At 45.0% G+C, this 101,473-nt stretch overlaps 4 protein-coding genes across 7 annotated transcripts; 2 read left to right on the top strand and 2 right to left on the bottom strand.

Annotated features, from left to right (window-relative positions):
• The first annotated feature begins 1,887 nt into the window (after positions 1-1,887).
• LOC135386354 (pyruvate dehydrogenase protein X component, mitochondrial-like) lies at positions 1,888-3,423 on the top strand. The gene has a single exon (XM_064616217.1). The coding sequence runs from the start codon at positions 1,912-1,914 to the stop codon at positions 3,346-3,348; it is 1,437 nt and encodes a 478-aa protein (XP_064472287.1). The 5' UTR covers positions 1,888-1,911; the 3' UTR covers positions 3,349-3,423.
• Positions 3,424-4,638: 1,215 nt separating this feature from the next.
• Positions 4,639-10,299, bottom strand: LOC135386355 (RING finger protein 145 homolog). The gene is made up of 2 exons (XM_064616218.1): positions 10,026-10,299; positions 4,639-8,899 (listed from the first exon to the last, which is right to left on the bottom strand). The coding sequence occupies exon 2, from the start codon at positions 8,872-8,874 to the stop codon at positions 7,981-7,983; it is 894 nt and encodes a 297-aa protein (XP_064472288.1). The 5' UTR covers positions 8,875-8,899; positions 10,026-10,299; the 3' UTR covers positions 4,639-7,980.
• A 2,274-nt stretch (positions 10,300-12,573) lies between these two features.
• On the bottom strand, positions 12,574-99,930 carry LOC135386352 (fasciclin-2-like). Of its 4 annotated transcripts, XM_064616213.1 has the most exons (17): positions 99,538-99,930; positions 53,386-53,557; positions 49,909-50,057; positions 46,287-46,559; positions 45,269-45,387; positions 44,232-44,391; positions 43,981-44,120; positions 42,849-43,002; positions 42,257-42,441; positions 41,351-41,621; positions 39,120-39,382; positions 38,227-38,419; positions 33,546-33,587; positions 22,988-23,225; positions 22,254-22,319; positions 18,978-19,049; positions 12,574-15,900 (listed from the first exon to the last, which is right to left on the bottom strand). In XM_064616213.1, the coding sequence occupies exons 1-17, from the start codon at positions 99,608-99,610 to the stop codon at positions 15,810-15,812; spliced, it is 2,661 nt and encodes an 886-aa protein (XP_064472283.1). In that variant the 5' UTR covers positions 99,611-99,930; the 3' UTR covers positions 12,574-15,809. The 4 variants fall into 4 exon arrangements, with proteins under 4 accessions (XP_064472283.1, XP_064472285.1, XP_064472284.1 ...); XM_064616215.1 differs by lacking the exon at positions 22,254-22,319 and having other exon boundaries at positions 99,538-99,929; XM_064616214.1 differs by lacking the exon at positions 33,546-33,587 and having other exon boundaries at positions 99,538-99,929.
• On the top strand, positions 59,974-69,970 carry LOC135386351 (uncharacterized). The gene is made up of 12 exons (XM_064616212.1): positions 59,974-60,158; positions 60,456-60,502; positions 62,753-62,949; positions 63,422-63,601; positions 64,612-64,764; positions 64,849-64,941; positions 64,996-65,076; positions 65,138-65,236; positions 65,551-65,643; positions 65,725-65,915; positions 66,865-67,030; positions 69,795-69,970. Exons 2-12 carry the CDS (start codon positions 60,498-60,500, stop codon positions 69,923-69,925), a joined length of 1,389 nt encoding a protein of 462 aa, XP_064472282.1. The 5' UTR covers positions 59,974-60,158; positions 60,456-60,497; the 3' UTR covers positions 69,926-69,970.
• Positions 99,931-101,473: the final 1,543 nt, after the last annotated feature.

Here is a 101,473-nt window from a genome sequence, read left to right as displayed (position 1 = left end):
GACCCGCGTATAGCGATGGAGACCGCAGTTCCGAGTACTCGTATAACGATGTTGGACGCTGTCCCGTGCGCGTAACCACGCGGCGATTTTCGCCGCGATAAGATACAATAGAGTGTCGATGCTACGAATCTCACGGGGTAGCGGAAAAAATTCGTATCATCCGAAATTCGCATCAAAATAATTAAACCGAAATAAAAATTGAGGCAAGAAAATAGAAAGCGACTGTTCATTTTCCGATACTGTCAGTGAAAGAGGTAGGTGGTAACGCTTTTATGTCTCCGTATTCGGCTAGAGTCACTAAATAAGCTACGCTTCAGAGTATCGACACTGAGCCGCCATGTTGTTTCGGATGACCTCCAGCGCCATCCATTTAGCGCTCTTCTTAGTGTTGTCTTCTTCCACTGCTGAACTTCACCTTCATCTATTTCTACTGCCAAAATAGAGGTGGGGCTGGAGGTCATCCGAAACAACATGGCGGCTCTTTTTGCCTCAGTGTCGATACTCTGAAGCGTCGCCAGATGATTCAAAAGGCCTAGCACATGCTTTCCACCCGCGAGTCGCGCGCGACAGTGTTCTAAAGCGAGCTTCTCCTAAAGCACGCAGGCGTTAGGTGAAGCCGACTTGCGGAATGGTGACGTGATAGTGTTGCCAGAAGTTGTCCCGCTATGTTGTCTGGTTCCCTCCACGAGTTCTGATCGCTGTTTTCCCAAGCCACTGCGATGTCACACAGCTTCGCGTTTTTTTTTTTTTTTTTTAGCATCTGTTTCTTTTACTTTTGCTACACGCGGGGTGGCGCGCGACTTTTCCGGGACGCGCTATTTAGGTCAGCCCTCGTTTAACGATGTACCCCGTGTAACGATGGAATTCGCGATTACCGTCAATATCGTTATACGCGGGTTTCGCTGTAGTTATAGTTCAACATATATAGTCATCTCCTAATAAAGTTGTTGTTGTTGCAGCTACGGAAATTGCTTCGTTAAGAATTAACAAAATTAATCAGTCGATATTGCAGCTATTAAAGCAACCGAAGACTGTTAAATCTCTGGACTGTTGACGTCATCTAGGATTGGTGCCTCAAACTTGATCAGTGCTGCATGACAGTAAGGTGCCATTGCTATATGCAGGAAGAGGTTCAAGTCCCTCGTAGAAAGATAGAGAGAAGGCTCACGAGGAATAAAATTTAGCGCCAGGCAGGGCGTGGGGGAAGAACAAAGAAGGTTCCTGGACTTCAGTGGCGTAGCCAGGGGGGGGGGGGGGTCTCTGTCAGTGCAGGCTGTCCACCGTCACCATACTGTTTGGAATTGCTTTTGAAATTATTCTTGAAATTGCTTTTATTAATTCCCGTTTCATTACAAACCCCAGGGTTGATATTGGGGAATCCGTAGGCGGTGTTATCAATTTAGAGAGAGGCAACGTAGATAACGTTGCACGATGTTTTTCATAAAGGTGCGGGTGATAACGGTGTAAATTTCAGCAAAACGGATTGTCAGCTTAAATTGAATGACGCAGCGCGGTGGATAATACGGCACGAAATTGGATATCACGATGGATGACCTGGCCACAAGCGAAGTCTGAGCCACGGAGTGTAGGGGTAACGGCAGATTGTGAATCACAGCTGTCACGGCGACGTTTGAAAAATGCGCGCAAGAAAAATAAAGAGACAGAGAGGGGAGGACAACTCGAAGCGAGAACGAGAGGCTCGTGGGATAAGCTGAGTGGTAACCATGGAAACACGACCGCAACGAGCATCACTCGCGAAATTGGAGTCGCTAAAGAATTTTCCGTCTTTTAACCTGATGTGCACATAACCGTAATAACATTCAATTATTTATCTTTTCTTTGCTTCAAAATCAACTAGCAGACGACGCTCTACGACCGTCACCTCATGGCGCTGCATTCGTGCGATCTGAGATGGCGTCCTTGGCGAACGGAGGACCTTCTCGAGTCTTCAAAACATTTCGATTTTTCCCCGCGTTACGCCTTCCATTCCAATCATGTCCGCATTTCCAGCAGCTACATCGTACAGCGCTACTATCTGGTATCAAGGGCAACGAACTACGTATGCCGGCCTTGTCTCCTACTATGACCGAAGGCACGATCATTCGCTGGCTCAAGAAAGAAGGGGACGAAATTCAACCGGGAGATGCCCTCTGCGAGATTCAGACCGACAAAGCTGTGGTTGCGTTCGAAACGGAAGAAACTGGAATACTCGCAAAAATACTCAAGACAGAAAACTCTGGCACCCTCCCAATCAATACTTTAATCGGGTTGACGGTTGATGAAGGAGCTGACTGGAAGGACGTTGATGTACCGGCCGATACATCAGCTCCTCCCGCATCTGCGGAGTCGGCATCTACGCCCGCACCCGCTAAACCTGCATCTATGCCCGCACCTCAGGTAGCAGCGCAAGCAGAACATGCACGGACCGACATGATGGGCCCCGCAGTGAAGAATCTCCTACACATGTACGGGCTCAGTGTGGACGACATACCGGCGACCGGACCTCATCACGTACTGCTCAAAGGTGACGTAATGAAGTACGTGCAGGAAAAGAACATCCCCAAGGTGTCGGCTCCGATTCAAAAGCCGTCCGTAGCACCACCGCCGCCTCCTCCGTCAAAGCCCATGGATCGATCTGGTGCTTACGAAGACATACCACTCACGAACATGCGACGAGCAATAGCAAAGAGACTAAGCCTATCAAAATCAACAATCCCTCACAGCTACATGGCTGTCGAATGCAACATCAACGAAACCATGGCGACCCGCAAGAAATTTGCAGCCGACGGCGTCAAAGTCTCGCTCAACGACTTCATAATCAAAGCCGCAGCCGTCGCGCTGAGGAGGGTCCCGGATATGAACGCGGCTTTGAAGAACGAATCCCCGGTACGTCTCCCCAACGTCGACGTCTCGGTCGCAGTCGCCACGGACTCTGGACTGATCACTCCGATCGTCAAGAATGCCGACTCCCTGGGCATCCAGGACATTTCGAAGACCATCAAAGAACTCGCCACCAGGGCCAAGGCTGGAAAATTAAAGCCCGCAGAATTCGAAGGCGGCTCTTTCGCGGTATCGAATCTGGGGATGTTCGGAATATCTGCCTTCACGGCCGTGATCAACCCTCCGCAAGCATCTATTATGGCCGTCGGAGGATCCAGGCTTGTTCCGGATGTCAGCGGCGGAGGGCCGAAGAGCATAATGACCGCTACGGTGTCCTACGACCCCAGGGTCTGCACGGAAGAAGTCGTCGCGACATTTCTGGCTGCGTTCAGGGAACACCTCGAAAATCCGTTGCACATGTTGGGACTTTCGGCGCCACATTTGGGAAAAGACGATGTGCCGGTGTAGATATTTTACGCTTTGTAGGTTAGAAATTTGTGACAGAATGATTAAATTAAAAAGAGAGTCGGGTGGGTACGTACATTTCGAAAAAGTGTTTTGTTGTACGGAGCCTCGAAGGTAGAGCTGTAACTGGCTGTACTTGGCAAATTGTCCTTTCCAAGGTCCTCCTTGCACCAGTTGATACCAGAAGGACAGTTTCGAGCCCTGGGCCATCCAGAGTTTCAAGTGGGTACAGATAACATTCATGGCATCCGAGCGGAGTGTATCCGCACGTTCACGGATTCAGGCTTCACTATCCTTGCGTCTACGTTACAAAGATGACACATCTTTACTCCTGCAGGCATTCAGAGGCGTCAGTTCTGCAGTGGATGGCACATCATTTTGGACTCATTCTTCACCCAAGGGATGTCTACAGAGACACTTATGTGCAGATATCCCATCTGCTCCGCAGCGGCACACTTGTATCCGCAGGAGTAGTGCGGCAGACCCTTTGGCAGGGAAGGGTAACGGACGTATTTTCGTTAGTTTCCTTTCCGTCGCGGCTATATCTTCGTTTCCGTTATCCGTTTCTGATACCAGCTTTTCGGTTTCGTTTCCGTTACGTTTCTGTTGCTGTTTCCGGTAATGGAAAGGCTGTTGGAGTTGCAGGAAGACAGCTCGTTCGGAGTCATCAAAGTACCAAAATAAAATCAAAAGTCACTGAAACGTCATCGCACAACAGTACTAACCATTACCCGAATTCAATACCGGACGATAATTTTCGTTTCCGTTTCTGGTAATGGGGGACCGTGGTATGCGTTTCTGTTATCGTTACCATCTCCAATTACGGTAATATACCGTTTCTGTTTCCATCTCCAATTACGGTAATATACCGTTTCTGTTTCAGTCTCCAATTATGGTAATATATCGTTTCTGTTTCCATCTCCAATTATGGTAATATACTGTTTCCGTCTCCAGTTACGGTAATATACAGTTTCTGTTTCCGTTACCATTACCGTTACCCTTCCCTGCCCTTCAGGCACACCATGATTTCCCGGGTACACTGAACCACGGTGCTTCCCAGAAGGCATCAGTTCGATCCCTTAGAGAACTGAGAGAAACTATGCGGTAATATATGGCATTCGAAACGTACGTCTTGCAAACGTATGTTGCAAAGTAGCTTTCCACGGTAACATAAAATGCAAATCAGGAAAGCTATTATATGCTCCTTCTAACTGATTTATAATTTTCTTTTCTATCGATTGGCATGTGGTTACACTAGAGGGTGTGATTCCTGCAAATGCAAAGAAATAAAAGTCCAACCACAAATCCTAATTTATTCAAGGCAGCACAACTGCTAGCTAAAAAAAAAAAAAAAAAATAGGTTGTGAACCTTCTAATTAACAATAAATAATGCAGAGTTACACAACCAGCAACTACGACAACTTCCATCCGCAGCCTTCCGCCGCACGCAAACACACATCAACAGCAAACTCGAGCATATGTTGGCTAAAATATTCGCTTTTAAGTTGACACTTCCAAAATCCAGCTACAATTTGGCTGGACAGGCACCGTGGACTAGAATATGAGCTAGAGATTGTCAACGAGCATTTTGTTAAATCTCAACTGCAATCTGCAAAAAAGTGCTGTGTCATATACAAGAAAACATGCAGCTGAGCTCGAAAGAGGTCGCCATTTAAAGACGTTTTAAGATATGGAATATTACGACAAATTTCATAAAACAGTTGCTATACGAGAGTAACAAAAAAAAAAAAAAAAAGTTCTGGTATAAATGTTTGCAACAATCTATGTTACGCAAGTTAAGATAGAGACACATCGATGTTGACTGCAGTTCATCTTTAAGATGTATCATGAACACATTCGGTTGGGGATACTCTTCGTGATATGCAAATTCAAAATAAAATTGTCGTTTAATAAAATCCACTCGTACAATTGCAAAAAAAGGTGGTTCGCCAATCGTATTAAAAGTGGTTGCCGCACCAAGTTATCACAATGCCACACTTAATGATTATCACAAGGGCATAGCATATCTACCACCTAGTGTCAAACACAGGACATTGAGTCATTGGAGGGAGTAACAGAAGATAACAGTCTACTGTACTGTAGGTACTTTGTTTACCATACAGCACCCATTGTTCAGTGCACTTAAGTCTACTATAAAATCATACTGTGTACAAGCTACAAGTGCAACACAGAATATTGACTACTTTGGAACAGTGTACCCAGTACCGTATTGAACTACTGAATCCTCTGTTGTACAGTACTGTGCAATGGTACCGTAATACACACTCTACAACACCGCGGCACAGAGTACAAACGGAGTAACAAAGAACAGTGATACTTTTCAGGCAGTGTACTCAGTACTTGTAGCACATACCTCACTGCACTGTGCTGTTCTGCTGTCTGTATTATCTAGCGTTGCCGGACTAACCTGCACACAGCGTACCTTGTACTAACACCAGCACAGTCAGAACTCGAGTAATATTTCAAAGCAAAAAAAAAAAAAACGGAGTATGTGTGGCGTTGACAAATAAAAACGCAGTACCACTTTACAGCTGCCAACCTGGGTACCCTCTGAAGCTTGCGAACCTGAGACTAGGAAGATGAAGTACTTCTGTAGCTGCTTACCTAAGGTGTTTGTTTTTATTCGGTGCACATTTCAGCAGATATGTAACTACCAGATGACTAATTACCTACGCTCGATCAACAGACTTTTTAATTGGAGGTCCTCAGGCACATTTTGGGCTGTGCAATTGGAGGTGATCATTGTTTCGAGCAGCTTTTTAAAAAAAATCCGAGAACTTTCCAGCACTTCTTGGTTTTTATTCGTCATTTGGTTTCTGATTTGGCTGGAGTCCATTAATTAATTGAATCTCTAATTAACGAGTTGATTAATAAATTTCAGATCGTTACTCATTTGGCCTCCTGCACAGAATGTTTGCCCGGCTACATAACCGATCTGCAAAACAATACTTGTGCCATTCTCGTAGATTTTTTAACGAAAAAATGGGAATAGAATAAAAACAATCACCCGTCCAGCATCCCATATTTCTTTCCCAGTTAACAATGTCCTTCTTGCTGTCCATCTAGGACTTGACCAACATCCGCAGGTGGTCATGTTGGGACAGTAACTTTGAATGCTCTTCAGGAATTGCCATTATTTTGCTTATGTCAGCTACATCACAACGCTATGCCGGTCTTAAGTTAAGAGTTATGTTAAGCATCATGTCGATTTTAGATTGCACTGTCCTGATGGCTATGTTTCATATTTTTCATCATGGCTGACATGCGGAACATGACATTGCAGAATCTACTGGGATTGAAAACAGTCGTTTCATACATTGCGCGCAATATCAGATCACTTCCATCCTCGAGGATTTTACAAAATATCATACAGCACCAATCATACTTGCTTACAATACACAAGCGGTAGTCTTGGACAAGATATGAGCACCTGGTGGCGAAAATATGAAGCAAAAATTCAACAGGGAATGAAACCGAAAGAGATGTCAGTTGGGTTACGGTTCACCTCTCGAACTCTGCAAAGGGTCCGGTTACGGGTAATCGGAAAATAAGGAAACCGGTTCATGTCGTATTAACATTCAGGCGTCTTGAGCCAGTATTTCTGCTCCGCGAAGTGGGACGACCGCTCAGCAACTCAACATGAATAGTGTCGTACATTTTCGCTAAAAATAAGATATTGTACGTTTTATGTTTTTTTAATAATGAGACGCCAGATCTGTGCATCTTATTCGGCACGTCACTGGAAGGTTGGTCGGGAAAATTCTCATAAAAAATCGTTAAAAAATTAAGCAAGCTTGATCATGCTGACTAACATTGGGTAACACAGAATGTGTCTGGCTTATCGTACAGTGTAATCGAGCCTTGTCTCATCATGTTTGTTCCCGTGCGACTGTCCAAGCTGACGCGTGAGCGTGGTGTGACGCCGAACCACGACGCGACGGAAAAAACTATCACGCTTCTACGTGTGAACCGTTTTGTTACGAACCGGTAACCGGAAATTTTTTTTTCCGTTCCGATTACGGTTTGTGGGTGACCAGAATTTCCGGTTATGTACCGGTTACGGTTCGAAATGGTTTCCGGTTTCAGTCCCTGCTATTTGATTGTAGCAATGGGACATAGGACATTTTATTTGCCAGGGTTGCCTTTCTGATTGTCGTGGCGCCAAACTTTGGGCAATGGCGACTTGGCTATTTTCTGGCTACTTTTGCGGATACTTCTTCGCTCTACACTTGACAATCCTAAACCGGGGTAGTTTTTGTCGATCGTCTCGGACGGTACGACGTTCTTCGGACCGTTCCGTTTGTGTGCTGGCTGTTCGCGCTCGTTAAAGACCCAAATTCACACTACTGGCTACAGAATTGCCTACTAACACGGGAAATTGGCTACTGTCTCTCATGACGAAGTTGGAGATTTAAGGATTTTGACCTGGCAACCTTGATGCCAACCGCTCAAAATAGATAGTAGTTGCACTTATCAGCTTCACATCTCGTCGTCAGGTGCTCAAACCGTCACAGCCTGTCACATAGATCGCTCTCATACTTTTGCAAACACACGCGCCAAAGGGTCTTTTTTGTTCTACGAGCACTAAAAGCGCTTACCACGCTCGAAACGAGCTTACAGCGATCGTTTGCACATGGGGCACGTCCCCCAGTCCTTGAGGCAACGCCGCAGGCAATCTCCGTGAAACGTGTGCCTGCAGGGCGTCACCCGCGCGGTCGTCATCTTCTGCAGGCACACGGCACAGACGTCGTTGAGGCCGGACAGTTCCTGCTTGGTCGCAAAGCGGAACTTCCTGACCCGCCCCATCTCCTGCAGGAGAACCTTCAGGTGGCGGTCCATCATCCGCAGGCCCAGGTAGACGTTGACGTAGCTCGCTGCCAGCCCCAGCCCCCAGCTGCTCTTCACGATGCACCAGAACGTCACCGCGACGACCGCCAGCAACGACGCCATCGACGTCGCGAGCCGGCACAGCACCGGCGTCCAGAGCGTCTCCAGGTTCTCCAGTATCTCCAGGTTCATCCGCGACAGCAGCCACGGAATCTTCTCCTGGCAGGCGCGCTCCGTGAGCGCAAAGTAGGCGACCGTGAGCAGCACGTACGGCCACGTCGGACTGAAGTGCTCCAGTCCCTGCTCGAGTCCGAAGACGAGCAGCATGAAGACGCCCGTGATGATGAACGTCACGCCCTTGGTGAGGTCCAGCACGACCTTGGTCACGGTCATGGCGAGGTGGCGCACCCTGGACTGGTCCGAGACGTGGACGTAGGGGGAGTAGCTGGGAAGGCTGAGGACGTTGTTGATGTAGTGGAGCAGATAACAGATTATGTTGTAGAAGAGAAGAGAGTAGAGTCCAGTGAGCGGGTCGTGCGGACAAAAGACGCGGTCACACAGAAGGAAGAAGAGCACTTGGTTGAGGAGCACCAGCATGCCCTCGCAACGCTGGGTCCCATTCTCGATGCGCTGGTTCAGGACCTCGAGCAGGTTCCAGCCGCCTCTCACGATGGCTAGCATGTTGGTTGCGACTTCTAGGTTCTTTCTGTCGAGAGATGTGTTAGAGGAAACGAAAGTCTTTAACTTATATATTACGAAACTAACAGGCAAAAATGGGAGAAGTCTAGCACTCGTAATATATAAAATAAGTATTTAAGGAGACTGAAACATTTATTTTACTGAAAAAAAAAAAAACAAAAAAAAAACAAGCTTTATTTCGGACAGAGTCCATCCTTGTTTGAGTCCGAAAGCTCGTTTTTTCAGTAAAATAAATGCTTCAATCTCTTTAAATACGTATTTTATATATTACGAGTGCGAAAAAATATATTTATGGGGATGCATGAAGTTATAATTATACTGCACATCAGAGGATCGAAGAATTACGTAACGCACAATATAACCGTTAAATGTATCTGCTGCAGCACTGTACAGTAGCATATCCTGTCATACAACAGATAGTTGTATGATAGAATAGTTAGTTCAATTTTTAATATAGTAGATATTTTTTTAGTGCCTCAACTGCACACATTTTTGCGCTGGCGATAGAAAAAAATGATTAGATACACAAACTCTCCATATTAGACTGTGGAAACAGCTTCCAAAAAGAGAAACCTCATTAGCTCGAATAGCAGTTGAACAGAAATTAAAATCAGATTCAGAATCAGAGGAATTGGAAGAGACGATTACATATACGTAGAGACAATTTTTGCCAGCTATGGACAGAAGTGTACGAAGCCACGAACATGCAGAAAAGGTCATGATGATTGGGTTCAAAGATTAATTTGTATAACTTTTCTCTCTTTCTTTCTGCTAAACGGTCCCCATCTTCTTGCCTTATACTGTCATTGCGGGCGAACATCGTATGATTTCTCGAAATTATTTAACCTCAACTGAACGACAGCATGATAGTATCTCGCCAGCACTTGACGCAACTCCCACCCGCAACCCATCCGTAATGTTATTTAACGGTTTCTAAATATTGCAACCGGTTGCGAACTAGCGATGAGCTGTCACGGCAACCGCGCCCAAAAATATGACACCGAAGGCGCTATAACTGACGTAATCGCGAGTGTATCAGTTACTATATATCAATCGCGGGATTCGTAAACCGACAAATCGTTGACGTAGGTTCGAAATCAATCTGCTATTCATAAACAATAAAGGTAACTCACTCTCGAGTGAACTTCACATCACATGCGACGTAGCAGACGTCGCTGCGTCGAAGTTGCGATCGGCAGCGTTTTTTTTCGCTGGCGGACGACAGTATCTACAGTTACATTACGAACGGTCCGACAGCTTGTCAACAGTGTCGGGAACGCGCTTATCAGAAGCGACGGGTCTTCATATTACAGGCATAAAAACAAACGGTGAGATAAACCCGAACGCCCGAACTACACAACAGAACGCGAACAACGTCCGTCAGCCAGGGGTTGTTGCCAACCTGTCGCGTCTAATACACCAAACACGACGTGGCGACGTGGCTGGCAGACAATGCAGGTGCAAGCAAACAGCGTCAAGCACGTCAGTGTCTCACCCACCGTGAAAATGGCGCGGGAGGGTGCACATAAGTGACATATGTTGGGCATGTCCGATTCCCCAGCGTTCCCATGATTTTTTCCAATTTAGGGGGGAGTGGGGGCAACACCTATACACACCTGTGCAGGTGTTCAGAGGAATTCATATTGTCATGACATGAGAAAATGATCACCTATGCAGACAATTTTCACGAGTGACCTTGAAGACCCAGGTGGGGTGGGGCCACGGGGAATGCGCGGTAGCTCCCCACGGTATGTCAGCATTTGGCAGTATAGCAGTAGCATATGTGCCCTCGATGGATGCCAGCACATATGACAGCAGAACCTCTAGTTGCCATTCAATCAATGGTGGATTTCGGTGAAAAAACACTATGAACCAATGCATCTCACGAGGATGTTCAATATGTATTGGGCCGTAACGCATACACCTTTATTCCCAGATAATCCCCCCGAGCATCTCAGTTCTGTGAATGGGTGAACGCCTCAAAGCGCCCTTGTGTGATGCCAGGGCAGGAATACTGTAAGAAACCACGTAGGTGACAGGTGTGCGCACAAACATACGCTATTTTCAAATGTAAAGGTATTGACCTGGTACCAGGAAATACGACTACCGCAATTTCACGCGTATCAGCCGCACCGCAGATAAGCCGCAGGACGCGTTTTTTTTTTTTTTTTTGACGTTTTGAAAATTTTCTGGCAGATAAGACGCACCCGCAGATAAGCCGCGGGCAATACGAGACGACTGATTTGTGCGACAAAGGAGACCATAGAGAAGGCCATAAACCCTGTGGTCCATACTCCGGGGTAGTGTACAACAGAGGGGGTCAGTTCTGGCGTTCTACAAAGATCGGATTGTGCCCTTGTCGGGTGTTTTTCGTAGGCCGATGGGTCAGTGATCTTCCAGAAGACGTGAATCACTGTCACCACTTTCCTTAAAGCTGTTTGGGGGAATGCACCAGGAAGATAAATCTACTCGAATGTGGGCCCGTCCCTGTTACGCAACACTCGTGCATCGGCAGGGCAGTGCTGTTCCAGAGACACTGTCGGCCCTTTCGTTAAAATCGGCGTATGGGGGAAAATACCAGGAAAAAATAGTCATCAGATAAGTCGCAGGGCGCCCGTGAGAAAAAAAAAATCGCGCATAAGCCGCGGCTAATACGCGTGAAAATACGGTATATGGGAAGCATAACGCTTGTTGAGCAGCACTGTAAACAACCCTACCTATAACAAGAGTGCCAGAACGTGAAAAGCGTGTTGGTTGAAACTACGTATGTAAAACAACTTTATAACACATTTAACAGGGGCAGAAGACTGCCTGGAACTTAAGCGAAGTTCCAAGTTACTTTTAATTCGCTTTCCACTCACGTCCACGTATCTTCTTGCTTTCTCTCCGGTTCTTTCACGACATTTTACGCCACAATACGTGACATTCAATCAGTCACAGTATTCTATTCAGGAAGTAAGAACGACTGCCATTTGAAATGAAGCTGAACCTTTTTGCACCCAGAGGGAGTAAGATGCAAAGTGTTCGAATTGTTGGACATAAACGAAAACGATCTAAGCGCGTTGCACTCCTCCGCAGGCAACTCAAGGTCTAACTCGCTCTCGCTGCACCTGTGTAGTGCTATTTTGTGTCCGAAGTAACTCGTTCTTTTTTGAAGCAACTCCGTAACTGCGAGTTACATCTCAGGCTGGAGAACTTCGTTACTAACTTACATTTTTCACACGGTTACCTAACTCGTGACAAGTTCTTTTTGACAGGTAACTTCTCGATCTATGATCATGAGTCTCCTCTCAGTCTCTGCGTGCGGTAAATTACCACAATCCCACGGGAGCTGGTATGTTTTTTTTTTTTTGTTTTGTTTTAGGTCCTGCAGGTGCAGACAGCATGGCTGTGAGCCTCTCATAACATCACGTCAACTGGTGATTGTAAAACAACTTTATAACACCCTTAACAGGGGCTGAAGACTGCCTGGGGGACATACAGGACTTCTCACCCAGGGGTGCACCATGCAGAGACTTGAGACACAATGTTAATTCCCTCATTGTGTAACAATTAATCGATTAATCTACGTATATTTCAAAAGCGTACGGGTGTTAGCATGCGGCAACGTAAATTTTTTACGACTGTGACATCGGCTTGTGCCGACGCTGCTCGACGACAGAGAAGCCAAGTACAGGAAACTTCTTAAGAACAAACTTTATTTTTAGCGCACACACGTCACAGACCGATGGTCAGCTGCAGACTTTTAAAAACTTTACAAACCTGTAAGAAAAAACCCATTTGCAGCGCTACAAGTGCAGTCGCATATATATACTTGGACATATATATATATACGATGAAACAAGTGAGTACAACCTTCCTTCCAACACCATCTTTTGATCCTTTGGCCTCGCATGTGCCATTCACACGTCACTCATTCAACCACGCTCACCTGGAGCGTCTCGCTCCACATTAAAAAAAAAAAGAGAGACAAAAAACAAACAAACAAATAGACAGATGCCAACAACAGCTTTCCAAAAAATATGCACGGCGTCAAACGCGATCGTCCCTTCACGTTCGCTCCACGAGATCGGATATATGCTTTTTTTTTTTTTTGTCTTTTCACATTTTTGTCTTTTCACATTTCACGAGCAGGAGTGCTACATTAACATCTCAGCACCAACTTCCACAGAGGCGACGACGATTTAAAAAACAATTTAAAACAATTTAAAAAACACTGACGTTGGAAAAGGGGAAAATGTGGCTCCCTCGCCTTTTTTCGCCGGCTGCGCTCGTGCCGCCGCACGTTTCCCTGCACGTTCGACAAAAAAAAAAAGTTTTTAATGCGGCGGAAAGTCTTCCAAAATGGCAAGTGTACGGTGGAAGAACTTTCTTCCTTCCAGCCTCACTGTCCAACGGTGTTTGGACCTTGTTCCAAGATAAAAATTTAATCAGCTGCCCGCTGTGCAAAAGAGTACGGTGTCGCAGAATCCCGTTAGCGAGACCGCAGAAATTTCTTCTCGTTTACCAGGTAGGTATGTCTGGTAGATTCCCCCCTCATCCGAAAAGATTTGAAACCGACAGAAGATCTCGCTTACAAAGGAGTTAACTTGTCGACAGTCATTTCTTTCTCCTGTCCCGCCATACAGCATTCGGCACTGTTTATAAGAATATAATTTTTTTCTTTCTCGAGGAGTCTTTAGCGGTTGCAGATTTTTGTTGATCAGATCATTCTTTCAGCACCAAATGTTGGCTATGATGGCCCTCGCAACTGTGGAACAAGAAAGATTTCGCAAACGTTGATATACATTGAAATCCAGGATAACGTAGTGCTACTTTGATGGAACACTTGGAAGTTTCAAAGATGTTTCCTTGGGCTTGTTGAGCATAATGCACGACCCTGCGTCAAGCACCATTCCATGAACTGACCGTGATGCCGCGTTCCTCGGAAGTTGGAGTATCTTTTTTTTTTTTTTCTGTGTATCCACTGCCCCGTTTCGTTCACAGTCAAAACATAGTCAGCTCATAATCATATTGTATACATACATACATATATGTATATGTGTGTGTATATGTCAAAACCTTCAATATATATGTATATGTACATATATGAATATCTATAGATGGACAGATAATATGAACAAGTAAAGCATTTTGAAACAGCCATAACATGCACTGTACACCATTCGGCAACCTGTAGTGCGCTCCTCAGCGTTGGAGCGATGCATGCGCCCCCTGGTGGTGGTGGTGGTGGTTGTTATCAATACAAAAATACAATGGCAGAACACCAGCAACACTTTTATATTTAAAACTTGAAAACACCTCCCTTCGAAAAAATTGGAACAAGCTGCCCTTTTTTGTGTTGCCGACAAAAGTAACACACGGCTTGTGTTTCCCTAAGACAGAAGTGATTTTTTTTTTTTTTCGTTAGAGGAATTTAAAGGGGCCGTAAAGTGAATGGTAAACCTACAGAAACTACGTTCCGTATTGGACGCTTCGGATGCTATGTCCTGTAGCAGTACACTGAACAGGTTTTTAGCGAATCAAGCTCGAAGAAAGTTCCCTCATCTAGCAATGCTGACATGCCTTGTTGCACCATCTATTAAGAAAGTACACAAGAAAGAAAAAAAAAAACAGCTCGCCCGAAAACCACCTTGTCTTTCGCGCACCGTCACTTTGGAATTTTTGGGATACGAGACTCCCGTCATCATAAAGGCAAATTCTACATGGTAGTATAGTACATGAAGATCGTGGTAGATTAGTATTCCACTTTACAGTCCCTTTAAAACTGAACCTTGCCAAACACCCTGGGAGGTTATTTTGCAGAAAGAGGGGGAGAGAGAGACATAAAAGAAAAATAAATAACGCCTGGACACAGGATACGCAAGAGTGCAACGCACGAAATGCTCGCAGTGTGCTGCACACACGTTTTCCCCTTAAACACATTCATTCATTCCCTAAAAATAGTCTCAAGTCTTCTCGTAGTCTTAGCTGAGCGGCGGCGTGCAGTTAAGGAAGCATGTAACCAACCCAAAAATAAGGCACTAACTAACAGTACGTCTCCCAAGGTGTTTGCCGAGGAGCCAGCGTCGTCCACAGGGTCACACAGACACCGACATTCTGGTACACACAAAATTGAAGAACATGTGAAACAAACGTGAGCATTATGTACAAGGCGCAAGAAAAAAAAAACAACACAGCATGGAACACACACACACTAGGCATGAAAAACGACCTCCCAAAAACCCTCTGCAAACGGAAGGAACGAGTTAAAAACAGGAACATCTATTTTTTTCTTTCTTTTTTTTATCACCAAAGCCGCGTCGTCTTGTTGGCATCGAGGGTAAGTAGTTACGTTGTTAGCAGTCTTAAGAGCGTGCGTCACACTTCGACGCGTCGTGCTTAAATACACGCGTGGGTTCACGCTTCAACGTGTGCGACATGTCCGCACGCGCCGTGGGAATGAGAAAGAACTGGGAAAAAAAAAACACACACAAAAAAAACGGTACATGACAACCTATAACACTTGGAATGATTCGATGTGTCACCCGTCCCTGCCAGGTACAGCAGTGGGCTAAAGTATGAAATATAGATAAAAAGGAAACACACACGCAGTAGTGACTGCAACCTCGTGTCACCCTTCTAAGAACTTAAAAAAAATATAAAAAAATTGAACACACTGTTTCTCTTTGAAACCACTTCAGCACCTTGTCATTGTAATTGGTATGGCTTGCATTCACACCAGAGGAGGTGGTTGCTAAAAGAAGAAGAAAAAAAAAAAAAAAAAAAAAAGAGCAATGAAGTGAAATGAAAGAACGCTTTAAAAAAAAAAAAAAGTTAGTGATACAAATGTGCAATATTAGTCCAGCGGACAAACAGTTCGGCACCGAAGTCTGTGATGACAAACATTGACGGTGTCCTGCCAGGAAGTGCAGAGATCACACCATGCTGTCTTTAGCAATGCTGGACTTGGATCCCTTGAGGTTCTTCTCGGCATCGAAGTTGTCGTTGTGCCTGCCATCTTTGAGCCTGTAACCGGGTGGGAAGCAGACGGAAAGGAGACACACGTCAATGTAGAGCAGAAAAAAAGCATTAAAACGAGGAAGTCAGTTCTAATTGTACGAGCCTTGATGGGGCTACAAAAACTTCCTCCGCGAGTTTTTCCTTATTTGGCCGCGGCAAATTGTGCGAGGAACGTTGTGTGCTCTCGCGGCGGAATGATGGTTGTAGCTGATCACACGGGAGATGTTCTTGATCTGCACACTCTCAAGAAGCCCGTATGTGCAGAATACGTGAAGTCAAGTATAGAGGATGCTGCAAGTTGTGTCTATAGCGGACACATTTTGACTTTTTATGGTGCACGGACAACTAGGGTAACAGCGTTTTTAGCGGGATGAATGGGGGTTTGAACATCATTTCCTTTAACTGCGCGTACAATAAGTGTAGAGAACTTTTGAAAAAAAATTGTTTTTGCCATTGATGCAACCTATTCGTTAGGGGTGTGCGAATCCGAATATTTTATGTCGAATCGAATATCGAATCAAATGAGGGAAAAAATTCCGAATACCGAATCTAATATAGAATATTCGTGCAAAATTTGTGACTTTCGTACTAAAAAAAAAAAAAGCGACTTTCGTACTAAAAGTTTCCATTTTGTAGCCCATGGCTTTAGTGCAATATTTCCGGTTCTATTAACTGTCACAAGAGAGACACGCAAGTCTTCTGTTTAAAGCCCCTACTCTTTAATTTTACGCAAGAGTGCTTCCTGCTTTCCAGGTGAGCCTGCACTTACTGGAGTACTGGAGTGGTTACCTTCATTTCAAAATTTTATGTCAGGCAGTAGCATGTTACACGGATGAGGCTGTAATTGTTTCAGACAACCACAGGCCATTTGTGAAACAAACCAATTTGCCTTCCTGCCTCATCTTTGTCACGAACACCCTTTAGTTTCTTTGCACTCGTCCTAGGAAGTTGCACTACTGAAATTTTAGATGTAAAGGACATCTTTAAGACACCCTTCTTGACCGTGGGCTGTAGTCATTATTCGAAAGTCCTAAATTTTTAAAGGCAACCTCACAGACATCAAATCAAATTCCCTCGTCGACACCGCTAACTGCATGTGGGAGGGGCGCCGCCCCTTCCACAGACGATGTCTACAAAACTAACTTTGGATAACGTTATCTTAAACTATACACCGTCCGGCCTGTGTTGGTCCTGCAGCAAGGGCAATTTCGTAAAGGAGGCTTCACCGAATGCACGGAAGCATCAGGCGAAGCCCACTTTTGGGTTGTGTCGCTCATATTCTTCGAAAAATCTAATATTGGATATTCGATTCGCGAATCGAATAGTTCGAGCGTTTGATATTCGATTCGAATTCGAGAATTCGCACACCCCTACTATTCGTACCAGAGCTCTTTTCTGTGCGTGTGTCACAGCACAACACTATTTGATCTTCCCAGTTTTTGGTAAATTGTATAGGGCTACTCAAGTACAGAGTACGGGTGACAGTATGCAGCGCGATAGTGGAGCCTGTCAGCGGCTGTGTTGCCACACTTTGCACGCTTTTATACCGTCATGGTTGTGGCCTTCCAAGACGCCACAGAAAGCAGCCAAGGGCTCGACGAACAATTAATACCTGTTCTCGAGCAAGTTATTACCACGGCTGAAATGTTACAACTGCGGATACTGTGCCTCCTTGCACAATGAAAATTTACGTAGCGCAATTTTAACTATACGCTAAATGACGCAACGTATTGAACATGAAGTAATATTACTAGGAAACAACACACATTTAGTGGCGAGGCAGTTATTAGCATTGCTTAGATTTCAATGGGACTATCGCATCCGGAAGTGTCTGTACGAGTAGTAATGTTTGGCGCTCATTCACGGTGTACTTTGCCAAATTTTTCTTCCGAAAAAACCTCGCACGTTAAATAAACAAGTTTTAAAGATTCGCGCTCCGTCTGCAGCTAAGGAAGCCTCTAAGGAGCTAAGGAAGGTAGGACTTTCGGCATTACTGTCGGTGATGAACGAGGAGTAAGACAGCGCTATAGTTTTGGAATCGACCGGGACGGATGCGACAGTCCCTTCAAGAACTAAAAGGCACTTGATCATAATCGCATGAGTGAGACAGGAACATGACAGAGCGGGCAAGAGTCAGCGTTGACATTAGCCAGAGAATGTGTATTCACACGAGCGACATTCCCCCAGAAGAGGAAGATGCGAAAAGCGTCATAGCTTTCTGCTGTCACGTGAGCGCTCAACGTCGTGTCTTCATGTACACTGCTAACCGTAGGGAATATCCTGCTACACAGCCACAAGATATTACGTAGCAGACGACAGGAAAACACGCTGACGGTGTCGTCTTTCCAGAGCCGTCTGCTAAGTGTCGCCTGCTAAGCGTCGCCTGCTAAACGTCGTCTGCTAAGTGCCGCCTGCTAAGTGCCGCCTGCTAAGTGCCGCCTGCTAAGTGCCGCCTGCTAAGTGCCGCCTGCTAAGTGCCGCCTGCTAAGTGCCGCCTGCTAAGTGTCGCCTGCTAAGTGTCGCCTGCTAAGTGTCGCCTGCTAAGTGTCGCCTGCTAAGTGTCGCCTGCTAAATGTCGCCTGCTAAATGTCGCCTGCTAAATGTCGCCTGCTAAATGTCGCCTGCTAAATGTCGCCTGCTAAATGTCGCCTGCTAAATGTCGCCTGCTAAATGTCGCCTGCTAAATGTCGCCTGCTAAATGCGCAGTTCGCCACTCCCGATATTCCGCACCGTGTGAATTCTCACGTAACGCGGGACGGAACTTAGGCTCTAAGAGCAGTGTTTTCACTTTTTCTTCCACTAGAATATTCCGTGAGGATGTCGCTCGTGTGAATACAGGGAGAATGTGAGAAAGCCGAAAGTGCCCCATTGGAAGTGAGAGAAGAGTGTGCGAGAGCCACCACGGTTACCTCCACCCGCTACTGGCTGATGGTTAGGGTTGAGCATTACAGCTGTTTCTTATCAGGCCAGCCCATTATTCAGAAAAAAGCAACAAAGGTGGGACGTGCGTGAAAAGCAAAGCACACAGAGAAGGCGATAGAGATTTCTTTTTCTCAGCAGAGTTGTTTCTCTGTTCCTCCTACCCTTTGCTGTCAATCATGGGTGTGTCCTCGGCCGCTTCTCGAGACTTGTCAGGTGCGTAAACGAGTTCCTTTCTACGAGAGCCGGCGGGGATGGGGGTACCCGACAAAGCGGGACAAAGGAAACCAAGTATTGGGGAGATAAAAAAAAGAGAGAGAAAGGGGAGAGAGAACGGGATTAACAAAAGCCATGTACTGACACAAATCATAAGCGAAACAAATTGGAATAAAAAATAAACGCGACCAGAGAAAGAGTAAAATCCCAAGTACACCAGCAATAAACGTTGCAAAGCTGACAGAAAAGTTACGATTTTTTTTTACGGTGTTCGCCAGCTTACAGCAAGCAACATCCCTTAAAAAAGTGCTTGCTCTTCTATCACTTAATAAAGGCACAATAATTTGCAAGACCAAAGGGGATACATAAATGGAAAGCAATTGTTCCTAGGCTAGAAGACACAAAGGGGCAAACGCAACACAAGCCTCAAGTTGCCTGGGAACATAAACAGCCGAGTTCAACTGGACCTTAGGGCTTAGACTTCAAAGGAGGCCTTACAATTGGGTAATTCCATGGAATGGCCCCTGTGTCAAGTACTACACTACAAGCAAGACTGCTGTGTGGGGGTACAATTACACCAGAAGTGGAATTGCTATGTTTCAAACTATTAGTAGGCTTGCAAGCAGTCAACACTGTGCATAATTACTAAATTGATTTTCGGCCAAAAACTCTTGGCCCCAAAGCTTCACACAATATTCATCTTTCTTCAACTAATCAGGAACAGAAATCAGGGAAATAGCAACAGCAAGAATCACCTGACAGGTGGGGCAAACATAGCTACCCAAATGAGCGTACATACACTATGCAACGACAAAATGCGTACTACTGAATCAGCTATACTATGCTAGCAGAACAGGAAAGGACATATAGAGACACAGTTAGTATACCTACCCCTAGTACCCCCCATCTAGTGAGCCTACGAGAAGCACACCAGTAAAGCTCAATTTGCAACGATATGTGCAGCCAGTAGAACAGGTTAGTGTACAGGCAACCAACCATGACGTTCTTCCGCACGCTGGGCTGCACTAGTCACGTATCAATGTGAACGCGTTGATGATGTTGATGTTGACAGACACGACGTAACAAGATGCCATCGCGAGCCTAAATCCGCATAAAACATGTACGATCCTAACACTGCATACTGTTTGAGGACGATCGCATACATGAGATGTACTCTAGCAAAAGTAACTTCAATCGAGCGATAGTAGATTTATAAATGCGGGGATGAGATAAACGTACTGAAGCGTTGTTGCCAGGGTTGCGGAATGGGATCGCCCATTCCAATTCCATTGCGAGGAATGGAGATTTGCGATAATTCCGTTCCTTTCAATTCCTCGGAATGGAAAGGTACGGCCAATTCTCACTCCCGGAATGGCCTGACAGCCCCATTCCATTCCTTTAATTCCGCCAATAAAAGAAAAGGAACCGGTAACCCTGCTGGGTAGCCCAGCAGCGCTATGAGGAGATTGACATTACCTATCACTGCAAAAGCAAAAAAGACTAGGTTATTTCGGCCTTGACCGTGTGGTACGCAGACCAGTCCGTTCAAATTCCATTCTGCCTGCGGAAAAAAAAAAAAAAGCCCAATTCCATTCCATTCCTAGGACAGTTTCCTCCTTGGACAATTACCGCCATTCCAATTCGGGCTCTGATAAATCTGGAATCATTCCGGAATCATTCCAACCCCGGAGTGGCAAATTCCGCAACCCTGGTTGCTGAACTAGCGTACGACGTGGGATTTACTTGAACGGCCGCACCCTGGCTATGACTATAAAACTATAAGATATATAAAAATAACTATATAATAACGATTTTTGTGTCTTATGCCGGAGTAGATGATCGCAGCACTGCCATTAAAATGGCTCCTTTCGCTGGACACTTCTCGTCAGAGTATCCTGCGTTTGTTCTTTAGAAAGCACGTATCCACGCGTCACCGTCCTCCTAGGGTACAGGGTCGAGGAAGGTCAGACCAAGGACGCGAGTGATTAGTAAAAATTAAACTGTCACCTACAGAGGTGGTATTACTTCAGGAAGGAGGTCAGTGTGGGCCATACCAGAAGAGGGAGGTTAAGGTCACCAATACTTCTTAAAGGGATGGTCTCGTAAAGATTTTGCACAGATTGCAAAAACTTCCTCCAAACTTTACTAACGATTACTGCTGTAGATACTATACAACAGCATGAGTTTTACTCAATAAAAAAAAGCTGTTTATACCATACCATACCACACCATAATTGTGGATGTTGACCTCACTCTCGTAAGGCTAGGACAGATGTCGTGCTGACATTTAACTGACCACTGACTTTTAAGACCAATTAGTAAATGCCAGTTACAGCAAGGATACTGTGCACGCCACCCTGGATATGACGAATCTGTTTTTTGTCTTCCAATTTCCCTCGTTCAGGTTCTGAGGTTCAATCGGCCCCGCCTTTTGCCTTTCAAGTGAGGGCAGCAATGAATTAATGAATCACGATTAAGAGCGTCAAAAACCCCGGTGCCGCGGAGCTAAAAAGACAGGCACGGACACGTTGCACTGACTGGCGAACCAATAACTTTATTATCTTTGAATCCTGCTTAAACCTGATCTTCTCCAGGTTTACCCCTCCTCCAACTGGTCTGCCTGATCCCGTGTTCTAACGAGGCCTTGTTGTTCCTTCCTATCGATAGCTGAACGATCTTTATCACCATCAAGAAACCCCTGAACCCGGTCTGATAAATGAACTGACAGAGAGCTCACACATTTCAAACCAGCTTTCCTTATCTCCATAGCTTCACGGAACGATAATGCGCCCATTTTCCTTCCTTTAGCTCCCCGGCACTGAGGGTTTCAACGCTTTTAATCATGATTCTAGAAAAGCGAACAGCCCAATTTTTAACCCTTTTTAATGAATTACAGCTACCCTACTTCCTATGTTTTGAAGGCTGTCCTCTTCGAAACAGCCCGAGAGAATTATAAACTTCCTTTTGTCTTCTTTTTTTTCATTGATTTCTTCATTTTCGGCGGATGTTGTTCTTGCCAGCACAGGACATGTGAAGCTCTTATTAATTTTATTTATTCTAATAATAACCGTGCCTACTGCGTCAAGAAAATTCGCACAATCGACGGCGAACTGAATGGCACTGGTCTACGAGACTGTCCCTTTAACAAACGAAAAGAAGATTTATTCCCCAGTTCCTGTTAGAGGATGAGAGTTAACACGGACGGCAGGGAATAACCTCCTTACTGATTGGGGGGGCGCGGGTTGCCAGGCTCCACTGTGGGCTTCTCTTGCTCCTGAGCAGCAGGAATGCTGGCGATACAGGCAACAGTGGAAGGTTAACAACGCCCCGAGTCATGAGCGCACAAATAAATCCCTGAACCATGAACAAAATGCTGCACAGGACTGTGCAAGAGTTCTCAAGACAATTCTGAATGACTGGACAACTTCATTGCTGCACAACGAGTACTGTTGTGGGTTTTCTAACTTGTGTGGTTTTCTAACTGTGCTGCCTAGGGCAGGATAAACGTCCACCCTCTTCAGAAGCACTGTATAGAAGGGATTTCACAATAATATCTGAAGAAAAAAAAAAAAAAATGTGTGCCATCTATACTTAGCTATGTACACAACACAAGCAATTTATTTTGTTGCCTAAATTGTTCTGAATTGAAAAGCTCAACAAAAAGTCCTAAGTGAAAAAGAAAAAGAAAAAAAAGAAGGCAGTTGAAAAGTCAAATTATATATACTAAATTCCAGATAATTCTCACAGCTCATGAGACCTGCTGTCTGGCCTCGTAACCTCAATTCATCCAGAATTATCCAGAATCAGTTAAGTATTACAACGCGATAAAAATATTGCAAATGCTACGGCAATGGCTAAGCTGCTGCACTAGCAAAGGGAAAGACCTGCGGAAAATTGCTTCTCGAACAGACAGACGGACGGACACAAAAAAGCGAAAAAACAAAAGTTGCCATCTCACCTGCTCTTGCCATCTTCGACAACTGCCTCCTTCTTTCCGTGAGCGCCACCTCGTGAGCAAAGCGAGTGCCGTAGGCAAAAGAGGAAGCCCCACTGGAAACGGAAGTAGCAGACGACATCCAGCACTAACAGGATCACCAGCACCAGCACCACCACAATCACCACTATGGTGGTGAGCGACATGCCCAGGCTACCCGTGTTCATCATGTCGCGCAGTCCCTCTTCCTCGGGCGCAGAACCTGCGTTGTCACGGCAACCATATGAGTCAGCGTTGTACCAGCGAGGGGGCGCTTTTATGGAATGCTCTGCCTTGCTGGTCCAACCGCATTTCTCAGACACGAGTGCTCGCCAAAGGGCCGGACATTAGGAGAGAAAAATGTGCGAAATGTTGACGAGTTAAATGCCTTTACCAGATTTGGGAGGGAAAAATGTGGTCATCACGTTATTTTTTTGCTTTCTGCGGAGTAAGTTGCGCACAGTTCAAGTGCACGCGCTGCTCAAAAATATACAGGGTGTTCGAAATTAAGCTTTCACGAGCGCTACGCAAACACAGCGATGACAGGAAACCGGATGATAACTTTACGCTACTTGTGTAAGAAACAGGTGCTGCTAATTATGTAGCACCTGTTTCTTACTCAAGGAACAGAAAAAGTAGCGCCAGTTTTCTTTTGTTCACCTATTTATAAAGTGCTAGTGAAAGCTTAATTTTGAACACCCTGTATGCCTTGCGAGTTATGGTCAAATGCACTTTGCACGCTTTGTTGTTGCACTCAGATTTGCATACAAACTGAAACTAAATAGTGCATGTGATACTGGGTATAACCTGACACGCGATTAGAATTTGGGAAGGAATGAGTCCCTAACTGGTCCCAAACAGATCCGGGAGGGATTAGTGGGGGGGGGGGGGGGCAATTGGGTTTAACGCGAAAAAGTCAGACCCTAGCTACTATATGTAGAACTCTGGGCCTTCGGTGATTCAATGATTACGTGCGAGAATCTCTGGACAAAATGGCTTGTTTTGTTTATAGGTACAAGTCTATTTCGTCTATTGCATTAAGCTATTTTAATCGTCATTTGAAAACGGCACACTAGAACCCTACCCCAGCCTTGCCTGATTTATAACATCAGAGGATGAGACAAAAGTGCCCGGAGTAAAAGCAACTAAGGTCCGAAAGCAGACTCCGGAACATTTGCGGTACCTCGAAAGGGATTACTTTCTCGAGGTGCCACCTTAAATTTTGAAATTTATTTTCTTTACTTATAAATACGAGTCTACTTTGTACGATATGTAATTAGAAGAGCAATTTTAAAGGTCTGCGTCGGAAGTCACGAGCCAGGGAGACCTTGCACGACCACGAAGGTCTTCGCACAGGAAGAGAAATATTGGAGGAAATTTGTTTTTGGATTCCAAAGATCATTGTCATGTGCACCAACGAGAGAAAATCGTACTGAGGTTACCCTCCGAACGTCCGTCAAGAGCACCTCTGCTTGGAACGATAGCGTGTCGGACCGCAAAGCAAAGCACGATAATGAAAACGTTCTTCTATTCCTTCCCCCCAGAGTGGATGAAAACGAGTAGCTACGCAAAAATCCCCACCAAGCATTCCTTGTATTGTCACCATACTTTGATGCAAGACTCGTTACAAAAGTACTACACTGAGACACAGATATGATAACAGCAGACGTACATGCCCACGACATCGAGCCAGAAGCAAGATATAAAAAGAAAGGGAGGCATCTCTCTTCGTGCCATGCATGCTAAATTGTAGCGAGTGCCATTACAAGTGCCGTGCGAATTGCCAAAAAAATGATACTTGGATACAAAGTCCAGCACAGTCCGGCATTGTCCACAATCACAATGAGAGAACCATTTAAGAGTTTAGTGGTGATGTTGCACTTCAGAGCAGAATTTTCTTGGAGCTCTGAGAGGAACATGATTCTTATTACTCGGTAGCTGACAAATGCTGTTGAAAAGGTGTCTTCTACGATGCAACCTCAGAGATTTAAAAGAGAACGTTGCACTAATGAACGTTTTTTTCTTTGTGCAAACTTGTCTATAAATCCACGTACAGTCTCGCTCACCACATGTGTGAGCGCCAAACTGTGCGCTTTAGCATCATCGCCATTGTCATAAGCAAACAGTGGTGCCGCTATAGGCTATACTACACGGCCATCTGTTTTAACGACATCGCATATGGATGTTGGATCTTGGTATTAGCTCATTCGGCCCTTCAGCGCCCAAATTGTTAGGTAATTGTTATTTTCTCAGTCTTTCAATGCATGAATCATCCATGAGTATTCAGTAAACTGTGCATTTTCCTTATTCATGAATCTATCGAGTTAGCCAGATACCAAGGGGCATGGTGTACGACAACGCTTGTCTCCGTCTGCGATGTCTCTGCACTTGTGGAGCAGTATGCATTCTACTGAATCATTTCAGCCTAGACGATTTCATAATATTGATATAAGAAAGCTGGAATCTCAGAGATTTTAGGCTACGGGGGCGTGCTGAAAAGTTCTCATCCCTACCCTCTTCCAGATCTTGTCATCGAAGATACAAAGAGCAAGACTGAAGATAGACCAAAAGCCAGGGGACATCATGAGAAAAAACTTACACACACTGGCTTGACGTAACAATGAAACAAAATGTAATATGACGTTTCGATGATGATGCCCGAACAGGTATCGAAACGTCATATTACATTTTGTTTCATTGCTACGTCAAGACAGTGTGTGTAAGCTTTTTCTCAAAGAGCAAGACTTAGAAGAGGAATTGTAAGTTCATTTTTGCTCTTGCTATCAACAGAACCATGTCTACTGCCGTTCCATTCAATAAATATATATTCCCGTATGACATCCCGTATCATACGTATGACTTGGTCGCTGTCATCTAGTAGGTCGTGATCTGGACTAGCATGTCCAGGTTTTCCTATTTTTAAATCTAATCTATAATCTCTGAGCACCAAGCCCACATTGCTTTCCTGAAAGCATAAAGGAATAAAGGCTTGGGGTTTGTCTTACTGTAATGGATGTGAGTGCATAGCAGAAGGCCAGATGAAAAGTTGAAATGGGGGGGTAAGCTTTTTAAAAGTGGAATGTCATTCCAAATATTATGTACATTTTCTGGATTCTGCTCAAGGCATAAACACACTCTGGAGCACCCTTAGCAGCTAAGTTACGAGTAGTAAAATTATTTCAACACACTAACCACATCTTTAACTACACAAGTTATGAAAACTGACTGACTCAGTTGCCATTTTTCGAGAGTGAGCTGAGACTGTCACGTGGTTACTTTTGTAATGGCGTGCATGCTAGACGTGTAAGTAATTGCCCCGTAGCTGCTCGAAGGTGGTCGCTGGTGTTGAGACCTGGTACTATACCCTGAATCCCGAAATGCCGGCTGTTTATGACATCCTGGAATCCTGCGATGCGCTCGAAAAAAATTCCTGGGATTTTGACTTTTTTTTTATCACGTTCAGCATGTGCAGTGCTGCAGCAGTAAACCCAAAACTTTATTTAAAAAAAAAGAGAAAAGATCCAGGATTTCAAGACTCGAGCGCAGTACTGCCAAGGTACTGTTGACTCAATAGCGACCCAGAAGAGATCCAATGAATCCACAATTCTTTGTCCTTGGCTGCCTCCGCAGCACCTCAATACTTCCTTCCTCGTTTGTTTGTTTATTTATTTATTGTGGTGCTCCAAAGGCCTTGTGGCAAATGCGCAGCCCTATGTGGTGGTGCCTGTGACACATGCACCGTAGCTCCATGCACTGCTTTGCTTTTCAAGGGGCGTCCGACGCTGTGGCCGTTAACCATAGGAAAAAGAAAGGCCAGTGATCACCGGTTGAACTTCTACGATGAACACACAAACGAAGAATAGCTGCATCCCGCAGAAGTTGGGCGATTCAGCCAGTGTGACGCAATACATTAAGTAGCCGGGGATATTCGTTCCCCGTTACAGACTGTGTTTTGAGTGGCGCGCTGAGTGGCGTTGAGTGGTGCGCCACACGTGACGGGGACTACGCTAGGTATAGAGCCTAAAGTGTTAGGGTTTCACCCGATTCTTCCTCGAATTTTTGCACCCCGAATTGAAGGTTGACACTTTAGGGCGACACCCTTCACTGGGACGTCTGTGGGAATGCAGTGGCTTACTTGTTTGGTGGCAGCAAATGTAGCTACATCACCGTTTGTACCAAACCACTACAGTTACTTTGAGTAACTGAGCCAGATTTCTCCCCAAATTTAGTGTAGTGGAAGTTTTTTCTTTTTTTTTTCACCTGAATTCGCACGAATTGAGTGCACATGTTTATTTACCCGATTTTTACCCCCTGAGTTTAGAGAAAAAAAATATTTCCCTAAAGCTTCAGGCTCTACGCATAAGACTAAAGAACCTCTTTACTGAACATATTTACTCGCGTACTGAATGCACCCAAACTTGAGCGCCGAAATGCTGGTCCCTTTTTTGCTTCCCACACCTTAAAGGAGTACAGAGGGCCATCCAAAAAAATTCAGATTAAGACATCCGATGAAAGTGTGTGTGTAATTATACCGAATAGCGCAAAAGGTTTTGATGTGTGCATTTTGTTTCCCAGAAAAGAACTCGCATAAACGTAGCTCCGCGCCTTCACCCTTAACTCGCCACTCCAGCTATAACGAGGACGAGGAGGTATGATGCCACCTCACTGATGACGGTTATTATAAGGAGAACTCGTTCTGGTTCGCCGGTCAGTGGGGGTCAGTGCCCTGCCCCTTTGCCGCCGTAAACCTGTTTTGCCAGTTCTCCCGGAGAATTGGGGATAGAAGGAGCGGCCGAATCATTACCGAGCCAGGAGAAAGGCTTTTTCAGAACCCCGAACAGCCGAGTAGCAGACGACAGCGGAGTAGCACACAACATTTCTCTAGGCCAATAAGCAAGCGTTCTCCTTATAGCGTCATTGCGAGGTTCCAGGCAGATCACAGGCTGGTACTGCTCCTTCACCGCCGTTGCGCACGGTCGCTTTTTGCGGCGTATTTTGAATTCAATTTCCGCGACCATTATGACTCTGTGGTGTAAATTACTTCGCATAGTGCATCTTACTGGCCTGCTTAACAGTCTTATAGCAAGAAAACTGGGTGTTAAAAATGACTTCTGTGCTACTTTAATTGCAACAACGACTTCACTAGGAGGGCCACACTGACTCCTGCTTGCGCGGCCACTCGTATAGTGCAGTCAACGAGATGGAGCGCCTGTTGCCAGAGTGATCAATGTTGAAAGCGAGGAGTATTTTTCGTCGAGGCTTGATAGAACGGAAGACCATTCGACGAGGCAGAATAGAGATGTTCAATGCTGAGGAGATCGCTGCGAATATATTGGAATAAGACGGGAACTAAGTGTACCCTAAGCGTTGAGTTCCAATTTTTACCCCGCTTTCAACGCCCCCCTCAAAGCCGCACGTGTTATACGTGAGTGCATACAATATTTCATACCAACGTAAAACGATTCGCGTCAGGTTTTTTTAGAAATGAAACACACCACATAGTAGAACATAATGGAAAGCATTAAGCCGTGTTGAATATTTCGATCGACATGTAGAGATGGAGTGCCATGGGACAAAAGGCACATACAGCAAATGTCAGGATTACTGCACAAACGTTGTGTATGTGCACCGTCTGTTTTATCTCGACCCTGAAATCCCGTCTCGGGGGGGTTTCGTCCAGAAATATTCACAAAAATCCCGGGATTACAAAACATGTCCCCGGATTCTCAACACTATCAGTCACACCATAGCTTACCAATAATCTCACCGCTGCACAGTAACAGAGACGAGGCAGTGGCTGTCGATATTTCTGACCGTTCTGTGAACGTATCGATATCAGTGCCTTATGTACTGCATGCTGCAGCCTCCAGTATGTATACAGGGTGTCTCACAAAACGTGCCACTCGGTCTTTATAAAAAAAACGGGGCGACGGAAAAATACGGGAGGAAATGGCATTTGTGTGGCGACTGAACTTGCCACCTTGCAAAAATATTTATTTCATTTTAATTAAAAGAAATTGAATTTCTTTAATTGAACTCCAAAATTTCCCAAGTCATCCTAGTGTTTTTTTTTGTTTTTTTTTTACAGAATTAGAGAGCTCGTAGCGAACTTAGTCAGATCCACCAAGAAATCCGCTCGATATTGCAAATGAAACTGACAAAATTTTTAAAAAAAAAAGTCCCGAAATTGAGGGTTCAAGGTTTCGGGTATTCAACGGCGCGCCAAATCAGTCTCAAAGATGCGCGGAGAGGAGGACATGCTCCTGCCCCCATGAAAGACACCCCGTTTACCCCGTATTTTCCCGTCGCCCCGCTTTTTTTATAAAGTCCGAATGACACGTTTTGTGGAACACCCTGTATAACAAATAACCTAAATATAGGAGGCATGCCACCTAAAGCATTCCTGTCCAACAAAGCCATGCACTTGCAAAGCCTGTTTCTGTAGAGCCTGTCGAAGACACCTTCTCAGTTGGTGCAACTTTTGTGACGACCCACTCACATATTTACGTATCATTAAGACCCCTAATGCACAACCCACCGGAATGGAGCAAGTAGACGCATACAAAATGCAAAATTAGAGTGCTGACAACGGATGGCAACAGGTAGCCACAGAAAGGAATGCTAAATGTCGAGGCCAAAATTATTACGAAACACAGCATTTAGTGTGTGAGACTATGAACTGTGACAGCAGAAACAATGGTTCGTAAACGAATATTAAATACTGGGTCAACATTCTCAACCCAGCTGCAACATCACAGCCATTGATTCCGTCGAAACTCATATCTTAAACAGATCACTTTTGTCCTATGCATTACAGACCACCACACTGTAGCTGCCGGCATTACAGCAAATATGATGCTTTGCATTCTTAAAAAGAAACCACATTCTGGTGTCAAGGGAACGAAAGTTTGCATTCAGGCCATGCAAAACCTATGGGCCTCAGGATGTAAACTCTGGTTGTACGATTGAAAGTTCCGTTCAGCACACATCCCAATAAGGGCAGATCTTCTAAGCAGGACAGATTATCCTGGGCAATGATGCAATATGCAGCGATGGCCACTAAACTACTTCTACAGTAGTTTAACTACAACTACTAACTACTTTGTGATGGAGTAGTTTAACTAGTAGTTCAACTGCTTTTCAGGGGAGGTAGTTAAAACTACTTCTTTAACTAGTGCAATGTATTTTAACTACATCTATAACTACTCAATGTTGTCCATCAACACCAATCCCATTCTATAGTGTTCTTGGACACTTAAATATGAATCACAAGCAGCGATAAAAGTGAAGATTTAGTACACATGCACGGCACAATTGCTCTGCACCTCCGTTCTCATCAAGCATGTAGCTCGAGGTAAAAGTCGGAAGCACAATCGTGCTGTAAAGCTTGCAGCAAAATCGGAAGTAGTTGGCGCCCGCAGTAATAACCAAACTACTGCAGTTAACTACTCGAAATAGTAGTCTAACTAGTAGTTGCCACTACATTTCTGCAAGTAGTTGCTAACTTCTACTTTTTAACTACAATCAGGTAGTTTAACTACATATAGTTAACTACTGGCCATCACTGGCAATATGCCATTTCTTGTGGTCTGAGAATCTTCACACTTACTGGCATTTACGTCCAGTGCTTTAGTCCCACCCTACTTTAAAAAATTCCATTCTCGTGTAAGTTGTTCAGTCTCCTCAGTTTGGCTGCACTAGTTATGGAATGCCTCACGACAGTGCAGCGAATGTGCAGCTTTCAACACTCTGCGGATTCTTCCAAAATGAACGAGAGGTGTGCATGCACTGCATGCATCCCCAAAGTGAGAGGGTGAAGGAGCACGGTGCCGCCTCATGCATCGAAGACGAGCTTTAACTTGCAGAAACAAAACAAAAAAGAAATGTATCGGGTGACTCTATCGGAACTGGCCTTATCTTGGGTTGCATTTCCTGTTTTCTTTTAATCTTTTTTCCAGGACGCGAGAGGCGATAGTGTGCTCTTTTTCCCTCTCGCATTGAAGGTGAAGGAAAGACGCGTCTTCTAAGAAGCGCAATGAACAAACTAAACAAATGGTTTTCCTTCACAAATTTTTTGCGCGCGATATATCGAACGGACTTTTGTTCTGAAAGTGGCTACGGTATCAGGTGACCGAAGGGAACAGATGTTCTCATTGGGACAACTTCGTAGCTTTCATAATTAAAAAGTTAATTAATGAAAGTTAATTAAGACATTGCCTTTGGACTTCGCTAATGCCCTCCCCTAAGGAGTGCCCTTCAGCATATGCTATATTGCAATTGATTTCATCTTGAAAAAAGTGTTATATATATCTTAAAAATATGTTCACAGTTAGCTGGGACACCCTGTATATACAGGATACATTCAGTTTGTGTTTCCTGTCGCATTCTATATCGTGATGTAGTTGATACAAAGACAAAACTAGGTTTACCATAAGCAACGCGTTCAGGTTCTAGCAGACACAATATTTGAAGCAAAAAATCATGTTTCCCTACCTGCGAAACGTGCCGCCATGTCACGAAGAACACCCTGTACTTGCAATTCCTCCTCTCTACATTTTTCGCGACACGTTCTTCCACGTTATAGAATGTACTGGCGTATAGAATGTATGCTGAACGAAACACTGAGTGTCGAGTGCAGGAGGCTTTGCAGCTACACATGATCATGAGAATTATCGAAGAGAACTAAGCCCAATCAGAGGAACTTGCAGTCCCACTATGAGATAGGGCCAGAGCGGATAGAGGAATGTGGCCTCATCTTTTGGGGTGTGTACATCCAGATGATGACTAAATAAATAACAGGGAATAAGGTACTGTTACTTAGTTCCCTGTTACAGTCAAACCTCGTTAATACGACGCGCGCTAATACGACGCGCGCTAATACGACGCGCGCTAATACGACGCCCGCTAATACGACGCCCGCTAATACGACGCGCGCTAATACGACGCGCGCTAATACGACGCGCGCTAATACGACGCGCGCTAATACGACGCGCGCTAATACGACGCGCGCTAATACGACGCGCGCTAATACGACGCGCGCTAATACGACGCGCGCTAATACGACGCGCGCTAATACGACGCGCGCTAATACGACGCGCGCTAATACGACGCGCGCTAATACGACGCGCGCTAATACGACGCGCGCTAATACGACGGCCGCTAATACGACGGCCGCTAATACGACGGCCGCTAATACGACGGCCGCTAATACGACGGCCGCTAATACGACGGCCGCTAATACGACGGCCGCTAATACGACGCCCGCTAATACGACGCTCGATAATACGACGCTCGTTAATACGACGCTCGTTAATACGACACTCGTTAATACGACATCCCCGCTTTATGACCCTTTCTCTCGGGAACCATTCCCTGCCAACGGCCTCCACATGCAACTCTTGTTCATTAATATGGCATTTTGTTTATATGACAATAACCAGCACAGGTAGGGGGCGAACACGTGTATTTTAACCCCGTTACTATGACCGTTGGTCACTGAATCGGTGGTCCACCTGACCTATAACGCCGGCGCACCTTCGGGTTGAATCATGATGCCCCTGTCTAACATGCTTAAAAGAGCTGTGTCCTCGGTCATACGCTGATAGTAACCTGCTGCTGCAGTCAAACGGTGTCTGAGATGAAAGAGCAAACAGAGCTGACTACCGGAATGAAGATACGCGTCAGCTTGAGAAATGCAGTATGCAAACATATTTATCGGACTTTTCAAAAGTATCGTACATTCTTTTAAAATGCCTCATTATCCATACTCTATTACCAGCTTACATAATTTTAAACTTTTCGAAGCTTACGTAAAGGGCACGGTACGACTCTTTAAGACTTGTTGTTGGTTAATATGACAATTCGCTTTATCCGCGGGAACGGCCACATTAACGAGTTCCAACTGCGTCGCATCTATTTAGTCATCATCCGCTGCCGTACTGGACGCTGTAAATTGCCTTCCCCGTTCACCCAAGTGTCGCAATGTGCCGCCTGGCAGGCTGCGCGTTCCTCATATGGCAGGCTTTGTAGAGAAACCCAGATGGCTGTGCGTACCTACACTAACAGTGGCCCTGTTTAGAAGGATACGCGTAAAGCATCTCTGAAAGGCTTCGAGGTCTCGTAAGCTAATACACCACTGTCACACGAGCAGTCTTCAATGATGATTGAAACCAATGACCATTGAAAACATACGTGTGGCGCCGCCAAGTGTGTAACGTGTCAACCTGTCAGGGAGCATTGGATCCGATGCTCTTTGAGAAGTTGTAAAGCGACACGCTTGGTGGCGCTACGCGTGTGTTTTCAATGGCCATTGGTTTCAATCATCACTGAAGACTGCCCATGTGACGGGGGTATTAGCTCACGGCGTATAACAGGCTTTGCAAGCATAGTGATGATAGCTCCAAAGTGTGGGGAAAAAAAAAAAGGACGTTTCATCGCAAGAAGGAAGGATCTAAAGCATGCAGGCCAGAGAGAGCAGCAAAAAAGAGCAGCCAGTGTGGAATGGTAGAGAGAGAGTAAAAGTGAGATGTAAAAGGAGATATACCGGCAAAGTTGGGAAGGTTCACTGGTGTGTGGTTGGAGGGATCTAGAGGAAAGACGGAAGAGGAAGAAGAGAATGGTGCAGGTGAGGTTAACCACAAAAAAAGAGAGGTGCCGTCGGTGTGCACACACCAATGCATACGAGCCACTCATCCGTCCAGTATTATTAGACCCTGAAGTTTTCGGGTTTTATATTTTTCCAAATTCGGGGGGTAGAAATCGGGTCAATAAATTGATGTCGAAAATTCGTGCAAATTCGGGCAGAAAAATTACCATCAGACTGACTTCGGGGAAAAATCGGGCATTGTTGTAGAATAAACGTTCACTGTACCGTTTATCCAGAGTGCCAGAAGTAAGGGGCCAGTCGCATATTTTGTGAGTAACTAGTATGTCGATGCCTTGAGGTGCCTAGCCTAGGTGCAGTTTTGCGGGTAGAAATCGGGTTTAACCCTAGATAGGTGAACCTCAATTCGGGGTGCAAATTCGAGGAAAAATCGGGTTTAACCCTAAAACTTCAGGCTCTAAGTATTATTACTACACCCTCGGGTTACACTTGCGTTGCTTACCCTTTCTTACCAACACGTTCGCCCGGGGACGACTCGTCTGTTACAATGACACACATTGCACAACGAGAGTATCCAAGGTCCGATTCGTGACGTTAAAAGCGTTACAAATCGGTGCGGGACAGGAAAAGACACACACACACACAACACAAACGCTTACCGTCACCAGTTTACTTTCCGGTTACGTAAAAGGTACGGAGAAGAATTCCTTTTCCCTGTCAGCTCCGAGAGTGCGTGCGCGTCTATCTGAGAGGGAATTCCTTTCCGTACCTATGTTCATGAAACTGCTGACAGTAAGAGTTCAGCGTTGTGTGTAAACTTCTGTGCTCCGCAGTAGCTTAAGCACTTTTAACATCCTGAATTCAATCTACCGAGGAGCCCCAAAGGACGTCTTTATGTTTGAGTGTACCACGGTTTCATGGGCAGGTTTCAAAGCCATCATGCTGGGGCATTGCATAATCCCAGCCCAGACCTGCCAAATTCTGGTATGATCAAGGTTTACCTGCCATTCATATGTTGAGGCCACCCGTGTCTTGAGCCACGCACAAGCAGTACCATTTTTTATGTTCTTTAGTTAACATCCGTTCCAGAACATACGACAGTCAAAAACCGAGAATACAGCGGAACGTCACGATACGTTGCCTGGTGACAGGGATGTTGGAAGGAACAGAAACGAAACAACATATGCCACACGACCCCAAATATGCTAGACAGCTTCCCTTTGTGGCGTTTCGTTAATTAGGCAACGGCCAGTATCTCTCCGTGCGAATAACGAAAATGTACCCCACCAATAGGTTTAGAACGTACTTTTCTGTCAGTGGTGTAATGACAGTAGCAAAAAATTTACGTTTATGTAAAGTAACAGATTTCTGCAACTACTTGAAAAATTGAACGGAAACATCTCGTTGAGTCTGAGGAGCAACAAAGGGGAGGACTAGACAGGACAGACATGGGACAAGAACCGACGACGACGACGTAAGTCCTCCCCTTCGTTGCTCCTCGGACTCAACGAGATGTTTCCGTTCAATCGTATACACCAGCTTGCTTGCCTCCTCTGCTTACGCTCTACTTAAAAGAAACGTTACTGATGAGGAGTCGGATATTATCATCGTTATCCCGAGCAAACCAGCAAATCCTGTAGAAACCTGCTCCATAAGATAGCTTTCCCGAGTAATAGTGTGCGTCTTTCTGTCCACATAATCAATGAACACAATCAATGCACCTGATTGTGCACGATCACATACCTGCATCCGTTTGAGGGTCAACACATGGGTGGAGAGATCTCAAATCAACTCGTCAGGTAAGGCACAGTCTTGGGAGTTCCGACATAAAGAATAAGGCATGTGGCATGCTATGCCTGATGTGATTGACCTATGCTCTCTGATCCACTCCTGGCAGCTCAAAATCTATGCACCCACGTGGCCAGTCGTTACTCAAAACAGTAGGGCTCCAATCTCAGAAAATTTATCTAAATAGATAAATTTTAGATAAATAGATAGATAGATAAACAGATAGCCTGAGCCCTCAGTGCTCGTATGTCACAATTTTCGTGACAATTCTGCTCATAGTTTAGAAAATTTGAAAATTCAAAATTACCGGCAACACTGTACCAAAGTCGTCGCTAACCGTGCATTGCCCATCAAGCGCGGTGGCAAAACCACATTGCGTTCCCATAACACCGTCTAAAACCAAAGAAGACGGCTACGTAGTCATCATGAGCAGCAATCCAGTCTGTACGAGGTATTCAAAATTATTCCAATTGGGCCTTTTCTGATTACAGTCAAACTCCTTTACAACGAACGCCTTTGTAACGAAAGGACAGTTACAGGAAACGTTGTTTGCGGTCTGGTCAGTCGCCCGTAGGATTCAATGTATACTTCAGGCATTTATAACGAATTCTGTTGTAACTAAGGTCCTCAGTTTTCTGCTGTGGCAAATTCAAAATTCCAGGAACGATTCGTGAATCGAATACTTTGAGTGACTGAGATTCGACTCAAATATATTTGCACACCCCTAAAAATAATGTGAAATTCTGTGCAAAACGAAGGATTCCGCGATTAATTCCGAATTCCGGGAAATTTCGTGGAGTCGCGGAAGACCGAGGGCCCTAGTTATAACGAACGTACCGAAATAACGAAGCGATTTTGAATCCGGTAGGGCGAGATTCGCTACCTTTACAACAAAGTTTTGCAAGTAAATGTCGAACTGCGAACCTTCTTCGACACGGCGCGCTCAGCACCGCGGATGACGGTTCCGTGGGGGGTCATAAAAGGTGGGGAGAGAGAACGGGTGTTCGTCCTCCTAGCATTTGTCCAACCGGATGAACTGTTCGCGTGGGTGAGGCGCAGTCTGCATTCGTGGACCCTTGACTGTGCGAGGTCAGACACGTGAAATAACTAACGCTGCGCCATCTCTTAGGCAAGAGCAGAGGCTTGGGAAATGCCCTCCGCAACCTCCTATTGGCCAGCATCCAGGAGGCAGAGCCTCCCTAGCTCTTGGTCAGCAAACGCAAGGATGGTCGCGGAAAAAACTCGCATAGAAAGAATTAAACCGAAACATAAATTGAGGCACGAAAATAGACAGCGACTGTTCATTTTCCATTACTGCCAGTGAAAGAGGCCGGTCGTAATGCATGTGAGTTTTTGGCCTATGCTGTCGAAATTCGAGAGATGATTGAAAAGGCCCAGCGCGTGCTTTCCACCCGAGAGTCACGCGCTTGTAAAGCGAGCTTCTCCTAAAGCATACAGGCATTAGGTGAAGCTGACTTGTGGAATGGTGATGTGCAATGTTGCCAGAAGCTGTCCCGATATATAGCTGTCCTCCACTTGTCCTGGTCACTGTTTTCATCGCACAGCTTCGCAGTTTATTGTTGCGAGAAGGAAGGGGGAGGGGGTAAAAACATTGATAAGGTTCCATGTCTATTGTAGGTGGAATGTCTGAGGCGAGTTTTGATCGGAGCAACGAAATTCTACCGATAAACGAGACTGCTAGCATTTTTAAGGAATTTTTCCTTCGAAACGTCCATTTTAACGAAGTTACCGTTACAACGAAAATATTCTGCGGTCTCCCGAAGTTTGTTATAAAGGAGTTTGACTGTAGCAAAATGCACTTTTGTAGCGAAAAATGCCACAGTGGGTCCATGACTGGCAATGCCACACAGGTGCCCGCATCAACAGTGGGTCAACTACCACCTGGTCCACAATGCCTGCATAGACATAAGCGGCAATACTCCCTACCTCGCGCAAGGCTAGAAAGCTAATGCGTTCCAACTGGCCCGCAGCGGCACTCGTTTGAGAAAGCCGCATTTTGCTGCACCTGCGCGTGGTGGCGTTGTTGCCCAGTTTGAATCGTCAGCAGTGGAACAGATTTGTGCGCGAATTACCGGGTCATTTTACGCACGGGCCTCTGTACAATGCTGTGGAACAATGGTGTTCGGTTCCCCATAATCGAGGAGACGAAACTAACGACCCGAGCAGCACAATATCTTGGCCCAACATTTAAACGGTATAGCCAATATGCAGCCAATATTGGCCGAAGATGTTGTGCAGCTCCCACGACCAAAGGTGCGCAATATCTTGACCCAACATTTAACCGGTATAGCCAATATGCAGCCAATATTGGCCAAAGATGTGCAGCTCCCACGACCGAAGGTGCACAATATCATGACCCAACATTTAACCGGTATAGCCAATATGCAGCCAATATTGGCCGAAGATGTGCAGCTCCCACGACCAAAGGTGCGCAATATCTTGACCCAACATTTAACCGGTATAGCCAATATTGGCCGAAGATGTGCAGCTCCCACGACCAAAGGTGCGCAATATCTTGACCCAACATTTAACCGGTATAGCCAATATTGGCCGAAGATGTGCAGCTCCCACGACCAAAGGTGCGCAATATCTTGACCCAACATTTAACCGGTATAGCCAATGTGGAGCCAATATTGGCCGAAGATGTTGTGCAGCTCCCACGACCAAAGCTGCACAATACCTTGGCCCAACATTGAACCGGTATAGCCAATATGCAGCGAATGTTGGGCCAAGATGTTGTGCAGCTCCCACTTTCCCCACAACATACATTTCATAATGTGCCACGTGCTTAACTAAACCGACAAAGTCTTACCCCTTGCAGTGCGGAAGACATAGGCAGCCTTCTCGCTGTAGCCGATGTCATTGTAGGCTTCAATCTCTGCCCTGTAGTAGCTCTCGGGAAAGAGGCCCGTGAGCTCGATGCGTGGCACGTTGTGCCACTCGGAGACCTGACGCGTCTTGGACTCTCCGACGCGCACAAACTGGTCGCCGGGCCTCTTGTCCACCTGTGCAAGCCAGGACGGAGAACACTGTCTCAGCAGACCTTACAGGATTTTCAATAATTGATGACGACATACAGGGTGTTTGCAGATGAACCTAAGCGGCACTTGCACACTAAATCGCCGTTCACTTAACCGACACGCTTGCGGTGGCGCAGAACGGCGTGCATTTGTGAGGGCAGAAACATTGTGGAAGCCATACTCAGCCGTAAAAAATGAACAGACAAATGAAAACTCAGCATCAAAAAACAATTCAGTACTGCTTTAAAATCAAAATGAGGCTGCCTAACGTGGGGATGGCCCTTACATTTGGGTACAGGGAATTTAATAGTAATAATAAGAATACTTTATTCACAAAAGTGCGAAATGGAAGTGAGCAAAAGCTGTATTTAGAAACACTATTTGAAGCAAGTGAAAAATCGTAAACTAAGTTTAATGTACTAAGCAGAACAAATTATTTACAGTCGCCAACCAGACTCCAGAAATTTGGACTTTCCAGTTTTCAGAACGAAACGATTGGCCCCGTCAAGCGCCCCATGACACCAATGCATTATTACAAGATTTTTCTTTTTTAGGCATTTTTTGTGCCAAGCTAAGGGTGCTCAAACTGTGCGAGTACATACGCCGATATGTTCGATGAACAATGAAAAAAATTATATTATCAGAAGGAACCCTTTCTTCTCAAAAAAAAAAAAAAAAGCCTCACCTTAAAGTAGGTAACCCTGAAGTGCTGAATTGGTCTGCCGTTGTCACGGGGCAGCACCCAACGGATCTCGTACTTGTCCGGGTACATGCTGTTGCCGTCCCTGCTCAGTATCGTGGGTGCATCCGGGGCGCTCTCCTCCGGGGTGTCGCGGAACAGGGCCTCCGAGAAGGAACCCCGACCGACCTTGTTCTCGGCCGCAAAACGGAACCAGTACCTGTGTTTGGGCTCCAGCCCGTCGACAGACACGGGTTCTGTACTGTCCACTGAAATTGCGGACGGTCGAATTACCTGACTGTTCTTTGGTACACCATTTTAAAAAAAGGGGGGGGGAAGGAAAATGTTTTGGTTATACACTTCCCCTCGAAATGAGTCATGCATGGTCCACCACAAGCTTTTTTGTAACGTCGAAAATCTAGGCCATGCTGTCAAAATACCCAACTGGGCAAACACTGTATGTGTATACAGTAGAATCTCGATGATACGAATCTCACGGGGTCGCGGAAAAAATTCGTATCATCCGAAATTCGTATCAAACGAATTAAACCAAAATAAAAATTGAGGCAAGAAAATAGACGGTGACTGTTCATTTTCCGTTACTGTCAGTGAAAGAGGTCGGTCGTAATGCTTTTGTGTCTCCGTTTTTGGCCGATGCTGCCCAAATACGCGAGATGATTCAAAAGACGTAGCACGTGCTTTCCACCCGCGAGTCGCGGGACAGTGGTCTAAAGCGAGCTTCTCCTAAAGCACGCAGGCGTTAGGTGAAGCCGACTTGCGGAATGGTGACACGTAATGTTGCCACAAGTTGTCCCGATATGTTCCTTCCACGTGTTCTGGTCGCTGTTTTCCGCCAGAGCGATGTCACACAGCTTCGCGGTTTATTGTTGCGAGGGGGAGGGGGGGGGTAAAAAGGTCAAAACAGAGATAAGGTGATAACTGATAAGGTTCCGGGCCGTGCAATCCCTTTGATCTTATCTCCTCCACCACCACCAAAACGAAAGTCATTGCTTGCATTGCGCTACATGATGTAAGGGAGTTCGTGGTGAGGATCGCCCTCCCTTTTCGAAAGAAGGAGCAGTATGACTCGCATGCTCTCGCGTCACGGGGGAACGACCTCTGTCGCATCCTCGGCTCATTCGTATCACCCGTAAAGGCAAGATAACGCGTTCGTATCATCCGAACTCGAATACATGGGAAGAAAGGCATTCCGGCCGGGACCGGAAAAGAATTCGTATCATCCCGAAATTCGTATCATCCGTGATCGTATCATCGAGATTCTACTGTACCACTACCAGTAACCCTGCATGAAATGAAATAATGGATGGGGTCAAGCCTCTTCGTGGAAACAACCATACCTGTACTTGGTCCTTTATATCGCATGTATATAATAGACGTTCTAAGTCACATGGTGTACTTTAGTGACATTGTAGCTAATGTAAAGTACTTGGCAAAGTACCCGTAACATACTTTGTATCGCTCAACATCTCGTTAAGGGTTAAGTCGAGATTGGAATTGCCGGATTGCAGTTGCATGCAATTGCTCTCTCATGAATACGGGATGAAACAGATAAAATAATTTGTATTTAAACACGCGTAAGACAACAGCTGTACTGGTATACAGAGCATTATTTCTCCAGATGTCCGTGCTCCTAGTGCACAGCATTGTGGTTCTAAACCCTGGGTAGAATATGAACCAAGAAGATGCACTTTAAAACAAAATAAACAGATCCAAATTTGTACATTTCCACATGCTTCACATTGGCTCGTGACATTTTACAGGCTTCCTAAAGCAAGCTATAAAAGAATAGGAAGCGCAACTCCTAAACCATGCGAGACTACAGTTGCTGCCCGATTTTTCGGACTCTGTGGGGGTCGCGCAAAAGTCAGAATAATCGAGCAGTCCAAAAATAACGAATTTCACTTCAAAAATTAACTTTACTAAGCACTAGTAGGCTGGAAAAAATTGGCCATGCTTTCCTAGTCAGAGTCCAAAAAATCGAGCGTGTCCGAAAAATCGGGGTAAAAAAAATCGAGCATGTCCGAAAAATCGTGGTAAAGAAATTAATCATGTCTGAAAAATCAGGGTAAAAAATCGATCATGTCCGAAAAATCCAGGTAAAAAAATCGATCATGTCCGAAAAATCGAGGTAAAAAATCGATCATGTCCGAAAAATCGAGGTCCAAAAAATCGGTAGGGCGACTGCATGATCAGGCCCTTGGCACTGCCCCCCTTACCGTCGGTCCACTCCTGGAAGCGTGCGCTGTCCTCCCTCTCCCCGTCGGCCCAGTACTTGATGACGATCTTGGTGATGGGGGATCCTCCGTCATCAGCAGGAGCCCGGAGCTTAAACTCGACCGCAGTCGGGGACACGGGCCCCGCTGGGGGGCGCTCCATGACCCCGGGGAGGCGCGCCTCCTCAAGCTTAATCTCTATCGAGCTGTTGCCCAGGAAGTTCTGCGCCCAGCACTCATACGTTCCGTAGCGGTCGGGGAAGCTGGGGTACACCTGCACAGTAATGGGGGGGTGCGGAAAACGCGCAGAAACAATTAGGAGGCGACTGCGCATCGGAACGCTGCAGGTGCTTCAGAATATCTGCGACTTTCATCGCGTTTTCAAAACGCATTCTTTTCGCATGCACTCCTTGCACCCTGTGCAGAAGGGCAGCACCTTCACATTCTTTTTGAAGAGCACAACCACTGCACAGGGTCGTCCAAGATAAAATAAAGCAGTTTTGGAGCTAAAATATCTGTTGGAGGACATAATATATGCTAAAATTTCGCATAAAAATTGTCACTTGGTTCAGCTGTTTGTGGATAAATTGCGCAAATTGCAAAACTTTCACCCTCTTAACATTGTTTGTGGTCTATTCCTGCGTGTCAGCAAGGCTTTAGCAGCAGCTTTTTGCCTGCGCCTCCCACTAACGTGTTGGGCGAAATAGAACTGATTTACTTCGATTTTGTTAAGTGTGCCTTTCGTATTTTTAAGCCAGGCTCATGAGGAAATGATGTACGCTAGAATTAGCTACACAGGTTGGTGTTTCAACCATATTTTCTCAACAAGTTCGATTCAACGAATTATTCTATTTAGCGAACTAAAGCGTGGTCATTCTCAATAGAGGTTCAACAGAGGTTCAACCGTACCCTGAGGGTGCTGTTACCGACGTTGCCCTCGACAGTGATGTACTGTGGCCTTTGCATAACGGGCTGCTTGCGATAGTACCAGGTGATGGAGGCGTTTGGAATGGCCTGGGCAATGCACTTCAGCTCAGCCACGTTCTGGCCCCATGTCTTCACAGGATTCTCCGAAGCCGTCATGTCTGGAGGAACTGAGAAGAGAGCCACAGTCGAATTGATCAAATCTGCGTTAGCCGATATGTCGCTCCGCAAACTATCTCTGTTTTTCGTCAAATTTTGTGTTAACTTTTTGCGGTGGAAAAAAATTTACTTTTCCACAGAGTGGGATTTACAAACCTGTGGCACTATATTGGGTCGCAAGTATTGGACCGATATAAGGCCAAGATGTTGCGCTGCTTGGGGTGCGTCTAATATATCCCAAAGTACGGTTCTCTATCTAGGTTCATAACCACCGTAACACTGGTAACACCGTAGGAGGAGAAACAATCCTGCTCCACGACGCCTTATTATCTGGATTGCGTGATACTGGCTACAAGTGTGCAAATCTGCTCTGACGAACGACAAAAAAAAAAAAAAAGGAAAAGGAAAGGATACTCACACTGGACGGCAAGGTGGCCAACCCTTTCGACTTTCTCGGCCTTGTTTTCAGCCGAACAGTAGTAGAGGCCGTCCATGTGACGTGTGGCACTGCTGGCAGTCATTGTCAGCACAGTCTCTTGCTGAGCGTTCTGGGTCTGAAGGATCTTGAAGTACTGCACAATAACGTAGAAATCATGTCGACCATCAGTTGCCCGGAACAAGTCACCAGCTGTGCAGAAGGCACAGTAGGCCAGTGCCGCGTTTGCACTTGCACAATGCAGTGAGAACGTCAATACGGTCGCAGTCCGATTTTTCTGTCGCGGCGGGGATTGCGCAGAAGTCTCAATAATTTCACTTCAAACTAAACTTTACTAAGCGCTAGTAGGCTGGAAAAAATTTGTCGATTCCTAACGCGCTTCCAGCTCCGCCCGATAACATCAGCTGATAACGCATCGACATTTCGCCACTGTACACTGACAGAGGCAGCGCAGTCATCGAGTCCGCAAGTCAGCTTCACCTAATGCATGTATTTTTTAGGTGAAGCTCGCATTACAGCGCTGTCGCTCAACTCGCGGGCGGAGAGCACGTGCTGGGCTTTTTTAATCAAGCCGTTGGCCAAAAACCAAGACTCAAAAACGTTACAACAGACACCTTGTGCTCAGTGGAATGGAAAATGAACAATCATTGCCTTATTACTTTAGTTGGCTGATTTCTTCTGACACGAATTTCGGATGATACCAATATTTTCCGTCAACCCAAGAGAGAAATTTGCCGGTTGGGCATACAGAGTCCCAAATATCGAGCGACGGGGCTGCATGGGGTCCAAAATTTTGGACAACCATTTACATCAACTCTATGGGACCCGCAGCTGTTCCGCAAACGAGTCCAAATAATCGAGCATGGCCGAAAAATCAAGGTCCGAAAAATCGGGGTCCAAAAAATCGGGGAATCGAATACGTCCGAAAAATCGGGGTCCAAAAAATCGGTCGGCGACTGCATTGGCTCTACTGGGAGCATAGCGTCGCGTGAATATCGTTTACGAATGTTCCCGCACAATTTTTTGCGCCTGCAACTTTTCCCGATTTTTAGGGGAGAAAAAGTCTGAAAAAAGTTAAAAGCAAGGTACTCGAGTAAATATGGTACGCCCTCACCTGATCCGAAATGAACGCGGGATCTCCATCCTTGCGTATCTTCATATCCGGCACTGGCTTTCCGTGGGACCTGCACTCAAGCTTCACTTCACCTCCAACAGAGACTGTCACGTTGCGGAATTCAGTGATCCTCGGCTTAACTGAAACCAAATTCAACCGCCGCATATACATCCGATCCGTGTGAAAGTCTAGCAATAGTAAGCCAGGGGCTGGAAGATCAAGACTGGAGGCTAATGGGAGAAGCTACTGACCGATGACACTGACGCTGACCTCTCGACTGTCTGTCCCTGCAGGGTTGACCGCCTGGCAGCGGTACCTTCCTTCTTCCTCCCTTCCAACGGAACTCACCAGGAGTACCCCGGCCTTGGGGTCCACTTGAAAGCCATTCACGGTGCTCAAGTTCCGGTTTGCCTGAAACAGGTTGCATTATATGAACACGCGTATACTTGCTTCGAGGGTAAGAAGGGCTCAAAGGCAGGCTACGGACAACTAAGTGGCCATCGCTACATTCTGTCCGCGCTACAATGAAGATTCAAATGTTCACTTGAACACAAATTTTTTTTTCTCTCGACTACCAAATCCTGGACTGCGAATAGTTTTCAAGTATCTATAATTCGACGCGAATTGAGTACAAATAGTTGTATCGCGATTTCAAGTACTTTCGAGTACCATAATTGCACGCGTATATGAGCCACGGGACCTGTCTTTAGGAACGTTTTGAAAGCTTTCTGGCAGATAAGCCGTGGGCAACACGACGCGATTGATTTGTGCCGCAAAGGAGACCATGGAGAAGGTCATAAACCCTCTGGTTCATAGTCGGTGGGCGGTCGGCACGGTGTACAACAATGGAGGTCACAGTTCTAGTGTTCTACCAAGATCGGATTGTGCCCTTGTAGTGCGTTTTTCATGGATCGGTGGGCCAGTGGCCTTCCAGAAGACACGAATCACTGTCACCACTTTAGTTGCTGCTTGAGAGAAAGCACCAGGAGAGCCAGCGTGCTCCAATGTGGAAGCGCCCCCATTACGCATTATTCGTGCATTCGTAGGGCGTCAGTGTTCCGGAGACACTGTCAGCTTTTTCGTTAAAACCACTGTACAGGGAAAATACGGGGGAAAAATAGTCACGAGATAAGCCACAGCGCCCATGAGAAAAAAAAAAAATCACGCATGAGCCACGGCTAATATGCGTGAAATTACGGTAATATGCAATGACATCTTGCACGTTCCTTATTTACATTTAACTTAGTGACTACCAAAGTCAGTGGTACGCAAAAGTCTGTGCACTCACCTTATCGAACCAGTAGAACCTAGGGTGTGGATAACCCTCTGCTGAGCACTCTAATCTCCCCAAGGAACCTTCAATCATTTCGCTCGACTCTGGCATTTTATCCGATATCTTTGGTGGTGCTGAAAAACAAACATACCAAAAATGATTCAACACAGCGAGAATGCTAATTACTAGTATTTTTGTGTACTCTGACACGTGGCAGAATGTGAGCAGTGCTGTACAGATAGCACATCTTACGAGATTAACGACGAAGTAAAGAACTGGGAATTGCATCATTGTGGTACGCGTTCTGCACCAAAGCTTTTTAAAATTTCCGCCAATTTTAAGGGGTGCACGTTATACGCAGAAAAATATGGTACTGTGGACATGAATAGAGCCTGAAGTTTTCGGGAAATATTTTTCTAAATTTGGGGGGGTAAAAATCTGGTAAATAAACATGCGCGCTAAATTCGTGCGAATTTGGGCGAAAAAAAATTCCAGTACGCTAAACTCTGGGCGAAATCGGGCTCAGCTACTCAAACTAACTGTAGTGGCCCGGTGCAAACGGTGATGAAACTGCATTTGCTGCCAAACACGTAAGTTACTGCACTCCTACAGACATCCTGGTGAGGGCAATTTGTCAGGTAAAAAATGGGCTTTCACCCTAAAGAGGCAACCTTCAAATCCGGGTGCAAATTCGGGGAGGAATCGGGTTAAACCCTAAAACTTCAGGCTCTAGACATGAAGCATGTCCAATACAGCTTTTTATCAAAATTTGGGCAATCTCGGAACTACACGTTTTCCCGCCGATTTTTAATCCAAGCGCCATCGAAATTAATCCATGTGCCACGCGAACTTTATGGGGCATAGATTAATTCAGCTGGCACTCGGATTAAAATCGCCGGGCAAACCTGCAGTCACGAGGTAATCGACCCCGTATTACCAATTTTAGTGACCTCAAATACATGTGTGGGCCCCGACTTGCGAGTAAATCACAAAATTACGGTTTTACGTAAAAGGTTTTGATGGGAACACTCACTGTAGACTTCCACCGTGATGTTCCGTTTGTCGAACCTTCCCGTGGCGGAGACCATGGCCGAGACAATGTAGGTGCCCCTGTCGGCAGGGGTGGCGCTCTTGACGGTGACGCCTTTCTCCGTTATCTCGTAGCGTTCCCGTTGACCCACAGGGACCCCATCTTTGGTCCACGCCACCAAGGGCAGTGGATTGCCCCGCACAGTGCATTTCACTTCCTTCTCCTGGTTCAGGATCAGGTACTGACTTGCCGAACAGTCCTCAAACGTGATGTCGTCTGGAATGAAAACACGGGTTGCTAGGTGATTTTCTTTCCGACGCAAGCAGCAGAATGCCGCGGCACTGCTAAAAAATTGAAAAGCTTGAAATGGTGAGATTTCTCTTTAATGTACAGAGCAGAGGAAGGGGTGGGGAGGTGCCTGCCCTATGTATCCATCTTCTTGGTGTCAACCTGCTGATAAGATGGAAGTCAGATCCCCCAAGGTCGCCATTTTCCCATGTATTTGTTCCTATCCCGATGCGTGCAATGCCGGAGGCCGCCCTTAGATACCCCATTGTTACCAGACGTTGGCTTGCGTTGGATTGTAGCGCGCTAAAGATCCAGTTGAAGCACAATCCAAGCCAGGCCAAGTCACCGAAGGAGAAATGGACGACTGCGCCTGTGGCGCCTGGTACGACAGGTACGCTATGTGATGCACGCAGCCGTGCACTAGATCCTTCCGATCGCTCAACACGTTTAAAAACGGGACCAAAAAGCGAAACACGGCACAGAAAGTTGTTATACGCGTTTTATTTGGACATATAAAGACTAGATTCATTCGCAGAAACAACAAAAACATTTTGCCGCTAAACTTAGCGCGCTCAAGTGATCCGGAACGGCAACAGTGGGGTATCTAGTGGCGGCCTTCTTCGTTGCACGCTTTTCCGAAATGAGTTTGGGGGACCTGATGGAAGTAGTGGGACCTCAGCAAGTGTGCAGGATAGTACACAGGAAAAGTGCCCCGCAGTGTAATACTACATTTCCAAGCTAGCGAGTTTTACATCGAGAGCTGGGAAGGGACACGAGGACTAGCTACCTCTGGCTATCACTTAGCGATACCACGTCCAGTGCCTCCATTTCCAGAGGTGTACCTGCAAGAAACACTGGAGCAGAAGACCATACATTCACCACGTAGTCCCTAAAATGTGTTCATCGAAGTCATCTCGCGTAATGTCATTCCAGATATTTGAAACTTTGGACGCAATAAGAGACAGGTACAGATGTGACTATGAAAGAAGAATTCTCTCTTCAGTGCATCTACCAATTTCTGCATTCTGCAATGAGAACTTTTAATACCATTTGCGTCCCTTGCACCGACCCGCCCCGCACACCATGCGAATCATCACAATGGCATTCCTTAAGTACTATTTCAAATGTTTATCCAAATTTCTTGACTTTTTATTACCGGTTCTGCACTCACAAAGCATCGGCCAGGTCTGCAGTTATCACTCTTTGCTGCAACGTTGTGTCCCCTAGCAGATTCTGGAGCGAATTTATTAAACATTTACGCGCAATTATTTGCGTGAGATAGCTCGAAGCATGCAAAATAGCCTGAATTTCTGCGCTCGATATGGTGCAGTCAAAATGATTGCAATTACCAGCGGTATTACATTTCCATGTACCAGCATACACACACGTTTCTCATTTTCTGTTGTTTATAAACTCCACCATCTTGGAAGCGAGAGCGAAAATATCTACGGGCTGCAGATATTAGAGAGAGACGGTGATTTCACGCTCGCACTGGCCGGTTTGGGAATGATCGAGCAAGAGCTGCGACATTTTCACGCTCTCGTGCCTCAAAATTGCTCGTTTGGGAACGTAACTTAGAAAGTAGCCGAGGCGCAAGACGTACTTGCACAGCAGACAAAAGCTTCATCGTTGCTATGCGTGGCACGCTCAAAAACGTGCGAATCTTCAAGGGACTATGAAATTTCCCGAACCCCCATACTTTTTTTCGATGGAAACTGTTCTTCCCGCAGAGAAACTAATATACAACAAATTTTTCCGGACGAAATCGCTCCACTCTGCGAGGAGCGCGCGCTAGAAATGTCTCTTCCGCGTTCCTCCTCTCCCGCGCATATTTCCCTGTCGATGGTGTAACTGTACGGACCGCACTTCAGTTCCCCGTTACGTCACCGGTGTTGCACAATGGCAAGTAATGCCGCGAGCTCGCGCTGTGGCTGCCGCCACTGCCGAAATCTGCCGATCGCGCGAAAGCTGCTGTCATGGAGATTTCCACTCCCGATGAGCGCATACGCGGGATCCTACGGCGCATGCTCCTGGCGGGATTCCTCGGCTCGGCAACACGTCACGATGACGTGTTGCTGAGCCGGCCGTGGTCGCGTCAAGTTGCCCGTTGTGTCTCCACTCGGCAGCTCGCCACGGCGCGGCGCCAGCTGTCCTCCCTTCGCCGCTGCGTTTAAATTCGCTCCCGAGAAATCCGCTCGCGCGACGAAAGTAAAATTTCGGTTCTAGACTCAGAAAAATGTCTTCTTTCGAACGAAACGAAGAAAAAAATCGTTTCATGGTCCCTTTCAGGCTTTCCCCATGAATTGGGCAAAATTCCAAGATGTCCAGTCATGCACCGTAATTTCACGCGTATTGGCCGTGGCTTATGCGAGATTTTTTTTTTCTCGCGCGGGCGCTCTGCGGCTTATCCACCGGTGCGGCTTATCTGATGATTATTTTCCCCCCTGTATTTTCCCCATACGCTGGGGTTTTAACGAAAGGGCCGACAGTGTCTCTGGAACAGCACTGCCCTGCCGATGCACGAGCGGTGCGCAACAGGGACGGGCCCACATTCGAGTAGATCGATCTTCCTGGTGCATTCCCCCAAGCAGCTTTAACGAAAGTGGTGACAGTGATTCGCGTCTACTGGAAGATCACTGACCCCATCAGTCCACGAAAGACCCCCAACAAGAGCACAATCCGATCTTGGTAGAACTCTAGAATCAACCTCCTCTGTTGTACACTACGCCGACCCCGGAGTATGGACCACAGGGTTTATGGCCTTCTCTATTGTCTCCTTTGTCGCACAAATGAGTCGTATCGTATCGACTGCGGCTTATCTGCCAGAAAATTTTCGAAACTTTCCTAAAAACGCGTCCTGCGGCTTATACACGTGAAGTTACGGTACTGTAGGGGACACAGTTGTCTAAAACCAGCGCTCCGTGGCTTATCTAGTCTCAAATCTCCAGGTGTTGCGAGGTCATTTCTTTCGAGTAATAAGCACGTGCAGCACATGGTCCTCCTTCGAACACAATATCGGCACAACACTTTCAAGCTCAACCGAGGTAACATGGGACGGCAAAGTACTGACAGGCGATTTTAGCTAACCATGCCACCGTTTTCTTGTACAGCCAGCTAGTCGTTTGAAAGGAACACGAAGTCTTATCGTTCTTTTGCTGCTCCCATTATTGAATTTAATATATCGCTAGCGATTCTATTACGTCATTCCCGCTTGGAAGGAGCCCGCGATATTCTGCAAAAAAAAAAAAAAAAGAAGAAAATTTTATTTTTAGGGTCCCACAGGTGTTCCTTCAAAGGGGGCATGTGCCATCTGACAAATGTGAAGAAGAATACTTACGGTAGAAGGTTATGTTGACAGACTTGATTAGGTTGACGGTGTTTCCGTAAAGTGCCTTGCAGGTGTATTGGCCGCTTTGCTGCGCTGTGGGATTGTCGAAGGAGAGGGCGTAGCCGCTGTTTGTGGTTGCCACACGGGTGGGACTTCGGCTGCAAGCAAGAACATCGCGGTCACTCTTCCGCTGGACACAGCCTTTTGTGCGGAGGATATAATGGGTTGGCAAGCTGGTAATGAAGCACGATAAGAACAGAAACACACGCAAAACCCTTAAATGCTGCAAAAAAAAAAAAAAAAAACCTATTTTGTCAACCCAAACTCATTCTCCCAACAATCAGCAACAGGGAAGGAACAGGGTGTGCTTATTAATGGTATCTCCTCCACTTTCCGCGGACTCACGTAACAGCCAGCACACGTCAACGCAAGTCTCTCAAAAATAAGGTCTACGCTGTTCACGTTCATTCAGACGGACAACCAGCCATGGGTAAGTTACTCAACAAAAGTAACTAAATTACAGTTACTTTTAGCCTGCAAAAATAGTAACCACAGTCACACACAGTAGCAGTCACCTTTCTGAAATGTAACTAGTTACAGCTTCAGTTATTGTATCAAAGTAACTTGGTTACTTTATAGAGTTACTTTCTAAGGAAAAAAAATAGCCAAACTCAAAAACTTTAGCGCTCGTTCTAGCACTTGCACAATCCAAGCAAGCTTATACCGTGTTATCGACAGAGGATTTCGCCCTGACAGCACGGCAGGAGTTTGTCCGAGATGACGAAATTTGTGCAATCCTTGCAAGGACAGCACAAATTTCATTGTTGTGCCGAAACAGCACAACATCTTAGCCCAATATCGGCAATACCGGACTAATATCGGATCAATATTAGTCTGGTATTGCCAATATTGGGCCAAGATGTTGTGCCTCTTAGGTGGTTGGGAAAAAACGTCAGTTTACTTGAAGCCTCGACAGAACGCCACTAGGGAACTGATGCACGGGTAATACTGCCAGACCCGAGTAGCTCGGTTACATTTTGCAGTTACTTTTGTAGAAAAGTAACTAGTTACACTTACAAGTTACTTGAAACTCAGGTACTACCCAACACTGTGGACAACAAGCTCTGAGAGCACAGACATCTTTTGTACAGGGAAAAGCAGCAGGAGAAGAACTGCAAGGAGAGAAGGAACACGAACACGTACACGTAGTGAGTGCTGACTAACAACTCGTTGTTAGTCAGCGCGTTAGTCATCACTACATATGTCGTGTCCTGTCACTCAAATGAGGCCCCCGGGCAAGTGGTCGCAAAGCGATGCAAAGTGTGGTGGAATTGATCAACGAGTGATGTGTACCGTAATTTCACGCCTATAAGCCGCACCGCAGATAAGCCGCAGGACGCGTTTTTTGGGACGTTTTGAAAATTTTCTGGCAGATAAGCCGCACCCGCAGATAAGCCGCGGGCAATACGAGACGACTGATTTGTGACAAAGGAGACCATAGAGAAGGCCATAAACCATGTGGTCCATACTCCGGGATCGGCACAGTGTACAAGAGAGGAGGTCAGTTCTGAAGTTCTACCAAGATCAGATTGTGCCCTTGTCGGGTGTTTTTCGTGGGCTGATGGGTCAGTGATCTTCCAGAAGACGTGAATCACTGTCACCACTTTCCTTAAAGCTGCTTGGGGGAATGCACCAGGAAGATCAATCTACTCGAATGTGGACCCGTCCCTGTTACGCACTGTTCGTGCATCGGCAGGGCAGTGCTGTTCCAGAGACACTGTCGGCCCTTTCGTTAAAATCGGCGTATGGGGAAAATACCAGGAAAAAATAGTCATCAGATAAGCCGCACCGGTGGATAAGCCGCAGGGCGCCCGTGAGAAAAAAAATCGCGCATAAGCCGCGGCTAATACGCGTGAAAATACGGTAGTTCAAATCCTGCCACTGTCTGCCATATTTTAACTATAGGTAACACTTCGAGTATGAGGAGACAACATGAATTTTCCCAAACTAAGCAGTCTCCGACCGTGTGCTGGCCCATTTAGACTCAATGCCAAGCTCTGTAGTTTAGAGAATGACGCGCCGCTTTGGAGGCCAGCGAAATAATCTGCAGCCAGCTTTGTATTAGCTAACCATCCGTCAATCACCTTTGGTGAATCTCTTTTCCCATATCTAGAGTACTTCTTGTGGAATGCAAAAAATGTTCCAAAAGCTTTGATCCATGATCGAAAGTAAAACGTTCACTGGCTTAGCATAACGTGAGGTAACAATTTACTCCGACGTTTCGTTTCACATGCATTAAACTGGGTCAGTGGAATACCTGGAATCTTGGCATGTACAAAGGCAACAGCAACCGTGGCCCACATCCTGAAACATACAGGATACTCAACTGGCTTTTGTACCACTCATCCTCTCATTAGGCTGCACTGATGATGTTGCCTTTATGTGGAATGAAATGTCTATGTAAATTGTCATCTCACGTTCTTTACTTCTCGTGGAATATATCTAATTTTCTTCCGTCCCTTTGCGTCTTACCTACAAACACGGATACACCCCTCATAAAAAAAAAAGGAACAGATAAAACTCATGGGTTCGAATGCAAACTTGAGGCTCGCAATAAGTTTGACACATCTGTTAAGAGGTTAGGATAAAGAAAAGCACAAACCGCAAGACACTGAACATATCCTTCATTTTTTTTCCTTTATCTCAAAAACTATGGCACTATGCTGGATGAAATTTTGCCGTCTCTCCAGTGGAATACAGACTCTGAGCTGGTTTAGTGCAAAGCTGTACTGTTGTACTGTGCTGTTGTACTGTGCTGTCGTACTGTACTGTACTGTCGTACTGTACTGTCGTACTGTACTGTCGTACTGTACTGTCCTGTCGTACTGTACTGTCCTGTCGTACTGTACTGTACTGTCGTACTGTACTGTACTGTTGTACTGGTTTCGGTACACACGGTGATGTAACTGCACTTAGTGCCAAACAAGTGCTCTCTCACGTTCACCGTTTGCCACTTGCGTCGATCCCGTCGTATGATTGTGTGTATGAGTGAGAAAAATGTAAGAGTGAAAGGGGGATGAGCGAGAGAGAGTGGTTGATTTGTCCCTTCAGATGACGCACCCTGGAAGTCGCTGAGAAGGCGTGTTAGCTTAGCTCAATTGGTAAGGGCCCTGGACCGGTAATCCAAAAGATGTGGGTTCGAGTCCTACAGCTGGCTAACCTTTTCAGTGACTCTCATCTTTCGTCGTCAATTTTCTTAGGCAATTTGAGGCTTTGTATGTATTTGTCCCCTCTATGTAGTTCCAGCCTCAGAACATCAGTTCTCTCAAGTTAGTGTGCATTCCTGCAGACGTCTCAACGAGGCATCCTTCAGGCAGGCCCGACAGGCAACCTTCAATTCGGGGCGCAAGTCCGGGGAAGGATCGGGGTTAGGTCCTCGAGCTTGAGGCATCGAGTCGTGAGTGAGGCCGCAGCAGATGACCTTACCTTTCTACCTGCTGCCCAGTGGGTCCTATCCACTTGAAATCCGTATACGGAGCTTCGCCTCCCTCAGCCTTACAAAACACCACGTATCCTGTGCCGGAGGGGCTGGACAGTGAGGCGCCCTCGGGGGTAATTTTTAGTGACCCTTTAGACTCTTGAGATCTTGTGCTTGAAACTGGAACAATTGAAAAAAATTTCAACATCAACAAACAAGAGCATTTGTGTCGAGCACGTGCACAGAGAGGACAGCGCGCCTAGAGATGCGAAATTTCCGGAAATTTCGAATCGCTACAAAAAAAAAACAAAAAAAAAGAACGTTCTTTTCGTTTTTTTTTTTTTTTTCGAAAAATTTGCAAAAATGGAAACAAATGCGGTTACTGCTGAGACGAAGCATTGCCGGGCAAACCACAGCATACCATAACCATGTATGTATATTACATGTATGTAATAACCACAATAACCATGTATTCATACTATGTTGTATGTAGAGATGCAAAATTTCCAGAAATTTCGAATCGCTAGAAAGAAAAAGAAAAATCGTTCATTTCGGGGTTTTTTTTTTTCAGAAATATCAGCAAAAATGGAAACAAATGCGGTTACTGCCGAGTCGAAGCATTGCCGGGCAAACCAGAGCATACCATAACCATGTATGTATATTACATGTATGTAATAACCATAATAACCATGTATTCATACTATGTTGTATGCAGAGATGCAAAATTTCCAGAAATTTCGAATCGCTAGAAAGAAAAAGAAAAAATCGTTCTTTTCGGGGGTTTTTTTTTCCAGAAATATCTGCAAAAATTGAAAAAAATGCGGTTACTGCTGAGTCGAAGCATTGCCGGCCAAACCACAGCATACCACATTCGTGCATAATAACCATGTATGTATATTACATGTATGTAATAACCATAATAACCATGTATTCGTACTGTGTTGTATGTAGAGATGCAAAATTTCTGGAAATTTTGAATCGCTCGAAAAACAAAAAGTTTTTCTGTGTTTTTTTCCGAAAAATTGAAAAAAAATGGAAACAAACGCGGTTACTTATGAGTCGAAGCATTGCCGGCCAAACCACAGCCTACAATGAGCTAGAAGCTTTAGTATAGTGTTCATCCTCTAGGCATAAATGCGGAGCAGAGCATCCCATCAGACTGCTGTCTACTCAGCGATAGGTAATTGGAACAACCCGTCCGCTCCGACCAGAACTCCGACATTATGTGAACGCGACGGCGATCGCTTGGAGCAGCCACACGGAGCTCTAAGTTGGTGGTTGTTGGCGGGTTGGAATGCATCAAAGGCACAAAAATTAACATTTTTTAATTTTGTTGCCTGGAAATTTTGGGCTATTTTTCCGGAGACGAGGAAAAAAGAAACAGACAAACCCCCCCCCCCCGTTTTTTCCCAAAAAATTTCCAGGGTTTTCTTCGGGGCTTCTCATCTCCAAGTGTACCTTGTCTTTGGTCATGTTACACACAAAATGCATACAAGTGTTAAAGGACCACTGAGATGACTCACAAAATTGTGTTGTTTTTGGATGCAGTGTGTTCTGCAACTAATAAAATGAGCTCCCGCAAAACAGCAACGAAAGCACGTGAGGCCTCCGTTCTGCACACCTTTCAAAAATCCGCCACTCTTGGAAAGAGTGAACTATTTTTGAACACATAATTTTGAATTTTTGGAACGCAGAACGTGGGAATGTTGTGACGCAGCACGGTCTCCTGGCATGTGACTCATGGTGTAGGGCGGCGCGGCTCGAGGGAGCTGAGAAGAAATAAAGGAAGGAAGGAAGGCGCAGGGACATTTTGACGCCACTCGAGGATCGTGTCCGCGGCTTTTTCCCCCGACCGTTTCTGTAAATCTGACTGCGCAGTGATGATACGCTGCAGAGTAAAAATATCTTAGTGCCTCCTGGTGAACAATTCGATGAACAAGACGGGGTTTCGAACCAGTTAGACGTCACTTCGTTGCTCCTTTAGTGACAGCTGCGTAAACACGAGTGGAAATACACATTTTTGCTTGGCAAAACATCATTAAACTAAGTCTGCAGGCAGCTGTTCCACGCACTAGTGTTTCAATCACGTTTTAGTCGTGTAGCACCACACTCCTCTTGAACAGGGGTCAACATCCGCGGTCAACATCCACGGCCAGCATCCTGTGGGATTTAGGATCCGACAAAAGCGAAATGGTGCTGGCAAACTCGTGCACAGGGATCTGAACCGGAACTGAACCTGAACCTCGCTACATGAATGATATGAAAAAAAATAAAAGAATCGTGTATCATTTCTCGTGTCAGAGTTCTCTACTCCGACGCACCACAGAGTCAACATTGCACAGCGGCCCCTTAGAACTGTTCAACTTGTAATGACATTGAGTCTTCCCCAAATGTATGCAACTTGCATTGCTTAGCATTTTGTGCACTGAGGAATTTCCATTCCAGGTACTTATGTTACGAAGAGGGACTTTGTTGATACATGCACTTATCCTAGTTTTCCTTTTTTGGCTATTTGTACTGAATTATCTGCAGTGTTGTTCAGAGATGTGATAACATAGTAGTGTTATGTATTCACAGTCGTTTTTGCCTGGGCCAAGGAGGCGTGCCACGTGATGTCGCCACTGAACCTATTTTTACCTTTCTCTTATAATCGAATGACGCTGTTTTTTTTACCAATTACGTAAACTGTTCTTGGTCACCACGCAGCGTCTTGTTATTGGGGCACTGGAACCCATGCGCGACACCATGCAACATTAGCTTTCACCACATAATGACATTAGTGTCTGTATTACCTACTTAGCCTGGTCTATACAATTGAACCTCTGTATGCAATAAGGGGATAAGTCGACTTATCCTCCTTTTACTATTTTTGTTGCAATGACATCAACATACCAGTATGCACCTGCCAATGAAAACTTAGAACCTTTTTGCGATTTGTTGGCCCGCTACAGCATGGTAAAAAACGGGAAATGCATATGCGTCAATGGGACGGACAATCATATTAGGACCCTTTTCTCATTTTGGGATTTTTCGACTTATCCCCTTATAGCATAGAGCGGTTCAATTGTGTCTTCGTTAAGCCTTTCAAACCCTGAGCATTTTATAAGAAATCCATTTTCTCCCTGCGTGGCCCTTTCTCGTGTTATGCACTGTCAGCTTGTCCTGTCTTGCTCCTTCTGTACTTTATGACTTTGTTGTTCATTTTTCCATTTGCCCTTTCCGGCTTGTTTGCTGTACACTATATTTTTTGAAATCCTTCAAGTTTTTATTGAAAGGTTATGAGAGTTGCATAGATATTGTTTTTGTGCTTGAGTTACATGGCCAGGTGAACATAATCTCAAAGAGAGTATGTTTTATAAAAGTCTAATGGATAAAAGTATAAAAAAGAAAGACCTATATATCCCACTGCGTGGTAATTTTTTTTTCACCTGATGAAGTGCAGGTTGTGTGCAAAAACGTTTAATTAGAACTAAATGCTCCTCTTAGTTTGAATTTTATCACGACTGCCAATATTTTTATGTCAAATGCCACCTAAATCTGCTATTGCATTGGCTAGTGGCTTGTATACAAACTCCGTGTTGGCTGCTTCTGCTTATTTTCTTTCCTCTCTTAAGCTCCCCTCGTGGGTCTTTGTTGGCTACCACAATACTCTTGGATCACGGCCAGCTTCGTGAAGGAGATGCACTCAGGAGCAGGTGATACAGCATAAATCACCATGACCTTCAGAGGCACTCTGTTGTATGACATGATCACTGATCAGGATAAAAGTCTAAAAGATAAAAATAGAAAAAAAAAAAGACCTGTATATTCCTGTATATACAGGACCTGCATATATATATATATATATATGATCAGGAAGTTGAATGCAGGGTAAAATTGTGGGGTATATTACAAAAAATTTAGAACAATACAAACTGGATGGAGAGATTTATTAAATAACAGTCTGTATAAAAAGAAATTAAGGCCTTTTATATAGGTCCTTATCTGCAGAAACACAAAGAATGCAGATTGGCAAAGCAGAGATTACCCCTTAGTACCGTATATTGGAAGTTTATTAGTGGCAAACGGGCAAAGATTCTAGGCAGCCTTCAAAGAATGACACTATAAATTCTTAGGTCATCAAAGGTTGCAAAAAATGAGAAGGGATCAAAAAGGAAACTGCAAAGTACATGCTTGACATTAGGCTTATGAAGAAATCAAAAACATGCAATGACACACAACTGCACGAGATTTGACATTAGACATTAAACATGATTCCTATTACACTGTTATGTTTGGTCAACAGTCATGAATCCAAATAAAAAAAAAGCCTGAAGTATTAATTCCTCCATTCACTGTTCGTAAATCAAGGGTTCATAAAATGAGGAAGGAAGGAATTTGTAGTGAGGTTTGTAGTGAGGATACTTGGCCACCATCCTGTCAACCCATTCCTGTTTGAGTGACAACATCTAAACTTTCTTTATTCGGCATTAAGAGGATTTATTAAGATTTATTAACTCGAGTGCTGCAGCAGCAAAGCAGAGGTTCTCTTTAGAACCATATGCGGAGATTTTCTCAGAACCCCCCCCCCCCGAAACTATGACGGAACCCAAAACGTTTTGGTACGAATATTATATAATAATATAATATAAATAATGATAAATAAATAATAAATAAATAAATTAAATAATATAAATAATAATATAAATTATATATGGCAGTAGCAAGCTGATACAGATTTCACAACCACCTCCTCCTCAACACTTGATGAAAATCCTGGGCAGGTCCCTCGGAACACCCAAGACATGATTTATTTACAAACGTGCGAGCAAATAAGAAAAAAACAGTAAACAACAGCAAAACGACTGAATAGAGAGCAAAACACAGTCTCGGTCATATCCACCGACACATTCCAAGAGCATCTACTTATAAAGGCAGGAGTCACGCCGCAAGTGTTTCCTCTTGCACAGTAAACCGGGGAACAGCAATAGGAATGCTACAGAGACTGCCAAGAATCCTCATCCTTAATGGCTTGCAACTGATAAGGCAGATAAAGAGCTTGTTTTGATTATGTGCACACATCGTGTAACACATTTGCGTGCTGATGAAGTTTTAACCAGCGATGGCCGCTGACTACTTCTACAGTAGTTTAACTATAAGTACTTTGTGATGGAGTAGTTTAACTAGTAGTTCAACTACTTTTCAGGGGAGGTAGTTAAAACTACTACTTTAACTACTGCAATGTATTTTAACTACACCTCTAACTACTTAACGTTGTCCATCAACACTAATTCCATTTTATAGCGTTCTTGGACACTTAAATATGAATCACAAGCAGCGATAAACGTGAAGACTTAGTACACATGCACGGCACAATTGCTCTGCACCTCCGTTCTCATCAAACAGGTAGCTCAAGGAAGCACAATCGTGCTGTAAAGCTTGCTGCAAAATCGGAAGTAGTTGGCGCCTGCAGTAACCTAACTACCCTATAGTTCACTACTCGATATAGTAGTTAAACTAGTAGTTGCCACTACATTTCTGCAAGTAGTTAAACTACCTGATTGTAGCTAAAAAGTAGTTAACTAGTAGTTTAACTACATGTAGTGAACTACCGGCCATCACTGGTTTTAACCCTCAACTACACTCTTTAAAAGGAACTTCACCACATAGCGCATAGGTTCTTAGCCAACCATCATCCTTAATGACGACGTTCTCTCCTCTGATTTGTTGATAATGGGAGCCTTTTGTGACACTTGTGCAGTAACGTTAATTGTCACAAAAAGGCATATGCCCGTGCTTTCCACAAATCAAGAGTGATAAAGGTATCATTCTATGCAATCGTTTGCCTTCAGCATGCTATGTGGTCAAGATCTGTTTTAAGAGTGTACGGTAAAAGTTCTCTCTTTCGAGGCTTGCGTTCTGTTCGCCCAATGTTTAATTCGTGGTTCCCGCTGAATTTTGGAACAAAAATTCAAAGGGAACAAAAATTCAAAATTCAAAATTGATTCAAGTTTTAAGTAGCAACTGGTTGTCGGCTCTCCCGCTCAGTCCCCAAGCAAGCAATGGCCAAAGGCCATCGATTGGCAAGGGTATGGCAGCGATTTGGCCAGCACAAAATTTGGCCAAAAAGGAAAAATTTTAGATTTTTCAAACATTGGCCAAACAAAGACTGGAACAAGTTTGGTTGCCATACTTGTTACAAGCGCTCTGGCCAAGCTTCTACCAATCATAAGCTTTGAAATCTTAATTATAGGAAGAACTCATCTGAGCGCGTTACAAAACTTTTGGATATTGGTGGTGGCGGTGAAAGGGATCGCTGTTGTCGGCGGAATATCTTTCCTGTCTTTGATATAGCACAATTGTTCTGCTTTCCATCCCATAACCAAATCAGAAACGACATTATATAAAAAACGACATGATATAATGTGCAGCTTGATCTGTTGCCATAGTTTGAAGAGCGTTACTTTGCGTCCTAACGCCGCTAACTGCAGGAATATGCACGGCTTACGATGCTGCGGTCGGTGATGGCGGTAATGCGGCCCTTCTGCTCTCACCAACCGCGAGCGTCATATCGATATCGCAACGCTCGGCTAGTGTCGGCCACGTATCCATCGACCACGTATCCATAGCCACGGACGCGCGCGCACATGTGATATGTCTTTCGAAAGCAGCGTCCGTCCAAGTGCAGAAGAAGAAGACGCTGAAGACGCGTCCATCATCCACGTGCGGTTTGTTTTGTCCTTTTTGGTAGAGCGAAGAATTGCGAAGTTGCTTGGAAAAGGCGCTTCTGGCTGTGTTTAAGGTAAGTGTTGGTAGTTTCTTAATGCTAGTTTTTGGGACCCTGCACGACTTAGCGTTCATTCTCAACGACACTTTCGATTTGTATTTTGTGGCTCTCATACTGGCGATATTGTTGGATATTAGCGTATTGCCTGGGTCCGAGGAACTGCACGTTAGCCCTATTGTAAGCTGGTGACGATTGACCACTTCGGTTTACTTAGGACAACAATGTTTTTGTTGTTCCTTGGTCGCGTGCCGACATATCTTGACACTGCATATCCTATGAGGACTGTACCAGCACATTTTTTTTTATTTTCAGGTTCCTGTTTGTGTTACCTGCTGGAACATTCGAGCATGAACTATGAGGTCAGTTATGCGTTGTATTGGAAGCCAGCACAGTGATGGCCGACTCTAGTAATGTTAGGAAGCGCTTGAGGCGCAAGCAGCATGACCGTGCCCTAAAAGAGGCGCGCGTGTGTGTCGAACATATAGATCAAGAAGTGCAGCTCTCAACATTGTTGAAGAAGGTAGACTCTGCGCAAAATCCTGATTATGGTCAAACATCTAGGTCACATGAGGAGTCTCACTTGTCCTGTAGTACGTCAAATACCGGTTCGGTGTCGAAGGACAGCACTGTATTCATAATACAGCATGATGTAGAGCATCAACACCAAGGAGAGGACGACGAGACAATTTTTGATGAACCTGGTACTGATGACCACCGTGACCAGAATACAATCTTGAACGAGTACACTAGTGACTCATCATCCGAGGAGAGCGAAGTTAGGCCAAGTAAGACAGAACATGACACAGTTTCGCAGCTAAGGACATGGGTGGTCAACAGCAACATTCCACGCACTTCAGTTGATTCCTTACTGAAAATACTCCAATGCCGCATTCCTGAACTTCCTAGAACTTCACGGGCCTTCCTTTGCACACCACATACAACACCTGTGATACAGTTCTCCACTGGCCATTATGTCCATTTTGGCATTGTGTCAAATTTGAAGTATCTGTTAGAGACAGGCAGCAGTGCCTTCAGAGGTGCTTTGCAGCTGTCGTTTAATATCGATGGTCTTCCCCTTTTTAAAAGCAGTGCTGTAGGATTCTGGTGCATTCTTGGTCTTGTCTGCAGTGACTCACTGGTTCAAAATCGCTCCTCCGTGTTTCCGGTTGGTGTTTTTTGTGGCAATGGTAAGCCCCCCATCGCTGATTTTCTGGCCCGTTTTGTTAGCGAATTGGGAGAATTGCTTTCTGATGGGTTTGAGCACGATAACGTGAGAGTGCATGTTTCCTTGAAAGCTATAATATGTGATGCACCAGCACGATCTTACATCAAATGCATTAAAAGTCACAGTGGTTCACACAGTTGTGAGAAATGCACAACAGAAGGTGAATATGATGGCCGCATGATTTTCCCACAGCTGGACTGCCCTCTCCGCACAGACGACTCATTTGCCCTCCAGCAACAACCTGAGCATCATACTGGTGTGTCTCCCCTCACTGAAATCCAAGTTCCAATGGTTACTAAATTCCCATTAGACTACATGCATTTAGTTTGCCTCGGAGTGACAAAAAAGATGTTAGACGCATGGTTACATGGCTCTTTAGGCTACAGGTTGCACACAAGCAGTGCCTATGCCATTTCGAGAGCTCTCGAAGACCTCAAGTCTTTCGTTCCATCAGACTTTCCTCGAAAATGCAGAGGGCTAAATGAGGTAAAACGATGGAAGGCTACTGAATTTAGATTCTTCCTACTCTACGCTGGACCTGTGGTTTTACAGGAGATTCTGCGGGCTGACGTCTATCAACATTTCCTTGTGCTGCATGTTGCAATAGCGATTCTCGTAAGCCCAGCTCGTAGACATCTTTTGGGATATGCGGAGCAGCTTCTGTTCTATTATGTAGAGCAGTCTCTGTCAGTTTATGGGAAACAATTTGTCGTGTACAACGTTCACTCATTGATACACCTTGCAAATGACAGTCGACTGCATGGACCACTGGATATGTTTAGTAGTTTTCCGTTTGAAAACTTCATGCAGGTCATAAAGCGTCATGTTAGATCTGGGTTCAAACCTCTTGAACAGCTGCATAGGCGCATGGTAGAGTATATGGCAGTAAGGCCTTCTGTTTCACGAGAAGAAAGCCATGCACATTGTGAAGTATATCCTACATCTGCACACGCACGTGGGCCCCTTGTTCAGGGCTTTGAGCAACAGTACAGTAAGGCACACTTCTTTGGCTCTCACATAAGTACACATAAAAGAGACAGGTATCTGTTGTTGCCTGGTGAGCGGGTGTTTGTCGTCTGCAATATTGTTGTGCAAGACGCACACCCTAAATTCATAGGCAAGGTCTTTCAGCGAGTTGAAAATCTGTACACATTTCCATGTCCTTCCTCACTACTCTCCGTATTCCTCGTTTCTGATCTAGAACAGTCACTCACAGTAGTGCAGCCTTCAGAAGTTGTATGCAAGGGCATGTGTTTTCCATGCGGCAGTAAGCTGGCATTTTTTCCGATGTTCCATTTTTCGCTGCAGTGAAGGATAACATCCTTCCTATTGTTCCTATCCTATCCTAATGTATCTTATCCTAAGTCCTTCTATTGTTTTGTAGTTTCCATCTCGTCGAATTTTTGAGTGACCGCAGCACGTACGTCGTGTCATCAAGTTGGGTGTTGGAAAGAAATGATGGATTATATTCCTCCTGGCCATCAAGAGCCTCAAAATTGGAGATCCTCAAGCTTTTAAAATGCCACCATCCACCAGAGCCTTCATGGGGAAAACACAAAATCCGTATTCTCTGCACCACAGGTAAGAAGAGAGATCAAATATAGAATGCCTGATCGCATGTTCTTGTTGATACTTAGCCTAATCCAGTGGAAGAGTTGTAAAATGACATTAACGGTAAGGTGTCTTGTTCACAGGAAGTTCATATTTGCTGTCATTTCATGAACATGTTTGCCTTTTTTTTCTGTATCGCTCACAGTAGGGTTGCATTGCTATTGCCAAGTAATAGGATGTGAACAGCGAAGAAAAATAACCTTAAGCTAGGGTTAAGCTTAAGCTAGGGCAGCACACTGAAGGAGGACTTGAGAGCATCGCCCAAGCTCGGACTTATATTTCTTCATAGATGTCTCCCACCTGTTGGCCTGTGTCTATGATGCATTTATGTGTCGTGCAAACCACAACTCAAGATATGCTGATTTGTGTTGTTTCATGTTGCAAGAGCCTACTATGATTAGTATTAATTCCCTCCTAATCAGCTATGTTTAAATCTCCATAGATGATATTGACGAAGCCATGGAGAAGTTAGCTCTGGCTGAGGACACGTCAAACCTTGAGAGCGACGCCGAGGTACATAAGAAAACACGAAAGGAGAGAAAACGTGTAATTTTCTCTAGCACTGAAAGTGACTCAGATGGAGATGAGGCGAAACAGATTGTGAGAAAATCAGAAAAGCGTGGTAAGAAAATTTAAAATTGATGATTATACTTTATATTATGCTTGGTATCCTTGTTTCCACACATTTGCGTGGCATGGTACTGTGACTGGGCTGTGATCTTGTGCTGCTGATTTATCTGCAGTGACATCAAACGTTTTATGTTCCTTATACGGTAGCTTGTGGCCAGTGTCGTTGTCTTTAAGGCTTCACACAATATCTGATTGCCTTACTTATTATAATGCATGCATACACTACATAAATGTTCCACTTTTTTCTTTGAGCATCAAGGTTCCACTGATGTTCCAGTACAAGTACTTTACTGGTCCTTCATACCCTTGAATGACTCGAAATTTGGAAATGCGATTTCCAACATCTGGGAAACCCTGGAGTTTTTAAACCATAACAAAAGTCATGCTTTCGCATGCTTTTATTTATTTATATTTTTCTCATAGAGCTGCTAGTGCAAAATTATGCTTATCCAGGGTCAGAACTAGTGTTAAATAGTCAAAAGAGTTAGTGCTATTTGCACAAAGTATTTAGGAATTGTTAACATGTATTTACGATTTAGGAATCTGCAGCGAGAACGTAAAGCACCATCCGTTATGTGGATCAGTTTACCTTTCTGTCCTATAATCTTTAACATGAACTGGTGACGCCCTGGTCATAAACTGTGTTTCACATCACAGGCAAAATGATGAATGGTCCTTAACCGGTTCATGAAAGGCCTTTGAATTTTTCTTCCAGAATTCAGTGAACCAGGCTGCCATAGTTGTCATAAGCTGAAGCCAAAGCTCAATTTAATAATATGACAAACTATGTAACAGAGAGGTCTAAATTTTTCAAAGCTGATACAAAATGTGTACTACTCAATGCCTGTAGATATAGTAAGCTCGCACATTTGTTTTTCTCTCTCTTTATGGAAAGTGGAGTGCTATGCTCTCTGGCAGTTTAGCATGATTGCAGATATTAAGTGTACAGCTTGATGCCTTATTTCTTTTGCCAAGTTATTTTAGCCTGATCTGTTTCCTTAGCTGCTCGAGCTCGGACAATGGTGGCAAATCAGCTTCCTCCTCCACCTCCAGTGCCTACCATAAGTGGTACCTACTCACATCCTCCAGTAGTGCAGGGTACAAGTGCACGTCCTCCTGCCGTGCATTCGGGGTATTTTACAGGGAGAAGACATGGTATGCACTTCCTTCATAAAGTAAACATTTAACTGTTCTGAAAGACAAAGTACTTAGCTTGTTCTATATGTGTATTTACCATAGACGATTCCTGCCCAGACATTCCACAGGAGTCTCACACTGCTCGTCCAGCACATCATTTTCGTGAGCAGACCCATGTGCTAGCCGACGGAGCAGGTAAGCGTAGTTTTGAAGAATGGGGCCGTGCTACAGACTTCATCCTACTTTCAGGCACACGACTGGATATGAGATCTCCATCTCCTGACAGAGTTACATCCGTGTATGCTCCACGGAGCACAGCTCAAGGATATGGTGGGGACGTTTGATGGTATTTTTCCTACATTGACGAACCATCCTTTAACACATCTTATAGGATTGCAACTCTCCTCGCATACTTATGGTGTGCATTACAGTGATCCACCTGCCAGACTATCGCAGCCATCATCATGGGAACCTTCAGTGCCTCGTTATGGTATGTGCGGCCCTTGCTACCTTCCTGCCAGTTATTGAGAACAATAACCCGAGCACCAATGGTACTTGTGTGCATAAAGCATATAAATGTACTCTCTCGACTAATATTTAACAAATTAATCAGAATGTATTAGTTAATTAGCCACTTAGCCATTCTGTTGGGCAAAAGACCTTGCTCTTGTTGGCCACAAAGTCAGGATACCTTACACCCAGATCAAATCTGTGCTAATGTAACTAGTTTGTCTTTTGTTTTTGCAATTTGGTTCAACTGAAACGACACGGATATTGCATTCGTGTTCTGCTCTTGCTCTATAGGGACACCACAACATGCACTAGAAGACCAGGAAAGTCATCATCTGTTGAAGACACTACTGGAGAAAATCTCCACTCTTGAGTCTAGATTTAAAGGTGGGCGACATTATACTTGCTATGTTGTAGTGTGCATTGCAAGCCAGTGTTTCATTATTCCTGTTGTTTGTGTTTGCACAGTATTCGAAAGCAGGATTTTTCTGCATAACAAAGAAACTTTGCTGGAAATACGTGAAATGAACAAGCGATGCGTCCATGGGAAAGTACCCTTAAATCTTCCTGAGGACTGCCCCATGATACCTGCCACTGCCTTCGAAATGTTGGAGGATTTAGACGCCTACCTCCAGGAGGAGAGGAACCTAACTTCTATGGTAATTTATTAAATTCCTTCTTTTGGAGATAACATCACAGTTTGTGTTTGTTGATTTCATTGGTCCAACAGATTTCACATAGTTCTAATTACTTGCATGTGTTAAAATAGCCATCTCTAAATTGTAATATGCAAACGACCCAAAACCTAAAATACGCTCCTGAGGAGCGCCGAAGGCTTATCTGGCCAGCTGGGCGGCACCTTCGCCAATTTCCATCGTTGTGAATCACGTCGCTTTCTGATGTGAAATGAGCACTGTACTCCCAGTGTTCCCGGTCGCTGCAGGTTTGGCTTATTTGCATATCACCATTTGCAGATAGATATTTCACCGAACGTATGTGTTTCAGGATTTGTTAAATGTAAAATGGCTTGCAGCTGGCATAGCATCTCAACCTGCTGTCTCGCTTTTGCCCGAAATTTCGTAATTAAAAAGCTAGTTGAGGAATTGAGGTAACTAGTCGTCTCATAGTTGCACACTTTCATCCAGAGAATGTCTGTCTGGTCCTAAAATTGAACTGCACAAACGTCATCTACGCATTGTGAAGTTTGTATCTAGTACGTCATTGCGTATCTATTTGTAAAAATACTGTAAAGTCTTAGAATAAACACCATGTATAATACTGAATTCCACTGGCCATTCTAGTGCAGTTCACCACAGTGGACGACAGTTTGACATAACCTATGGAACATACTTAATATGTGTTGTAGTGAAACAGCCACTGTGACATGTGTGCTGGATCAAGTGTACTTGCACTACAGAGGCCAGTTCAATTTGCTGTAGTGCCTGCTATATTCCTGAAATCACTTAAATCTGCACTTGGAAATAAGCATATATATTTCGATTCCTGATTTGTTCTATTTTGTTGCTTTGTATCGTTTGCTTTCAAGTGGAGCTACTCAGCAGTGGCTTTCTTCATGTGTTGCATGTGACTTTCCATTGTGTGTTTTAGGTAAACTTCTTTGCTACGAAAGGCGGCAGCGATGAGAGGGGTGCCGTGAGGGCTGTACTGCGTGACATTGTATCAAACCAGTTGGCACTAAGGTGCAGCTGGAAGGGCTCGCAAGGGGAAAAGCATTCGTTCTCGAAACTGGCCAATGTCATCAAGATGATATTAGGTTTGTGTACCTTTTTCTTTGTTCTGCTCTAGGGTACTCATAAGTTAAACATGTTATTCAAAATAGATTGGTCAATACCTCATAGTTATGGGCAATACCCTATGAGTGTTAAGGGGGGACGCGGCTTTCAACTTTAAAAAAATGTCAAAAAATCGATTTTTGGAAAACTGTATTTTTGGTCTCTATAATCCATGTTCTGTGTGATCTCAAAGTATTTCAGCTCAAAATAATCTCTAAATGCCCCCAAAAAATGTTTTTCTGAGACATGGTAGCACGATGCGCGTCAAAATTGTCGAAAAAAAGGCCAATTTTCCGATGTACGTAGCTCCCGAACTTGAGCACTGGGCGCCGCCATCTTGGCACTGTTGGAAAGGGAATTTTTTCGTCTTCAAAATTCCCGCTTCAGCTGTCTCCTCCAATGAATAGCCTAGCCCCAAGTTGCAATAGTTTGAGGGCACCCAGCACGGAAGCTATTGGCTGCCTGCACTTTCGCGTTCTGTGATTGGTCCGCTCCGCAGTTGCCCTTGGTTACGAGCTCTTTCGCCGCCGGGATGACTGATTCCTCCGTGCGCCCGCCGGCTGGGAAAGTTCTGATATCTGCGTTTCTCTGTGCTATTAGCAAATTACTTGCCCGATTATGGACAAACGATCGTCGAAGTCGAAGTTTCACAGAAGGCACCACTTCGGGGCTCGTAAGAGGAAATCCCCGCGGACGGCGAAGAAGACTGCCGTCGTTCTGCCGGAATCCGAAAATGATTGTTGCGCAGCAAGATTCTAGCATTGCGGACGCTTCACCTGCAACTCATGCAAGTGATGAAAGTGCTCTGATGCTATCTACTAGCATGGGTCGAACGTGTCGCACAGTTCAAGCACACCTGGAACCTACTTTTGTGTCACAGGAGTATGCACGCGGGTTGTCTGCGTCCGTACAGGCATCGCTGAGTGCAATGACGGCGAGAGAGCGAAAACTGAAACTGATCGGCGGAAAGTGAAGAACCCGAAGGCACCTAAGGTACAGAAGAGTTCTTGATGTGCCAGCTATCAGCATTGAATGAGTTAGTAAAGGAAATTCTGTGCCAGAAGTGTTTGGAACCCGAAGTGACAGTGGTGCCAGGCACACGACACGGGATAGCGGTACAGCTTGCTGTAACCTGCAGGAAATGCGGTTTGTTTGCGGAAAGTTTGCACTCTGTGATCTGATCACTGCTGTCTAAAGATGAGCATGCCTCACTGGTGGCAGTGGAGACAGCGGTGCGCGAGGCCATATGTCGCTTCAACAGCGGGACCGTCCGAGCGTACACAGAGTTATGTTCCTCAATCGGCATAAAACCTGGGGCGCACGCACTACGCCGAGCTCCAGAAAAGGACTGCCTACATAATAGGAAGGCTGGGAAAGCCCACCAAGTGAAAGGGCAGAGGGCAAAGAAGTCCCAGCAGGGCAAGGACACGAAAGATTATGACACTGGGGCAATCTACTGTGAGAAATTCAACATAGAACTTAAATATTCATTTTCGCAAAACATGTTTTTTGCCTACCTGCTCTGCTTGCAGAGCTGATAGCTCAGCAACAGCTGCATTGATTTTGGTGCTGTTTGTTTTGAGAGAGTCACAGAACAGCACTGTATGCAATGACATTCATATTTTCTCAGATTTCTAAGCACAGTATTTCTGATTTGATAAAATGTGTGCATATAAGTTTTGTGTTCCACAGTCAGGTTGTGAAAAACACAAACCAAAGATTTTTCAGCAGGGAATAAAAAAAATCTAAGAATGTCATTGCATGCAGCACACACCTAGGTATGAAACAGAAGTGAAAGCACCTTTCTATCACAATTTTTAGATTCTCCATGCACTCTGCAAAATGTGTGAAGTATGAAAGATAAAAAAAATTATAAACAAAAAACTAATAGAGCTATCACTTTGAAATTGGAATATGATCATTAAGAATGCATAATTCACATCTGTACCAATTTTCATCAAGATCCCCCCAAAAATAAAAAAGTTGGTCTTGAAAGCCACGTCCCCCCTTAAACTCGTGAGGTACGAGGCTGATAAGGCCGTGAAACTCCCTCTACTGCACACATGCTGGACACACTTTCAACAATCCCAGATGTTCATTTACAAAGCATAGAACTTTATTTGTTTTTGAATAGGTAACATCTTGAATAGTTTCTTTTGTAAAAAGTATTTTAACTGTGACTACTGCGCTCTTCAAACGTCAGAAATAACCAACATTTCATAGAATATTAAATCTATTGAAGAAGTTACTCTTTTCCATAAGCTATAAAGACGGGACACTGACAGGCCAGTTATGACAGTGTTTTTCTTTCCCCTTTTCATTTCAAAGGCTTCCACCAGTTCACGTTCACACTTGCCTACGAACTCTCCTGACATATTTTCCTTATGTACATTCCACAAAAAAGGTTGGCCTGCTGAATGACAGGAAATGTGCAAACTCTTGCTTTGAAAAGGAGACAACAAAGGATAAGGTTCACACAGGCGTTCTTAAATCAGCTGCCCCACTCTGTCCCAGTTTACGTCTTTGAGTTCTGCACTGGGAACTGCAGAAAAAAAAAAGACTTCAAGTGATTCCTTCACTACTTTGTTTCTGCATTGTGTTGTGCTCGTTCGAAAGTTCCCTGAATATATCTGTGGGACGTAGTACATCTTCCTCATAGCTGACAACTATGATACGCAGCCTCTTGCCTAATGAGCACTTTCTCGTGCCTTCTCAGAACAGATATTTTGCATCTCTTTCTTTCAGGGTCCGTGCGTATAAACTTCAAGGATGCTACAGATGCCACCATAAAAAATGTAGTAAAGAAATGGCTGTATTTTGCAGCCGATCGGAATGGGGGTCGCTCGCAGCGAAGGAAACAAGCATCCAACCAATGATTATGTAACCAATATTTCTACGTGCCAAAATAAATACAAATAAAGTTGATCTACAGCATGTCACTGCCTGTGTACTAATGAGATTTCATTAAATAATTGATGTGTTTGGGCAGTGATTGGCCAGCCAAATGATGCCGGGGTCTTTGGCCAAGGAACGAAACCCATACCGGAAATGTGCTGTTTGGCCAAGCATGGGCCATCGATGGCCAGTTTGGCTTGCCAAATTTGGCCCATCATTGGGCCAAATTTGGTACGTTGCTTGGGTCTTGCACTGATGATGCCTGTCGTATGACAGGCGAAACGTCTGCTTAAAGTTTGTTGTTTGTTACGTTAAGTCGGGGTCCTCCTCTTTCTTTCGTTATGTCATCTCGCGGCTTTTGGAGTATTTTCGCAACAAAAATTCAAAGTTTTTTTTCCACGTCCTTTCGAGGTTCAGACATCATTCTGACTGGATATAAAACAGTTTATGACTGGGGCTTCAGTAATTTGCTGAACTATTTATAAGCTAGAGGTATCACATGAGAGAATACATGACGACTGCACAATTATCAGTTCACGGATGCGACTGACAACTATTGGATTTTCAATATTATAGTACAGAAAGAAAAAAACTATAAATAGAATAGAGGGCGCCATTAATTTCTTGCTGCAGATTCCTATTGCAAAAAAATTGACGAAAAAAATTCCAGGTTTTCCAGACCTTGAATATTGAATTTTCAAATTCCAGGGTTTCAGGGACCAGTGGGAACCATGACCTCATCTTACTACCAAGAATACAGGTTCCAACTCAAGAAGAGGAGATGCATATATGGGGATTTTGTTTTAGGAAAATCAGGTTTGGTTGCTAGTTCCGTGCTCTGTGTTAGGTCCATCTTCTGTGTATCCTGCATTGCGTTTTTTATCAATTTTAACGATGCGTTACCAACCAACAAAAATATTACCATTTTCAACAGACCCTGTGTGGTTTCAATTACTTCCATAAGTTCAGCACTAACGAGTACAATGAACAATAGTGTAGTTTTTCTTCTAGAAGGTTATTTCCTGTCGAAAGAGGCAGATATGAAAGGAGGCAGTAAAAGGAGCACTGGAGGAGCACTGATCAGTGGTGCGGATGACAGACGATCAGGAAATGTGGTTCGAATCCAACACCTTTTTGATGATGCCGTACTTAGTTCCACTGTGGGAGAGTGATCTGTGATCTGTTACTTCTCATCTGATAGTTGCCAAAAATCATACACACTGAAGGTTGGTAAGACAGTCATTAAAATTAAAAGAATGAACCCTGTCTGGAGATGAATGTGTTTGAAAAGGTGCGATCAATCTAATGCGGGAGACAGCAAGAAAAATCCATCAATCTGGTGCCAGTAGGTAGACATTTCAAATAGTTGTAGCAGAAGAACGGACTTTTACTTGAAAAATTATATCGCACAAGACAATGAAATGCGCAAAATGACGTGAAATAATATACGTTGGTTGCAAGCGTCACGTGTTCGTGTTGCGTGTCGCCGGAATGAGGACATAGTAGAAGAAAATTACTGGTACTATGTATTACCATTATTTGGTAGGTGTTAGCAATATCGCGTTACTTCATCAAATATGTAGCAACGCAAGCATTGAGCTGGCTTTGAGTAGAGTAGTGGTATCCTTTTACTTGGATGATAAGCACCACCATAGTACAGTCGACCCCAGTTTATCCGGATCTTGCCGTTCCCAGCGAAAATGTCCAGATAGTGAAAGATCCCGATAAATGAAACTTGAGATGAGATGAGGCATCAGTTGTCAACAAAATTGTTGTCAACAAATAATACGGTGGTCATTCAGCTCCCACAAACCAGGGATTGGAACCGGAACTGAAAACGGGGGAAAAAAAAACATTTTCTGACGAACCCGAACCATTTTTTTGCTTGTCCTGAACCGAAAAAAAAAAAAAAAAAGTTCATACGGTTACCGGTTCGGGAATCGGTTATGAGGTGAAATAATTGTACTACTGACCGACCTTTTTTTGACTCACCTGAAATGATTATCTGACACCCTTCTCTTACAACCGTGTACGGTGAGCGTGAGCTCGCTTTCATGTAACAAAATTACTGCCCACGAACTGGTTAAACCGGGACCGAAAAAGTACCGGTTCCAATCCCCATATAAATGTCCCGACCACCGACAGATTTTTTTTTTGTCTGCGTGTGTGCGGGAGTAGGGGGGGGGGGGGGTTCTCCCTGAGCCGAACGCGAGCCGAACCGAAACTACCTGATTGTAGTTAAAAAGTAGTTATCAACTTCTTCCAGAAATGTAGTGGCAACTACTAGTTAAACTACTATTTCGAGTAGTTAACTATAGTAGTTAGGTTAGTGAAGGCGCCAACTACTTCCGACTTTGCCGCAAGCTTTACGGCACGATTGTGCTTCCGCTACTTGTTTGATGAGAACGGAGGTGCAGAGCAATTGTGTCGTGCATGTGTACTAAATCTTCACTTTTAATACTTGTCTAGTGAAGCCTCATTTGCAGTGAAATAATTGTGCAACTTAGTTTATCGCGTAGGCACAGAAAGAATCCCGCCGCAAGCTTTGTATTTGACGATCGTAGCAATGGCTTGAGCCAAAGTTTATTATTGCTTGTGATTCATACTTAGGTGTCCAAGAACACTACAAGGGATTGGTGTAGGCGGACAACGTTAAGTAGTTATAGTTAAAAAAGTAGTTTTAACTACTCCCCTGAAAAGTAGTTGAACTACTAGTTAAACTACTCAATCACAAAGTAGTTCGTAGTTATAGTTAAACTACTGTAGAGATAGTTAGTGGTCATCACTGGTTAAGACTGTACAAAAAGAGAGCGTCGGCTGAACGAATAACCGTGTATTCATACTGTGTTGTATGTATGTGCGTGCGTATGAGAATAGAAAAATTAAGTTGTTGGAGAGAATGTGACCGCGTGTCCCGTTAGTTGAACGAGGCCCTTCGGAGCAGATGCCAGCAGGGAAAGGAACGGAATCTTTTTCATTTCCGTTACCACCTCTGTTACCGGCCCCTATTTGTTTCCAGTACCACCGTTGCCGTTTTCATTTCAGTTACAGTTTTCGGTACCGCCCCACGCCCCGTAAAGCGCCCCCCACATTTAGCATTTACACAGAGCTTTAGTGTACGACAAGTTCATAGCCAACCATAATCCCGATTAATCGAAAGCAGGATTTTTGTGACACTTATGACTGGCCTGCAGCAGGTTATGTGGTGGTTTTAAGTGAGAGGTAAAGTCCATTTGCACGTTTTTGCTCCACCATTGCAGTGATGCACAGGTGAAGAAAATTTCCAGGCAGAACACTGAGGTAAGGCGAGGTGAGGGAAATCTTCAGGAAAAAGACTGAAGTGAGGTCAGGAGAAACCTCTGCTGGCAAATATTGAGGGTGAGGTCAAAGGTCGTAAGGGCATTTGTCCACCTCTGGTCCCGGCACATCGGACGTCTTGGCCACAATCTTTTTACGGTTCTCGGAAAATGAGAGCGGCAATGAAACAAGCATTGTAGATTCCGTAGATTCCGAACGAGTAGGCGTCCGGCAGTTGTCGCATACGACTGGCGATTCAGCCGGTGCATGCGCAGTCAAAATATGAAAACGTACAAAATGTGCGAAAAGGGATAAGCACATACAGACGGGACAAAGGAGAGGAAGCACACGCACTAAACGCTACTTACAACTTAACTTTAATGATAGGAACCCCCCCCCCACACACACATTCATGTGTGCAAGAACATTGTTGTTCCACCATGTCAAAACAAGTACAAGTGTGTCAGATAAGATGTGTCATATGCGTCAGGATGACACTTTTAGGTACGTGAAAACAAAACTAACACAAGTGACAATGGATGACACGAGTGGGGAAAAAAAAAATCCACTATCGATCGAAATAAAAATTAATTTCCATCCAATTCCAAGTTCCTCATCCATCAGAAAAATAGAAGCTTCACTAATACAACTGGAAGCGCCACTTCTTATTTCAGCCGCTTCGACCATCTCTCTTTTGAGCTGACTTTTTCCTTTTCCTATTCCTATTACCTGAGTTCTTTCAAAAGCCGGGCTACACTGACAGCTCCTACAGAGCATGCAATATTGAAACGCAATTGCAAAACGCAATATTGCCACGATGCTAAGGGATTAAGGTGACAATCTGGCCCCAAACACGAGTCTGTCGTATGATTTCTAATGTCCCATCGCAACCTCCATGCGAAACATTTTGCGCAAAAGCAGATTGGATAATTTATCTTTTTTTTTTCTACCCCGTTGGCCCCGCTTCATTGTGCAAGGAAGCCCGTCGATTACAATACGGTCTGAAAAGTGTGCGACTTACTGGCACAACTCGCTACCGTTGGCTTATCTAAATGCACCAGCGTTCGAAGACGCGAGAGTGTTATATGTACAGTTAAAGGGGATCTAAAGGGGTTTGTGTTTGTGGGACCCATAGGCTGCTGGGAGCAGGCATGTTCTTGTACTCTATGCTCACTAGTTCAAATACACTATTACAGCGATGCAGTAACAAGTACAATCAAGCGCTATTCCGCGATGCGTGCTGACTGGGAGGTGTGTAGAACGACGAGTTTCACGTCAAAATGACAAATGAATATGTCAGAAAAATATGAAATATCCCATATATGCCAATGAAGATCTGAAAACAAGATTTGTTCCAAACTGGTACTTCGATAACATTTGATCACAAACTTTGATAACATTTCCTCGAGGATGAGGAGCACACGAAAAGACGACACGAACCAACAGTGTCCACGCCAGCTTCACAATCACACAACACAGCGCTACAGTAACGGTGCCGACACTGCTGCTCTGGCATCTTGTGTGCACACATCTGCAATCTGACCCGTACTGATTTTTATGGGTTTGTATAAAATATTGAAAATGTAATGTAAGGAAGTCAGGACCTAGTCAAGCCACATGGCTTGTTGCCCCGATTTCCAACACCTCGAGTGTGAAATAAATTTATCTATCTAGCTAGCTAACTGTTCCGCTTGCAGTGGGTAGTAGCTCGGGCTGCCGCTACTACGGACTTTAGTGCTCCTTTATAAGCTGCAATCGAATGAAACCAGGCTGAGAAAAAGGCTTTCTCAGCCAGAGCCCCTTTTCTCCCTGCCCTCCTCTTCTTTCAAACGACATGGGATTTCTCCTCCTCTTTTGCGGAAAATTTCTCCTCACGGGATCACACTAATGATGGCCGATATATGTTAACACCCAGTGATGGCCAGTAGTTAACTACATGTAGTTAAACTACCTGATTGTAGTTAAAAAGTAGTTATCAACTACTTGCAGAAATGTAGTGGCAACTACTAGTTAAACTACTATTTTAAGTAGTTAACTACAGTAGTTAGGTTACTGAAGGCGCCAACTACTTCCGATTTTGCTGCAAGCTTTACGGCACGATTGTGCTTCCGACTTTTACCTTGAGCTACTTGTTTGATGAGAACGGAGGTGCAGAGCAATTGTGTCGTGCATGTGTACTAAATCTTCACTTTTAATGCTTGTCTAGTGAAGCCTCATTTGCTGCGAAATAATTCTGCAACTTAGTTTATCGCGTAGACACAGAAAGAATCCCGCCGCAAGCTTTGTATTTGATGATCGTAGCAATGGTTTGAGCCAAACTTTATTATTGCTCGTGATTCATATGTAGGTGTCCAAGAACACTACGAGGGATTGGTGTTGGTGGACAACGTTAAGTAGTTATAGATGTAGTTAAACTACATTGCAGTAGTTAAAAAAGTAGTTTTAACTACTCCCCTGAAAAGGAGTTGAACTACTAGTTAAACTACTCAATCACAAAGTAGTTAGTAGTTATAGTTAAGCTACTGTAGAAGTAGTTAGTGGCCATCACTGTTAACACCAACATAAAATGAAAGGAAGTAATCGATTTATGAGAGAAAGAAAGGGCAATACGAGCTTTCCCTCTCAAGACGCCCGACAATGCAGAGGGGCCGTAAAAATGATGATTGGACAAATCATTTCAGGAGACCAATGAGAACAAAGTCAAACCAAGTCAGACCAATGTCGGCCTTCTCGAAAAAGCGGAGGTTTCTTTCGCTCATGAATCGCGAACAACGCGAAAGATGAATCCCGTTCTTTCTGTGTTCCTCTCAAGGTTACGGCATTTCAGTCCGCCATACGGGAGAAGTGTGTCCCCTTTAAAGCGGGCCATCGTTCCAGTCCATTTTGAAACTACACCGTCATTTTCTTCCTCGTGCACCACTGACCACGGTATCGAAAATCCCACGCAAAATAGCGGCGTAGTTTGACCGTTATTTGATGGAACGCGTGACAAGAGCAGACGCCAGATGCCGGAGTTCCCTCTCTGGAGAAACGAGAAAACGTCACTTCCTAAGAACCAATGAGGGCGCGACCTTGAGAAATGGAATGCGCGGGCGTCTGGACGGCGCCTTTCTCCTCTCTCTCTCTCCGCTTAGAGTATGACGTCATTATGCCGCTGGAGATTCTGCAGCTGCGAAAGCGGTGCTGATCTTTAAAATTCGTTTACGTCTAATGTCTAAGCACTTTTGGGACGAAAAAAAATGCCGAGCGACATTCCCCGCAGAAGCGGAAGACGCGAAAAACGTCATAGCTTTCTGAGCGCGAGCGCTCAGTGGTCACACGTACACTGCTAACCGCGGGGAATATCCTGCGACACAGCCGCAAGATATTCCGTAGCAGACGACAGGAAAGACGCTGACGCCGTCGTCTGCTACGTGTCGTCTGCCAAGACGCCACTTCCGCTATTCCGTACCTTGTGAATGCTCAACATAACACGGGACGGAACTTGGTCTCTGTGAGCAGTGTTTTCGCTCCCCCCTCCCCCCACACTAAAACCTGCCGTCAGGATGTCAATAATTACCAGAAAATTCGGGACGACATCGGGCGTACCTTTCCAAGGAAACGAAGAAGAAGAAGAAGAAGAAAAAAAAAAACGAATGGGAGAGAGGGCAAACGGCGTCAAGCTGGAAGGACGTTCTTCGCAGGGGAGCATTATTTGCTATTTCTTATTCTGTACCATATCCCGTTAATTGCCTTCTAAATAGCACGCGGCAGCGAACGAAACCCATACTTGACCTCCAACACGCCCCTTTTTGGTTCTGCACTTGTTTCCACTTCCTCTGTAATGCCGTTGCAACGCTTAAACGGCCTTCGTCCCCATCGATTCCGAAACTGCGGTTGATGACTGAGCATACGGTATCACACGCGAATTGCTGGCGTAGATTTTGCGCGAAACTACACCGCAAGGGCAGACGATGGACGCTTGAGAGTAAGCTGGATTTCCCTCGCTGGAAAAACGAGAAAATGTCGCACTGTAACCGACTAATGATGGCGGACTATCCGAACGACGCTGCTAGGAATATATTTACACGAGAAGACGTGACGCATGAGCCTCACGTGCGAACTATGACTTTGCTCCTTTCGTGACGTCTCGGTCGCTATCTTCACTCGAGACGTGGGTTTGTATCTTGCCAAGTACGACGACAAACAGTATGTTTTTTTTTTCTCTCAACACTCGGGCGCAATGTGTTCACGAGCAACAGACGAGTTCAGAAAATCCCAGAGTGCTTAGCGCCGCTTTGAACTGCGAGAGTTTACTAATATACGAAAAACAGGTGGCCTTCCGATTCCTCCCCGTACCGTTCCATTGTCCACGACGGTGTCGTGGTCAGCGAAAGCGAAATGTGAAGGATTATTCTTCGTTCCCACGCTCAGCAAGTGCCCAGAATGCAATGCGTGCGCGCGAAGACCACTGGGATTTTCTGAACTCGTCTATTGAACCGTTCGATGGATGCGACAGCGTGAGCAGCGTATCAAATGCGATCCACCAGCGCAAAGAAATACCCTCGTAGTTGGGCCTCGGTACGGTTGCTGTTCGCGTCAAATACATATCGTGTGTAGAAAATGTGTCAGATTCCTGCCAGGATACACATCAATAGAGGATGCAATTTCAAACGCCTTCTGCTACAGCTACACGCGTACAAAATGAAAGGACGAAGAATATCAGCGTAACAGACCCGGATATTAGTCATCCATTGTCACGTCATGCTCCAGAACAAAACTGACACACTCATCGGCCTTTTTTGACGTATTATACCCACCTCTGCGCTTCCGGCGAGAAAACAGGAAGCGAAGGCAGATTCCTAAAACGAACGAGTTTTACGAGCGAGTGGAAAGCGAACAGAAGAAAGTGTTCATCATATACGCGTAGTTCCATCGCCCATAATGCCAAAATAAGAGGCACGCAAACGTCATTAACTCAGCGCATTCACGAAACGCAGAAATTTGTGCGTGGGTTCTGCTGCACTCAAAGAAAGAAAGGAGTACTTTTACTCCTTTTGGGGAGTAATTGCATTGCCACAAAAAATAGTCCCTTTCGGGAGTAAATGCACGGGAGTAAATGAATGTCACAGAGTGAAGACCGCATTTCACGCGCTGTTGTAAGAGTCCCAGGTACATAATTGGTGCGCATGCATGAAAATACTTGAAGCAAACCGTCAACGGTGATATATCGAGTGATATAAAATCTTGCGCCATACTAAGGCACAATTTGCGAAGAAAGATGCGCTAACTGTTTCTTACTCTGCGTGGCTGGAAAATTGCTACGTTGTCTGAGTTATACAGCCTTATGTCGTTCAAATTGACCGAGGACACATATTTACGTAGACTGTTGCATTCGGGAGACCATTCGCGAAGTTTAGTGACAATTTGCAGTCCCGGGGAGTAAATGTCGGGACTAAATGTTCGGTTAGGGGACTAAAATGGGGAGTAATTGCAGACTAGGGGAGTGGAAGCTGCAATTACTCCCCGTTTTACTCCTTTTTTTCTTAGAGTGTGCAACAGCTTTTAATACCGTTTGTGTCTTTCGGAGTTTGTCCTTGTAACCCCACACGCGTGTTCACAGCGGCATAGCTTTCATTTTTCAGAAACTTGTTTCCTAACTATCACCGGCAAAATAGCGTATATGCTGGAGAGCCCTTTATGCAAAAACACAAACAGGACGAGACACATCAAACGCGTATCTGGCTGGTGATTGAACCACGACAGAGGCGAAAATCCTACGACAGCCATTTATGATAGTACTACCTCGAAGATCAAGTACGGGAAAAAGATCATCGTTCAATTAATTCTTCGAGTTTATGCCCATCTCGAATCTCGCGCGAGCGAAGGCTCTCACGAAATCTGTCATCAAAGAAGAGCTTTCTTTACGCCTTCTGAGGCGCCGTAGTGTTTGTGTCGTCAGGCTCGGTGGTTTCGAGGAATATTTGCGATTTAAATCCCCAGTTTCGTTTCAGAGAATCGGGTCCTCCCGGAAGGTGACGATAAAAATATCACCACTGACCCATTATATCGCGAAAAAAGAACCCAGCGTGTATAAGCACGTTGACTCTTGGACGGAAGCCAGATGATGCTGCCAATGAAGACAGCCAACCGAGATTTGTGCAGCCAATTGTGGCTGACGGGGGAGAGGCACCCATCAGCTACCGAAATTTCACCAGGCCGTGTACCTCGACATCTTCGGGCAAAAAAACGAAAAAAAAAAAAAAAAAAAAAAACACTGGTTAGCGGATGCTAAATGACAAAAAAAATTCCAGTGTCCAAACTGTCGTCGTTTTGGAGCGAAAGGGGAGGAAAAAAAATTAAAAAAATGTCTTCCGGTCTGACATCAGTCGCGACTTCGAAGGCTTTCCCAATGACAACAGTACGCGGCACGTAGTCGAAACATTTTCTGTGCGTTGGCTAGCACGCGGAAAAGAAGTAGAGGACTTCATGTTGCTGTGCATCGTGTAGTTATTTTCTAATAAAAAAGAAAGAAAAAAAAAAGAACGGCCAATTTGCGAGCAAACGCTAAAATGCCCCCTTTTTTGACGCTTTCCTCAGTGCGAACCGCTCGTCGCAGAAGCATAAAAAGGACACAATTGTGTTCCTCTCTTAAAGCTCTTTCTTTTGGTATAATAGATTTCGTGAACGGTACACGGCCTGGTCGAATTTCGGAGGAATTACCCGTCGGGGGGAGTCGCGTCTGAGGGACACGCCCGTGACACCCAAATTATTACGACACCCAAATTATAAGAGTGACAAAGCGCGAAATTAAGAGGCGGTAACGTCGACATTTCCGGACATTTTTGGCATTACCGGTAAACTACGAGAATTTGGAGTCTCCGCTGTCTCTGATCTGAAAGATCACTATAGGTGGGGTGCATTTGCGTAAGCTGGATCACCAGAAAGAGGGAAAAATTGCACGGGTAAAGCTATGGTGTGACGTCATACGCACGCCACGTATACCAATGCGTTACGTCACGATATGTTTGGCGGCATAAAAGAGCGAGCTTCGATGCATCGTACGCTATCTCCTGGGTGCACGTAAGGGATAGCCTGGTAGTTCCGCGCCAAGCTCCGTTTTGCGCGTGCGCAGAACAACAAACGCTATACCTAAAGGCGACCTGCCAGCGTAGTAGCTAAAAAAAAAATAATTTCGGGAGGGGTTCTACCGCAACTTCACACGAGGTTTTCACCCTGGCTTTTCCTCTCCCAAATGCACTAACAAATGTACAATAATTTCGGGGAAAGGGGGATTCGAACCTCCCCCTCTGGCTACGCCACTGCGCTGAAGGCGATGCACTAAAACTAATAGTGAATATATTTTAGTGCACGCAAAGGCGATAGGGTACGATGTAGACACTGAAACTCTTCAATAGCGATAGTGTTAGTACAGTGCCGATAACGCGGCTTCCATAAGTACCGTGTCTACCGCACCCAATCGACAGAGATTCAAGTATCGCGAACTAATTCAAGATTCTCATTTATGCGCCTCCCCCCCAGAGCCGTATCTTAAAAGGGAGTCTGGCCATTGGGAGGAGTCACAAAAGGAGGCTCGACCTGTCAATCACAGTTTCGCTCCTCTGATTGGTTTGCTTTTTACCAAGGGGGGTCGCCATGACACCATACTGCCACCCAAAATGGCGACGAAAACAAACACGATGAAGCGGGGATTTCGTGACAAAAAATTTTCACAGACTAACCTGATTTTACGCTGCAAATGTACATCTTAATATAAATTTCTCGGAAATCAGTTTCAACTTATGCTCATCCATCGATATCTAACTGAAAATAATACGTTTTGTCGCCGGTGTTAGGCCTAGTGAACACGGCGATCGCAACGAAATCATAACAAAAACGGCGCTGTGCTGTACAATCTTATATTTAACAGCTGGATTTCATGGATATAAACATTCTTGCCCGTTATATTCCAACTCTTCATGTAAATTTGTTTAAAAATCATACCGACAACAGAATGTGTCCCAGCAGGTGGTTCTGCCGGCAGCGGTACAACGACGGAAGCAGACGACAATTCCCGACGTGCCTTACGCTCCCTAGGTGGCGCTTATCAAATTTCCATCAACAATCCACTACTTTTGCAGATTGCGAGAGGTATCCATTTCAATCCCATCCAATCCACTTGCCACCCAAAATGGCGCTGCCCATGTTAGATACGGGGACAAATAGTGAGGATAGGTTTATTGATAGCGCCCCATATTTTAAGACTTGATTGGCCGGAAAGCTGAAAAAGTGGGTGGAGCTTCAGGTATAGGCATGACCCATTAATGGCCAGACTCCCTTTTAATACTCCTCCCCCCACTTACTCGCCCCCCTCTCTCAAAAAATTGCATGGTCCCTGGACACATCCAGCCCACCGACGCTCTGTTCTCTCAAAGCTGTCTTCACCTTTCTGGATACCATAGGAGTTGGATCCTCATTGTGAAGAGGCTTCATTATTTCATTCCCCGTATCACCACCAGCAATGGGGTGAGTATCGCCCCCTGGCGATGAAACTCTCCACTCATCATCTTGTAATAAAGTTGTTTGATTTATTCGCGCCGCCATCAGTTCCGGCGAGTACGATAGCTTCACGGTGACGTTATCGACAGTCTACTAATGCTCCCTAGTAGCAAGTTAGTAGTAGTTGCCCTCACTCAATATCCACTGCTGAGGCGCAAAAGGAAGAGTAGCTGATAACAACGGAGACGTTTTGCATTCCACATAAATCGAAATGATGTCTCCCATCTTAGAGTGTACAAGTAAGGTGCAACATGGAGAATTGCGCGTTCGTTCGTGCTGCGTATAGAGATGCGAATCCCAGAAAAAAAAAACGGAAATTTTTTGGGAAAAAAAAGTTTTTCGGTTTTTTCCTGGTCTTTCGAAAAATAGCCCAAAATTTCCAGGCGACAAAATTCAAAAATGTAAAATTTCGGGCCTTCGATGCGTTCCAACCCGCCAACAGTGCTTTAGATGCCTCTAATCCGCCAACAACCACCAACTTATTGAGCTCCGTCCTGCTGCTCCAAGCGATCGCCATCGCGTTCACATAATGTCGGAGTTCTGGTCGGAGTGGACGGGTTGTTCCAATTACCTATCGCTGAGTAGACAGCAGTCTCATGGGATGCTCTGCTCCGCATTTATGCCTAGAGGATGAACACTACTAAAGCTTCTAGCTCATTGTATGCTGTGGCTTGGCCAGCAATGCTTCGACTCAGCAGTAACCGCGTTTGCTTCCATTTTTTCCAATTTTTCGGGAAAAAAGAAGAAAAAAAAATTTTTTTCGAGCGGAAATTTTGCATCTCTAACTGCGTACAGCTACAGGGAGAGAGAAAAAAAACAACAAGTGATGGCATTAGTGATGCTCCATAATTAGTGTTTCCAGTTTACGCTTTTTAATTACTCAAACATATTCGGTGTCAAAAATAGGTGATATTACATCGCTCACCACGAATTCGGCGGTTTTCGGCCAAAAATCGTCCAGAAACGAAATGGAAGCATTTTCTACGCAACACCAACGGCAAAAATAACCGAATAAATTGTAATAAGTTGTCAGGTACATAAAGCAATATTCCAATTCAAATCCGAGGGCTTCCACGAAAACACTCCAATGTGCGTCGCTCACCGGAACGGTTAGCTACGCCTTATCTCGCACGACGCGTCATTATCAGTGACTGAAGACGGGCACGTTGATAAGGACGAAAGGTCTTTTCTTGCACAGCGGCCTTTGAGTTCCGCAAGATTTGAGCGAGTGTCGAATTCTATTCAGAGCCGACGGTTACACGAATAATGTTTTCTTTTTCGTTTAGACAGCTTCCTCTAGACAAGTTCAATGAACAAAATTAGTACGACACCGATTCGACTGAAGTCCCAATTCTACCGATGACCCGGTAAATACGAAAGAAATTATTTTTCATGAACATAACAGGAGTATAAGGCAAGCTATAGCTGGTGTTGACTCGATGTTATAACATTGCCTCGGGTTTCGGGTAAAACTTCAAACTCGAGGCAAATTACCGTAATTTCACGCGTATAAGCCGCACCGCAGATAAGCTGCAGGCCCCGTTTTTAGGAACGTTTTGAAAATTTTCTGGCAGATAAGCCGCGGGCCATACGACGCGACTGATTTGTGCTACGAGGGAGACCATAGAGAAGGCCATAAACCCCGTGGTCCATACTCCGGAGTCGACATGGTGTACAAAAAGGGGGTTCAGCTCTAGTGTTCTACCCAGATCGGATTGTGCCCTTGTTGCGTGTTTCTCATGGATCGCCGGGTCAGTGGTCTTCCAGAAGACACCAGGAAGGTCAATCTACTCGAATGGGGACGCGCCCCTGTTACGTGTACTGTTAGGGTTGCCACCAGGCCGGTATTATACCGGCAAGGCCGGTTATTTGCTCGCTCTGCCGGTTGCCGGAAGGAAGGTGATACCGGCAGCGTTTTGCCGGTATTTGTTGCTCAATACCTTTTCACAAGGGCTTTTGCGAGGTTTTCGCTTCAACATTCCACTACAGCTTGAATAAATCTGGAGCAAAGTCCCAACTCCGCAGTCAGTTTCCTTCGTTTCTTATTTATTCATTATTATTATTATTATCATTGTTATTCATCAAGTCTTGTGTTCGGAGGGGACAAGATCAGTGGTTGTGCAAAGCTATTGGTGGTTGTGTCGAGCCAGATAGAACTTAGGCCGTATACAACCATCATGAGATCTCCTCCTGCAAAGAAGGGTTTGTGTGCATCGATGCGTTTTTCAGAGTAAATAACAATCCGGTTGCTCCAATACGATCCAGTGTACCGTTCATGCCTGTTTATAGCAATTTCTAACATCAATGATCCAGCCACACACAGGAACTTATGTTTCCTCGTATTATCTCTCTGTGTGTCCTCATCCACCCCTAACCCACTTTCCCTTTCCCGTGGGCATTGCCCCTATCCCTCTATACCACCTCCTCTCCCTCAGCCGGTATTTTTCACTACGAAAGGTGGCAACCCTATGTACTGTTCGTGCATCGGAAGGGCGGTGCTGTCCCAGTGATACTGTCGGTTCGGGAACCGGTCCACTCGTCACAATCCCACTCGTCACCGGCCCTCTGGTACGAGGTCCTTTTGTCACCCGAACACTTGTCAAGCGGGGCGGTTCGTCACCGGAACACTGGTTGCAAGGTTGACCCCGTTCCAAAGGGAATGCGTTTCACCGTGATTTACCGAAGGGATTAGTCCAGTGCCCGACCCGGATTCCGAAGACCGCTGACCGTACAAATTTCACGTCTTTGCCAAGGGCACGGAGAGCATGGAAGTGACGAAAACTCAGGGTGGGGCTCCGTTGCTACTCTACCAGGGATTTTCCTACACAGTGAGTAGAAAGTGCAGTTCTGGCATTTATTGGGTATGTCGAGATCGTGCTATCTGCACGGCAAAGATAACTACTGACGAGTCCATTAGCGTTGTAGTGCGACTTACTGGTACTCACACTCAGGCTGGAGATCCAACTGAAATCAACGTGCTCAAAGTCCGTCAGATCAAAGCAGGTAGGATATTGTTTCTTTTTGTATGCTGGGGAGGTGGCAGTGTGGCTGTTTTTTTTAAATGCATTCTTGCACTGCAGAGAATGGAAGCGATCCACCTCATCGGATCCTGCTTGATGCCGCCGCAACCGTCAGTGAGCATATACGGCTTCCCGGATGCCTTCGCCATTCGTACCATTCGAGAGCAGAGTTTTTGATTTGATTTGATTTGATTTGACTTTACTGGCGCAAGGATATCAAAGATCATGCTGCGCCGTATAATTTTGTTGAGTTACTCTACATTAGGTCCAGTTCAGTCAGGTATTTGCATTATCAGAGACTATGAATTTCCTATGCCCATTGTCAGATCTGAGACAGTGTATGTTCTCATCATGCTGCAGAGCTCACATCATTGTGACACTGGGTAAGGACAACCCAGCTCGCTACCGGCCGAATGGTGCCAAACGTGTGGGCAGGTCGCAGCAAAGTTAGTATGGGGTGATGTGTAATGTACATAGAAGATGATCTGTGGTTTAATAAAGCATATGGTTGTGTGTGAATATAACATTTGCAACGAAAAGCCACGGAGCTTTGATGTACCACCAGGCGAGGGAGAGCAGAGACAAGCGCACCAAAATCCATACGTTCTCGCAAAGCTGCGACATATAAAAATGTTAATGAGCGTATTTCCATGGTTCTAGAGGGATCCACTCCAGCGGATCTCCCCATTGCACTCTTCAGAATATTGCGAGAAATATCCGGTTTTGAGTCCCATGTTGTATAGGCCCCGTGCAAGCTCAATAAAACCGCATTTGTTGTTGTTTGTTCTCTTTAAACCGTGTCGTGGCATCTAGTTGTATTTATTTCAGTTATAGCGTCATGTTTTGATCATGGCTGACAACACGGTGTACTGAATCATTCGTAAGAATAATGAAAAGTAAATTTGTAGTTCTACAGTCAAAATCCACGCCGTGACACGAGTGCGAGATCGTTTATGTTTGTCTGTATGCATTCCTGTTTGTCGGTCCAGGTACCTCGTCAGGCTCCGCCTTTTGTACCTGGACCTCATTTCTGTATTTTTGGAAATGAAATAAATAGAAATAGAATAGAATAGATGCCCTGTGACGAGTTGGCCTCCTTGACGAGTTCACCTATGACCAGTTGGCCTGTGACGACCGGGCTTGTGACGAGTTCTAAATCCTGTCGGTTCTTTCGTTAAAACCGGTGTATGGGGGAAAATACCACGGAAAAGTGATCAGATAAGCCGCACCGATGGATAAGCCGCAGAGCGCCTGTTAGAAGAAAGAAAAGAATCGCGCATAAGCCGCGCCTAATACGCGTGAAATTACGGTACTTTCAATCCGTAAAGTAGGCTTTCTGAGACAGCTCAACTCAAAAGTTTAGGAATGGCGCCTAAAAATGAATGCAGCTATTCCAAATACCCGGGATGCATGCCTGGAGGTGCATTTCATATTTACGGCAACGAACAACCGTCTAAATGACTAACACAGAGACGGAGGGCATCGCTGGAATTTTATTCACACCTAAAGGTGCAGCGCGAGATGTTACGGAAAGTACAAAGGAAGCTCTTCAACTGTTTTTATCGCGCTTCACTTTAACACTGTTACGTAAGTGTTTGTTGTCATTCGATACGTCTTTAATAATAATAATAAAAAAAAGCTAGAAGAGTACAGATGGCGCTTTTTGCATGTGGCGGACATCTTTGAAAGAGGGTATGCAACTACCAGATGACAAACTACCTAAATTAACGATTCAACTGTCGAGAAAATGGTTATAAACAACTATTGCCTCCAATTCTGCAATATAACATTTTTTTTTTACTCGGAAAAGTGCAATTCAAAAGTTCATTAATGGATTTTAGCTGATTGGTCATCTCATAGTGACATACTTCTGCAAAGAATGTCTACCATGCCGTACATGACCCACCCGCAAAATGGCGCCGCAGCTGCTATCGTAACTTATTAGAAAATATTGCATTTCATATTACATAATCTTTATTATTCTCCATGTTTCGAAATTGACTTGAGTTTGCTTCCTCCGCCTCATCGACTTGCGCGTATTCATCATGCATGTTACATTACCCACCCAAGGGCTCGAACCACTACATTTATTAAATCACCCATCCCATTGGCCATCTCAGAATGGGACACATTATTATCTTCCATAGTCACAATTAAAGATGCAGCACTGTTTAAGGCTGCTTTGTCTGATTTCATTATCTAATTAACTCTTATAATATCTTTGTTATCTATGTAAGATTGTTCTATTGTTGCTGTTCATTTTGGATGCATCAGTTGTACCCCCCTTATGTAATGCCCCTTCGGGCTCTTAAATAAATAAAATAAATAAATTGCATTTTGTCTAGTGTTTAATAACAAGGTCCAGCTGTGCTGTGTTGGAGGCTGTAGGAAATTTAACGCTCCTCGACTAAACACCTTTTGTTTAGAGTTTGTACTCATTATTATCCCCGTATAAACGTTTCTTTTCGCGTTTCCGGGACAGGATACATACTCGAACATAAATGTGTTTGTTCCGTCGATATCACGAAAACGTAGCGAAAACTATATGGCCGGAGACTTACAGCTATAGAGAGGCTGCTATACAATGAGGGAGAGAAATATGATCGTATTACTCAGTGTGAATCCCATTTACGAGTGTATATTGTTGGCTGCGTACCAAGAAACCGCCTTCGTTGAGCACGCGACACGGGTCAGTAGGCGAGACGGAACTGCTTGTCATATTCAAAAGGATAACAACAAGCGGAGTCAACAGCGTCAGACACGCTCACTCGATCACACTGGAGCTACGTAAAGATCCGTAGCAATACAATAATAATAATAACGATAATGTTAATTCAATTCAATTCAATGTTTATTTACACTTGTGGCAAGTTACAGGGAATAATAACAGTCCTGCCTAAGCACGGGGGAGCCTGTGAGCAGGGACCGGAGTCTACAGCGGTACGCGTCAATACCCACAAGATAACGGGAAAAGGTGCTAAACGGAAGTCATGGAGAAGAAAATACGGAGGGAAAAGGCGCAGTAAATTACAACTTTAACAGTAATAGTAACAATGATAATAATAATAGTAATAATAATAATTAGAATTGGAAGTTTTATTATCATCGATGAAACCGTTATTACATGTCATAAGGTCCACCTAAAACATAACGGTTTGAGGGCAGGACCCGGCAATCAAGTGGGAACTAACTAACAACAATAACAGTATCAATACCTTAACAATAACGACACCCTTAATTTATGTCTCTAGCTACACATCCGAAAAACTCTCTAAACAGCTCGAAATAGACAACGACTTAGTAACAATAACGATAAGAATACCATTGATTTATCGATTTAGCAACGCATCCAGAACACTCTTAACAGCTCGAATTGACATCAAATCCAACGAATCAGCAGGCAAAGTATTAAATATGTTAGGAACATAGTAGCGCCGCAATAATAATAATAATAATAATAATAATAATAATAATAATAATAATAATAATATAAAATAATAATAATAATGCAAACACTGGCATCAGAAATACGAGCGAACTAGCGCATCGAGCGCAGATACAACGTACGCTAAAAAATAAAAATAAAATAATCTGGCGACTAAATACCGAAATGTCATAAAACATACTATAGATGGAGATGAACTACACGCAACTTTGCAACACGGACTACGCACGTTACTGTAAGGTTAAATACGGTACATGCGCTCTCCTTATGATTTCTATGGTTCTGACTAAACTGCACTGACACTCTCGTAATCGCACTATAGTTGCCTCACACATCAGCTACGCCATAGAATACTGAGACGGTTATGTTTGCTTTTCAGTCAATCGTTATTTTTAAATTTACACGCTGCAGTCGCTTTCAACTTAAGAAGGAAAAGAAATCTAGTCCATCAACTACGTACGCCATAAGTAGGGTTTCCAGTTTACGATTTTTAATTATGCAGAAATATATTCGGTGTCAAAAATAGGCGTTTACATATCGCTCACCACGAATCGGCGGCTTTCGGTGAGAAACGGTCCAGAAACGAAATGGAAGCATTTTCTACGCAACACCAACGGCAAAAACCCGAATAAATTGTAATAAATTGCCAGGTACATAATGCAATACAGTCAAACTCCTTTACAACGAAACTCGGGTGACAGCAAAAAAAAAAAAAAAAAAAAAAATTCGCAGTAAAGGTATTTTCGTTAAAAAGGATGTCTATTATTGGACCTATAGGCTCCAGCGGGACCGCAAAAAAAAAAAAAAAATTGCTGTAGTGGTATTTTCGTTAAAAAGGTGTTCGCTATAAAGGAGTTTGACTCTATTCCAATTCAAATCCAAGAGCTTCCATGAAAACACTGCAATGTGGGTCGCTCACTGGAACGGTATAGCTACGCCTTATCGCACTACTCGTCATTATCAGTGACAGAAGACGGGCACGTTGATAAGGCCGAAAGGTCTTTCTTGCACTACTGAGACGGTTTTGTTTGCTTTTCAGTAAATCCTTATTTTTATATTTACACCCTGCGGTCGCGTTCAACTTAAGAAGGAAAAGAAATCTAGTCCATCAACTCCATACGCCGGAGATAAGGAGATAAGGAGGCGAAATAGCGCGCCAGGAGAAATACTACAGCGCCACCGTAGTTCCCACTGAATATTTTGAACAAAAATTCAGAGTGTCTTTCGAGGACCTTTTAATGCTCAACCGCCGTTTTGCCCGGGATGTAAATGTAATACACAGTGTATGACCAGCGCTTCAACATTTCACTGACATTTATAAGCTGCAGGTATCACTCCAGGAAATCATGGAGACTACAATAATAATAATAATAATAATTGGGTGTTTACGTCGCGAGACAACTGAGATCATGGGCGTCATGGAGACTACACACAATAGTAATTAGGTCACGAACGTGATTGATGACTCCTGAACATTAACCGATCATAGGATAAAGAGGAAGGTCGATTAATACAACGCAGGGCGCCGTTCATATCGTGATAACATCTGTGGTTTTGAAGCTATCGTTCAGACTGTGGAATAGCGGAATTTGCACTCGAACCTCCACCAGAATAAAAAAAAAAAAAAAAAAGGAGAGATGCAAATGGCATTTTCAATGGCATGTTTTCTACGATTGAACCTCAGCTGAGACCTTCCATGTCCTTGTCGGGGGTGGGGTGAGAGTGGGTTAAATGTTTAATGCAAATTAAAAAAAAAAAAAAAGAGAGAGAAGGGAAGGGTTAGCCATGTTGTAGGCTTGATACTCCCAAAAGCTAACAAACAAAGGAAGATAAAAGCAGCAGAGACGCAGAAAATTATGAAAGAGAAAAACAAACGTGATGACGTGGTGATGGTGGATGTGTCTGGAATTCCTTTCCTTAGGTGATCTGGGGTAGCCGGCCCTCGTGATGAGGGCTACAATCCCCATTTTTTTCTTTCTTTCAATCAATCAATCAATCAGAAAAACAAACAAACCCCTAACCTTTTCAGTGACTTCCATCTTGCATCGTTAATTGCTTGGGCAATTTGAGGCTTTGTATGTATACATCTCCCTTCTATGTTGTTCCAGCCCCAGAACATCAGTTCTCACATGTTCAACATTTGCCGCTTGCGTCGATCCCGTCGTATGAATGTGTGTATGAGTGAGCAAAAATGTAAGAGTGAAAGGAGGATGAATGAGAGCGAGAGTGGCTGGTTTGCTCCTTCAGATGACGCGTTCCAAAAGTCGCTGGGGAGGCGCGTTAGCTTAGCTCAATTGGTAGAGCCCTGGACCGGTAATCCAGAAGATGTGGGTTCGAGTCCTACAGCTGGCTAACCTTTTCTGCGACTTTCATCTTTCATAAAAAAAAAAAAAAAGCCTGCTCGCTGCCTTCTCGTCCCCTTGCTGCATTTCGCCTTCATAAGCCAGTACTACACCCAGAATGCTCCTATTTTGTAGGTTCCCCTCTGCCGGTGGCGAGTACTTTACAACGCAACCAAGGGAGCAGAATACTTGCCCCTCATGCCGCATGAAGTTGTTACCAAGCGTGTGCCCGAAACTAAGCAGAGAGACGACGGCCCACTCGAGACCACCTGTGACGTCACGCAGGGTAAATGGTGGCTCGAGAGGGAGAGACAGAATGCAATATTCAACACTGGACACGCTCAGATCTAGCACTGGGATCTGATCGTGTCCAGTGTTGAATATTGCACTGGGTTCTCCCTGATTTTCTTTTAAATAATCAATCAATCTAGCACTGGGAACGAGGCTTATAGACGGAAGTGCAACTGGTGCAGTGACGGTTGTTTCGCCTGCCGCAAGGCTTCTACCAATGCGCACCGACTTAACTAACGGCTTCCCGACAGCATAACCAACCTAACCACACTCGGACATTTACGAATAACACCGTAACTCATTACTAGCGTGCGCGCGACTTCAGGTTAGCCTCGTTCCCAGGCTCAAGATGGCGGATGCTGAATTTGCGTGATTTCCGGTGAGGTTTCGGTTTCGATATAACCTCTTTTGGCAACTAACGAGCCCCCGACCGCCATTCCAACTTATAAAACGCAGTCACTAAGAATTTCCAACTGTCCTGGAATCTCCCTTTAAGACACATTAAGCCGCTGTGATTACTTGAACTAAGGCAAAAAATGTCGCGGAAGAAGCGCATGTGTAGCTTACGCTAGCAATATACTTCATCTCTCGACTTTATGCCAGCGGGAATATGTCGGCAAGCGATAAAACGACCTGTAAACAAAGTCACGTGACTTCAAAATGACGTTACCTACGAGGTGGGATCACGACAAGACGGCAGTTTTCCGGAAAGCACCCGCTTGAGGGTGGTTACAGCGATGGCGAGTTTGTGTCATTGTCGACATAATTTCAGGCAGGGTTGCGGGTACGAATTTTCATACCCGCACTCATCTTCTGAACACAACCTACAGAAAGGCGCGCGTGAAGAATACCGGTGAGGTGAAGCACAGTGTTGCTGGACCGCTATTCCGTGGAAGAGCGCCGAATCATTCCGAGGAAAATGTTCGTTTTCTAATTGTCTGTGCCACCTGGGGACGATAACATCATACGGTATGGACCACAGGGGTGGCATCCAATGTATTGCTCAGTAAACGAAAGCGTGCTGGGCGAACGCAATGCATCCTGGACAGGTCCTGGTCGTACGTCACAGCAAACGTCGAGGCTCACGTGACCTTAAAGATGGCGCCCGTGATCGGCGGCCAAACCGTTTGTAAACAATGCGGTTGTTGTTTCTGCGCGACGTTTTGGATGTCTTTCGATCACGGTAATTATTTTTATCCGATAATCTCGCAGTAGAACGTGCAGTTTCGCACATAAGGCCTCGTACTGTTGACGACTTCCAAAGATGTGATGACGACCGCGCGTTGAGTCACTGAGCCGATGCGATGTACTCAAACTAAGGAGAAATGGGCTACCATGTTGCGGAAGAAGCGCCGCATAGTTTACGCTGGCAAAATACGTTCACCTCTTGGCGTTATGACGACGGGAATATGTCGGTAAGCGGCAAAACGACACGTAAGCAAAGTCACATGACCTCAAAATGACGTTTTCTATGACGCGCGACCAGGACAAGATGGCAGTTTTGTCAAAAGCACCCGCTTGAGGGTAGTTACAACAATGGCGGGCTTGTGTCACCCCTGTGGTATGGACTCATGTCGCACTGTTACTTGAACACGTTTTTGTCTTCCGCGAATACGACGCATCCGCTCGGTGATTGTCCTATTTTGCAAATTGGTGTTGGAGTTTTTGAACGCTGGGGATATTGTGGTATACCCGGCGTAACAGTACGCACGCGCGATTTCCTTGCATCCCACGGCGGAGATTCGCGGTAAGCTCACGCAGGACGCAAGCGGAACAGATGAAGACGAACTGTGCGAACCAGCCAGATTGCGCGCGCGTGCGTTCCTCTTTAGCCGCGCACCAGTGACTGGACATTTATTATTTTGTCGCATAAATTTACCGCACCACACGCAGCTCTTACCGTAAAATGGAGAAATATTTCGGTTCACGCTTTATTCGTCCTACGCGCCTCTACTGGGGAACCACTAAGGCAGAGATTCGAGTAGCACAAGAAGGACCCTCGTTAATATGACCCCCGATAATCTGACATCTGCGCTTTACGATCACACTCCTGGGGAACAATGCAGTGAAACATCTGGAAATCCTTTACCCCCCGTTAATATGACAATTCCGCATTATGACCAAAATTTTCGGGAACGACCTTGGTCATAATAACGAGGGTTCACTGTACTGTGAACTCTCGTTAATATGACCCCCGATAACCTGACACACGCGCTTTACGACCACACTCCTGGGGAACAACGCAGTGAAACATCTGGAAATCCTTTACCCCCCCCCCCCCCCCCCGTTAATATGACAATTCCGCATTATGACCAAAATTTTCGAGAACGACCTTGGTCATAATAACGAGGGTTCACTGTACTGTGAACTCTCGTTAATATGACCCCCGATAACCTGACACACGCGCTTTACGACCACACTCCTGGGGAACAACGCAGTGAAATATCTGGAAATCCTTTACCCCCCCCCCGTTAATATGACAATTCCGCATTATGACCAAAATTTTCGGGAACGACCTTGGTCATAATAACGAGGGTTCACTGTACTGTGAACTCTCGTTAATATGACCCCCGATAACCTGACACACGCGCTTTACGACCACACTCCTGGGGAACAACGCAGTGAAACATCTGGAAATCCTTTACCCCCCCCCCCCCCCCCCCGTTAATATGACAATTCCGCATTATGACCAAAATTTTCGGGAACGACCTTGGTCATAATAACGAGGGTTCACTGTACAGTGAACTCTCGTTAATATGACCCCCGATAACCTGACACACGCGCTTTACGACCACACTCCTGGGGAACAACGCAGTGAAATATCTGGAAATCCTTTACCCCCCCCCCCCGTTAATATGACAATTCCGCATTATGACCAAAATTTTCGGGAACGACCTTGGTCATAATAACGAGGGTTCACTGTACAGTGAACTCTCGTTAATATGACCCCCGATAACCTGACATACGCGCTTTACGACCACGCTCCTGGGGAACAACGCAGTGAAACATCTGGAAATCCTTTACACCCTCCCCCCCCGTTAATATGACAATTCCGCATTATGACCAAAATTTTCGAGAACGACCATGGTCATAATAACGAGGGTTCACTGTAATGCCAACTCCGAGCAAGGGCAAATTGTTGCTCCAACGCCGTAGAACAAGACACACACCTAGATTTTATCGCATAATGGCGACCGTGCAACCGGGGCCACAGCGATGGGGGAGGAGCATAAACCCATGCATTACATTACTTCAGAATGGGCGAATGGCAGAAAGCCTCGGTATTCTCAGTTGAGAAATTCGCGGTCTCAAACAAAAGAAAATGCCCGAATTGCTTCGTAAGATGTGCCCGTTTTTAAAAATACGATATACAGGGTGTTACCCTATAAAAGTCTACCCGCGTCGGCATGCCGTGCTCGCCAATTACTCAATGCAGGCGGTACAATGTGTTGTCTACGTATAAACCTCATAAGGACATTCATCCATGGCAAATATCGAAGTGATTGAGCACCGTTACGCAAAGTTATAGCGCAAAACATGAGGTTCCCGTAGGCAAAACAGCCAAGATGGCGCCTCCCAGTAAGCAGACGACATCCCTTTGGGGTGTCGTCTGCTGAGTACGTCGGCATTTTTCGTACCTCACTTGCTTACTTCTGAGCAAAATACGACAGTTACACGAAAGCGAAATGAAAACTGCAGTTCCATCCGGCTGGCAGGATATGCGACACGTCGTCGTCTGGGGAGCAGCATGGCAAGTGCTCTTCTCAACGCCGCCATCTTGATTGTTTTGACTACGGGAATCTCACGTTTTGAGTTATAACTTTGTGTTGCGGCGCTTAATCACTTCGAAATTCACCAAGATTAAATGTCCTTATGAGCTTTGTATGAAGATCGCACAATGTGCCACCTGCATTGAGTAATTGGCGAGTACGGCATGGCGGCACGGGTAGACTTTTATAGGGTAACACCCTGTATTACTCCAACATTTCAGCTTCGTGAGTTTGCGATGTCTGTCAAAGTTCGGTGACGTGATTTGCCCCAGCCATTTTGGCGCAAACGAAACGGTGCTATGGAGCAGATACCCTAGATTATTACGCGCAGTCATATGTACGTCAAATTTTTAATATACTCTCGAAACAGCGACGACGTAGATGTGGTCATCAAAGCCGAAGACCAGCTCCTTGTAGCTCCTTGATATGTGCTGCAATCAGTTGAAGCAGCTTTCGCGTAATGACAAAATTTAGACCAGGATTGTCAACAACAGCGACAGAGAGGTGAGAAATTTCGTACGTATAATACACAATTCAATACATGAACATCACTGCGAAAAATTTCTCATTAGTCATTTTCTGGCTCTTTTTTTTTTTTTGCAGTTACAGTGCCAAATATAAACGAAACAGTGAAACAAACTGCCAAACTTAGCTTACTGGTGGGAAAGCATAATGTGTGACATCTTTTTAGTTGACGAAGGTAGAAAAACTGCAGGGTAGTTAGTAAGTTTTACGCAGCAGAGGGACAAGGACAGAAAGTGTTCTTTCCGTCCTTGCCTCTCTGCTGCGTACAACCTTAATTATCTTTTTAGCTATTTCCGCGCTCAATTTGTCCACTGTGCTTTCACATATTGCAAGAATCACGTAAGCGGAACATGTTCAATGTTCATTCAGGTTTCTCGTTCCACAACGCCAACTAATTGAGGGTCTATTACGAGCGTTCTCGTAATCTTTCACGTTATCGCGTTAGTGACGTCATGTGACACCCGCGACAATTACGGCAACACAGCACGGAAACACGGCAATGGTGAAAAAAAAAAAAAAATAAAAAATAAAAAAAAAAAGAAATTGAACGTGGTTGAAACCTGCGTCCTAAATATTGTCATATTCCTAGTCCTTCCAGTGGGCAGAACTTATCTCTATCGCTGTACTATCACCTGGCCGCAAAAGGCAGGCGACAAGCCATAGCCTCCTATATACTGATCAGTATATTGGAGGCTACGGCTCAGTTGTAGCCTGCTTCACAGCAACATCAACACTACCTTGTGGGAGTACACATTACACAATATTTTGCATTGTGCTGTGGTATGATAACATACCGTTTGTCTCGCAATATGTGTATATAAATATGATAAGGGCCCTAAGGGCACAGTGCATGGCTTATACCCTGCTGCATATATATCCATACCTGGCTGCGACATTGCATATCAATGCAGGTTACAATACACATTTTCACATTTGGCCGTAATGAGACTGCCTTTGGCCGTATTGAGACCTTGGCCGTAATGAGACACTTGGGGATTAAAGGATTATCGGCCGTATTGAGACTTTCGGCCGTAATGAGACTTCGGCCGTACAATCCAGTTGGAGGCTTGCCTTTGTGCGCAGATTCCTGATATTTTGCGACAATGTAGCAAGGTTGGCCCCCATTGACGCAGCAATCGCATTACTGTCAAAGTCGTTTTACCGAATGAAAGCCACATTTTTTTAGCGGTCGTTATTGGCAGCAGGTCGCCGGAAGAGCATGTTTATTATCAGGTCGCTGCAAGTTGTCATTTTGGCGTCGTGCGACTATGCCCCTTATTAGGCCAGCTTATTTTCGATGGAAACATTTATTTCTCCAAAAGGAGGATTCGGGGATGTAGCTACGCATATGCACGTACAGTTCGGTGACTGGGAGGGGTGATGTCTTTCTATTTTTACCTTTTCATCTTTTCAGTTTTCTTTCTCCTTTCATTCATTTCATTTCCTTTGTGGGAGTATCAGAATTCGTCAGTGACGAATTCAATATCTTCCGTTTTTTTTTAAATATATATAATCAACTCAGGATTCGGAGGATTCGGGAGGATCGGCAGATCAGGAGGATTCGGGTTGTAAGGACCAGAGTTCCAAGTAACTCGTTACTGTAATTAAGTTCATTTTTTCGATAACTTATAACTTAACTCGGTACTTTTGCGCCATGGTAACTTTCAGAGTAACTTCATGGTACTCGTAACGGGTTCTTTTCGACGGATAACTTCTCGATCTATGGTAAGGACTTCCCGAGGCTGTTAATGAACGATGTGTGAACCTGTAGAAAAAAAAAAAAAAAAAAAGACAGCCCAAGCAGGGTGTTCCCGATGAGTCAGATACCGTCTTAGCGGACACTATTTATAGGAACACGACCCGCAACCAAAGAGAAAATAGAAGCGAGCACATCATCAGCAGCGGCCATTTTTACATCACTTCGAGGTCATGTCACTTTGTTTATATCGCGTCTTGGCACTCGACGACGTACACAAAACCGAGAGTGATTCTTAGGCGACATGACAGTTTCAAAGACGGCCGTAAAGTCAGCCAGTGTACCTAATTAATTAATTTGCCAGTCAGCTGCGTCAATTCCTCGTGAGTATGACGGCATCGCATCGGCCTCACGTAGCATGGGAGAGTTTTAGTGCATCGTAAGGAATGGCGCCGTATTTCTGTGCAGTGCGCGAAGTAAAGCCATGCACCATCCGCGGATGGAAGCCGATATCTGTGAGTATCCGCAAGAAACTTGCGGGTTCGGATGAAATATGGACGCTTGTGATCTACGGATCGGAAGTGGATAAACCGCGAGATTGTGAACCGAACACCGACCGACTACAAGGTGAACGTAAGCCGCTCGCGAGATTGGGAGAGAAGACGTCTGGAGCAGGATTGCGGAATTGCCACTCCGGAGTTGGAATGATGCCGGAATCATTCCCGATTTATCAGAGCCTGGAATTGGAATGACGGAAACTGTCTTAGGAATGGAATGAGGCTTTTTTTTTTTCGCGGGTGGAATGGAATTGGAATGGTCTGGGTGCCACACGGTCAAGGGCGAAATAACCTCGTATTTTTGCTTTTTACACGATGGGTAATGGCAATCTCCTCATAGCACTGCTGGGCTACCCAGCACTGTTACCGGTCCCGCTTCTTTTATTGATGGAATTGCCAAGCCATTCCAGAAACGGAATTATCACAAATCTCCATTCCTCGGAATTGAATTGGAATGGGCGTTTCCATTCCGCAACCCTGCTCTGGAGTCTCGAGTCGAGGTGCGCGTTGGGCGCCGATCTTGCGTTCCACTCGCAATAAACCCCTGCCTACCCCTGTGTTTTAAAATCTGTGCTTGGTGCTGGGGGTAGTTAAGACTACCCTCTTGAGCTTTCTCCGTGCCACCGGCCACTCGACCAGCCTCTAAGGCCCTTTTGTGTCTGTGTGTTTTTTATTTATTTCTTTTTATGGAAGGAATAGCAAGTCGGCCTATGCCTGACTAACCTCTCCCCGCTTTTTTTATCCCCATAAACATATCCCCCCCCCCCCCCCTAAGCTAGTATCATTCCAACAACGCCCAATGTTAAATAATTGAGATTTTTTCGAGCCATAAACAGTAGCACCGTTTCTATTTCAAACTGTTTTCTCTGTCGATAATTTGTGCCTCCCAAAATATTGCGCCCGGGGGGCGACCACCCTTACGCCCCCCCCCCCCTCCCCTCACGCTACGCCACCGTGTACACTTGCAAATAATTCGGTGCTGCGATCGCTTAAACCACAGACACACACAACAGAGTTATGTACGAGCAAGAGACCCTAATGTTAATGTAATATTTCTTCGAAATTCTACACTAACTGATTTATATGTTAGGGCACTATCGTGCCGACTCATGAGAGTACCTCAAGGGTCTAACTCGGGATACATGACAAAAGGCATGCCAACTTCCTTACCACAGAGGTAGGCAACAGCTTCTTGGCGGTCGGTAATAGTCGCGCCACACCACTACAACAGGGACAAAGACGTCCCACCACATGAGCCAAGCGATCTACGCTGAGATTAAATCATAACCGAATTCCATTAATAAATATACGGAAGTAATAAAAATTCAAACGATCGAAACACGCAATCACTGTCCACCCATGTTTGGATACGACCAGCAGTCGACCGACGCAGACGATGCAACTGAAAATAGTCGTCTGCAAACTTGGCCGTATCTTCCGTTGATTGCGTGATTCCACCGCAAAATTTGAATTGTGCGCGGTGTAGGATTTGCAGGGAAAAGCAGACACGGGAAAAGCAACATGAACAGCCACCTATTCCGCAGCCAATGTTGCGTAAGTGACCCACGAAAGACCGTTACCCTATCCCTCCTCACTCTCGAGAAGAAAAAAGAACAATGTCACGGCAGAACTGCCACAACCGGTATACATGGGTGTGCGTGTTGTTTGACCGCAACCTTACTTGTCTCGCGGAACCAGGACAACTAGCGTTAGCTGTAAAAAAAAAAAAGAGGGGGGTCGTTTTGTTGTCTAGGGACGAAGGCTAGATAAGATTATTTGGTGGGATAGCACGATGAGATAACGCACAAGTGCAGAGACGCCGTCTGATTTAACGGAGAAAATACGCCAGTTTCAAATTTGGCGTAAGATTGATGCTATCGACAACAAATAAAAAAAAAGAGGAAAATAAAGACGCGCGCTCAAAAGTTATCCACATTGTCACGACACTGACGAAACCTCAACTCAAACCTGCCGGTCTCCCCTCCCTCGCTCGGCCGGTGCAAAAGCAATGCACGGGGCGGCGGGACACGCTAGGCCTAACAGAAACCGCATCTGTTTCCATGTTTTTCTCTGCACGTTCTCGGCCCCGAATGTAACGCATTTGCAGCTTACCTGATAGTGTGCATATCACCAGTGCGTAAAATAGCCACCTCGTCCAAACCTTCCATTCGCTGCACAACCACATATTTCAACCAGGTGGGTTTGTCGTCTGCGATGCTACCACCAGCACCACACACAAAACGGCGAGGGAAAAAAAAGGCGACTCCGCTGCGGCGGCGTCCGGGGTATCCACTCTGCTTTTCCGCAGTGACTCACAAAATGCACGGAAGCACTCACAACCAAGGCACGGCACTTTTATCAGTCGACGCAACCACACAGACGCTTTCGGATTCTGCGGAACTGATTCATTAAGACGGATTAAATCCAAGCGTTTGCACACAACAACCTGCTCATTGGTCCAGTCGCTTTGACATCCCCGAGTGCAACAACGTTTCGCGCGGGGTTGCCAGGCTGCGACTGCCGCGATGGCGCCCGCCGGCGGCCTCTTGCGGGAGAAAAAGCGGCTCTCGAAGCAGAAACTGGTTTGGATGGCTTGAAAGATGTAGGACGTTTCGGGTCTACGATTGTCGCAGGCGTCATAAAAGTCACGCGTCCGGTTAATTGGATGTCCTTTCCGCCGTACTGGATCCGATTCGATTCTTTCTGGCACGAACGTGTGGATTAAAAAACACAGCGAAGCTGTCTCGTATCGACTGGGCCACTGTCGTCTGCTACTGCTAGCGCGGCCCTACATGATACCATTCGAAGTGCCGCTTCAAAGAAACCGTCACATTTCGTTACATCGCCGTGGAGGGTGCGCTGAACCAGCGTTTTCGTGCGAAATGAGTTTCACTTGTTCAATAAAGGCCTGTCTCTCTCCCTTTCTTCCCGTGCTGTCTGGCGTGCTTCAGGGATCTGCGCTAGGTCGCCTCCTATTCCTCATTTTTATTAATGACGTGCCTCATTTTTCGTGTCTTCGCTGATGACTGTATTGTCTACCGCCGTCTACAGCCGTTCGTTCGAAGCTAGCGTACGCCAATAGTGTTTGGAACCCTGACCTTAGGAACGTTACTAATCTTGTCGAGTCATGTCAAAATCTCGCTGCACGTTTTACATGAAACTATAGGAGAAGCACTCACTTGGGTTCGCTGATCTTGCATTATGCAGCAAATACATTCCACTACGTGGCCGACACCACCCCATTCGACTGTGTGTGCTTTTCATAACTGCTCTTTTGATACCCGATTTCACAGTACCGCGGCCTCCTATACGTATCATCGAGACTTTGACCACCAGTCTAAAATCGAGCTGCTCTGTCGCTCATTTTCCCAACGTACTACTAATGACTGTCTTCCTCAGCCGCTGGTCGTCGATATAGCATATGTGTTTATATGCACGAGCAATTGCCTGTTTTCTTGGCATTGGGTGACTGTTCTTAGTTTGATTTGCAATATGGTGTTGTTACATTTGTTTGTGCAATTGTTAGCTGCTACGTTATGCTGTAAACCCTGTCAGTATATCCCCTTTTTTTCATGTAAAACTGGCATATTGAGGGACGTGCTAGAAATATAAAACACATTGTTCTCTGATGGTCAACAAGGTGCATTATGAAGGTCTTTGCCATGGCTCTTGACGACAGTCGTGTTCCACCAATTGATGAGATGTGATTGTGATTGATTGATTGATTGATTGATTGATGTGTGTGTGTTGATTGATGATTGGAGGTTCGACGGACCAAAAACAACCATAATCTGTCTCTCTGAAATGTTTCTCGTTTTACGCTGTTGGGAACAACGCCTCAAAACAGAAATCCACTGCGAACGGATTTTTATGGTTGGGTGGAATTGCTTGACATTCAATATTCTTGACGCTCTCACTGGAGAACATGTTTTGTATGCAAATGAATGCTGCCATCCGTCAATTTTTCACGGCGAGCGTACGCAGACCATCGCCAATAGCGGACTGCTCAATTTCACTACTTTGTACAGAATACAGTGAACCCTCGTTA

The sequence above is a fragment of the Ornithodoros turicata genome, chromosome 2 (genome assembly GCF_037126465.1).
Source record: "Ornithodoros turicata isolate Travis chromosome 2, ASM3712646v1, whole genome shotgun sequence".
NCBI lineage: Eukaryota > Metazoa > Arthropoda > Arachnida > Ixodida > Argasidae > Ornithodoros > Ornithodoros turicata.
Note: the sequence above shows the minus strand (reverse complement) of the source record. Positions and strands in the feature narration are given on the sequence as shown.

Coding starts and splice junctions, on each gene's coding strand:
- LOC135386351 (XM_064616212.1), top strand. Junction 62,950..63,421: donor CCGTATTCTCTGCACCACAG/GTAAGAAGAGAG, acceptor AAATCTCCATAG/ATGATATTGACGAAGCCATG. Junction 65,237..65,550: donor ACCTTCAGTGCCTCGTTATG/GTATGTGCGGCC, acceptor CTTGCTCTATAG/GGACACCACAACATGCACTA.
- LOC135386354 (XM_064616217.1), top strand. CDS start 1,912: ATGGCGTCCTTGGCGAACGGAGGACCTTCTCGAGTCTTCAAAACATTT.
- LOC135386355 (XM_064616218.1), bottom strand. CDS start 8,874: ATGCTAGCCATCGTGAGAGGCGGCTGGAACCTGCTCGAGGTCCTGAAC.
- LOC135386352 (XM_064616213.1), bottom strand. CDS start 99,610: ATGTGGTTGTGCAGCGAATGGAAGGTTTGGACGAGGTGGCTATTTTAC. Junction 50,058..53,385: donor ACTGGGCAGCAGGTAGAAAG/GTAAGGTCATCT, acceptor TCTTGCTTGCAG/CCGAAGTCCCACCCGTGTGG. Junction 19,050..22,253: donor AACCCGCGCCCCCCCAATCA/GTAAGGAGGTTA, acceptor CGGCTCTCGTAG/AAAGGAACTCGTTTACGCAC.